The 144,179-nt window shown below is 38.4% G+C and overlaps 1 long non-coding RNA gene across 1 annotated transcript; it reads right to left on the bottom strand.

Annotated features, from left to right (window-relative positions):
• Window positions 1-56,087: 56,087 nt before the first annotated feature.
• Window positions 56,088-138,501, bottom strand: LOC141277406 (uncharacterized). Its single transcript, XR_012328770.1, has 3 exons — window positions 138,443-138,501; window positions 123,150-123,204; window positions 56,088-56,422 (listed from the first exon to the last, which is right to left on the bottom strand). It is a non-coding gene; the product is annotated as an uncharacterized lncRNA (long non-coding RNA).
• Between the last annotated feature and the right edge of the window lie 5,678 nt (window positions 138,502-144,179).

Below are 144,179 nucleotides of genomic sequence, written 5' to 3'. Positions count from 1 at the left end.
GTTCTTAGAAAAGTATAACATGAATGATATTGAATGTGTGATATATAATATGAATAGTATGAATGATATTATAACATTCATATCATATCAGATTAATAGGATGATGGGGATGGTATAGAAATAATCAAAAATTATGAGCATTAACAGAGGTGACCAGAGGTTTTCCTCATAAGGAAATAGGTGGCTCTGAGGGTCTCTGGAGTGAGAAAAAACATTTAGGTTATAGTACCGGCTACTGTCGTTGCCAAATAGAGCCTAGTGTGACTTTTGGAAAATTATTTAACATTTCTATGTATCAGTTTTCTTGACCCTAAAATGCTGGCTCTAAACGCACCTTCTTTATAGGGTTAAATACATATGCATATTGAATATACTTATATGTAATATTATTTTTATTATTATACGTTTTTATACTATGTTTATCGTTATATGTTCTAATCCATCAAGATCCTCCCGGGAAGAAAACTTCACAGATGGTTCGCTCACAGAGACACTTGAAAGAAAAAACTACTTACAGAGATAAAGGGGGGATAAGGACACATAAAGGGACAGTAAAGTGTGAAGATAACTGCAGATAACTGTAACTGCAGATAGAGCAGATAACTATTCAAACAGTATTTAGTGTGTAACTTTTATACTTATCACTAGACACATTTCCACTGACATTTAAAAATATGCTTGAACTTATATTTAAAGATGTCTGCAATTTAAATAATAGAGACAAAACTATAACCAGAGGTCAATTAATACAATTTCTTCCTTTTAGTGATAGAGGAAACGGGACACAAGGAAGCCAAGTACCCAGTGTCATATAACTATCTGGAGGGCTATCTTGAAGCCAGGTTTCATAATTCTTACGTCCATGGTGAAATACAGAAGGAATAATTTTCCTTTGATACATCTCCAACTCTCTTATACATTATTTCTCAGTGTTTTCTTGTTGGAAAGCCCTGGCTTATCCCTTTAGTTCCTGGAAGTTCTGGTACATCTGCATGGTCGATTAATTCCATCCCTGGATCTTCTGGATTCTTTTCCTCTGCCTCGTCAAGGCTGTACTCGCTCCCACTGGCATGGAGAAAGCAGAGTGCCTGAAGCACGGAAGCCATTGAATAGTGGTCCTGTCTCTTCAGGTGGCAGCTTTGCTGAAACTGGCTCTTCCTCAGGGTGTTTCTTGGATGTGAATGGCCAACAGAGTGTATGCGTACTTGCAGGGTAATTTACGCAGGAAAAAAAAGTCGATGTGACACTAAAGTTAAAACGCTTGTTAGGCAGAGATGGAAAATGAGACACCAAAAGGAGTCTTAGTGTATTAGATCACCCTTTGGGGGGCGGGGGTTCTGGAGAGTAGAGAGAAGAGTTTGGGATATGAGTTCAATCTTGAGATTCTGATAAATGACGTGTCAGGCGTTCCAAGGGAGAATGGATGACAGACAAAGCCCAAACTCTTACATCCTGCTGCATATTAACAACGTTAACGCACAGCTGATATTAACAACGTTCCTTGTTTTCACATCATCCTTGTCTTGTATTTGAGTAGCGGTCAAGTCTTTCATACCAAAGTTTAATGCAGATGCAGGCAGATTGCTGTCACTTGAAAAATAATTGAATAAATAGTCACAAGTAACCTTCAGCTGGTCATGAAGTTATAACCCACTCTGAGCACTATATATTTTGAAAGATAAACTTAATTCATGGGTAGACAGAATGACCTACTTAAAAATTCACAGTAGTATACTTTTAATGTAACCCAGTCTCTTTTAAGGTTAAATGTGTTTCAATTTATAAAACTATGATTAACCCACAATCTTTACGTTTATAAATTCAAAAATCCCTATATTGTCTCCGTCTGTCTCTCCCAGACCAATTCTCCCCATTCCAAAACTTAAAAAATAAATGAATAACCCAAGCCTGTAATGTTTTTTTAATGGTTTAGTTTCTTTGAGTATGATATTTAAATAAAATGTATTATGAAACATTTAATATGTATGTCTGTGTATGCATATATATATATGATATACTTATTGTTATAATAAATTTAATGTACTATCAGAATTGGAATATGTTTACGAAAAAATCTTTAAAATAAAACAAATCCATCCAGAAGTAAAATTAGAACGGGAATTGGCTTTAGATACTGAACCTTGGTTTATTTATCTAAGACACAATTGATAAGTGCATGCAATTTTTATCATATATTTTCTAAAATTTTAAACATAAAAGTATGTTTCACATGTAGAACAATTCTTGCACGACATTTTCATGGATTCTTGGATAAAACTGAAATAGAAGATAGTAATGACAGGATGAGGTTAGCATTTTATTTATAAGAACTTCTTCTATAGCTTTAATTTAAAAATGTAACTTCTTTGAACTCTATAAGTACCCCCATCCTCTACCAAATGGACCAAAGGAGAAGGTGGCCTCTGTCTAAGAATTTAGTAATGCAGGACTGGATTTCATGTAGTTTAAAAACCTTGCCAGGTCACTGCTTATATTCACCATAGTCAAACATCTTGGAGAGGTTAAGATGGTCCATGTGAGGACCTGGAAATTGCTTCGCTGTTATTGTTGTTCTTACTTTGCCTCTAAAAGGACCAAAGGACAAGGAGAGGAATGGAGAAGGGAGGAGGGGAAAGGAGGGCTGAACGATAGGGCAGGGGGCTGAAGCCTCAGTTGTACTAACAGCCAATCCTCTTTGCTCAGCGATGTGTTCCCCCAATTCACCTCTGCTTCTTCCAGTTCACCTGTCTCATCATCTCTACCCTTATCTCAGCCAATGATTTCTCTCCCTACTTCACTGAAGAAATAGAAGCCACCAGGTGGGACCAGCCTCAAATTGCCATTCACCTCTATGTAAAAACATGACTTATATCAGATGAAATGTCTCCTCTCCAGGTGTAACTTCTCTTTCTCTGTTATGGATCCAAACCCCTCAAACACCTGGCCTAAAGATCCTCTTCCTTTCTAGAGGGTCCTTCCCCTGCCATTTAAGCATGTCTCAAAACAGCATCAAAACTTGTTGAACTTTTAATCGTGTTTCCCTCACATCAATGGGTCTTGAAAGAATAGCCTCCACTGGTTACCAATTTCTCACCTCCAGTTCGTTTCTCAACCCTTCTATCTTGGGTTCATCCACTACAAGCGAGTTAAATTTTCTCTTTTCGATTCAACAATGACCTATTGTTTTACTCCAATGAACATCTTCCTTTCCCTTGGCACTTGAGCCCTTTTCGGAACTAGACAATTTTGAGTTTTTTCTCCCTTCCTCCTACCTGGTTAAAGTCTCCTGTTTTATTCTGTCTGCCTTTCTAGAATGATTACTACACCCATGCTGCCCACACTCTCATCTCAAGCTTTAAACGACTGTATATATTCTCTACTAACATGGCTGATTGAAAGCCCCCAAAGTCACCCAAATTCAAACTCTCTAAAATTCAACCTTTCTTACTTCCCCTCCCTCTTCAAATCGAACTCTTTTTTAATTCCTGATCTTGAGGAAATGGCATTCCTCCTACCCAGCAAGTCTCCTAAGACAGAAATCTGAGACACTTTCCTCCTCACTATCAGCATTTCATGTACCATCAGGCCCTAAGGTCTGTGGCTTCTACTTCTAAATGGCTCTCATATCTAGTTCCTTCTCTGCATCAATGTTTTATTTCAGGTCTTCACCATTTCTTCCCTGGAACAATGCGATCGTCTCCCGCCTCTAATTTAAATCTGATTGAGGTGTCACTCCATCCTACTGTTATAAACTGTAAAGGTGATCCTGTTATCTTCTCACTTGCAATCTTTTTGTTGTTCCCCAGGCAAGACAGAGCTGAAGCGAGTAGGTGGGACCTCCACATACGCCCATCATTTGGTATCTGCGTACTTCTAGGAGCTCATCTCCTCCTCCTCCCTTATAAAACATTCAATGTTTGAGCCATACTGAATCAACTGAAGTTTCTTGAATGAACCCTACTCTAAGGGGCCTCTCAGCATTTTGTGCCTCCACTGCCTCCTTCTGGAATCTCCTGCTACTTTCTCTGCTTCATTTCTACCAGTTTACTGGATTCAAATGCAGAAGCATCTTCTCCAGAATGCCCTCCTGGGACTTCCACGCTGAATTCAATTTCTCTTTTCTGTTTTTTTTTTTTATACTACCTTTTGCATCATTATCATTTATAACACTGCATTTCCATTAGTGAATGAATCATGTGCCTTTTCCACTAAAATGTGAAATCCTCCAAGTCCTTGCCTACGCCTTTCACATACGTATGTTAAACACTTAGCGGAGAGTCTGGCATGAAGCAAATGTTCTGTGTATATTTATTGACTAAACCAGACTACTATAATCCCAGATAAAATGGACAGATGTGTTACAATTACAGACTACACTGAGGTTCAAGTCGGCAGCCGGAGAAACCCAGTCAATTCACTAACAGGTCTTATTTATTATCATGCTGCCAAAGTTAATTTTCTATGTTTGCTTACATCCAAGTTATTGTGCTTGGGATAAAATGGTGACCTCCCGTTTGAATTTCACATATTTTGCTTTTCACAGCAGGGAACTGTACTAAGTCAGCATTTTTATGTCCTAAACTACCTTCAAGACATAAGGTCTTACTTAAAATAATAAATGATCATCCTTCAAGAGTCAATTAGAATCAGAATCATAACGATTTCTTTCTGGAAAGGACAGTCTTGAGAGACATGTATTTCAACTGCAGTTGAACCGACTCATGAATTTGATAATTTTCCTCCTGCTGTGAATGTTAGCTTCCATTCTGCTTTTAGCCCCACATCTATAGTCCTCTGCAACTGCAGAGTCTGCTGCAATCGCCAGAATTGTTATATAAAAACACATCTTTGTTTAGTGACTGTTGCAGTCATTCAGAAACGGTCTGGAAACTATAAAGTTTAGCCAAATGAAAATTTCAAGGATGGAAGTCATGTTATTGTTTTTCCTCAAACATATTGTTTTTAGCCTAGAGCAAAAGTAAACTTTAAGTGGTCCCTGCGGGGAGATCTGACATGAAGTGTTCCTTAAGCTGAAGACATATCCACGAAATGTAAAAGGGTAAGTGGGGCTCTCCGTGGTACAGAAACTTCTTCACAGACATGTATGCAATGCCTTTGATGGACCAGTTAGGAGGCCCTGTGGATGTAAATGCTAGGTCCTGGGAAATGGCTCCCCTTTGAGAAGATTACTGTATCATGATGAGATTTCATATATGTGTGTATATATATATAGTAGTATATATATTTTACTGGGTTAGCCAACCCAATGTGTATATTATACACACACACATATATATATATAACATATATACACATCTGCTAATTTTAATCTGATGTGTTTGATGCTATGATAAATTATAGACAGTGTCCTATGGAAGCACAGATGAGTGACAGTCAGCTCCAGCGTCAGAAAATATTTGCTGAGGGAGCTGGCTAACCATCACACTTTTAATGGAGAGGTTGAGAAAGGAGAGGTTGATGGTTTTATTACATTCCAGAGAATTTGAAGCAGAAGACACACATGGCATGGCATGAAGAATGGAAAAGAATGGGGCACATATCTGGGCAATTTACAAGTGACTTGCTATTACTCAAAAAGAACTGTAGGCAGGGAGAAGCAAGATGGCAGAAGGACGCCAAAGTGAGAAGAGGCCAGGTCACAAGGAGTCTGGGTTCTGTTCCTTCTGGTAACAGGATGCCCTTGGAGGGTTTTCGAGCAGCGGCAAGTCATGGCCAGAGTTTCGTCTGAGGAGAATACTCTAACAGCCACGTGGAAGATGGATTGGATGGAGGAAGCTGGAAGCCAGACTAGAGACGGCAGCAGTACTCAAAGTGACTGATGTTGGGACGTGTTCTAGGACTTGGAAAGTGGCATGAAAAGAAAGACACGCATTTGAGAAATATTTGAGCTGTAAGGCCCAGAAATTGTTTTAAATGAAATCTATAGTCTGTGACATTTATCTGACATTAAATACATTGAAATAATTTATTTCGCACCACACCCAATGCTGTTATCATTCACATTCCTACAGTTTCCCACCCCAAGTTGTTTGACTCCACCATTGCCCCAGCAGGCACGCTCACACACACACACACACACACACACACACACACACACACATGCACACTCATACACACACACACACCCTGGCTGAATATCCTTCACAATGCTCTGCTCAAAGGGTGCAGAGCCGCTCATAATCACATCACAGATGAAGTCGAGAAATTCAAGTTAAGGCCCAGGCACAGCTCTCATGAAGGTCACCTCAACTGGGGAAGTTTTAAAAAAAATGTCGGAGCAGAGATGGAAGAGGGAAAAAGTCACAGGGGAGCTGCGTTATTCTGGATTCTTCATCCCACTTTGAAAGCAAACGCACTGCCCTGGAGCGCTACACTGCAAAGGGAATCAAGGGCGATCACTCAGGTCACATGATCACTGTGGACAGTGAAACCAGATGACAGGGCTGCACTCCTCCTACCCACCCCCTTCCCAAGCGCACGGGGTTTTGTCTACACAGACTTCTCCAAATATAGCCCAGGTATGTCGTTTCAGGAGTTAAGCAACCACTACAGTTTGAGGTTTGCCTTTTGGTCCAACTTTGCAGAGTACAGTGTCTCAGTAAATACCAAATCTAAGTGTCTTCTGTTACATGGAGGCTGTCCAACACCAGAGGGAGTTAAGGCTCTCCATCAGCAGCGATGACCCACGTGTTTGGTTTTTAAAAGGCTCCCATGAAAAACTGAAATGGGGCAATCAATATGTTCATTTAAAAAAATTTTTAAGGTATATTTTGAATATACAAAGCTGTTCATTTGGTAAAATTCCTATGGTATTTCATTGTTCTTTCTTTCTTTTGTAATTCCTCTGTGAAAATGAAGAATGCAGTTGATGTAAAAACGATTTCTCCCTGTTTTGAAGGAAATTTCTAATGTGCGGAAGTCTCGTCTTTCTTACTGCAAGTGAGTTTGTTTTCAGATTTAGGCAGAGAGAAGAAATTCCTCTCTTCCCTCTTAAATTTAAGCAGACTGTTCTTAAGTGTGTTTTAAAAAAGGCTACAGAGGTAAAACTAGGCCACGGTGGTGATATTAGCTCCAGCAAAAATAGTCTGATTTACACTCGAATGCAGTTATTTCAGCTTTTCAAGTAATGTAATCTTAGGGAGACCTTGGTTCCAAAAATATGACAATGTCTTAAGTAGAAAATCAAACTTCACAGGATCATTTTGTTTCCATTAAATTCCACTCCGAATGTTGCAGAAGGCAATTTCTGGTTTTATTATTGTTAATTCCAAATATAATAAATATTCGTCTCAATCTGAGTTGATTTATTATCATTTAAAATAGGAGGCTATTTGAAGCTTTCACTATATAGAAGGTATCATAGGATCTGCTCCAAACTACTGTGTTTTTTAAAACTTTTTCTTTTGCTAAAAGTAGCATGGACTAAATTCTTAGAAAGCATACATTATAGGCATAACATTTTTTGAGGGAACAAGAATAATTCGACTTGCAGTTATTAAAGAATGTATCACCAAAATTATCGTTTTGTGGAAAACAATAATAAAAATACACGTGCGGTTATTAGAGAATATTGTCATTACCTACTATCCGTATTACCATTTTATATTTTGTTACTAATATTGAGCTGTTCTCTTCCTAGCTTGTAATTTCCCCATGATTAGGACTTTTTAAATTTGATATAACATCTCCCAGTCAGGTACTGACCTGTGCTATCAAAACTAAACTTAAAAATACCTTTGAGTCTAGTCTATGAAGCCTAATATCCTGTTATTCCTAAAGTAATCTGTCAGTTTCTTCAAGAATGCAGCGGTGATTATCTCTAACGTACTTAGAAAAGGATAGCAAAGTATCTGAACTCCGTTATCACCAGGAGGGAAGCAGAACCTAGTGTTAGCATCATGGATGGTGAAGACCAAGGGTCTGGATTCAAATTTTCACTCTCCTGCTTGTAACCTCTTTGACTTTGGCCAAGCTCCTTGACAAGTCACGTCTCATTATCTGTACCAAATTATCTGGACCTCTCTCATTTTTATCAACTGTTCACAACAGCGTGAGATTGTAGAAATGTGAGGATTATTGGAATTCATGATAGGAAATTCTTTGACATGCGTCTCCCATGTAATGTTACAAAAGTCTGCCATTTTTATTTTTGTATATTGGCTAATTCACATCACTGTTGGTATTTTTTGAGTGGGGGGAGAGGAAAAGGGGTTGTGGGACGCGGGGAGCTGAGACAGTGGTGTTTACTAGCCTTATTTTAAATACTAAGTAGTATAAAAAGGTCAGTATCAGCCTCATTTTAATTAGATTATCTTAACTCGGCTGATGTGTGGAACTGGGGATGAGAAATAACGTTCGATCAAAAACCGGCCAAGAAGGTACTGAGCCTTTCTCATTCTATATGCTGAATATGAAGGCAAATGAGTAAAGTCTCTTGAAAGTTAGAAAAAAAATCTTGATACAAAGAACATCTTAGATTTAAGTACTTCATGTGTCATCCCTGGTATCAGATCAGTATTCATCATGCATCCAATTTTAAATATCTGCACTATTCCTCTCAACGCCTTTCTGAATTTGTTAGAGTTTACATTCAGAAAACATCTTTGCATTCAGATTCAGCAACCTTTCAACACTTGCAAAAAAGGAGAAATGAACACAGAATGGAAGCTGAAATGAAATGTGTCACCATTCTTGCACGTGTAGACAACAGGACCCTTTGCAGAAAGTGCTTCATAAGAACTTTAGTGTTTCAGATGTAGTAACCTCAATTCAAATCAGAGTCTATTACAGCAGTGAGTAAAAATATCAATGCTCCTTACTCTGGGGGGAGAAAAAGACATCTTTGCCAATGCTCTAGTCTTAAGGGTTAGTAAGCCTGCCATTTGATTGTCTTCAATCTGCTGTACGAATTGCCTACAAGCCTCTTTATCTTCCGCAGACATGATTAATGTAAGCATACATCAACGCCAGGGGCTCTACCTTCTCCACCAAGCTTCCCTTAAGAGGATCACCTACCATGGGGAACAATAAAAGACAGCTGGGACTTTTAAAAAAAATGGGTAAGGGTGGGGAGAAAATCCATCTATTTCGCTACTAAACCTCAAATAAATAGATGAGCTCGCTAGCAGTGCCCTTGGGGCTCTAATGTGATACAAATTGATCGACAAATGTTCTCCCTGTAGAGAACTGTGAACAATTCAGCTCAAAAGAGCCAAAGACCGAGTTCAATCTCTTAAAATAGCACACCCTTGGTGCTTCAACCATTTTCCTTTGTTGCTCTTTAATTTGAGACATTTGTCAAGGAAAGAAAATATAAGTCTTCTGGGAATTCCCTTGTGGCGTTACAAAGGATGCAAATCTGGCCTGAGACGTGGCGAGCTTTCCAAGAAAGTCAAAACCCACACTGTTGCTTTTCTCATTTATCGCCCAGTTTTTCAGCTGGAGCTGGAAAATGGTCCCTGACTCCATCTGACAATGCTTTCCATGATGAATATGTGTCTAATATGAAGAAAACTTGGGCCATATGCTTTACGCACCCTTAGGATTGCTGCTGGAACCAAAAGACTCATTCTTAATCTCCAAAATTATTTAAAAAGTGTGGATGGGGTGGTATGGAGGAGAAAACAAAAAAGGATCTTGGGCATGTCATCAGGAAGAAGGAAGCTGACGAATCTTGTGGTTTGTTTTGCTTGCTTATCCAGAAGAATGAGATCCTTTGCTGGGATTTCTTATCCGGCTTTATGTTGTTCGGAGCAAACCAATTTCTATTCCATAACCTCAATATCCCCCTCTGTCATATGAAAAGATCAGAGTATATAACTTCTAAGGTCTTTTTGGGAGCTGTGATTTTTATTATTTAATTTTGTTTGGAGACATTTCAGCCCAGAAAATTAGCAAACAAATTGCCAAACGCGAAAAATCTATGAAAAATATAATTTTCTTAATGACTTACAAGAAAACAAAAATACCAGGCAATATAAGAAGCCAAAAGCTCATTATGGTTTTCGTAATACATTTTAATTACATTTCTTCATTCCGGCAATCTTTACCTAAAGAAATCTGTGCCTAGATAACAGAATCTCAAGTTGCAGATGGATCCTTTGGTCCTACTTCCCTATTTTGTAGAAGAGGAAGATGTTGGCTGAATTTCAGAGCTCCCAAATTATAGGAGATAGCGAGAGGTGAAGAATAATTGTGAAAAAAGAGGGGCTACAGTACTTCCAAGGCATGTGTGTTCACACATACACTCAGTGCAAAGAGTAATTACTAAAATGCTACTGAGTGAAAGCTGAGTTGAAAAACACTTATTATATCCTTTCCCTTCAAGGGACTTTGATATGAGGGCTATGATATATACATGTAAATCCAATACATGGTATTATGTCATTAGAGCAGATAGAATGGTGTAAAGGAGGGAAGGCCATTTCTCACGGGGAGAGTCCAGGAGGGCTCTGTAGAGGATGTCATTTGAGATGGGCCATAAAACATGGGCAGTGTTTATATTTTAAAGACATTTTGGGAGGAAGAAACAGAATCCATCCATTTATTCATTCATTCATTTATTTACTCATTCACCCAACATCTGCTGAGCAATGACAATGGAGGAGGCACTGAGTTTGATCCCAGACCACGAGATCAAAGAAAACAAGGTCTTTACCCTCAGGAGGTGGTACTTACTTGAGAAACAGCTAGGTGATCAGTTCACCTATGTCACAAAATATGTGTGAGGAATGGAGGACACGAGACAGGGAAGGTGGGTTGGGATCTAATCAAGGAAGTACTTGAATCCCAGCTTGACAGACAATGAGAAGGTCACAGAGGTTTCTGAGCAGATTTCAGATATAGCCTGACCAACAGGGTGCCTTAAGTAAGAGGCCAAGCGGCCATAAGCAGCACTGACAGGTGAAGCTAAAGTCGATAGAACTCAAGATGGAAAAAGGAAAGAAAAATGAAGAAACACAGGTTAACAGTGACTTAGTACCTCTATTTGGAAAGCCTGACTCAGATAATTCCCTTGAATTCCAGAACCAATATTTCTTCTGAAATGGTTCTCCTGAAGGGTTTAAATACTTTACAAATGCAAATGCTTGAAGTCTCAGGGAGACCAGAAGGACTAGATGGTGGGGGGACAGTGAAGCCCAGAGTGGTAGAGGGACTTGTCCAAGGTCACAAAGTGAGTCAGAGCAGAGTCAGGGAAAGGCTCTGTGAGTCATGGCGCCCAGCTTCTGCTCTGACCACGAGATGAAGCTCCTCTCTAGCAACAGAGGGAGGACTCACCCTTGATGTAGCCAAACTGGTTCTCTCTCTACATCTCTGGCCTCTGCTGATGGCAGGACCCTGTCTTGTTATGTTTTGTTCCACAGCCCAGAATAAGTTCCAAAGAATAATTCTGGGCTAGGTGGAGAAGTGGTAGCAAGGAGCTGGTTCGCCTTATAATAACTGTACCCGGCCACCCAGTGCAGGCAGCAGGGCCAGAGTCGGAAATGGACAGAGCAGATTCCCACAAGTTTGAAAATGGGGACCATTATTTACACAGTTGAGAAAAGAAGACCATGGATCTCATGGGTCAAGTGAGATGTTGGGAGTGTCTTCTCTTTGTTAATAAACCACTTCTGCTCGGGGATAGTATATCGGGATGAGGAACGAACATGTTAAGATCCACATGGCCTGAAGAGCTGGTTGACATTGTCATGGACGCTCACTGTTTGTTTGTTAAAATATATACGCTTGCTACCATCTCCCTATCTCTGAAACTCTAATTTACCCTCTCTGGTGAAAAGGATGCTTTTTACTGGGATTATTTTGAAACCTCCAAAGTCAATCAACTCTGATACTCGCCCTGGATAGAAACCACTGTTCGAAAATGCCAGATTTGTAGTATGGGCCCAAATACTAAATTTTCTTTCTTTTCTAAAGGTGACTTGTCCTTGCCATCATTCTTCCTTCAGGTCTTAGAATCTTCTTTTCCTGTTAGTCATGAATGATCACTGAAATTACTGTGAAAATCACATTTTAATATACTTTTTAGCTCACGATATTAAAAACATACTTTGGTCATTAATTGTATAGAAATACAAGTACTCCTTGTACAGATCTGTAGGTGTTACGTGTGGTTCCAAGGTAAACGTATATTTACAAGCGTCTGGGAGAAATGAGTAATAATACATTTTTCTTATGAAAATATCAATTTGGGAAAGCCAGTGTACTCAATAATTCTTTACAGTGGAGGGTGTATTAATACAGTTTCTGTACTTGTACAGGCAAAATATTGCATTTAAAAATTTAAATTTCATTCAAGTGGATTATATACATATTCAAAAATTCAAACAGTCAAAACCACGAAAAGCTCAACTATATTGTTGAGGGATGCATGCATAAGTGATACAAATATAAATAAATGCAAAATCTATCATCACAGAAGTCAGGAGAGCGTTACCTTTTGGGGTCGGGTTGGGAGGAGGTTTTGCTCAGAGAGGGCATGTTGCGGGGGGGTGTCCTAGGGGCTGGCCCTGTTCTATTTTTCCATCTAGGTAGGGTCACGCAGATGTTTGCTTTATTATAGTGTTAAACCGTCCAAATACGTTTTACGCAGTCTTCTGTATGTATGTGATAATCCACAATAAAACGTTTCTAGAAAGTTGCATAGTCCTAGATGACTTCATAATGAAAGACAGCTGTTTCTTACTCCACTGGTCCTCACGGATAATTCCTTCTCACTGGTGAAAGCCACTGTAGCTGTTTCTAATGGTACTGATCTTCATATTTCTAAGGCAGATGCCTATATATCTATCTTTAATATTAAAAAATCTTGGGCTTCCCTGGTGGCGCAGTGGTTGAGAGTCCGCCTGCCGATGCAGGGGACACGGGTTCGTGCCCTGGTCCGGGAAGATCCCACATGCCGCGAAGCAGCTGGGCCCGTGAACCATGGCCGCTGAGCCTGCGCGTCCGGAGCCTGTGCTCCGCAACAGGAGAGGCCACAACAGTGAGAGGCCCGCGTACCGCAAAAAAAAAAAAATCTTACACATTGTATTTTCACTTTGCTCTATAGCTGATGGGGAATTAATTTGGGTGCTCATTACTCAACACACACAGGCGTGGGCGGGCCCTTCTCCATCCCCCCTTCTGCTCCCCCGATTTTTTGGTTGAATTAATATTCAGTGCACCTCTTTTTGTGACTAGGCATATTTTGTTTATAGCTGAGCCACCCAGTACTTTAAGACTGCGTGTCATTCTGTTTTGTACATTTTTATGTTCTCATGATAGTTGCGTCTGTTTTGTTTTCCTTTGCTTTTTGTCTTACGGAACCATAACTTACTTGGCTTCAAAGATTTCCAAAAAAGAACCATAAAACTTCTCTCAGTATATGAGTCCCACATTAGATAGTCTATGAGTTCGGGATGTGTGTATGTGTATATGTTTGTGTATTTTTGGGCGTCTTTTTCCCACTGTCTCAGCCTGAGGGAAGTATTGTTTAGGTCTGATACGCTGACTATCTTCCTAAGAACTCCTCTTCCCCAACCGCATGGGAGTTGTCCTCACTTCTTCCCTACCATAAATCCTACAAGTTCCTCTTTTATGGATTACTCCCTTGGAGAATGATGCCAGGAGCTTCCTGAAAAAAAAGATGTATGGCAGGTAATTTTTTGCAAGTTGGCAGGTCTGAAAATATCTCGATTCTACTATTACACCTCCTGATGGTTTGGCTAGGATTATATAGTTTGGGATTTTTTTGTTTAACTTTGAAGACATGTTTCCTCTGTACTCTTGCTCCCCATAATCCCATTCATGGCTTATTTTTGCCTGTGCCTTATCTGTGTGTTTTTTTTTTTTTTCTAAAACTTTTAAGATGTTTTCTTTTTTTTCTTTCACTCTCTCTCTCTTTTTTTTTTTTTGGTGTCCTAAAATTTTATTATGAGGCACCTTGATATGGATCTATTTTCTTTCAGTTAATGCTGGACACAAGGTAGCAGTTTGAAAAGGAAATTGAGTCAGGAAAAATTCAAGACAGCAAGAGAAATGAAAAGACCACTGAAAAATTTCAGTCTGAAGTTGATGATGAAGCTATGGATTAAATAAATGGAAAGGAGCAGATAGTAGAGCACTACGAAGTCAAAATGGATAGCAGAGGAACAGGCTGAATGTTTTATGGGAGGTCATGGATTTTTTTTAATTAGAACTGGTGTTCAGACCTGGTGATTCCAGCTCCACAGGTCCCTGCTTTGACCATTCAACCATGATGCAAAGGAACATCTTGCCAGGGACAGGCTGACTAAATGGTGGGGCCCACTGGAAAATGAAAACGTGGACCTCTTGCCCAAAACTTATCATGAATTTCAAGATGGCCACAGCAGAACATTAAACCAAACATGGGACCCTTCTAAGCACGGGGCTCTGCACTTTATAGAATGGATAAAGCGATTATAATTGTTTCATATACTCAGTGCTTACAATGTTCCATGGACTATTTTAACTTCCCTACATGTATTCACTCATATAACCATCACAAAACCCTAATGAGTTTGCCCCTATTGTTATATCTCTTTCAAAGGGCAGGAAAATTGAGGTTAAGTGGAATTAAGTGCCAGCTATTGATCTGAACCTAGATGTTCTGGTTTTCCAGGCCCTTCCTTTGTAACCCCTCAGAATGAATAGGTGAATGAGTGTAGGCAATCACTTATCCAACCTGTCAGAAGGTCAAATAATTTTCAAATGATTATACAAGATTAATTCCCTTTTCCAGAATAAATGCCCACATTTCTGTGTCTGTGCCCATTCTGTTCTTTGTCTAGAATGCTCTTTTCTGATGCATCTGAAGATTGCAATTCTTGTTCATTGTATCAAATGGGAGTCTTTTAGTTATAGATGAAAAAAAAATCAACCCAATCTTGATGAAGAGGAAAGGAGGAAATTACTATTCAGTAATAATGAAAAGTCTATAGATAGCTCCTTGTTTCAAGTATGGCTGAATTCAGGACTCAGAAGGTTACTGGCACCCATAATCCCAGCACTTAATAGCACCTCTTCTGTGCTGGTCCATTTTCAAGCTACTTGTGACCTCAGCAGCCCTAAGCTCATGTCACTACAGAAGCAGATCCTGAGAGCCACACACCCTGCTTCTTTAATAGTGACAACAAATGCCTAGGTTTTATAATATTTACTGACCCTGAAATTGATTAGCATGGGGTTTTATAATTGATTTTGCCTATGTTCATGTCCTCCATCCTGAATACCGGAGTATTCTGTTTTTCACACCTCCATCCAATGTGGGTGTTTTTCTTCCTACCTGAATCATGTAGATCAAAGTCAAGGAGCTGGATCCCCACTTCACTCTTACAGTACTTTTATCACGAGAAGAGGCAGTTGACACTGAGATGTGCTAACATATTGAAACACTCCCCATACTCGTTGATAAAGAGCCCCTTCTCCAAGCTCCTGGAAACCTAGCCACTCTCTTAGGATCACCTTGCCCTCTCCAAGACCTATCAACCAGAGGTTAATGACTAGCACAGCAGAGGGTTTCCAGGACTTTGCTCCAACTGCAAGGTCAGTGTTCATTCAGCTTGGTTGGTAACTGTGACTTACTGGTTCTATTATATTTTTATATGACATTTGAGAGAAGAGGTTTCATCTTTAGGAAAACTGGAACTTTTAGTGAGAGTGTTTTAGGATTCAATTTGATAGCAGGGCTTCCCTGGTGGCGCAGTGGTTGAGAGTCCGCCCGCCGATGCAGGGGACACGGGTTCGTGCCCCGGTCTGGGAAGATCCCACATGCCGCGGAGCGGCTGGACCCGTGAGCCATGGCCACTGAGCCTGCATGTCCGGAGCCTGTGCTCCGCAACGGGAGAGGCCACAGCAGTGAGAGGCCCACGTACCGCAAAAAAAAAAAAAAAATGTGATAGCAGATGGCAGAAAACCCAACTCTCAGTGGGTTAAACAACATACAGGCTTCTTTCTTGTTCTATCTCTTTGTGTTCTTGTTCTTTTCTTTGTGTTCGTAAAAGCACAGGTGAACAGCCTGGGGCTGGCGCGCCAGCGTCTGAGCTATTGAAGACTTGAGCTTTTTCTATTGTATGGTTCTGCCAGTCTTCATAACTAACTATCAGCTTGTGATCCAAGATACTTCTCAAGCCCCAGACATCATTTTGCATTCCACACAACATGAAGATAAAAAAGGAAGCAGAAGGGCGCCCCCTTCTACCCCTTAATGATGCCTCCTGGATACCATTATTTCTCCTAGAAGTCACACATACTATTGCCCTTATATTCCATTGGTTAGGACTTAATCACTGCATCTAGTTCCAAGGGAGAATGTAATTGTAGTAATTATCTCAGAGAACTATACGCCTAGCCAAAGAGTAAGATGCTATTATTGTAGAAGGGAAGAAATCCCAGGTATGAATAGATAAACAGAAGTCCCAACCACAGCTAATCACTTCATAGTCTTTGACTTACCATGGGAAAAGGACCTTAGGAAGGAAAATAATTCTTCAAGAAAAGTTTGATGGGAGATTAGAATCATAGACCATCCCCTGCAAAAACGGGAAGGAAAGGTCCTTATTTTATACCCCAAGCTGCTGATGAGGGACCATCTAGAAACCATGACTTTTATTCTGAAGGGAGAAAGTGTCTCTTCTAAACTCTGTTTTCCATACCTCCATCCAATGTGGGTGTTTTTCTTTCTGCTTGATCTCAACCACATATGGCACATGAAATACAAGCAGGAGTTGTGTATGTTCAGACTTCTAACTCCCCTGGCTTATACTTGTCTCTCTCTTCTCCAGACTCTTAAAACGCTTGTAGTTTACATGAAGCAATACAATTAATTCATTGAACAAATATATCATGAACATCTGCTATATGTAGAACACTCTTCTCGGAGCTGGTGAAACGTTAGTAAACAAAACAGACACATTTCTTCAAGTATAAAAAGATTAAAATTGAATTAGTAAATGATAGTGTGTTATACTAAGTGTTAGGGGACAAAATAGAATAAGGAATGGGAGACTGGGAGTGCTGGAAGTGGGGACTTGCAATTTTAAAATAAGTGCCTCATTGAGAAGTTGATATTTAAACAAAGGAGGCAAGGAAATCAGCCACTCAGAAATGTGCGAGAAGAGTATTTTCAGGCCAGGGAGGAAGAAGTTCAAAGGTCCTGAGGTGGGAGCGTGCCCATCCCACGAGCAGTAGTGAGGTCTATATCTGTATGCCTCTACTTGGGTGAGGAAGTGGGAAGTGAGGTCAGAGACTAGACCACAGAGTACTTAGTAGGCTGCTTAAGATTTTGTCTCCTGAGTGAAATGTGAAGCCATGGGAAGGTTTCAGGCAGAGGGGGGGCACCATCTGTTTTAAGTTTTAGAAACATCCTACAGGTTGCAGTATTGAGATTAGACTTTCAAGGAGTCTAAGAAGAAGCAAGGAGAGCCATTAGGAATCTACTTCAATAAGCTAAGAAAATATTAGAGAGAGCGAGTAATAATGCAAACAGGATAGAGTGACAGATTGGACATGGAGTGTGAAACAAAGCGGGGACTCAGGAACGACAGCAAGATATTTGGAGACTGTATCTGTTATTTGCCTGAGACGGAAAATGGGTAGCTATTGGAGAAATCTCACTAGTTCAGTCTATTAGACATCCAAATGCAGATGTTGAGCAGCTGTCTGAGGTTCAGTGGAACATCCTGGGCTAGAAATGTAAATGTGGGCATTCATAGCATATGGGTGGCATTTAAAATCACAAATGTGCACGGACAGAAGAATGGATAAAGAAGTTGTGGTACATATATACAATGGAGTATTACTCAACCATAAAAAAGAATGAAGTAATGCCATTTGCAGCAAGATGGATGGATCTAGAGATTATCATACTAAGTAAAATAAGTCAGAAAAAGACAAATATCATACGATATCACTTATATGTGGAATCTAAAAAAATGATACAAACGAATTTATTTACAAAACAGAAACAGACTCACAAGCACAGAATCCTAACCACTGGACCGCCAGGGAATTCCCCAAACAGTTACTTTTTTTAAAAGTTCTATTCTTCCTGGTTTAAATGTGGTTTTTTTTTTTCATTTTATTGTGAAATGTACTATCCACAGAAAAATGAATAAAATGTGCAATAACGTAAATCACATCTAACTAAATAAATATCATAAAGAAAAAGAATGTCACCTGCAACTCATCCTGGCTTGTGTAACAATTATTTCCCTTTTTTCTTCATTGTTTTATCACCTATGTATGTTTCTGTAAGCAACAGAATTTAGTTTCATCTGTCTTTGAAATTTATATGAACACAGTCATATTGTCATCCCTTTGTGTGTATTTTACTGTGTGTGTGTGTGTGTGTGTGTGTGTGTGTGTGTGTGTGTGAAAATGTTAACATTTACAGAATCTGGGTGAAGGCTATTTGGGAAAATACTTAATATTGCAATATTTCTGAAATTCTGAAATTGAAAATAAAAAAGAATAATATAATTAATAAAGTATTTTAAATGTGTACTTTCTATCCTAATTGTGCAGTGTTACCTCTGTCATATATTAAGTGTGTGTGTGTGTGTGTGTCAAATACTTCTGCATTTATCTATATATTATTTATCTCTGTGCAAATTCCACATTGATGAATTACTATAGCTTTGTAGTATGGTCTGATATCAGGAAGAGAAAGTTCTCCCACATTGTCCTTTATTAGAATTCTTGTCTATTTATGATTTGTGCACTTTCATGTAAATTCTAAAATCTACTTGTCAAGGTCTATCAAAAGGGAAAAAATTGGAATTTTTGTTGGGATTGCACTAAATGTAGAGATCAGTTTGAGGAGTTGAAGTCTTTACAGTATTAAGATTTCAATCCATGAACGTTATTTATCACTATGTTCGTTTATTTAGGTTTTCTTAAAATTTCTCCGTAACATTTTATATTTTTTTCTCAGAGATATTGCTCCCTTTTTTAGATTTATTCCTTAGTATTCCAATTGTTTATGTAATTGTAAGCAATATTTTAATAATGTATACATTAATGTATATATTATAATATACATTCAGAAAAATAAATGTTCATCATGATGCATTTGCACAAACTCAATACACCCATGAGACCGAGACGCAAATGAAAAACAAGAACATTATCAGTTTCCTAGAATCACCCCTCTTTCTGCCAGTTACCACCCCACAAAAAGAATCACTGTTCTAACAGAATATTTTCGTTTTGCCTGTTTTTGAGCTTTCTATAAATAAATCATACAGAATGGACTCTTTGAGTCTTTTTTCACTTCTTTCATTATGCTTGTGAAATTCATCATATTGTTATGCACAGTTGTAAACTGCTTCCATTTAATGAATTTACACCAATTTATTTATTCATTCAACTGCATTTTAATAGTTCCCGGTTTTTGGTCGTTATCAATAATGACACTAAGGGCATGCTGATATATGTTTGTTTGTTTTTTAATACATGTGCACAGTTCTGTGGAGTGTACATCCAGGAGTGCAATTTGGGGGTATATAGAACATGCATACATTCAGCTTTACTAGCTGCACCAAATCATTTTCCAAAATAGTTGTACTGATTTACACCTCCACCAGTGCCTGTGAGACTATAGTTCCCTCCACATCCTTGCAATATACTTGGTATTTTCTCTCTTTTCCATTTTAGCCATTCCTTCAGGTGGATAGTTTCATCTCCTTGTGGTTGAGTTTTACGGTACCCTGAGGACTAGTGAGCACCTTTCCATATGTTTATTGGCCATGTGAATGATTTCTTTAGTGAGCTGTCTATTCAATTCTTCTGGCCCATTTTTTTATGGAGCTGTCTATCTCTTTTTCTTATTGATTTATATGAATTTTTACATATTCTGTATATAAATCCTTTGTCAACTCTATGTATTACAAATATCTTCTCTAACTCTGTGGATTTCCTGTTCCCTATTTTAATGGGGTTATCTGATGAATAGAAACTATTTTAATACAGTCCTACCAATTCCAAGGTAATATCTTTTAGTCAATATTTACGATTGATTCTTGGGTGCTGAAAAATAATTCTCCAGTTATTTACTGCTGTAGTCTACATGTGTTTATCAAGTCAGATTTGTATATTGTATTGTTCATATCTCACCCTGTTCTTTCTGATATTATTGTCTTCATGAGCTAGCTGTTACCAGGAGAGAGATGCAGTCACCTCCCATTATAGTCAGGAATTTGTCCTTTCTCTTTAGCTAGTTTTATTTTGGCTTAATGTATCTCAAAGCCATGTCATTTAGTCCATATACATTTAGAATTGTTACTTTTTTCTGGTGACTTGAAACTTTTATCACTATAACGTGATTCTCTTTAACAGAAAAAGTATTAGTAGTATAGAAGCTATTCATTCTACATCTGCTTTTAGCAAGGGCTTTGGTCTCAACAGCGTAGCCTATTGTTACTGGAATGGAAGTCTACATTTAGATCTTTAATCCTTCTGCAACTACTTTTTATATATGGTGTAAAATAGTTTCATTATTTTCCGATGGCAAACCAATTGCTTAGTGCTATTTATTGCTAATTCCTCCTTTTCCCAGCAATTGGTCAGGTCATCTTGTCATATTTCAAGATTCCATATACGAGTGGGCATGTTTCTGGACTCTACTTGCTCCACTGCTGAAACATATGTCAGTGTGTATTAAGGAGCGAAAATTTATGGGAAAGCTGCAACGAAGTTACCTGTAAACAAAGCACCATGATTACAGCGTTGATGGCTTTTACCTGGACTGGCAAACCTGGTCTCTAACTTTGGCAGCCACAAGGGGGCAGGGAAGGGTATTAATTGGGTCAGAAGTCAAGTCCCAAAGCTGTCCCAGGCCCACATCAATCTAGGATTCCAAAAGTCTTCAAAACAGTAATATTGGTATGAAGCAGGAAGATGATATAGAAACATATATGAAATTAAAGGCTCATTTGAATGTTGCTAAATATTATCAATGTACAGTCAGGATACACCTTTTCTATTTTATAAAGACTTTTATACTATCAACACTTAAATATTTTATCTCTGTCATTTTGAGCTATCAAAAAGTATACCCTGGGTTTCCCTGGTGGTGCAGTGGTTGAGAGTCTGCCTGCTAAGCAGGGGACACAGGTTCGAGCCCTGGTCTGGGAAGATCCCACATGCCGCGGAGCAACTGGGCCCGTGAGCCACAACTACTGAGCCTGCGCGTCTGGAGACTGTGCTCTGCAACAAGAGAGGCCGCGATAGTGAGAGGCCCGCGCACCGCGATGAAGAGCGGCCCCCGCTCGCCACAACTAGAGAAAGCCCTTGCACAGAAACGAAGACCCAACGCAGCCAAAATAAATAAATTAATTAATAAACTCCTATCCCCAACATCTTCTAAAAAAAAAAAAAGTATACCCTCTTTTCCACCAAGCAATTGTATGTATCATATATATGATACATTTGTCATATATATAATACGTTTCTGTTTGTAGATACTCACATATATTTCATGATATAAATTATTCATTGTGTAGATAAGTGGGTTTTTGTTTAAATATTTTCATGTAGAGGTTTTCATCTCATATATATATATATATATATATATATATATATATGAGATGTAGTTGAGGGTAAAGAGTATAGGTTTTTAATATCTCTAGTTTTAAATATTTTAGAAGTCTATAGAAACTTTCATCCTGGTATATCACAGATCTGAATTTGTATAACTCTTTAATCTTTCTGTAACCCCAACTCCAACAGAATCTCCAGTTCAGGAAGACTTGTATTTTAATCAAGTCCAATTAATATTATGAGCTCTAAATAAGCCACCACAGAGTGCCAATTATAACAATATACTATTTTCACTTCTTAGCTGAGGGGAAAGAGTTAGTGGCAGAACCTTGGAAATATTTTTTTTTCTGTACATTGAAAGCATATAAGTGAAATGGAATATGATTATTTCAGCCATAAAATTAGCCATGCAGTTCCTGAATGCTTGGGCCATGGGACAAAACACACAATTTCTTGAAAGGAGGCTAAAACATCGTACTGATTATATCAACCTCAAAACAAAGTTTTGATTAATCATTGTCATAGTCATACTAACTCCCAAAGCTGCTGTTTTCTCTACTGAGATTCCACAGAAAACACTTAAAAATCATAGATATTTTAGGTTGTATATGAAATTAAACTCGCTATTGCTTTTCTACCCAAACATTCATTGAAAACTGTGCTCTAGAGCTAAAATTTTAGGAGGAAAATAGCAAACTTGATGATCAAGTCCTTGACCAAGTTACCATCCCAATGAAATGTCATTTTTCTTTCCCCACATCATGTGCAAGAGGTTTTTTGCCTATCTGGATTTATTTTCTGCGTCATTTTTCCTGTGTTCCTTTTCAGTCGGAATGCAAACTAATATTGTTTTAAGACTTTTTTCTTCTTTCTTTATTTGTTTACGATGTTCAGCTAGTGGTGGAGGAGAGTGAAAAAAAATGTATGAAAGGTCTAATCACAAGGCTATCTTTTAAATGATACCTTCAAACATCCTGAAATTCTACATTTCCCAGCTCATTCCCTTATTCTTGACGAATATTTCCCTCTTTTTTATGATTCTCAATATGAACAGCACCTGCATGAACATTTCTGTTTGTACATACTCCCATATATTTCATTATATAAATTACATATTGTGTAGATAAGTGGGTATTTTGTTTTTGCTTAAGTGTTTTCATGTAGAGATTTTCATGGAATAAGACAGAAAGGAAATCGATTCTAAACTTGGCTCGTTGCCTGATTTATTTTATTACTACCTTATTTTACACCCAGACACAAGTTTGTTTTCATGGCTAAGATAAAGAAACTGGACAAGCGGTTCCCTTCTGTGGGAATTTGGCCTCATTTATGTGACACCAGATTCCCTCCACCCCTTCCTCACCACCACTAGACTCACCTCTAAAGTGAGCTAAAATATTTATTGGGTTATGAGGGTGAGGGTTCTTTTTTCTAAAATTTCATATAAAATAACGGTGCAGTATTGGTCTTGACCAACAGAGTCTAAGGCTCCTTTGTGACCACTAAATGTAGGAAAAACCACAAATTACTGTTGGAGAGGGGCTGGCCTTGGGTTCTGGCTTCAATGACCCCCTCCCCCTAAATTCAAATACCCTGCATCTGTGTAAATAAACATCTCTAGGTGTATGGTAAGGGAATATTTAGCACGAATACGTTTCATACAAAATTGGCAGCAAAGAAAAACTTTAGACTTGTAATTATATGAAAAAAATGTAAGGCATTAGTGTAATTAAGGTGTTTCTTCCTTTTCCCTTAACCAGGTAGAATACGATCCATAGTCTTTTTCACGGAGACTCTCATTGACTGAGTTTCCGAAGCGCTGTTTTTCTTCTTCCTCCCGTGAAGACTTATAATGACACTTTTATTCTGTCAAGTCTAACATGAAAAGTGTATTGGTTATAGATTTAGCATAGTGTTTCTGCCAATGGGATCTAGGGAGCTAATAGATAAGCTTCTTACTTAGGAGATATTGGCTAGAGGTCTCATAGTTAATCCATAAATAGAAAGGAAATGAATTCAGACAAGATAAAGGCTGAGTTATTTGGCTCTAGAGAGGGTGTCTGTAGCTTTCGCCCTCGTTTTCCCCTCTATTGGCTGTTCTTTTCCTCTTTCCAGGTTTTGGTGTGAAAACTAGTTTTTTGAAAGAAGCATCGAAAATTCTAGCTCGAAGTCTCATTTAGTGAGGTCGTAACTCATAAAAGTGTGCCTTCAGAATTTCTTACTTTTCTTTATCTTGTGCTAGAGTGACCGACCATCCCAGTCTGTCCTGGTTTTAGCACTGAAAGTCGTGCATCCCGGGGACCTCCTCAGTTCCAAACAACCATGCTTAGTTGGTCACTCCACTGCATACACTACGTCGGAACCATTGCCTTACGTCTTCCTGTCTGCGATTTTCTTCCTCCGCATCTAGATCTTCCTGATGATGAAAGCAAGGTCACATCCCGTTTCCTGCAAGTAGTCTTCAATCCTCATTCCCTAACTTTCTGTGGTTCTTAAATTGTGCTTCACACAATCAAGCTTTTCATTAAAGGCTGTCTTGCCTTGCCTGAGGATTATTTTGGACACATTCTCTACCTTTCACCAAGTAGACTCTAACTTACTATGGAATAGGGTCAAGGAGGTAAAAGGGAGCTCGTCTCTGAATCACTGCTGTGAATCAGGCACTGTACTAGGTATCTGGTCTCATTCACAGCACCATACCCTATGAGGCTGGGATCATTACATCTATTTTACAGAAATCGGTGAAGTTCAGACCGACAGGGTAGTCACTGACCATGCAAACTGAAATCCAGACCTAGCCGGCTCCTTCTGATACACCATACTTGGTGCACAGCAAACACGTCTAATGTTTCTGAAGTTTTCACAGCTCTGAACAAAGTGTGGAGGCCAAAGCACATTCTCAAGTAATACCTGTCATTGTGTCTACACTGCTCTTCCATTTAGATCTACAAACCCATGCTAATGATGGCAGGGAAGAGAATTCTTTTAAAGAACAGTAAATCATAGAAAAATGTGTCTTTTATCCAATTTAAGAAAAGTTGTATTTCATAGATTAGTGTTCTAATATCATAAATGTATTCGCTCTGTGTCTTGTTCTTTTAGACTTAAAAATAAGGTCATAAATGTGTCCTATATCCATAATCTATCTATCTATCTATCTATCTATCTATCTATCTATCTATCTATCTATCTATCACCTATCATCATCTATCTTTAGGTCTTGTCATCATTTGACTTTTCCCCTGGCTTTCTTATTTTTTCCTTTTTTAAAAATTCTTTAGATCTCCACTACCCAATACAGGAGCCGCTAGCCAAGTGTGGTCATTAAGCACCTGAAACTTGGCGAGTCCAAAGTGAGCCATTCTGTAAAATACACTCCAGATTTTGAAGACATGATAAAAAAATAAGAATGTAATATCATTCATTAGCGACTTTTTATATTGGTTAAATGTTTAAGTGATAACCTTTTGAATATATTGGGTTAAATAAAACATTATTAAACTTAATTTTGCCTGTTTCTTTTTACTTCTTTTAAAATGTGGCTACCAGAACACTTAAAAATGACATGTGGCTTGCACTGGATATCTATTGACTAGCACTGCTTTGGATAATTTCTAGAGACATCAGGCGATCAATACTTTTTATTCATTTTCCTTTGGGATAATCCCATATTTTAATATAGTCTTACAGAATTTCCCCCAATAAAATGATATATTTAAATATTACATATTAGGTATTTAAATTAATAAAATAGCAACATATGTCCCTACTCATGGTCAGACAATGATTTTTTTTTTTCTTGATAAAATAACTCATGGTAAAAGGCAAGTTATATAGGTCCCACGAACATAAGTGTGACAGCGAAATTCCAGTCTTGTTTTTGAGGCATGAGGTATGATATTCAAAGAAATACATTTAATAAGCCTCTTCTTATTTTGGATTGCTATGTTTGCCATGGAACGTAACTTTAATCAAATTGACAGTAACTAAAAATAGAGCACAACGAAGTAGTTACTAGGAAGACATAAAACATTTCGGGGGGCAGGGAGAATATTGCACAGTTCAACTACTTTTAAAAACCTTCTTAGATCTGGAATCTGTGACATTCAGACCTGACAAAGTTGTGCAGTCTGTAAAACATACTCTTATCAAAGGATGGCAGTAAGTTGCTTTGTTAAAGCTCTAACAGGAAGCAAAGTGCTGCACTGACTTGTAGCTGGTGTGAAAATTTAGAAATTACAAGCAAATGTATGTTATTTCTAAATGATATAGCTTTCTACAGTTCCATTGCCAAATCCTAGCCAATAGGTTGATAAAAAACCATAGGAGAGGAAGCGGGTGGGGATGGGTTCATTGTGTGTGTGTGTGTGTGTGTGTGTGTGTGTGGGATCTCCCACTCCAGGCCACCCAGCAGGCTCTCTGTTTCAGTAGCTGAGGCGTTCTGGAGTTACACAGTGCAGGTAGCAGCCTTTCTTAGAAGTCTCTCCATTTTTATTATTCTAATTTCTTATTCAGGAGCCTCTGGGAAAAGCAAGGTTTCCTGATTTAAAGAAAAGAGACAAAAACCTGAGTGTGACAGGTGTAGACTTCAGTCACTAAAGAAACAATGACTATCAGGGTCATCAAATAATTCTTGGACACCTCAAAATGTTTCTTGTCAGCAGAGAGCTGGAGCAGGCATTCAGAGAGGAACTCAGGTGTAAGGCACCTGCAGCAACCTTATCAGCAAGGTGGCGTTTGGCACTATCTCTAGGGATGTGGTCACATCACTCAGGCTCTTTGATCTCAGAACCTTCATCTTTGAACAGCGGAGAAGCATTCCTATTTACTTTTCTCTTGCTCTGCACCTGAAAATGACTCTCAGTACACTCATAAAATCATTGATGATGATAGCTTCCTGAGGATCAAACACTCAGAGTATTTTAACAAATAAACGTAATATTGATAATAGAGTCATTTTTTAAATCTCTTTCAGGAAATGGCTGATACAGCAATCGAGCTTTACGATGAGAATTAATCATGTAGAATTTCTGACTAAAGTGTGGCGGGGCATTTGGTATCTGCAACTCCCTGCTGGGTGAGTAGCGTCTCTTGCAGGAGTAATAATTAGCACAGGCATTTATTAAGCACTTACTGTGTGACAGGCATGCTGCCTGGCCCTTTACATGCACTATCCTCCTCATAGATCTATGATAAGGTGCTATTATTATCTCCTTTTTAGAGCTGAGAGAATTGGATTCAGTAAGAAATTGGCCTAAGGTCAACATTTAGTAACTGGGAAAGGGGTCTGGGCCAGGAAGACGTATTCAGTGTTTCTTCCACCTCGGGCATAAATGCACCTGTTCCCTGGGGCAGCTTAGGAAGTCACAGCTCTGCGTTCCAGCACTGGAGGCTCTGATACAGTGTCTGGGATAGGGTCTGGTGATCTGATAAACTCAGAAGGTCCTTGAGGGAATCTGATGTGAATGAAAACATCAGAACCACCGATCCGATACCATGGTGCTTAGAGGTCAAGTTCTGTGCCACTGTCCCTTGCGACTCTGCATCTGCGACTCTGCTCTTGGATCTCGTTTAGTCTTTTGAAAGCTTTAGTGATTAATTGGAAGCCTCCCCCTTTGGCAATGCATTCGGCAGTTGCCTGGTTTATACGCTTCTTCCTCTTGGCAGAAGTCAGGATTTGCGTTGTTTACCAGCCTCCCTGCGTGGAGAGATTAGTTATTTATTTCTTAGCCTTGGCTTCAGTGATTCTGCCGATAGGAATCATGCCAGAGAATGAGTGCAGACCTTCATTCTCAAATTAGAGGCTTGGGCTGCTCTATACAAATGATACTCTAGCTCAGCCCTCAAAGTGCACAGAAAGCCTTTTCAACAGCTTGTATACACCTAATTCCAGCCCCCCACTTCCTTTTCCATTCTGAAGAGAGGATAAAATTCTTAAACCACCTGGTAGGGTGGGGAAGATTAGACATGGGGGTTACAATACAGGATGAGGGAATAAAGTTGGTCCCTTCTGGCCTCTCTCCAGCTTCCTCTGCCCTCTGGTTTTTGAGATGTAGAAGTGTAGTGGGTTTAGATTAATGTATTCTTGGGGTTATTTCCTGTTTCAAAGAAAAAGAAGGGATGTCAGCGGTGTCTGATATCAAATAATTTAACCAGAAGGGGAGGTGAGCTAAAGCAGAGGAAGGTCTGGGCTTATTTTTCAACAGGCTACAATGAAGAAAAGGAAAGCTTCAGGTATCACTCATTTTGATCCAAGGCTTGTTGACCAAACACGCACGAGGTACTTTGAAACGTACTTGCTATAGCGTGGGCTGGAAATAGACGGGTATTGAACCGACTTAACACCAAAGGCACTGCACTGTGGACAAACGGGGGTGAAAGCTGGTGCCTGCCTTTAAGAGTTTTAATTAATTGTAGGAGGGAGGTAAAAATTTTGTGAAACTTGCTTCAACGGAGTATAACAGAGGCGGGTATAACAGAGGCAGAGGGTGCTGTAAAGTTATTGATACAACGGGCAGAAAACTTGTGTTCTGACCAGAGGGATTAGATGATAAAGGAGTTGGCTTTTGATGTCCCAACTGAATCTCACAAAAGCTTCAGATACACATTCCCCCTTGAAGAGTTTGGGGGTCATGCTGACAGAGGAGAGAAGAGTCCTGTGGGGAGATGGTGGGGGGCAGGGTGGAGCAGGGCAGGAAAGGCGTCTGTCACAAAGGAGACATGGCTGTGACTTTCTGGGATGTAGCAGGAACTATTGAAGAGAAGAACCCAAACAAAGGTGCAGAAGATGTATGCTGATCTAAGCTAGATGGCAGCTTTCTGATCCCAAGGGTTGACTGAATGGACTAGTTTCCTAGGGCTGCTGTAACAGAATACTGCAAACTGGGTGGTTCAAAGACAACAAAAATTTATTCCCTCAGTTCTGGGGGCTAGAAGTCTGAAATCGAGTTGTCAGCAGGAAGAATCTCCTCCATGCCTCTCTCTCCTAGCTTCTGGTATCAACTCTTAGTGTTCCCTGGCGTTTAGACTTCCCACTCAGATCTCCGCCTCTGTCTTCACATGGCATGCTTTTGTGTGTGTCTGTGTCTCACGTGGCCTTCCTCTAAGGACACCAGCCATTGGAATTAGGGCCCACTGCAAACCAGTATGACCTCATCTCAACAAATCACATCTGCAAAGACCTCATTTTCAAGTCAAGTCACATGCTAGAGTTCCAGGTGGACATGAATTTTGGGAGACAACGCTGTTGGCCCCAGTCCACTGGGTCACGTTTTTGAGAATGCTGTTTAAAGACCAAAACATTATTAACTGTTTTGGATAATTTCCAGAATTCCGTAAAACCTCAGTGGAGGGGAACAAGGATGAGGTCAAAATCTTAGAACTGAAAGCTCTTTGTAATCCAAGAGATGAAAGCTCTTATCAGGGGCTGGGGAATCAGAAAGTCTTTTGGCAATAATAAGCGCACTACGGGAAGATGGAGAACTGTGTGTTTCACAAGACCTGGTAAAGGGGAAAGACTGCTTTCAGGTAGGTAGCTGCCCTTGTCTTCTAAATGGAAATTCTTGTCCTTTCTATCCTCAAACAGGTTATATGTACCGATTCCCAAACTGCAATGGTTCTGAGGCACATTGATAGTCCTAGAATCAATTTTTTTGTATCTGTGAGAGAAGGGTCAAGCAGTCCTCAGTCCTGGTTATTTTTAGTAGCATTGAAGTTAGAAGTAGTATAAAAACGAGTATTGAGTGGGTGGGGAGGATTTTATAAGTGGAGATGAAGAGCTCCCGAGCTGAAGTATCAGCAGAATTCCAGAAGTGAGCAAGCGAATGTTTTTGTTCAGCATTTCAAATTGTCTAGTTTGGCAAAAGTGCACTCACATAGTAAGATCTAATGGGACATGATTCTAAAAAGTGATGGTGTGGTCAGATAGCATGACAGGTTAGGAAAGGAATGTGATCTCGTGTATATAAATCATAGATAGTATCCAAGATATTTAAACAGAGAGGTGGCAAGATCGGGTCATGTGACAGATTCTTCCGGGGGTGGGGAAAGGGATGAATGCAAAGCCATTTTTCAGTAAGGATCTGAATAATCTGTATAAGGAGTAATGTGTACCTGCACTAGGACGGTGGTCATATGAGTAGAAATAAGACATTCTAGAAAAACTTCAGAATTGGAAATCTGGAAATCATAGGTGTTGAGAATAAGGCATTGAGAGAAAGGAAAGTTCAAGATGACTTGGACTTCCAGTGGGATAGACTGAGTGATAAAATAAATAATAATATAGTTAACCAAGAAAAAGGAGCCTAGGGGAAAAGTACACTTTTGTTCATTTCTGTTGTTTGTTCGTAGGCGAGATCATGCATTTGATTGTCGATATACTGACGTTATGGTGCCAGTGAGCCATCCACAGAGAGATGCTTAGGTGGAAGCTGAAATATTCATATAAAATCTGGACCTTGTTAGAAATGCCAGGGCTCAAAATGTAATTTGGGAGAGGGCCACAGGGAAGTGTTAGCAATATGCATGGATATGTTTCTCAGGTAGCAGGTGTGAAGGGAGGAGGAGAGAGAACCAGGTACTGAAACTTCAGTAGAAACCTACATAGGAATGTAAATTGAAGGAGCCAATTAATGTAATAGAGACGATGACCTGTGGAGGATGACCCAAAAATATTGTGTCCTAGGAAATACAGGAGGATTTCCAGTTGCTTCATATGCCAGTGGGATCAAAAGAACAGGGCTGAGACAAGCTTTGTCAAGCTTATTATCATGTGGTACTTGTGCAAATCATTTTACATCTTGGAGCCATAGTTTCTTCGTTTATAAAATGGGAGCAATACCAATGTGAGAATTAAATGCAGTAGTGAATATGGATGTAGAACATCATGAAATGCATTAAATATTACTATTATAGAACGTTTGGGATGCTTGAGAACTGATTAGAGAGCACTGAGATTGTGGCACATTGGACATCCTTGTGTCTGCTCAGAGAATGCTTTCTCCAAAGTGGTCAAAACAGGTTGGAGCAGGTTATGGACAAAGGTAACATGTGAAAGAGCAGAAAAAGTGAGTGTAAGCTACACTTCTCAGATTTTTAGCAATGGAGGGAGGGAAGAGCATGAGATGGTGGTTTGAGAAGGAAGCAAGCTTGGAGGAGGTTTATTTTGTGTTTTCTCTTCAGGATTTGGTTGCATGAGAACACATGTATATACTGAGCAGAAGTCTGGAGACTAATTATAAAACAAAAGAGACAAGTATGTGGAAATTCTAATACTAGGTAATAGAATGAAGTGTGATGTGGAATTAATAGAACAAGAAGAAATAAGCCCAGGTTAAAAGTTGGTTTTGAAAAACAGTAAGGGTCTACATATGTGTGTGTGTGTGTGTGTGTGTGTGTGTGTGTGTGTGTGTGTGTGTGTGTATATATAAATATATATATATTTTTTTTTTAAATAACAACAAGAAAAACAAACAAGAAAAAGAACTAGAAAAGCCTGCTTGGTCTAAGAAAGAAATTCTGAGATGGAGAGGTGAAATACAGAAAGGTTTTATAATGGAGGGATTCTGTTTTGTCAGCAAATTGAAATAGGAGACTCGAGGAAGTGAGGGATGAAATAAATGGAGGCTTCTGGGGATAGCGTGTTTGAAATGCCTGTCACTGGTCCACAGCTGGGAGCACAGCCAAACTAACTAAGCTTCGGGGTGGGGGGGCGGTCAGAAGGACTGGGGGAAGGAGGATAAAGTTAAATAACTAGACGTTTCCACCGTGATTTTGAATAGGTTCAGTTGGAGTGGGAAAGTGGGAAAGGTGAACGGAGAGAAAAATCCAATCAGGCACGTGAAATGTTTAGAGCAGCAGCATCTGATTCTTTTTTTTATTTCTTAATTTATATGTTTTATAGAAAAGGTATCAGGCCTTTTGTTATTAAATTTGCCTTTTTCAATTGCACAGGGCTGGCTACTGGCCATACCAAGAAAAGAGTCATCTGGCCTCAGGAGAGTCCAGGAGACAGTCCCACTGTAAAGGAGAACTGACCAAATGGGGAATGGTAAGCAGGGAAAACAGGAAGGTTAGCCTTTTCTGTGATTTGGTTAGAAGAGACGGAAATGATCAGCCCGTTGCTATTAAGAGAAAGAAGGGGTAGGCCCACCAGCAGGGACTGAGATATGAGACAGAAGAATCATCCCGCCGTGAGAAGAGACGGCCAGTTGCCTCTGTAGTTCTGGTTCATGTGTGTCCTTAAATAAATCCTATCTTTTAAGGAGCCTAATTAAGAAGCCAACCTTGCAGAACAGGGTTAAAAATAAAGCCGCAAGGAGCAGGGACCACACAAGTCTGATGAGTTCTGCGAACGGCTGCGCTGTGAACCTAGTTCTCCATGCGGGTTCACCTCCTGTGGGAACTTGGACCATCTTTCATCACCTTTGCGGCAATCTACTGCAACTCCTAGGCCGTATGCAAACCTAACACACCTGACCTGAGTTTTGAATACACAGCAACAGTGAGGCAGTGTCTCCTTTAGATAATTGTTTCCGATCTTTGAAGAGTAAGTAGCGAAGCTGCTGAGTGCTTATCTCAAATCGTTGTCTCTCACATTAGATACAAAAAGTATTTGGAAAATAGCACCACAGAAAAGCCCTCCTTCCTTCAGCACGACACAGATGTGGGCTGTTGTTAGCTAAACTCTGATGCGGGTGTACACAGTCCACTGAACTGACAGCCCTGGCAAGGCTAACAGGGACCTGGAGCCTTTGGGCTTTGCCTGCAAAGTGATACATCCGTAGTATCCCAAAGAGAGGTGAAGAAACGTAGAGGCTCTCAGATTTCTTTCTTCTTTGTTCCTTTCTCCTTCCTGTTGGATGTTGGGAGGGGCCGACCAGCCCCCAGGGATTAAGACATTCAAAGTAGCCACTAATTTCCATAATAGGATTCAGTGATCAGACTCAAAAGCAAAGAACGACTAATAGGAAAGGATAAGAAGGATGGATGGTTGTGACAGAGTTGGGCTCTGTGAGCTGGGAAGTAGTTCTGAAGAGAGCATTCTGTGAGCCCTTAAGATGTACACAGATACTAGATATTATTTAAAAGTGAGGAAGTCTCCATGGGTTAATGTCTTCAGGGGATAATTTCTAAACCATGATGGGCTACAAGATTAAAGAACAAAAAGACATTTCAAAAGTGAGAAAAATGGAAGTGAGATAAAAATTCAGCGTTCAGCTGTTGGAAGAAATTTTCGGAAGAGCAAATGGAGCTCTGAGAACAGGCAGGAAGAACCTGAGGCCAGATTCGTTGCTAAGCTTGACTTTAAATGAATCAGTGTTGTGCAGGGTCATGTTTACAATTTTTTCTGAAAAAGGTATTAGCTTACTCCTTTCATGGAAGAAATACTAAATAAGGAGTTTGGGTTGAAAATCAATCTCTGTCTTCCTCTGTCTCTGTCTGTCTGTCTTCCTTCCTAATATATATGTTAATCCATCTCAGACTCACTGCATGTCCTCTTAACCATATTTCTATATGTATTTTTATGTTTTAGGTAGTGATGTAATAACACTAATGATTCCAGTGTGGAGGTTAAAAACAGGTTAGGGCGTCAAACCAACCAAGTTTCAATTCTCCATCTGTTGATCTCTGTTAAGTCACTTAAACTTTTGAGCCTGGGTTCTTTTTTTTTTTTTTTTTGCGGTACGCGGGCCTCTCACTGTTGTGGCTTCTCCCGTTGCGGAGCACAGGCTCCGGACGCGCAGGCTCAGTGGCCATGGCTCACGGGCCCAGCCGCTCCGCGGCATGTGGGATCCTCCCGGACCCGGGCATGAACCTGTGTCTCCTGCATCGGCAGGGGGACTCTCAACCACTGCGCCACCAGGGAAGCCCGGTTCTTTTTCTTTTAAGACAATTTTTTTAGAGCACTTTTGTTTACAACAAAATTAAGAAGGAGGCACAGAGATTTTCCATATACACTGCCCCACACATGCTTAACATCTCCGTTATCAATATCACTCATCAGGATAGGGTATATTTTTTTGCCAAGGATGAACCTGCATTGACATATCATAATCACTCAAAGCCCAGAGCTTACATTACAGTTCACGCTTGGCGTTGTACATTCTGTGAGTATGGACAAAATTAGAATGACCTATATACATCATTATAATCATAGCGAATAGTTTCACTGCCCTGAAAGTCCCCTGTGCTCTATCTATTCATCTCCCCTTCCCTAGCTCCTGGTAACCACCAATCTTTTTGTCACCACAATTTTGACTTCCCCAGAATGTCATACAAGTTGGAAACATACAGTATGTAGCCTTTTCCGATTGGCTTCGTTCCCTAAGTATAATATGCATTTAAGGTTCCTCCATGTCTTTGAATGGCTGGATACCTCATTTCTTATTAGTGCTGAATGATATTCCATTGTCTGTGTATACTGTACTTTATTCATCCAATCATCTATTGAAGGACTTCTTGGTTCCTTCCAAGTTTTGGCAAATATGAATAAAGCCACTATAAACATCTTTGCGCAGGTTTTTGTGTGGACATAACTTGGGAGGATTACCATAATATAACATATACACATATTCACACATACACACATATTCACACATACATACATATACACACAAATGTGTGTGTAGCGTAGTGTGTGTGTATGTGTGTGTGTGTTTGTAGGTAGGTAAGAAATAGTGCCGATGAGGTGAAGTAGAAAAGAAAAGCAAGGTTACTTTTTAATAGAAGTGCCTAAGCATTCTAATGTGATCTTATGTATATATTTTAAAGAAAAACTAAAAACGAAAACAAAAAATAGAGAAATGTACAGAAATATTATGACACACCAGCTTACACCTAAATCTCACTACTCAGATTTAGAAAGTTTTTTTTTTTCTTTTCTAAATTGGCTTTAGATTTAAAATATATGTGTGTGCGCGCGTGCACGCATCAATACCAGAAATAAAACATTTGAAAATAGTGGATATTAGTAGTAGTACCCTTTTTAAACTGACTTATCGGTCTTTATACTGAGTACTAATCTCTTACTGGTTCTAGATTATGGTTTAATGTGGTTACACCATCTCTTGTTTGTTTTGAAATAACCACATTTATTAAGCTTTTTTTTTAATGCTTTAAGCCTTTGATTAAAATTGTGTTTGGTATAGTTTATGCAATTCCAGTGGCTCTCAAAATTTAGCATGCGTAATAATCATTTAGGGAGTTACTTAAAAGTACAGATTTCCTGGCCTCTCTTAAAGATTCAGGGGTTCTAAGGTAGGACATGAGCAAAGTAAGTTCTTTAAAGAAAAGATTCTCATGCAAGGGGACTGACAAATACACTTTGGGAGATACTCCAGTGCCCCGTATAGGAATTATCCTTGGTCAGAAAACCAGAAGACCGTCCTCCACAGAATCATTTTTCTTTTTTTATTCTTTTGGAAATTCTTGTCTGAAGCAGCTGTGAATCTGGGGACACGCATAGAGATGCATGTTCAGAGTCACTCTGCTAGTGATATGGGACCTCTGTCTCTTTTCAGTCCTTCCCAGTGTTCCTGAAGCAGCTGTGAATCTGGGGACATGCACAGAGATGCATGTAGAGAGTCACTCTGCTAGTGGTACGGGAACTCTGTCTCTTTTCAGTCCTTCCCAGAGTTCCTGGAATAACCAGGCTAACACCCTCGGTGGAAGTACAATCCACGCTGAAACCAAAAGTGTAGACCATGAAAAAAATTCCTGCTAAGGTGTATTTCCATTTTTCATTCCTGAGTTCTAGTGATTGTTTTAAAACGATTCCTCCAAACAACTATTGTGAAATGAAAGTAAGTAGAGCCTGGCGTGTTTAAAATATAGGTTTTTAATGAAAATAAGGTAAGGGATAAAGAAAAGTTGTAGAACACTGTGAAAATCTGAGGCATCAGGAAAGATTTCTTTTTTTCTAACTTTAAGGAATTTAAGAGAGATTGGACCTAGGCATTTTTCTTGTTCTCAGCCAGATTTATTTCCCTTTCGTATTTATGAGCGATATCAAGTGTTTTAATGTTGTGGATTTGTCCTGAATCCATTAATAAAGTGGCTTCCTGTCTCAGCTTAGGTAAGCTATTCACCTAATTTAGGAAATAACTGATCCATGTTTTGAGACAAAGCTCTTTTGTTTAAAGGACCTTAAGATTAGAATGACAACCAAGGGACATTTGACCCAGATCCCAGAAAGTCCTGAGAATGGATTTTCTCTGGTTAGCACATGGCTGCAGTTGAAAACATTAAAGCAGAAGAGAAATGTCCAGGAGGAAAGCTCTCACGGACCATAGCAGAAGTAGCAGAACTGATATATTCTTTCCAACAGGTTTTGTTGATACTCCTCAAAGGAATAGATGAATTCTAGTTAGGTGTTTTGGTGAGTTTCATTAGGAAGTTGACTCAGGTCTGTATTGCTTGTAGAAGCCAGACAGAGGGCAGGAGTCCTACTCACAAATCTTTAGCAAGTGTTGAAAGCTGAGTCATGTCAGACGTGTAAACCCTGTTGCAACAAACAGCACGCGTTTGCTTCTTTTGGACAGATGCAGACAGAAAAATTTAGACGTAAACTGAATATCAAAACGGAGGCTGAATGAAATGAATGAAAAGCATGGTGTGGGACACTTAACATCTCCCTTTCTGCCCTTTAGGGGTCCCACTCTACCTGAAAGATTCCCTATTCTTCCCCTCGCCACACCCCACCAGCCTCACTCTCATCCATCAGAAGGAATCAACAGGAAACATCAGGACCACATCCGAACTCAAAGGGTAAATTATATGATGTATACTCCTTGGAGAAAGGTGTACCCTAAACTCTAAGACGAGCGCTACCTTTGTACTGAGAATGGTTAAAATGGTCTAAAAATGAGCAATGTTTAAAGAGCTATCACCTATCTTTGCTGAATTTCAAGCTGCTGTTAAAGATAATATGAATGTGTTTTGGAAAGTCAGTGTGATTCAAGTGAGTAACAAAAGTAGCTTTCCAAATGAACAATATCATAGCATCTCAAGGGCCTCAAAAATACATGCATAGGTTTGTCAAGAGCCTTTATAAAACATATAATTTCTGTTTAATAACTCATTGGTTGGCAGAAAATTCTTCAGTGATTTTTTTTTTTTCCACGAACACAGAGAGCCAGGGTGTTAAATGAAGAGTAAAATTTAGGGGCGGAGACTTCGATCTGGCCAGCCTGGACCATACACCATCATGAACGGCACGTGTCTCATCTCGCTCCTGACCTCTGTCAGTAAACATCTGACTGGTGGAGCTGGTGAGGACCTGAATGGTAAATATTTTACAAGGGGAAATGGGAACTCCTCTTTGCTCTGTCCTTCCCTTACATTAAACATAATAATTTATATTAACTGGGAACCAGGTAATTCTCTATTTAACCCGTCAATAATTAGTCATCAGTTTGAATCCTAAATCCTGCTTATATCACAAATAGGACACACTTTTCTTTCTTTCTCTCTCTTTTTTTTTTTTTTGGCCAGATTGGGATAAATTTACAAATTGGCTAATGGAGGATTCAGCCCTCAACTGAGAAAAATTGGAAGCCTTAGGTTATATATGGTGCACATGGATAATTCATTCTCTGATAACAAGGGCATCGACAGAGTAATCTTTTTTCCTCTGCTCCTTCCCATCAAACGCCATCTTTCTTTAAGTGACGGAACAAGCGAGACCCCAGGCTGGGCTGTGGATTCCCTGCTACCCAGCTTTTAGAGTACTTGGTGGCTTGCCTCTGAGGGGCAACAGCTGGTTTTCATTATGCGTCAGATTATGATACACACCGAAAAGAAAATGGCCAAAATGAATATAAAAAGGAGCTCTGGTAATACTGCGGTTTGTTCCTGGGGGTGTCAAGGTGAAGAATCCATCCTGTCCTTCAGACCACTGTAAACTTAACCCGTTTCATCATACACAGGAGTGAAATTCAGCAGTGTTTTCTTAAGAATCTCTGTCGCTTTTATTTACTGTGGGAGAGGCCCCTTGGTCTTTCTTTCTTCTTCCTTTGCTGTAACACTAATGCACTTTATATGTCCTTTAATCTCAGTTCCAGTTCTGTCAATATTTGAGCTTATCTTAAAACGAAGAGCTCCAAAGGAGGGTCAAAGAAAGTAAATTCTCACTCCGGAAGGCAAATAACAATTATTTCATTAAACATCCAAATCACAAAGCACCCCTTGGACCACATTTTGACATAAACAAGAGGGTGCAGTTTCCCCCAAATCCCTCCTTTTTTGACGAACATTTAAAAAGTCCCAAGTTTTCTAATAGGGGGCTAATTTTCTGAAAATGTATCGTTCTACTAACAAATTCAGTGACAAATAACTGTAAGATCTCTGTGTGTGTCTCTATCTTTGGAATGTCTATTCCTGATGATGAGAGATGGGTAGTAGGGACCCAGGTATTGATCCCAGGTTGGCCCTCTGTGCTTCCCTAATAAAACACCCCTGGAAAGAGAAGCTCATCAATTCACATCTTTCACAGAAGCCAAGCAATTCGTATCGCCCTTTGGTCCTTCTCACTGTGATGCAGACAGAAACACAGACTCAAGTTTAGTCCACGATTATGCATTCCGCCAGAGCCGTCATTGTTGTTCAGCCTGTTTAAACAGCTATTTTTTTTCCCCATGAGCTTCTACTTTCATAAACTCTGAAGACTGTGTTCTCGTAATAAACGTGAACTCAACCTCAACCAAAGCGTTGCATTAAGACACACTTTTGGTTCACCTACTGTAGCTTTTCAAACAATAGGCGGGTGACCAGGTATGGCAGGTAGGTGTTTGCTGTTAAGTGGGGCTTTCACACCCTCTGTAGGGCAGGAAAATACACACACACACACACACACACACACACAAACATGTACACAAACATATACTATTAAAAATGGAGGTGCCAGAAGGTTTTCCACACTCTCCCTTCCTTCTGGGTTCCAGCAGGAGAGTGAAGAGATGCAAACATTCTTTTAGCATAATAACTTAGGGGATTGTTCATACAGACAGTGTGAAAATTCAGTTGGTTTGCAGATTCCACACTTTGAGGGCAGATTCCACACACTGTCTCTTTTCTTTTTTCCTTCTTTTGACTTTTACGCCATTGGTGACTCTGGCTCCATCCTGCTGGGAAGCAATTAGTGCTGAAGGCATGACAACCAGCACAGAAGTGGCAAAAGGGCCATAAGAGTGGGGAGCAAAAAGGAAAAGGAAAAAGAAGGAGGGGGCCATGGGGAGCTAAATAACGGAACCTGGAAGTAGGGGCAGCTTCCTCTGGGTGATGCTAATGGGATAGCTCTATGGGGACACCAAAGGTGTCAAACTACTAAGAGCTTGAATTTGCAAAGAAACTAAAAATGTCAAATCTAGTGGAAAAGGAGAGAGTACCGTCCAGTAGAACTTTCTGCAATGGGCAATATCCTATAATCCACACTGTCCCAAGTAGCGGCCATTAGCCACCAGTGGCTGGTGAGCACATTCAATGTGGCTGAGCAATTTTGGGGTGAAACCGAGTGTTTTATTTAATTAATTTCATGTAACTTGAGTAGCCATATGTGGCCAGTGACCACCATACTGGGCAGTGCAAGGGTAGAACAATCACTCAAGGGATCCATCTCTTCTTGTGAACCTTCTAGCAAGTTGATACCAAGACATGAATCCCAAAGAAAGGATTGTTTTATATATTATTATGGAGACTTTGTAAGCACCTGGCTAATATAAAGAGCATTTGTGAGATGGGTTTCCCTTCTAGTCTATAGTAGGCCTGGATATATTAATAAATGTAGGTATGCAAACAAAATGGTATCAGAGCTATCCCAGCAGAAGGCATGGTGAGCAAAGGGTACGGAATCAGATGTAACTGACCTTCTATCCTAATCTCACCACTTTTTGTTCTGTGACCTTCGGCAAGACACAATCTATATCATCCTTTCATTTTTCATTTGCCAAGACGGAATTAATATGCCCCTATTCCTCTGAGTGTTATGATGATTAAATGAAGTGAGTTTACCGAACATTATAATACCTATTTTTCCCCTTTTGGCTACTTCTGGTGTTTAACCATAGACAATTTATCCCAGGGTCATTAGAGATTTAATATAATAATAATAATGATAATTACAATAACTAGAACAACAATGACAGTAAATTCAGTTAGCAATTCATTTTATTATATTTTGTTTGCACCAGCTAATTAGCTTTGCTGTAACAAAACCCTCAAAATATAACGGTTTAAAGAGGAAATTTATTTCTTTCCCATATTCCTGCCCTGAGTTGAGCAATTCAGGTTGCTGGGGTAGCTCAGCTGCATGACACCCTTCAAGCTCTCCATTTGCTTCCTGTCTTGTTCCCCACGATCCCCTAGAGCAGGCAAACTGCAACTCAAAGCTCAAACACAACCTACTGTCTGTTTCTGTATATAAAGTTTCACTGAACACAAACACATCCATTTGTGTCTGTGTTATCTATGGCTGTTTTGAGGCTGCAAGGGCAGAGCTGAGTATTTCAGCGACCTCATGACTACCGAGTCTGAAATATTTATTATCTGACCCCTTAGAGAAAAAGTTGGCAAGCCCTTGCCCTAGAGTTCTGTGGTCATCGGCGTGCCCAAAGCTGGAGCACAGACTCGCCCACGTGCCAGGGAGGGCACAAGGCAGCTGTCTTTTTAGGAGAGGCAGAAGTTACACACGTAACTTATTTTTCCCTATTTCATTCGTTTTTTTTTATTCATTCAACAAATATTGGAACACCAATTTGTGCCAGCCGCAACTTCAGCTACTTGAAAATCTCATTGGTGAAAATTAGGACACATGGCAACCTCCAACCACTAGAAGGTTCAGGAAAAAAAAAAAAGTGACTCCAGGTGAGGCTATGCGGCCAGCTTAAGTTCATTATTATTATTTTTTCTATGTTTTGGACACACTGCATAGCACGTGGGATCTTAGTTCCCCAACCAGGGATGGAACGCGTGCCCCCTAAAGTGGAAGAGCGGTGTCTTAACCACTGGACAGTCAGGGAAGTCCCTTAAGTTCATTATTATTAACTGTCCACTTTGCAACTATAAAGTGTTACCTGGCAATGAGATCATGTGATTAAGGAAGAAAATAGGGAATAGCTAGCCCTGGAGAAGAACGAGGATAGAAAACAAGACATCAAAAAGAATATTTTCATGGGATTAAGGTTCCATAATAGAAGACTGGGCTTCTTAAGTAATAAGTGCTTATCAAGCGTCTGCTATATTCCCAGCTTTGGGAATATAGTGACGAAAAAGCCATGTGGCCTCTATGGATTTTGAAATACAGCAACCTAGTTAATATCTGAGAATATAGTGTGATGTCCGTGTTTTTTCTAAGACCCTGACTTCATACAGGGAAGAGCGCTTACTGTTCCTTCCCCAACTGAGCAGTAAGTTCCCTCCTGAGGAAGAACCTGATTTTCTATGAAGACAAACTAACATCTGCTTCATCAGCTGCTTTTCTCTTAGGTCTGAACCACACATTTATTCTTTCAAAGGCAAGAAATAAAATCCCAAACACAGAAATGGTCTATACGTGATTTCCCATAAAGAACTTATCAACTAATTAGTATTTGGGAAACAGTATATCTTATATACTGTTCCAGAGAAGCAGCCCACTGAATTTATAATGTTGTAAGGATGTGGCCATTGACTGACTAGTTTGTGGCTAATATTGTTATAATTACAGTAGAAACAGAATATACCAAAACAACTGACATGGACCAAGTGTTTTCATTTACAAGTCAATTTTATAAAAAGTATCTGATTTGATCCTCACAGGAACCACATGATATAGATATGATTTAATAGATTAAGGAGATAGGAAATGAAGACGGAAATCTGAAATCTGATCTCTTAATTCTGCCCTTGACATGCATCTAATTTGTTTGAAAAATGAAAACTAACAAGGATGAAGCCTAAGAAGGGGATTGGGTATAAATTTAGATCTGGCTACAATGGAATTTGTTACAACTTGGATAGAAGTCTACAATATAGGACTTCCCTGGTGGCGCAGAGGTTAAGAATCCTCCTGCCACTGCAGGGGACACGGGTTCGAGCCCTGGTCTAGGAAGATCCCACATGCCGCAGAGCAACGAAGCCCGTGCGCCACAACTACTGAGCCTGCGCTCTAGAGCCTGCGAGCCACCACTACTGAGCCCGCATGCTGCAACTACTGAAGCCTATGTGCCTAGAGCCCATGCTCCACAACAAGAGAAGCCACTGCAATGAGAAGCCCATGCACCACAACGAAGACCCAACACAGCCAAAAATAAATAAATTTATAAAAAAGAAAGAAGTCTATAATATATAATAAAATAGAACAGAAGAGAATGAGGAAAGCCAGGACTCTGAATGAAGCGTGTGCTCATTTAACTTCTGGGTGTCCAGTGAATCATGATATCTGGAAATGGGACCCAAGACACTGGCCATTTAATGAACCACCAAGGTGATTTTGATCAATAGTCAAATTGCAGGGCTATAATCTAAGAGGCTTCTGGAGTCCTGGGTTAAAGTAAAAAGGATATGACACGGATCCTGGCACTTGGAATGGAAAAGAGAAAGGTTTGTGAACATTATTTCATTTATTTATGAACAAATATTTACTAAACGTGTATGATATGCCAGGCCCTGTGCTAGGTGCTGGGAGACAATGGGGAACAAAAGAATTGAAGTTTTTCTACTCCTGAAGTTTACACTCAAGATAAACATGTCGAAAGAAGCAAAGAGAGCCATGATGACAGACTGGACCAGAACAGTAAAACAGCGGAATTGTTTCTGAATGGCTCTAAAATGTCTAATACTGAATACTAGGGAAAGCGTGCTTTCCTTTAAAAGGAGGAATCAAGAAATGTAATTATGATGCTAAGAAATATGTTCCTTTCAATTTTGTCCAGAGTGGGTTTCAGCTGATATAAGGAGATGTTAGATTTAGGATAATCTCTGAAAAAGTAAGAAAGGAAGACAAGGGCATGGGTTGGGTACAGGCCTGGGAAGGCAGATGCTCTGAAGAACAACAGTTGAAACCATGCAAGTGAATGAATGGATCTGGAAAGTGACGCTGTAAAGAGAAGAAGACTGATGATACAATTGTTGGCTTTCATACTCAGAGATAAGAAGAGAAAGAAAGAAAGAAAGAAAGAGAAAGAAAGAAAGGAAGGAAGGAAGGAAGGAAGAGAGAGGGAGGGAGGGAGGGAGGGAGGAAAGAGAGAGAGAGAAAGAGAGAAAGAGAGAAAGAAAGGAAGAAAGAAAGAAGAAAGAAAGGAAGGAAGGAAGGAAGGAAGGAAGGAAGGAAGGAAGGAAGGAAGGAAGGAAGGAGAAGCGGTAATATTATGCAAAGACAGAAACAAGGATAATAGCAGAATGAGAGCAGAAAGGGCAGAATTAGGAAACTGCATAGCTGGAAACCATGAAGGAAGAATTTCAAGGATGGAGTTGAGGTCATAGAGAGCCAACAAGCATAAGGACTGGGGAGGGTCATTTGAGTAAGTCAAACTTAACATGTGTGATTGCAGATCTAGGAATGTGATGGGAAATGGAAGGGAGATTTCAGAGTACGTCATGGTGAATAGGCAGATAAAATTTAGGGGCAGCAGATCCAGGCTGGCCAGTGAAGAATAAAAATTAAAAGTTGCTCAAAGACCTATTAGGTTAAAGTTAAGAGGCCGTAGAAGACCTGAGCATTACTGAAAAATAGAAACGAAAAAAAGTCCATTTAGAGGAAGTAATAGAAAATTATAGAAAAAGAGTGGACAATTCTATAAATGGGGAAGAAATGGGTCCAGTGGAGCCTTAACAAGTAGGAATATCATGGCATTTCAAGTCGTTTTATTCTAAAAATAGATCACCTAGATCTATTCAAACACAATTGTTAACAGTTTTACTTTCATTTACTTGTTTTAGCTTCTGAACTGGGAAGGAGGTCAGCTTTCAGACCACTAGGCATTGCAATGACATCACCAAGGTAAAATCTTCCAGGCTATGTAAATGTGCTTATCTGTGGTTTCCCCAGGTGGCCATCTAACCCCCTCAGTATTTTTTCCACCAGGTGGCAATGCCCCCTTACTGTTGAAGAACTGAAAACAGCATGACGTTCTCAGTGAATAATCTGGATTTCTGAAAGGACGTTCTGACAACTGTCTTTGTTTAGAAAGGTGACATTTTCATCAGAGTTGCCTCCTGGAAGATCCATTACAGATTCCCAGACTGCTGGTTATATACAACCTGAACAGAGAGGGAGGGGGACAGAGTGCTTCATGTCAAAAGAAGGTCACCTAATGTCTTGAGCTAACAGTGAGTTCATCTAGAAGGAAGGAAAAAAACTTTTCATCATCTGGAATCTGGGGAGCATTTGGGCAAAATAATAGAATTTCTGAGATAGTCTTCAGAAAGAAAGAATGGCTGAAATAAGAAAGAACACGAAATGAGGGGGGAAGGGAAAGATCAAGGGATTCATAAACATTTCTAAAGTAGTAAAATCAATATATGTTTAATAAATGGATGAAAGGAGAGTGAAAAGAGACCCATATACAACCTGTTAGTATCCAGTCCTCCAGAAGTTGCTGAAAGCATGAAAGGAAACATTATTTAAAACTCAAGTTTAGAGTATAGAGCAGGACGAGGGTCCGCAAACTACGGTCCATGGCCCAAATCTGGCCTCCTACTCATTTTCTCAAAGTTTTGTTGGACCAGCCGCTCTTATTCATTTGCATACTGTCTCTGGCAGCTTCTATGCCTTATAACAGCAGAAGCATGCATTTGCAACAGAGACCATCTAACCGGCAAACCCTAAAATACTATTTGGCCCTCTACAGTAAAGTCTGCCGATCCCTGGAGTAGTGTTTAAAAGCATGAGTTTTGGAACCAGAGAAATCTCAGCCCCAGTTTTAATCCTTAAGAGCTGCCCTGACCCTGAACAAATTTTAAGGATTAAAGCAAGTTCTGAAAACACTTTGCACACCGCTTGTACCTAGAAATCACGTTACCCATCACTGTCTTTCCCTCATAAACTAAATGAGAAGCTGAGATAATTTCCTCAACCCCACCAGCCTTTAAACACCAAAACCAAAATCCTTTGTCATTTACAGAGCCATGAAACAAACTACCTCTCTTTCATTCTCATGAGAGTGTTTTCTCCAAGTAGCCCCTCTCTGTTTAAAGGCCTGGGGCCTGAATCTTCCAAACGCAACAGTAATGAAAAGTTGAGAGGCTGCGGGGCATGTGTCTGGAGGGGACCCTGCGTGCTTCTGACACTGGCTCTCCCAGGTCTAGCTCTTGCTTACAGAGCCTGTAAAGACGGTCTGGATGTTTCTCATTCTAGTGTCTAATGAATCCAGTGCTTAGCTGCCAGTCAAGGCCTTTGGCAAACGCCTGTAGGAGAAACGTCTGAATGTAAACTGTGAATCACTGGAAATGGGAACTCTGTCAAAATAAGGGAATTAAGTTTTCATTAAAGGTGTGGTAGCTTAATTTTCTGTGCCAGCCCATAATGATCAGGGCTGGCACTAAATGCTCAACTAGTGCAAACCCACCCAAACTTGGCAGAATAAATGACCCCAACCAACCCAGCCACTTGGCTTTCTCCCTGGGTTAAATGCGCTTAAATTAGTAAAAATTGCGCTTGGACGGTGGGCCTTTCTTGTCTTCTAGATTGGAGCTGTGTTGTATCAATACCATAAGGACAAAAAGCGGAGAAGACTCTGCTCGTGGGCTGGTGTGCTTGAACTCTTCGGGTGAGAAAAGTTGCCACCAGAGTTGCAGGGTCTTTGGGACCACATTGGCCATGGCACAGAGTCAGTGGGAGTGGGCAGAATGTGACAGTGGCCCACCCTCAGACACATAGACCTTAAAAGTGAAGTGAGGTTCTCGTGGGCACGTGGCAATGCATCAAAACACAACGTAGGGCTTCCCTGGTGGCGCAGTGGTTAAGAATACGCCTGCCAATGCAGGAAACACGGGTTCGAGCCCTGGTCCGGGAAGATCCCACATGCCACGGAGCAACTAAGCCCGTGAGCCACAACTCCTGAGCCTGCGCTCTAGAGCCCGCGAGCCACAACTACTGAAGCCCGCGTGCCTAGAGCCCGTGCTCTGCAACAAGAGAAGCCACCGCAATGAGAAGCCTGCGCACCGCAACGAAGAGTAGCCCCTGCTCACCGCAGCTAGAGAGAGCCCGTGCACAGCAACAAAGACCCAATGCTGCCAAAAATAAATTTAAAATTTATTAGAAAAACCCCACAATGTATTTGCTACTTTCTGTGAGGAGCAGAGATGTTCCTAGTAATAGCAAGGGAAGCTGTATCTGGTTCAACTGATACTTTCTTAAATCATTCAATATGTCTGAAGCCTATTCTACACATATGATGTACACAGATGAATTTATTCACCCGAGATTCACCGAGAGCTTTTCTAAGTGCCCTGGGTAGAAGATGAGTTCTATGAGTTCTGCCCTCACAGAACTTAGGTTCAGGTACAAGAGATAGGCTTCAATACAAAGAGTTATAATATCGTTCAAATAACGGTAACTGCAGGATGAAGGCTGGGTACTAGGTAAGCAGAGAAAGGAGTTAAAGCAATTAAGTAATGCTTCACCAAATAGTGATGTTGGATCTGGACCATGAAAGGTATAGCAATGGTGAAATGTAGTATTACTCCCATGTCCTCTGTCCTCCTTTATATTTTACAAGAAGAGAACTGAAGAGTTACTAAAAAATAATAACAGCTACAGATACATATTCTTCTCTCCTTTTCTTAGCCCTGTTGGATATCCTTAAAATCCAGATGAAACAAGTGGACTTTTGGAAAAGAACTTTTCAGGAAAATGGCGTACCTATGTTTTCACGACATGCAAATTATTTCTTTGAAATTTCTGTCTGTCAGGCATAAATGGACAAGAGGAAACATGATGTAAATCCTCTGATACCAATCATCTTCACAGTTACACTGGGGTATTAGCAGACCTGGTAGCCCTTTTATTAAAAGAAAAAGGGATTGGGAAATGACCACTGACCACACTTAGTTAGGAAAAAAAGGCATAATTGGGATTAATTTTTTCAACGTATGTTTTATTGTTTGCTTATTTATTTTTTGTCATAAAATCTTCATGGTTAAATTAATTGAGGTATCTATAGCAACTGATGGTCATTTTGTCTTTCACAACAGAGCTGGCCTAAATAATATTTCCTAACCATTATTAAGTCAGAATGAGTTGTAAAAGGTTATGTTTTAGGTAATCTAATAAACATTTATTGAGCACCTGTAACGTGTAATGTAACAGGCAATGGATACAAGAGAAACAGTTATGATCACGACAGACACAAACCATTACCTTCTTCATCTGATGCAAGAAACAGACGTTTTATGGTCAGAGTGATGATTTTTAAAAAGTAAAAGCCAAAAAGATTTTCAACTAGGATGTGAAAGAGGAAGAAAATTACAATTGAATGGAAAGTGGGAATGTGGCTGAGAATGGAAAGAGCAGAAAGGATATCTAATTAATAGAGAATTGGCTTAAATTTTATTGGCAGGGAGAATTTTTCATGCTTTTACTATAGCCTTCGGGCTTTGGCTTAACTAAAGGATTCACACCAAAGTACTTGCATTTTAAGAAGAAAAAATATATAACAAAATGAGTTAATATGGGAAATATTAACTGTTATTAATATTAAATATGAATATGGTGAGAGGAGGCTAAAAAAAACAACCCTTAATCATAAAAAATGGGAAAAGAAAAAGGATGATTGTTTTAAAAATATAAAAAGTTAAAAAATCCTTTCTATAAAGTTTTCCCTACCATAGAAATTTCAGCCTCAGATAATGGGAGCCTACTTTCCCCCAACTCCGTTCACGCCTCCCCCCAACATCTTCTGTCGCCTGAGTTCTGCACTGGACTCTCATTCTTTGGATACAGCAGAAAATGTTGACTACTTCCACTTTTGGAGGTGTTAATGCATTTTCTTGGATAATATTTATAGAGAAAACTCAAGGAGAAAAATTTGTTAATCAAAATACGAAAGCTATTTCTGGAGTTAATTCTTAGTAGCCTTTCTAGTTGTAACCTGTGGCTATTTAAGGGGGAAAACTGTGCCCTTTTCCAGCTTCTACATTCACAGTGTGAGATGCCAGGCCCTGCATGCATGGGAGTAGATATGAGAAGTCTCGCATAGGCTCTGATTCCTACAAAGGTCAGAGGTTTGCTGTAAAGTAGAATTTAGGAAGCATTTTTTAAAAGTGTAATAATGTTAAAATCCTGCGAAAGGTGTAATATTTAGACTCCATAGAGGTCTTCCTTCAAGGTTTACCCACTTAAGATTTATGTCATTATGTGGCAAATAGGAAACGGAGTTGTCGCTTTTTTGGTTGGTTGTTTCTCCTTCAGTGTTATTGCCAGGCAAACTTTATGGCATTGGAGATAGTAATAATATCAACAAATAACAATACTTATTTTGTGTTTCTTTACTAATTATCCATTGAGAAAATCAAAACCTTTACCAAATTTTCTCAGAGAAACTTCCAAACCTTCAGTGAGAGGGATATCGGGTATTCTTATCTTCTACGGGTCATAAAAAGAATTGCATTTGCTGAATATGGGCAAGATGTGGTTCTAAGACCTTTACAGCCGCTCAGGCTCCAGGAACACCACGCGGGGTCATTGTGCCTGATTATCTCTATAGACAGAAGCAGAAGCTAAGATGAGAAGCAGTTAAATAATGCGGTCCAAGTGCCCAGCTGGTTAGTACTGGAGCCCAAATCCCAGCCCAGGCAGTTTAATTCTTGTGCATTGAAGCATAAGAACACGCTGTAGAAATAGGTCAACACACACTTAACAGTGACATCATGACCTGAGGTCCTGTGCTTCTTCTTTCTTTTCCTTTTTCCTTAGTATAAGAGGAAAATAACACTCAGTGCAAAACCCCAGAAAACTTAAGAAAATCATAGGAGTACACGTCGGCACTACCTAAAAGACCAGTGATTGTACAACCTCTTAACATCTTAGACTGCTGGCTGTCATTTAGTTTTTTAATATATAAATGTATTAACGATATTACCATCTTATTGTAGCCTTCCTTTTTATTTATCAACATATTCTCACCACAGTCTTATGACTATAAATGTTCTTCTAAATCAGAGAGAGGCAATCTCTTGTCCACAGGCCAAATGTGGCCTGTCATCTTTTCTGTAAAGAAGGTTTTATTGCAACGCAGCCATGCCTCTCTGTTTACATGTTGTCTGTGGCTGCTTTCACGAACTACATTGGCAGAGTTCATAATTGTAACAGAGACTCTGTGACCCACAGACACCAAAATATTTACTATCTTGCCAACTCCTGATCTACTTCTTGATTTCCAATAGCTATTCTAATATGGTTATAACAAAATTCCACAGTAGTATTTAAGTAAATAGGGGTGTGGCATACTTTTAATGCTTTCATGGAATAACAAAACTTCCTGCTGTTTGGGAGAAGAAAAAAAATTGGGCCAATATCTCCTATAACTTAATAAAAATGCATTAAAACACTTATCATGGGTTTCCTAAGAAAAACAATGTATAGGGTGAGAATATGATCTATCAACTCATTTATAAGCCAGACAGGATAACAATAGTTATACCTGGACTGTCCATAGCAAACTGAGTTCTATGGTCACGTCCTACCGTTTAACAATCCAATCATCATTTTCTCATGTCAACTAAGTCTCCACCTACATTGTTTTCTGGCAATTGCCTTCCAATCTTCTCTTTTCTCACCACTAGCTTCTCCTTCTTTCTTTCTCTGAATAGTTCTCTAGAAGAAAGTAACCTTCATCCCAGGTAACTGGGCACCCATCCTGCCCCTGCCCTTCCTTCAAATGCTCTCCCTGTGCTGCAAGTAGAGAAATCGCATGTGTTTTTACAACTAATCCCTAAGATCTTCATGCCTTCTCTCTTGATTCTTGACAATGTTCTCTGCACAGTTTGTTCACTAGAGAGTACATGAGTTTTATGTGGTGCTAGAGCTATTAAAGTGAACTTTCTGAGAAAGAAGGGGGGAAAAAAGTTAAAGAAACAAGGAGTTTCTTTCCCCAAAATGCTCCATGGTGGCTCCAAAAGGGCCCCTGCTCGGAAATGCTGAATCTTGTGTATGAACCCTTCAATGGCAAAGAAAAACAGGCCACCCTTATTAGAAATTTTCTACAGCTCGAGATGTAACATCATAGCTAAATTCAGTCGGAGACAGGTCGAGCAACAAAAACCAGGAGCCCAAGCAGTCTAGTCGGCTCTGAAATTTGACGCAGGCACCAGATCATGAATAGGTTGAACTAGTCGCCAAATGAAAATGTAGAGTTTGGCACCGTCTGAATTTTTCTGCGGGGGAGGGGGTATTCTGTATGTGGAGTCCCAGTACCCGCTGAAGGGATATGAAAAGGAGCTTTTTATATTCTATAACTACTCAGTGTACGTTAAGGGAAAAAAAATCAGTTAACCCAATAAATGCCAAAAAAAAAAAAAATCCAGCCTCTTTTTACTACCTAGAGCATCCAAGCTCTTCTATTCACCTTACTATATAATGCAAGCTTTTCCATTGTTCAGAATGACAGAGCACCAACCATGAATAGCCAAGTAGCTACCCATGTAAACTCGTGACTAAACTGCTTACATCTGACCCAGTCCCTTTCTGGAGGAACTGTGATATGGCAAGAGGCTCAAATCCCACAGCAGGTAAACAGCACGTTGTCAGTAAGGATATGGAAATCAAATTTCAATTGTCCTGAGGTTTCTCAGATTCCCCTTCCTCTCCTGGTGAGGGGGGCAATGTGTGCCACTGACACGATGAACTTCAATTTCCTTCTATTTCCTCAGCATTGGCCCTCAGAGCACTATAATTCTAGACTTTGTGATGAGAAACAAAGATTAAAACAAATGAAAATAAATGATGGAGCAAGGGGGTCCCTTTCTACCACCACCTTGCAACCTGCTTCTCCTCAATCTCCAGTCTTGTACCACTTTGTTTTAATAAAATTTTCCAAATTGTCCTCTGTTAAAACATACTGTTCTAACACCAAAAAGCTAACTATATTGAAAAGCTGCCCTAAGGCTATTCGATGCACACAAAAGAATTCAATAAAAACACATTTGATTAAAAAGGCACCTATTACTAGAAATAGCATAAGCAACTTTTGATAACTCTCTTTTTAGCTACAGCATGGTGCTTCTGGATAGATTGAAAGACTAATATTCAAACAAATCTGCTTCTGTTCCATATGTGTGTTGAGTGAGTCCTGCACTGAAGTTCTGGTGTTTTCAGCAGAAGAATGTAAAGTTTAGTCTGTGCACAACGAGAAGGGAGGACTGTCAGACCCTGCATCTCTAAAGGTTATGTGGTGAGGTGTCGAGAGCCCAAGTTCAAGGCTCTACCACTTGACGGCTGCGTGACCTTGATCAAAGGTCCTAATCTTTCCAAGACACAGGTTCTTCATCTCAACATTAAGGTAATAATACTAATCTAATGAGATTTAAAAACATAGTAGATAATATAAGAAAATTTTCCATTCAAAATACATTCGATGAGTATCATCTATACGTAAGTCACTGAGGGGGGAATAATAAATGGGAAATCGTTTCTACTCAAAAAGAAATGACCCTTCCAGAGCAAGCACACAGCTATAGACGTTTCTGAATTTAGTAGAGGCTAGGCAGGGGCAAGGAAACAGAATGGAAGAGGAAAAGTGAGTTTCTTGGGGGTCATGTGGGAAAAGTACAAATAAAAATAATAAATAGTACAAATAAAACGGTGCTTTGCCTTTTAATCCAGCTTTTCTCTTAGGATAGGAACTTTCCTTACCTGATGGCATAGAGCTTTGACTAACATTCACTCTAAAATAAAACCAGGTTATATTGGTACATTCACATAAATTATAAAAATCTAGTTGTTTAATATGTTGTGATGGACTAATTGTATTCCTAAAGCCAGGGATTAAACCAATTTATATCAGTGTTTACTATGTCACTTGGAAAAGCAGTATTTATAGTATTCTGTATGGACTAAAAGTGAATTACAGTATCATGGGGTTTTAGTGTTGGAAAAGGCCATGGATTGATCTTGTCCTGCTCTCTATTTTGGCAACAAAGAAATTGTAAACACGGAGATAAAGTGTTGTGCAAAGTAACAAACTCAAGTAACAGGACAAACCCTATCCGCAGACTTTAGTCTACTCACTCATTCAGCTCATGGCGAAATCCCAAATTCCTTCAAATTCCTACTTATATTATCAAATCTTTCAATAAGATATTTACTCTATAGAAATGCAGCAATATTTTGAATCTTTCTTAAAGTTTTCTTTTGATCTTTAAGTTTAGTTAGAATAAAAACCTCTCAAATCCTCCTTTTCTTTGGCAACTTTAAGTTTTCTGGGTTAAAAAAGTAATTAATTTTTGAAAAAGTTCGAAAGTCACTCTCAATCACCCATTCTTAAGGAAATATATGTAGACAAAATTATGGATAGCATAGGCTACTAAAAGAGATGGCACGCAAAAAGAGGGAAGTAAGAGGAAAATGTCATTAGCTTTTCCTTTATACATCCTTGGTATGTCACTCTTGGTAGGATGCATACTTTTTGCTTATCTAAATTAAAATAAAGGCAAATAATATTTTCAAAGATACAAATTTGAATGGTAAGAAAATTGTGCAGACTTAAAATTGGAGAGTGGTAGTAAATATTTGTCAGAATAAATGTCTCCTGGTTGATGGAATAAGAACGCCAGCAAAATCATATCAAATCTTGAACACACGCATACGATTCTCCCAAGATTTGTGTGGTGTCTTCAACTCATGAGTGAGCTGGTGAGAGGGGTGGGAAACAAGAACAGAGAAGGGGCCAGGTGAACACCAAATGCCTTCCGGTAGAAAGAACATGAAACGGTGGAGCATCTCCGAGATGTAGTGTGTGTGTGTGTGTGTGTGTGTGTGTGTGTGTGTGTGTGCGCGTGCGTGCGTGTGCGTGTGCGTGTGCGCGCGCGCGCGAGGGATGCTCCTATACATAATTCTGGATGGGTACTCTTTAAGATAAAGTAGGAGAAACAATTTGGTTTGAGATCCGCCAAACATGTCAGTGGACATTTTAATGGACTTGAGATTTAAAGCTTTCCTATAACGGAAACTAACATTTGGCCAAAGATTCCTTTACCTCCCATAATCACTTAGAAGGAACCAGGGGCTTGTACTTCACAAAGGGTGTATTAACCAGTATTAGATTAATAAAAACAGAAAATTATGTATCTCCTAGCTTCAAGTGAAATGGGAGAGGGGAGAATAGGGCATTTCAAATACAGTACAACCTACTAAATATAAGTTTTATCTTATCATCTTAGGGAGACTGTTTTTCTCTTCATGCTTCACACTTTGAAAGAAGACCTACAGGAACTTTTCCCCTAAGCCAAAGAGATACATTGATATTGATTGTATTGCATTAACTATTTAAACAAGTGGCCTACGTCTTACTTTCTCCCTAAGATATGGATACGTTGGCATTATTTAAACCATCATAGTATGCTATGACTGCGGAAATACTGGTTGTCTTCATTAAAATGAGTATTTCTTGTTCCCAAACACTCTGTAAGGATCTGACAGTGAGAGAACTATAGGAGTGAGGAATTACTCACTTCCCATGATTCAGTTAATAACGAGACCTGATTCCTATCTAAGATGTTGCCTATTGTTGATGATTTTTTATGGTTTAAATATGTTTCACTTTCTTTTGCAATACGTGCATATGGACAAGGCGAAGTGATCTATGCTAACAGATTGACCCATGTATACAACTCAACGCATTCTGTAGAATAAAGGGAAATTTTTGTAAAAGATATCGAGGTAGGTATTTCACCCATATACATTTTTAAATACCACAAGTCTATAGACCACATGTGTACAGATAGAAAAACAAACATGAAAACTCTAGAGGTATATTTTGATTACAGATGCCAGTTACTTGTGGTTGGATTTTGCTCTGATTCCGTTCAGGTATGTGATCTAGGAAGCAGTAAAAGGTAGATGTTTAAAAAGTAAAATACAATAAAGAAGAAAATGTAAAAGAACAGCCGGACATGTGCATACGTTCGGTCTATTAGTGGCGACATACTGTGATGAAAGGGTCTAAGTATTTAGGCTATTTCATTAGCAGAGAAAATACACATGTCCTTTTATTTGCTTTCATTTGTGACACCACTGAGATTTTAGCTCAGATATCATTGACATGTAATGGGCACTAAAGTGTTGTTACCAGGGCAACAGCTAGGAAGGTGGTGTTACAATGGCATTGGGAGGGTCTCATTTCCTACAATGAACAGGCACTGACCTTACAAGAACAAATAAAAATTGAAAAGAAAGGCAATCCAGGAATGGAAAATGTGTATAGTTATGTCTTTCTCTGATCTATTAAGTTCCCAGGATTCTATAATAGATCAAAAAACCTAAGTACAAAGTAAAACTATTCATTGCCTCCTCTTATTTGGTTAATTTGACTGGAAAACTGGGTATAAAATAATTTGTTGGAACAAGCTATATGATATGTTTAATAATAGTGTTAGCTAATGCTGACACAGCTAAAGTATGGGTTCAGTATGGCACATATCGTTAGGGAGTGAGTACGAATACGTACGCATGTGCATCCTCATACACATACGTGCAAACACTAACGCATTCATATACAGTAAGTTCCCTACATACTAACGAGTTCCGTTCTGAGAGTGCGTTCGTAAGTCCAATTTGTTCATAAGTCCAACAAAGTTACCCTGGGTTCCCAACTAACACAATTCTTCTGATAGTACCTTGAAAAGTACAGTCGTACAGGACAACAGCTGGCATACAGGGGCTGGCATGGAGTGAACAGGCAGGAAGAGTTACTGACTGGAGGAGGGAGAGGAGGTGGGAGAGGGTAGAGCTGAAGGATCGCCAGCAACAGGAGACGGAGGGCAAGTGCAATTTCACTCGCGCCTGACGTTGACGGCACAGGTTCTGGTTCCTTGCTGGATTCGATTCTGTCTACCCTCTTGAAAAAATGATCCAGTGATGTCTGTGTAGTAGCTCTTTTTTTTCTCGTCGGAGAAAAAAAAGATCCAGTGATGTCTACCCTCTTGAAAAAAGGGTTCTGGTTCCTTGCTGGATTCGATTCTGTCTACCCTCTTGAAAAAATGATCCAGTGATGTCTGTGTAGTAGCTCTTTTTTTTCTCGTCGGAGATGACCCGGTAGCACTGGGTTGCATTCTGAATGGCTGCTGCAACCTTCGTGTACCGTTCTACGTTCAGGTCCTGTGCCTCAAAAACTAGCAGTGCCTCCTCAGATAAAGAAAACCCCCCTGCCATTTCCTGCGTCGTGAATCTCTTCGCTTCCTCCGTTACTTCTTCTTCCTCTTGTCTCTCTTCATCCCTTCTGTGGGGCTCCAATTCTTGGCGCTTATTAGCGGTACCAGCTACATCACTGCTGCTTTTACGACTGCTTCCAGACATCCTGGGCTTGAAATAAAGAAACTGTACTACTGTGTACTCTATACAGTCCTGTACAAGAAAGTACACAAAGGCGCAACCACTCATAGAGGCTGCACGCACGTGACAATGTACGCCAGACACGTGAACTAACTTACGTGATTGGACATGCGAACGCTCGTTTGCATCTTTGAAAGTTCGCAACCTGAAGGTTTGTATGTAGGGGACTTACTCTAGTCATTTTTGTTTCCTATAACTTAGAAAAAGGAATTAAAAACAAAAAACAGAACTGAATGTTCATTCTGTGCTTTGCTACAGCCATTTTGCTCGTAGTAAACTTACGGCCAAGTTCTCCCAAGAAAAGTCTAATCAAAATGGAGCAAAACAAAGTAAATCTAACTAAATTGACAATTTTAATTGATAAATAATGTAATACAGTTAAGATGAAAGAGTTATTTAAAAGGGAATTATGAATATACTACATTTTTATTATGTCCATAAGTATATTTATAAGATGATAAAAGGTGTCATTTGATGAAATCTAAATTCATTCCTTATTTTAAAAAATTATAGAAATATATATTTCCTTACCATGATAAAGAACATTTTCCTCAAAACTAAGAGATCAAAAGCAATGGAGGCACTCACACTAAAATCAGCAGGGTAAATCTGGAGACAAATATCACCACTATTATTAAAATTTATGGTGTATATACACACACACACAGATTTTAAAATGGCCTATAACATATGAAAAGATGTTTCATCTCTTTCATAATTTGTGAAACACATATTTGAAAAAACACTGACATCATCTTTCCCTTAGATTTGTGAAAAGTGAAAAAATTCTGTTTAGTGAGGATGAGGGAAAATAGGCCCTCTCCTACATGGACTGTGGATGTGTAACCTCCCACAAACCTTCCAGAGGGAAATTCAGCAATACCTGTCAAAACTACCCATGCACTTCCTTTTTAACCCAGGAATCTCACTTAGAGAAATTTGTCTTGAAGATCCATCTTCGACAGTATGAAAATACACAAAAATAAAATTATTCATGCATCATTATTTGTAATTGCAAAATGCTGGAAACAAAGGAAATGACTCTATTTAAGAAAGCAGGTAAATGAATGATGGCACAGTCACACAATGGAATACTATGCAACTGTAAAAAATGATAAGGAAGATCGCTATCATGTACTAAGATGGAGTGATTTCTGGAATATACTGTTACATGAAAAACATGAATAAATTTTTCTACGTATGTTCATAAAAGAAAGAAGGGGATATAAAAATACTTACGCATCTTCACATTTGAGAAAAAGAAATCCATGAAGAATAAGCCAGAAACTAACGGTATGGATCACCTAAAGAGGATCGGTGAAAACGGGGTGGAACTTCTGGGGCCTGGGAAGACAGCATTAGAGATAGAAAAAATGAGGCTTCTGAGTTTGCTTGTTTTGTGTGTACGTATACAACAAACCAACAAACTCAAACAGATTTTTAAGGAAAAACCCCGAATGGAATACAAATAGTGATAAATGAACCCAACTGCATTACTAATGAATAACACAACCAAACTGAATGGGCTGGGGGAGAAAAATTGAACTTAAGTAAATTGGTCAAAAGCATTTTACTGTACTGTGAGGCTAAATACTTGTACTATAAGGCTAAAGCCAAAATAAGTCACACAAATATTGTACTCTAGTTAGAAAATAAATTAGCAATACCAAAGCCATTTTATGTGTATCCCGGAATTGAGAGAATGAGTAAATATACTGTGGAAAATGAGAGCCAGGTTTCACGTTGCTGCAGAAAGGAGTTATAAATAAGGAAAGTGGGAAGACTAGAATGAGCCTTGTGGGTAAGACTGGAATCAGAGGAGTATAAACTCATTGTTTAATACATACAGATAGATGGACAAACGTGCATGCACATACACGGATTTCCTAGCTCCATCCATTGAGAGGGCCTTGAAACAATTGTAGCTCTAGCAGTGATCACATTAAGGGTCCCAGATCTTGGGTTTTAAATATCATTTTCAAATAAAATGAACCAAGATTCCTTGGAGAAGGTGCTGGGGCAGGGAAAATACAAGATGAGTCCGGGGTAACAAGATTGTTGTGCCAGAAAGAAAAGGAGTGTTAAAAAATTGCTGGAAACATGTCAAAGGAAGAAGCCCCCAGTGATCAAATCTGGGACAATTTGAACAACAAAATAAAGAGTAATAGTGACAGATTATAACCCGTGAAATAACTGAGTCCCAGTTAATGTAAGTAATTGAATGCATAAACAAATGAGGGAAAAGGAGAAGCTCTTGAAGCACACAGAATTTCAATTAGTAAGCATAGAAGGAGTGGTGGACATATAAAATCAGCAGTTGGCAAGAACAAGCATTAACAGTTGTTGCAAGCAAACGTCACCCGTGGATGCTAAAATTAGTAGGCAAAAAGTATGGTGAGAAATAGGATATTTGCATAGTCTCAAATTATTTATCCACAGTATACTTACTAGTTATAAAAGGAAATACAGTAGTTACAGTGGAGAAAGATGATGGGCAATCTTAACCACATGATCAAAGTGAACATCACCAGTAATAAGACACACAGACCCCATGTATGGCCTCATGTGCTACAGTAAGGAGGACACAACATCACTTTCTGCGATATTCTGGCCCCAATATGTATAACTTCATTCTAATCATGAGAAAATATCACACAAACCTAAAGAGGAACATTCTACAATAGATCTAGCAACTATACTTCAAAAGTGTCAAGGTCATGAAAAGCAAAGACTGAGAAACTGTCCCCAATGAAAAAGACTGAGGAAACAAAACAATTAAATGCACTGTGCGATCTCAAACTGCATCCTGACCCTAAAAAAGGACAATGGTGGGAAGATGACACATTTGAATAAGGCTTGTAGATCACTTGGTAGAACTGTACTTAATTTCCTGGTTTTGATCATTGTATTGTGGTTATTTAAGATAGTATTTGGGGAAGCTAAGTGAAGGACATATGGGATATTGGGGGAATTAGTTTTACAACTTTTTGTAAATTTAATTATTTCAAAAATTTTAAAAGTTAAAATAGAAAACACATAAGATAACTGACATATTTTCAATGTGGAAATTTTAATCAATACAATGACCCCTAAAACAAAAATATGGTGATATTCTAATCATCTGACATTTTTGTGACTATCTACTGGGGGAAAATAGAATTGATTTAATAATAGAGCTCAAAATAGATACGGTATAATTTAATAATTCAAAACTCAATAGGTTTCTAATATATTAGCAATAGTCAGAAAACGTAAAAATATATATTTGCATGAGCAAAATCCATACTATCTTAAGAGTAGGCTTAAGAAAATTATTAAAACTATGTAAAAAAATAAATAAAGCATCATTGAAGGACCAGAAAAAAGATACTGAATTAGGAGACAGTACTATTTTCTTGGATGGAAAAACTCAAAATACAAAAGATGAAATCTTTTCAAATTAATTTGTAAATTAAGTAAAATTCCTATTCAAATGATAACGATATTTTTAAGTTGCCAAAGTTAATGTAAAATTATCTGAACATTTAGACCATTTGGGAGAGAAACATAATAATGTGGAAATTGTCCAAAAACTACAATAATTAAAAAAAAAACTAACTTCTCTAAATAAATATTCATATTCAATGGAAGTTCACAATTATTCAGTAAACAATACTTGGTCAGTTGGTAATAAACTCTTTGTTAAGAAAATTAGACACTCATATTATACCACAGAATAAATTACTATTATAATAAATAATTTACTTAAAATAAATCATAAAAGGAGATAAGAGTATTCAACCACTTTTTTTTTTACGATTAATTTAAACTTACATACAATTTAAATTTAAACATGTGTATGTTTTACATGGTTGAAATTCAAGTAATTTTCTCTGCATTCCTTTTTTCATATATATTATATTGCAATCATTTTATAATGTCTTTATAATTTTCATAATTCATCATTGTAAGATTTCACCATAAAAGTGGTACATTTAACCACATTGATTCAATATAGTTTAGTAAACATTCCCTTTAAGTTTGAATGCTGGCTTGTTTCCCATCTTTGCTCCTATAATTAGTTTGGGTAGGAACATCTTAATGTGGCATTTTATTACCTCTGTTAAATACTTTCTTGAGAATCAGTTTAAAATAGCAGAATTATTGAGTGTGAATATATTTATAAGTTTTTGCTATTTCCTGTGATAACAGATAATGCCTTTCAAACTGCGTGTGTATGCATACACACAATTTGTAACAAACTTATGTAAATATAAGTATACATATATATGTGTACATATACAAAGTTTTATAAATATAAAACAGTATGTATTATATATGCGTTTGGATTTTGTTTTGCATTTAATAAATGTGACCTTACAGTCTTATGAAGGTTAATTTTATTTGCATTTTTATATTATACCTCTGGATATTTATTGGTTACAAAGAAGAAAATTAGAGCAGTTTTGCTTTTTAGCAAGTGGAAGTGGGGTAAGACATCTGTGATCTCTAGCTCTTACCAAAAGCCCAGAATATGCTTTGTTTGAAAATCAGTCTATAAGATTACAGTTCTTTGCTCTTCACACTTTTTACTCTGGGTCAAATTGGTTCATTTTTTTAAATGAAATAACCTCCTTCTATTTTGTCCTAAAACAAGGAACAGGAACAAAAACAAATACCCTCAACTCTGGCTTCCATCTGTTATGGAGCAAGGAGCATACTCTGTCCTGCAACCAAATGCAATCCAGCGGTTGGAAACATTTTCCCACATGCTTCTGAAGTCCATAGGAGCATTACTTGATCCAGAAATTATCTCACTAACTTGGAGGCCAGTGGATTTCACACTGGGTAGGACTTTAGCACAGAGAATCCACATGCTGTTTTTGATATTCATTAATCATCTAGCTAATTTGTTTTAACACAGGAGCGCTGACAGCAAACGAATGTTATTACAGCAACGGTGACTGCATAATCCAGACTATTATGGCATTAACATTTACGAAGCTGGCAGGTCCATGTTCAGATATGGTGAATGTTGTCTTTCAGTCTAATTGCAAATATATCTATATTTAATTCACATCTGCTATAATCATTGGCTGGACTAGATGGGGCCAGTGGGATAAATGGATTACAACTTTGTGTTTTTTCTTATTTTTATATTTTTCTTTGTTTTTTTTCCTTATTTTTATTATTATACCTTGCAATCCTTTGGTTTATAAATATGGTTGAATAAATGTATGGATTTTATTTTAATATTCTGTAGTTTAAAAATTTATTGTGCAACATACCATGTGTTCAGAGTATGAATTTAGGTGTCTTGCAGCAAATGGTAGTGAAATTAACCCAATTTGGGAAAAACTTTGTCTCTACTTTATAAAAATGAGAGAAGTAAAAAAACTTATGGATTTTTTTCCCCCAAGTTTGCAAACATTCTTTATTTGAAAACTATATAACCTCATGTAAAGAACAGGTTACTAACTGGAGAGCTCAATTAAAGTTTTAACTTTTCAAAATATATTTCTGTTTGTTATTTTATATTATTTTCACTCCATCTCTGAAAGAGATCATTTTTATTTTGTTAACAATGATGCTTAAATAGATTAAACAACTTTAAGTCTTTTAGCTTGTTAGTATCTGAACTGGACTCTTAATTAATGTCTGCTAATTACCAGATTTAGGGACCACCCATTAAACAACACGACATCATTGCTTTAGGTATTCCATGACTTCTTGGTTTTAATAAAATTATAAGCTGAATCTGGTATCCAGAACTCCAAGATAAAAGACCTCTTCTTTCTTCTTTCAAACATGTAACACGGACATCCCCTTCTTTCATCCTCTTGTCAGTGACATTTCAAAAATTACTCCCAAGAAAGAAGATATTCCACTTTTTTTTGAGTTGGAATTTTCTAAGAATCATTACAGAAAGTATTTAACAATGTATTTCTTCATTCACTTTATTCCCAGAAAAAAAATATAGTAAATGCCTTGAATAGATTGAGAGACATTACATACAAGGAAGAATTGAGATGTGTGAAAGGACTCTTGTTCACTGCACCAAACTACAACTTTCACCCACTAGGATAATAGAGGAAATAAATGGTTCTTTCCCTGAAATGTTTACATTGTTAACTAGAGTCTTTTAAACAGTAGCAGAGCTGTGGTTCTCTTGATTTGCTCACTCATTCTGTTATTAGAGAAATTCTTAACTTCTTCCATGGGGAACTATTTTTCTGTCTTCACTCTTTTCCTAGGGCCCGTTCCCAGTTCATCAGGATCCTGTCAGGATGTTGAAAGTGTGTCTAGGCTTCTTCCTTCCCATATGTGGTATAGTTGCTCAGGTATCTCTGGCACCAAAATGAGCTCGTAGGTTTCATGCATGACAAAAGGCAATTTGATATTTAGTCATTTTGTTTGTGGAGTGCTGGCCACTCAAATGCTGGGAGTATTTAAAATAAAACATGTGTCTATAAAGCTGAAAAAATAATATGCACCATGGACACAGAGGAGGACTTTTTCACAGTCAACAAAGTCCAGCTTTTATTTATCACGCAGAATGAAATATGCTGATAAAATAGTGAATTAAAAATATAATTGCTCTTTTAGATTTGAGCTGTAACTTTAAATGATTATAAGTAAATAGCATACAGACAAATACATCTTATAATTTATTTCTAAAGAAACTTTTCATTAAATTAAGCCATTTATTTGAGAAGATATTACCACATGGGAACTCTGAGCTGTGTCTTTTAGGGCAAGGGGAAGGAATACCATAGTATTCAAAGGAATACTGGCAGTCTTTAACCAATAGGCTGTTTAAGATATAACACTATTTCAGAACCCAAATACAAACATTAGGTCCCTGTATCTAGCTTTTATACAAATATCTCCTTACTTCAATTCAGTGTTTTTCTCTGAAATACGAGTCCTCATGGTTTATTTATTTTGTACTGTTAGTGTTTATCAAATTGCAATGACTATAAATGCAAACTATTACATAAAGGACTTTAAAGAGACTTAATAATTTTCATGGAGATGATTCAAAAATAAAACCATAGCTCATAAAAACAATATTTGAACTTGCATCAGTTTAAGGTACTACCATCAGAATGAAAATGTCCTTGTGTTATAAACTTAAAAGGGTTATTTGGATATGATCGTTTCTTCTTTCTTTGATTAGTCATACCTAAGTTTTACTTTTCCTGTTATATGAGGTAGAGTATGCACCAGGTAATCTGATAATAATTATTAGATAGAGAAAATAATTATTTTAAAGTATATTTTGGAAGCTGCAATTAGCATCTTAACTTGGAATTTGAGTAGTATTATTATTTAATTTACTATGTAAACATGTAATTCAGTACATTTATATAATTTGTTTAAGCAAATTACTCTTAAGAAAATAAACAGAATAGGTGCTTTTGTCTGGAACCAGACAAGGACATCCTCAGGGCAATTTCCCCTGTACTTACTTCCTTTCTTTCATCTCGGGCCCTACGAAGGAGGCTATCCTAAGACTTGGAGCACTCATCCTTCAAAACTAAGTATCAATCAAGGGCAAAAGGACAGGTCCCTATTTTGATATGTGAAGACAAGTTGATTTGAAAATCATTCTGCAGTGGTGATGCTTGGAGTGAGTAGCAAAACAAAAGTCAAGACAAGAACGGAGTTTTGAATGCAAGACCTTGTTTTGGTTTGTTTATCCATTTAGGGAAATTGAATTCTTTCTATGTATTTGAAAGAGTGTTTTTCTGATGAATTTTTTTTCATCTTCTAGAACTATTTTAATTTTAACTATAATCAGAATATCAGAACTGACATTTTAGCACTATTTTTAATCAAAAAGTATATATTAGAGTAAAGATTGCTTTTGGAAATTGTAGTTAATGTTTAACACGATAATGCTCAAATTTCACCTCTGTTGAACCACAACGAACTTCCGATTTGCTCCCTAAGCCTTAAAATAATACCATGTGGGAGAAAATCACTCACCAATTTAAAACACTAAATATGGAGAGGTTTCCTGAAAAACCGTCAGCCGGACTCTTGTTTTCAGTTGAGGCATAAGAAAGCAAAAGCAAAAAATAAGTGAAATGACCTATCTCAGTTCCAAATAATAGGTGGCTGGAACTCTCATGGGAAATCAGAGCCCCTAAGTTTATAAACTAATGAGTCAGTCATCAAAGTACTTGCAATAATTTTGGTTTGACTTCTCAGGATGAACCCGAGTTCAGAATATACACCTAATCAGGGTCTTGAAAACCTAGCAAACTCATGGCTTGCTCTTCTGATTGTATTTCCTAAGCTAATTGGTTATTTAGGTATAAGGGTCTTTGTTGATAAGCTAAATTTATGTATTTATGTCTCCAAGAAAAAGGTAAAGCCAATACTTTTCTATCACATTTTAACTAATTTTAGTTTTACTTATATCAATATAATAGCGTATATAATTTCAAAATAATTTTCCCCAACATTAGATGATTTTGCTACTATAGTAAATAGTAAAGAAGTGTAGATTTCTACATCTCCTAGATCTAAGTAAAATTAAAATAAATAACTAAGTAAAGCAGTGTGATAAAATATTTGATTCCAAATCTACCTTCTTCTTATTAGTCATACTTTATAATAGAAGCATATCTGTTAAAACTGATTCATTTTAGTTTTTATTTATAGTGTCAACTTTTACATCTCATAGAGCAGCGTAAAAGGCATACTGAGGACGTTTTATCATGTGGTGTATGTTCATTTGTATATGTATAAATATTACAGTATATTTCTTGGAACTACAATAATAAATGGAAGGCCCAAAGGAGAATTGTAAATGCTGGTAAAGAAATTTTGCAGATTATTTATATTTGGCCATTTGACAAAGCAAGAGCCACCTTAGCCCACAGCCCGTATAAACATGCCAGTAAGTCCAACTCGAGCACTGGCGAACTGGTGAAGCTTAGGGACATAATTTCATTTGGAAATATGATAATTTGTCTCTTCTTGTATATGTAAAATGTTGGCTGGTTGTCTTGAGTTTATGATATACATAAGTCAGAGTCCATGCGTGCTCCGCTTAGAGATGATTTGCCCGTTTCTAGCGTCTCTTTTTCCATGACTTATGTACATAAGTCATGTACATAAGTAAACGTACATACACAAATGAGTAAAATAAAACTGACCTGAAATGATTCGCAAGGTCAATATTTGACAGCATTTAGAGAACTAACACATTTAAAATCAAGGTAAAGTTTTAAACAGTGGTCATTACAGCATGATAACTACAACCAAACAAAAAAAGGAGAAATAAGAGAGTATTCTCGTTTCCAGCTGGTCTGAAGAAAGAGGGAAATAAAAAGAGAGAGAGACAGATTCAAAGAAATCTCCCATGAGGACATGGTCTCATGGCATTTCTAACCTGATTTCTAGGCCAGAGAAATTCTGATGGATATTCAAACTTTGAATGGCTATGCAAATCAAACTTATGAACCTTCGGAGAGCCATTCTTCATTAGGCTTGACTTCAGTGGGGAATCAGCAGTAAGAACAGATGGGATGCTAAGGCAAAAGGTCTCCATGCTAATCATTCAAGAAAGACCAAAACCAAGGACAGGATATCTGGTAGATTCATGATCGTATCAGCCCTCCAAATTAGAAGGCTTCTCTATGGGTTATTGCAGATGCCAGCTGAATTTTAAAGACGTAGTCAGAATTATTCCATACTTCTGCACACGAAGAAAATATAGTTCCCAGGTGAAGAGCAAAGCATGCCCTTCAATGATACGAGCCAAGGGTCAGTCTGGAAAATCCTTATTATGAATGTAATTTTTATACCACGGGGCCAGAAGTTAAGGAAATTAAAGTTCAGACTCACTTCGGAGAAGAACCAAAATGAGAACCAGAGGAAAGATACCCCAAAACACCACCTGTAAGGCTGTGGGAGAGAAAATGTTAAAACTTGTGTGCAAGCATAGACTCCCAGTTCTGTTGCCAAGTTTATGAGTCGTGAAGCAAAAGCCGAAGGAGCTTCCCTCCAGTAGTTTATGGGAAGCGTGAGAACAGACAAATCTCTTTTCATTTCCACCAAGAACTTTTTATAACAAGCATTTTAAGACATGCTAATTCATCAATAGAAAGTTCTATCATAAAAGTACAAATAAAATGTAATAAAAGAAATTAGAAAAGAGTAATTCCCCTTGTAGTATAAGTGAGTTAAAGCCTAGTCTTTCATCTTCAAAGTTGAATTGCTTGGACCCCAGAGGACCTAAAATCTTCACTTATTGATTGCAAAACTAGCTCAGCAAGTGCTCTCTTTCGACTGCATTCTCTTCTTCTGCATTTTACAAATGAGTCATTTGACAGAAGATACCTTATTCTGTATTCTACATGAAGGAAAGAAGAATAATTTCTTAGACTTCTCCTCCTAACTCACATAGCAATCAAAGTGAAAGAGAAAAAACAAACACAAGCAAAACCTATCAGTTTAGAACAGTATCGGTGTTGTTTCATTTTCCACATTTTGTTCTTTCCTAGCTTTCTTCCTTCCTCCCTTTTATTTCTTCTTTTCTCTCTCTCTCTTTCCCTCTTTTTTCATACTTTTTTTCCTTTTCCTCCCCCCCCCAACACTCTTTGTTTCTATTTCTTTTTTTTGAAAGAAAAGTTATTTTTTAAAATCACCACTAAAATAGTATCTCAGACCTGAGCACTGGAGCCCTGCCTCTCTCTTTAGGCTCCTTGCCACAGAGAAAATGGTTTATTTATTTATTAGGACAGAAAAAAAAAAAAAAGAAATGGGAAGTGACATTTTTTTTCAAACATTGTCAACATGATGACTTGACCTTTGAGATAGGCCGAAGGAATAAAAAGCAAGAATTCTTTCTAAGGTTTTCCTTCTCAAATGCCTGACACCAAGTGTAGCTAATTGTCAGCAGCATTATGAAATTCTAAACCCATTCCATGAACCTTTACTTAGAAGCAGACTTTGGCCGAAAATGACTCAAGCAAACTTTCCTGCTCCCTCCTCCCCTTTCCCTCCCCTGGTTTTGGTTGCCTTCCCTCCATCCACTGTACGACGTCCAAAATTTCACATGGAAACACCCCATGGCTTATTTTTCATTGCAGGTTAAAATCAACTTTAATTTTGTTATTTTTCCCCCCAAGATGTCGCCCATCTCATTAAAATGATTTAGGCTTTTTCTTTTGAAGAGTTACCTGAGGTAAAATCTAATTGATACACTGGCCACCGAAAAATGATGCCAAAGGCAGGAGTGGTACCAGCCAGGCTGATGCATGGCAAGCCACCATAGAAGGGGCTTGATTTCACGCCATGATTTAAGATACCACGTGCTCGGCTCTGGTGATAAAGCATCTGTGGTTGTTAAGCATTTGAAAATAGAACTGTATTTCCTCAACAGAGAGGAACTAACCGACATTAAATATCACATTTATGTGCGTAACAGCCATATATCGAATGACAAAATGTAACAAAGGATCCTGCTAGAGAGATGTTTAATGCCTAGTTTAGCTGAGGTCGAAGTTTTGTGCCGCCTTTTATTCATTATTGGAAGCTCCAGTACTGCCAACATGAGTTACAAAACCGTCCATTTAATGGTTTAAATGAAATTACGTTTTACAAACTGGGTTTTCAATGTGGTAATATGATGCATTCACCAGTACTTAAGGAGAAGACACAGGAAAGGATTTAAAGAGCAGCTTCACATATTTCTTTAGCAAAACAAAGCGACACTTTACAATCAGTGGTATATTATTACTGAATCGGACCAGTGATAAAAAAAATTGTTTTTAATCAGACTAAATTTCTGTACTGCAAAAAAACTATTCAACCCTGGTGAGGGTGAAAAGAGCTTATAGAGACCAAATTAGATGGAAGGTATTTCTTTTTACTTTTCTACCCTTAACAAAACTCCATATCAAACGGTAACACAGGTAATCCTGGCAAATCTCTCTTTGCAGTGGCAACATCTAGGTATCTAGGCTCACTTTCTCAATGTTTCTGCAAACAGTAATTAACATATGTGGTAGCAGGAACATCGGGGATTTGAATCAGGACTTATTCCAAGGGTCATGGCATCAGGGTAATTTATATTCCTGTCTTTTCGGCATACAGTCCAACTGGGTTTGATTCTTTTTCTTTGGACTCAAACACCTGATGTCATTTTGACATTAAAGGACTTTCCATTGAGTAAGAATGGAAAAGGATGCAACTGATAGCCCACTGGTTCTATAAATTTAAGAGAAACATGCAATCATCTTTCCAGAAGCAACTTCCTGTAGTTACAGACTCATCGTCATCCCAGTTAAAAGATATTTCTTATGCCAATACAGCCCATTAAGTTAATTATTTGGTTTGCAAAATTTAGAAGGCATACTGTCTTTCAGTGCTGCATGCTTCTCAATGTTAGAAATGTCTTCCTTTAGTCTTTTAGTCTTTTAGTCTTTCTGGGAGCATAAGAAAAGAAACGTATCTTTGGAGCCCAACAGATATATATTTAAATTCCAGTGCCTTCCCTTACTAATCATATCACATTGGGGAGTTGACTTAATACCTCCCGTCTGAACCTTGTTTAGTTTTCTCATCCATAAATCAAGATAATTTGGTGAGAAGTATAAAAATGCATGTAAATCACCAAGCAGAGTCCTTGGCATGTACTGGTCACAACAGCAGAAGTAATGTTAATAACAAAAATGTCAATATCTACAATAGTCACTTTTAGCCTATTGGAGGTTCTGTCTTGGGAATCTAGGTAAACTGTTTTTATCACTGTAATGTTTGCTGTCAGAATAAATTACAAACGTTCTGTCTGGTTTTTTATTACTCACATACTGAACTAACTCGTTAAGTTTGCTAAAACTGATGTCTTAAGTATACAGCTTCCTAAATTCCATTAGGTTGGTTGCAAACTGGATTAGGACTTCCAAACCCTCTGTTCTTCTACCCATTTAGTACCCCTAGAACTCGCAGAAGAGTGTTGAACGGCTAGTAAGGGAAAAGGCGTCGCATGAAATTTGCCAAACAGACGTTGGTCGTACCCATGATATTTTGCCATGAGCTAAGACTGGCAACTTCCTTAGTCTTCATTGCACACTGGACTATAATAAGTGTTTTCAGTTTCTTGGAAGTGTATATTCTGAGAAGCCTCCACCCATAGACAAAAAACTGGGGTAAGGGTTTGCTGGCCACTGCGGTGAACAATTTTTGCTTCAGCAGCTTAACATGTTCTTCTTTAAACAAGGTCTCTAATTTAATATCATGTTGACACGCTGCCATTGCTAATTTTCCAAAACAATTTTATCCCAAATGCCTGTCCATTGATGAGGAGATAAGCCAAATGTGGTATTACAATGCAATACTCTCTGTTAATAAAAAAGGAATGGAGAACTGAGACACACAGCACAGGCCAGCCTCAAAATCATTATGCTAAGTGAAAGAAGCCAGACACAAAAGACTATAGAGTGTATGACTCCATTGCTATGAAATATCCAGAAAATGCAATCTATAGAAACAGAGAGTAGATTAGTGGTTGCCAGGGACCGGTCTTGGGAAGGGGGAGTGACCGCAAAAGGGCACCAGGGATCTTACGCAAATGACACAAATGTTCTAAAATTGGATTGTAGTGATGCTTCCACCACTTGGTAAATTAACTAAAAATCATCGAATTGTACACTTACAATGAGTGAATTTTATGGTACGTAAGTTATGCCTTAATAAAGCTCTTAAAACAACAACACACGTTTCACACTTGTACTTTTCCTCTGAGTTAACACTGATGGGAGAAAACAGCACCTTGTTTAGTACTATTGACCTCAGCATCTTTGCTGTAGCACACCCAGCGAAACTTTAAAAGCGCATCATAAGGAAAGCACCAGGGCTGGAGCCTTGTCTGTGACACGCAGTTTGTTGGATGGCTGCTGGTGGAGTCTCCACGCATAACCACATGACTCTCAGCTTTGCTATTTCTGGAACACGTGGTGAAAACGTGTAAAAGACAGGTTCACAAAGCTTCAAGCATCAATGTTGGGACTTGTGTGTAAATTATCTTTATTGCTTCTTAGATTTAACTATCTGTCTAAAATGTTGACCCAACAAAAAACCATAAGGGGAGAGTCATGGAGAAGTATTTATTTATTTGTGTTTGCAGTGCCCTCTCTGTCAGATGTTTTACAGATTAAGAAGGGAGGGGAAAGTTCTGCACGAGGGAAAACAAACCGAAGGCCAAGTTTTCTTTCTGTCATTACTCTACTCTCCCCACCCCCTCCCTCTTCCTTTTTTTCCAGCCCCATATTGCGACTTTGACAAATGACAATGCAAGAAGAGAATTTACGTTGGGTCTTGGAGATTAGCACATTATCACAAGCAAAACAGAGCCCTCAGCCTCCGCCACCAGGGAGCAATTGAAAAAGTCTTTGAATGTGATGCATGGGTCAAGACCCATTTCTGAAGAAGTGAGGATACTGTTGTGCTGGGACAGGTCTGGATAAAAGCGCTCGGAGAGCCAGGTGAAGACACTCAGGGCTGGATGAGGCGCATTTAGCCAGAAAGCTCATTTTGGAAAGGAAAGAGGAACCGGGTAGCTCCCCGAAGACCTCCGTGTTGAATGATTTAAGGCTACCTGTAGGAAATGCCTTTTGCTTTATTGCTTTTTAGTCTCCCTTCATTTCAGGGAAACAATGAAAAAAAAAAGCACAACACAGACCTTCCCTTCCTTCGGTTCCCCAGGAAGTTTTAGTAGGAACTCTGTCCCATCACCATTCCTGTAAGACTCTCCCACAAAAACAAGATGGTTTGCAGGTGGGATCCCAGATTAAACCTCGGTGGGCAACAGAGGGTTTCAGTTTTTGAAAAATGTTCAATTATACGCACACTACTTTTAAAAGTCTGCAGGCTCAGCTTACAACATTGGCCTCAAACATCTGAGAACATTGGTCAAAAAACCATTTCAGGAAAAAAAACCAAGCATGAGTTTTTGGACTGAAATACGCTCTGGGCCTACACACTATTAATCCATTCCTTAAATTCTCAATAAACTGGACAAAATAACTTTAAAAAATTATTCAAAAGAAAAGCTGTTTCTGAAGGTCCTAAGTAGCCAAACATGACTGACCATCTAGCTGGTAACTTGCTATTCACAGTGTGTCATGAACGAAACCTAAGTGAGGATGACAAACACGTAATGGCAAGTGATGAGTATTCATGATATGACTTCCTGAAGACTATTGATTGGTGCTGGGAAATTCACATCAATAGACGAAGGTTTCTCGGCCTAAGAACTGCTCACGTTTTGGGTCCAATCGTTCTTTGCCGCGGGGATGTCCGGTACACTTAAAAATGTTTGGTGGAATCCTTGGTTTCTATCTACTAGATGCTAGGAGCATCCCCGCCCGACCTCCATCCCCCAAACAGTTGTGTCAACCAGAAACATTCTCAGACAATGTCACATACCCAGAGGCACTGGGGGCGGGGAGCAAAGTCAGGTCTGAGAACCACGGGTTTAGACAGAATCGTTATACACTTCAGTTCAGACACTGCTTTTGGGTGTGTCAGCCTCCCCAGTAAAAGCAAGATAAAGATACTGGCAGCACGTATGACACCTTTCTGTGGAAACCCTTGGTTTAGAAGTGAAGCCTAAATATTGCTTTTGGCCAAAATTCATGTGGCTACTGGGTGTTGGGTGCTACAATTATTCTTAAAGGGACAGACATCCGCTCATCACCGTTAGCTCTCTGGACCCACACGTGTGGGTAGCTGTCCACACACTAGTAAGAGTAACTACAGATATTGAATGATTCACATGTGCCAAGTACTTAGTGGAGGGCTCTGCCTGTATTATGGTTTTTAACCCCACAAAAGTCATTTGATGTTGGTAACTATGACCATACCTATTTTATGGATAAACCCTAAATAAACTTACCAAGGTTATTCAGTAATGGATGATTCTGGGGTTACCCGGTTTAAAGAAAGCATTTATTAAGAAGGTTGAGGTTAAGGATCCATGAATGAACACGATTCATAAGGTGATCTCCAGGAACGATAGGCCACCTGTTGTTCCTTTCCTAACCTGGGGATCAAATATGCTCTCCGTGACTGCAGGGGAAATTCAAGTTACTCTCCTGTGTGGTCTAAGTCTACAGACATCAAAATGATTCTATTACCTAAGAGATCCTGTATGTCTCCATATTTCTGCCACTGCCACATCTTCCCTACTCCTTTTCATTTTCTAGGTACTTAGACTAAAGCAAGGGTACTTTACCAGTGCAATTTTACCCTAAAAGGGACACCTGGCGATGTCTGGAGACATTTTTGGTAGTCACCTCTAGAGGAATGCTACTGGCATCTACCGGGCAGAGGCTAAGGGCGCTACTGAACATCTCACAACACACAGGAGAGCCTCACACAGCAAATAGTTATGCAGCACAAAATGTCAACAGTGCTAAGGTTGAGTGAGAAATCTTGGACTAAATGCAATCAGCTTGAAATAGTAAACAGGAGTCCCTGCTGTAACTTCTTTGGGAAACAAAAGTTCTTATAAATTAGTTGGGATATATCATTAATATTGACTTTCTGGGGATGGCCAATTAATCATCCCACATACCACTCCTTCTGGATTATAAACAGATTGAAAAATAGATTCAGAGATCAGGTAGAACTCTAAACATCAGTTCTATTACCGTTAAGGTTGGACTGCAGAAATCAGCCTAGACTGGAAGCCAATGTAAGTTGACTGCATCTTTCCCTGTGAATTAAATGCGCCTGTGCACCAGTGGAGCAGTTAGAGGAGAGTGAAATTATCCCCAGAGGGACCTGGGGTGGTTAATTTTATGCATCAATCGGACTGCACCATGGGGTGCCCAGATTAAACGTTATTTCTGGCATGTCTGTGAGGGTGTTTCCAGAGATCAGCATTTGGTGGTGGACTTGGTAAAGTGGGCGGCCCTCCCCAGTGTGAGTGAGAATCACTCAATCCACTGAGGGCCTGAGTAGAACAAAAAGCAGAGCACGGGGGTATTCATGCCCTACCTGCTTGTCCTCTTGGGTGGGACACTGGCTTTCCTTGGACTGGGACTTACAGCCTTGGTTTTCCTCAGTTTCCAGTTTGTAGACAACGGATCAGAGGGTTTCTCAACCTCCAGAATCATGTGAGCCAAATACTCATGATAAATCTCTTTTTATATCTGTTGGTTCTGTTTCTCTGGAGAACCCTGAGTAATATAGGACCCTAGGATGCTTAATCACGGGGTAAACGAGAATGAATTCGGCCTGCAGGCTGAGAGGAAGTGACTGTACAGGCATTGATTATTATCATCAGCTCACCAGTCAATGCCGTCCCCACTCATCCCAAGAATGAGCAAAGGGGTATAAAAGTCCTGCTATTTGAGAGGGTGGCAGTTTTCGCTGTATGGGTCATAAGCATAGGGGGAGGGGCTCTCCTTCAGCCCAAAAGTCTTATTTGAAGGAACAGCCCCAAAGTCACTGCGTCACATGGGGAAGGCAAGGGGAAGTCGACTAATGCAAAAGTATTGATAACTGCAAGAGATTTAGTTAGATATTTCTTGTAGAACGATGACACTAGTGACAGAACTATTCAAGGTTGGTATGGGTGGACTTCCCTGGTGGCACAGTGGTTAAGAATCCACCTGCCAATGCAGGGGACATGGGTTCGATCGCTGGTCCGGGAAGATCACACATGCCGCGGAGCAACTGAGCCTGTGCACCACAACTACTGAGCCTGCACTCTAGAGCCCAAGAGCCACAACTACTGAGGCCATGTGCCACAACTAGTGAAGCCGGCACACCTAGAGCCCGTGCTCCTCAACAAGAGAAGCCGTGGCAATGAGAAGCCCGTGCACTGCAACGAAGAGTAGTCCCCACTCGCCGCAACTAGAGAAAGCCCATGCGCAGCAACAAAGACCCAACGTAGCCATAAATAAATAAATAAATAAATAAATTTTTTTAAAAGAGCTTTAAAAAAATAAAAAAAGATTGGTATGGTTGAAGCTGAAGACAGACAGATCTGTTAGAAGATGATTTTATGCTACAGGTGAGAAAAGATGGAGTCTGAACTAGTGCAGTAGAAGTGAAATGGAGAAGAGAAGGTAACTGTGAGGGTGATTATAAACAGAGGATAATCTAGAAAGAAGAGTCTAGGGAAATTATCAGGTTTTTAGTTTCTATCCCTGGGGACCTAGAAGATGATGCCGCTTATTCAACAAACATTTAAATAGCCCTTACTATGTGGCAGAGACTAGGGCAAACAGTTTATAAACATCAATTCAGTTCATCATAATAGTGGTTCCTATGAAATAGGAATTATCATTATCCCCCTCTACACAGAAGGAAACTGAGGCACATGGGGATACCATCCCTTGCCCACTATAACACTGCTGGTCAATGGTGAATTCAGAATTCAAATACAGGCAGCGAGTCTCTAAAATGTATGACCTTATTTCTAACCCATGAGTATATTTCAACAAAAGCACAGCTTTGTGGAAAATAGAATACATTTTCTTGGACATCAGACTTTATCTTTAGTTTTCTGTGGAACAGTTAGCATTTTTCTCAACAAATTCAAAATCTTGGTACATTTTAAGAAAATCCGAAGCAAGAGGTTCTGTAAATCTTGGAGTTAATTTTTTTAAAATATTGCAGGAAAAGCTATTCTGTGAAATACTCATTTTGAATTCTAAAAAAAAGTAATAGACCACAGGGAAATATTTCTAACCCACTCATAATAGGTACAGTCCAGTATAACATAAAAATGTGATCTGTTTTTATAGTAAAGGCCTAACCTTTATCCACCTAATAGATTGGGCAGGTGAACAAAGTACATAAATGCAGTTTTAAGATTTCTAGATCCCTTTCAGAGTCCTTGCTGGGAAGAAGTTGCTAAAATTGTCAATCTCTGACGTTTTCTCACCATCATCCACCACTCACCCACCACCACCCCATCTCACGTCTTCATCTATATATCTGCGTCTATGTCTATGTCTACATCTACATCTGCATCATCTACATCTGCAATCATCCCTTGGTATCTGCAGAGGATTGGTTCCAGGATCCCCGTGGACTCCCGACCTGCGGATGCTCAAGTCCCTTAAATAATGTGGCGGAGTGCAGTCGGCCCTCTGCATGCTTGGGTTTCACATCTGTGGACACCAAGGGCTGACTGTATATGCATATCCTGGCCCCATTAACTATCGGACTTTGAGGCTTTTTCCAGCTGCAGAATCATCTGTTCCCTAATCAGAGTATCTTTCTCCTGTATTAAGTTTTTATATTAGAGAAATGTTCTTCTTTCCTTAGATTTAACTAATCTAAAAAAAGCAATCTAAGATAGGATATTATGAACTATTCTGTTACCTCCTCAGCTTTTGGTGACAATGCCTTAACTCAAAAGGACAGTGCAAAAGAGCAGAAATTTGGGAAATCTTTGCAGGACAGTGGGGGACATATTTGGGGTAGGAAGTACCTTCAAGTCTATATTTTGCTCCAAAGGTAACTCTTACAAGAGATATATCACCAGAACCCTAATTCCCTAACTTCCCAGGACTAATAATTTAATTTCAGAAACATAGAAAACAAAAGATAAAGGGACCCTAGACAGCAGTTTTAAAATTTTACTTTGTTTATAGCTTATCGCTCAGTAAAAGTATTGGTTGAGTCTGTGAATATGCAGGTTGGGTAAAGTTTTAACGACCTGATAAAAATGCATGTCATTTTCATAAACACAGAAGTGGTTGCCAAAGCAGAGCATGCTATTAGCAGCTGTTTATGTCTCACAACACAAATTAAAACCTTGTTATACAAGAGGAGACATAGGTCCCTTTCAAACTTGATATTTTAAATTTTATGATTATATATTCTTTTGAATGTAACTATCTACATATTTGCATTTATCTTTTTTTAACATCTTTACTAGAGTATAATTGCTTTACAATGGTGTGTCAGTTTCTGCTTTATAACAAAGTGAATCAGTTATACATATACAGATGTCCCCATATCTCTTCCCTCTTGCATCTCCCTCCCTCCCACCCTCCCTATCCCACCCCTCTAGGTGGTCACAAAGCACCGAGCTGATCTCCCTGTGCTATGCGGCTACCTCCCACTAGCTATCTATTTTACGTTTGGTAGCGTATGTATGTCCATGCCACTCTCTCACTTTGTCCAAGCTTACCCTTCCCCCTCCCTGTATCCTCAAGTCCATTCTCTACGTCTGCATCTTTATTCCCGTCTTGCCCCTAGGTTCTTCTGCCCATTCTCTTTTTTTTATTTTTATTTTTTAGATTCCATATATATGTATTAGCATATGATATTTGCTTTTTTCTTTCTGACTTACTTCACTCCGTATGACTGTCTCTAGGTCCATCCACCTCACTACAAATAACTCAGTTTCATTCCTTTTTATGGCTGAGTAATATACCATTGAATATATGTGCCACATCTTCTTTATACATTCATCTGGTGATGGACACTTAGGTTGCTTCCATGTCCTGGCTATTGTAAATAGAGCTGCAATGAGCATTTTGGTACATGACTCTTCTGAATTATGGTTTTCTCAGGGTATACGTCCAGTAGTGGGATTGCTGGGTCGTATGGTAGTTCTATTTTTAGTTTTTTAAGGAACCTCCATACTGTTCTCCATAGTGGCTGTATCAATTTACATTCCCACCAACAGTGCAAGAGGCTTCCCTTTTCTCCAAACCCTCTCCAGCATTTATTGTTTCTAGATTTTTTGATGATGGCCATTCTGACTGGAGTGAGATGATATCTCATTGTAGTTTTGATTTGCATTTCTCTGATGATTAGTGATGTTGAACATCCTTTCATGTGTTTGTTGGCAATCTGTATATCTTCTTTGGAGAAATGTCTATTTAGGTCTTTTGCCCATTTTTGGATTGGGTTGTTTGTTTTTTTGATATTGAGCTGCCTGAGTTGCTTGTTTGTTTTGGAGATTAATCCTTTGTCAGTTGCTTCATTTGCATATATTTTCTCCCATTCTGAGGGTTATCTTTTCATCTTGTTTGTGGTTTCCTTTGTTGTGCAAAAAGCTTTAAAGTTTTATTAGGTACCAATTGTTTATTTTTGCTTTTATATCCATTTCTCTAGGAGGTGGGTCAAAAAGGACCTTGCTGTGATTTATGTCACAGAGTGGTCTGCCTATGTTTTCTTCTGAAGAGTTTGATGGTGTCTGGCCTTACAGTTAGGTCTTTAATCCATTTTGAGTTTATTTTTGTGTATGGTGTTAGGGAGTGTTCTAATTTCATTCTTTTACATGCAGCTGTCCAGTTTTCCCAGCACCACTTACTGAAGAGGCTGTCTTTTCTCCACTGTATATTCTTGCCTCCTTTATCAAAGATAAGGTGACCATATGTGCGTGAGTTTATCTCTGGGCTTTCTATCCTGTTCCATTGATCTATATTTCTGTTTTTGTGCCAGTACCATACTGTCTTGATTACTGTAGCTTTGTAGTATAGTCTGAAGTCAGGGAGCCTGATTCCTCCAGCTCCGTTTCTCCTTCTCAAGATTGCTTTGGCTATTTGAGGTCTTTTGTGTCTCCATACAGATTGTGAAATTTTTTGTTCTAGTTCTGTGAAAAATACCAGTGGTAGTTTGATAGGGACTGCATTGAATCTGTAGATTGCTTTGGGTAGTAGGGTCATTTTCACAATGTTGATTCTTCCAATCCAAGAACATGGTATATCTCTCCATCTATTTGTATCATCTTTAATTTCTTTCATCAGTGTCTGATAACTTTCTGCATACAAGTCTTTTGTCTCCTTAGGTAGGTTTATTCCTAGATATTTTATTCTTTCTGTTGCCATGGTAAATGGGAGTATTTTCTTAATTTCTCTTTCAGATTCTTCATCATTAGTGTATAGGAATGCAAGAGTTTTCTGTGCAGTAATTTTGTATCATGGTATTTTACCAAATTCATTGATTAGCTCTAGTAGCTTTCTGGTAGCATTTTTAGGATTCTCTATGTATAGTATCATGTCATCTGCAAGCAGTGACAGCTTCGCTTCTTTGCCAATTTGGATTCCTTTTATTTCTTTTTCTTCTCTGATTGCTGTGGCTGAAACTTCCAAAACTATGTTGAATAACAGTGGTGAGAGTGGGCAACCTTGTCTTGTTCCTGATCTTAGTGGAAATGCTTTCAGTTTTTCACCATTGAGGACGATGTTGGCTGTGGGCTTGTCATATATGGCCTTTATTATGTTGAGGTAAGTTCCCTCTATGCCTACTTTCTGGAGGGTTTTTATCATAAATGGGTGTTGAATTTTGTCAAAAGCTTTCTCTGCATCTATTGAGATGATCATATGGTTTTTCTCCTTCAATTTCTTAATATGGTGTATCACATTGATTGATTTGCATATATTGAAAATCCTTGCATTCCTGGGATAAACCCCACTTGATCATAATGTATGATCCTTTTAATGTGCTGTTGGATTCTGTTTGCTAGTATTTTGTTGAGGATTTTTGCATCTATGTTCATCAGTGATACTGGCCTGTAGTTTTCTTTCTTTGTGACATCTTTGTCTGGTTTTGGCATCAGAGTGATGGTGGCCTCCTAGAATGAGTTTGGGAGTATTCCTCCCTCTGCCATATTTTGGAAGAGTTTGAGAAGGATCGGTGTTAGCTCTTCTCTAAATGTTTGATAGAATTCGCCCATGAAGCCATCTGGTCCTGGGCTTTTGTTTGTTGGAAGATTTTTAATCACAGTTTCAATTTCAGTGCTTGTGATTGGTCTGTTCATATTTTCTATTTCTTCCTGGTTCAGTCTCAGAAGGTTGTGCATTTCTAAGAATTTGTCCATTTCTTCCAGGTTGTCCATTTTATTGGCATATAGTTGCTTGTATTGTAATCTCTCATGATCCTTTGTATTTCTGCAGTGTCCGTTGTTACTTCTCCTTTTTCATTTCTAATTCTATTGATTTGAGTCTTCTCCCTTTTATTCTTGATTAGTCTGGCTAATGGTTTATCAAGAGACAAAGAAGGACACTACATAATGATCAAGGGATCAATCCAAGAAGAAGATATAACAATTGTAAATATTCATGCACCCAACACAGGAGCACCTCAATACATAAGGCAAATACTAACAGCCATAAAAGGGGAAATCGACAGTAACACAGTCATAGTAGGGGACTTTAACACCCCAGTTTCACGAATGGACAGATCATCCAAAATGAAAATAAATAAGGAAACACAAGCTTTAAATGACACATTAAACAAGATGGACTTAATTGATATTTATAGGACATTCTATCCCAAAACAACAGAATACACATTCTTCTCAAGTGCTCATGGAACATTCTCCAGGATAGATCATATCTTGAGTCACAAATCAAGCCTTGATAAATTTAAGAAAATTGAAATTGTATCAGGTATGTTTTCCAACCACAACGCTATGAGACTAGATATCAATTACAGGAAAAAATCTGTAAGAAATACAAACACATGCAGGCTAAACAACACACTACTTAATAACCAAGAGATCACTGAAGAAATCAAAGGAGAAATAAAAAAATACCTAGAAACAAATGACAATGAAAAAACAACAACCCACAACCTATGGGATGCAGCAAAAGCAGTTCTAAGAGGGAAGTTTATAGCTATACAAGCCTACCTTAAGAAACAAGAAACATCTCAAATAAACAATCTAACCTTACACCTAAAGCAATTAGAGAAAGAAGAACCAAAAAAACCCCAAAGCTAGTAGAAGGAAAGAAATCATGAAGATCAGATCAGAAATAAATGAAAAAGAAATGAAGGAAATGATAGCAAAGATCAATAAAAAGCTGTTTCTTTGAGAATATAAGCAAAATTGCATTTATCTTTTAAACTTTCTGTCCTTGCTTTTGTTTTTCTCTATGTGTGACTTTGAAGAGGCACAATACAAAGATCTGTGAGTATAATGGTATATATTCAGGTAGATAGTTGACCGTCTATGTTATCTTTGCTTTTACTAAAGCAAAATAGTAAAATAATGAATTTTTATTTTGAAAACTTTCTCCTTTTTGGAAAATTTGAAAATTAGGAATATTTTACACTGATCGTTTTCCTGTGTGGAAGTTGCACTCTTTAAAGAGATCACTGAGTCATCTAACATGTCATAAGCTTCAGATGAGAAGTAAATCAATGTTTTGAGAAAGTGCATGTGTGACTGTGAACTGTTACATTAAGGGGAAAATAATGTGGTTTGTCATCAATCTCTCCGTGTGGCAAACAAGGGCTGACTTGTGGAAATTTTGGAGGCTTTTATTTACAGAGAAAACACAGACCCCGTGCTGCTTAGGGTCCTATCAGCCCGCACTTTCAAAGGGATCACATCTGAAAAAGAGGCTGCTTAAATCATAACCTTTACGGATAGTCTGATCCATAAGCAGACCAAAAGTACTTTGTTCCTGTGAAGAAGAACAAAACCTAAAGAATTTAATTATTTGTGAACTATTCATGAATATTTTGATCCTGGCTCAAGGCTAGAGTTGGAAAAGAGAGACAATCACTGACTGCTGCCAAGCAGGGTTTCATGGAAGAAAAATATGGAATATTTTTGCCTCAGGACAACACCCCATATTTCCAGGTTTTGTTTGAAGAAAAGAGAGGTGTTGCTAGAGACAAGTGATCCTGGGGTAGAAATGGAAATAAAAGCAGACCCTCTGAGAAAGAAATGGGATATGAACTGTTGCTGGGAAGAAGTTATTGCAGTGATGTGTTTTAGTTATAATGCTCAGATTATAACTTACATTTTGTGAGAAACATATGGCCACGTGCTAAACGTCCATATGCCGTGGTTAATGACACTGAATTCCATTGATGCTCCTTGTACCACTGATCTTACTTAGTGGTTGGAAAGTTCATAAATGTACAAGTATGTGTGCACACAAACACACACCACCCTGACGCATCTGGTAGAGGCAAGTAGCTCACATGTACTCAGCGCTTGACTTTTGACTTGATGGCTTTTGCCAAAGTTATGGGAAGAAGCATCACTAAGCTGTCTTGGGGCATGATCTGTTCCCTTGTTTCTGTGTCATTCAGGCCTTAGATGAAAAAAGCACTCAGCATAGTGGCAAGAGCAGAAAATTGAACACCATATAGATATTAGCTTTACTATTAGCTCTTCTGCCTTTCAGTGTTGTCCACCTGGGTAAGTAGTTTAATGTCTCTGAGCATCAATGTAAAGAAGATGATACAATCTAACTCTGAGGTTGTTGGAAGGATAAGAAAAATTGATATGAAAAATCTAGCATCATCTTAGGCACATATCACATGCTTGAAAAACAGTGCAGGATTTTTTTTCCCTCTCTCAATATACATTAGTTGCCTTTGAGCAGAATAAACACATTCAGAATTCTAACACACAGAAGCTAGCCATGGTTCTGCACCCACATCCATGCTCCAAATCTTGTCTTTCTACCAAGAGCCAGTGTGTAACAAAACCACAGACTAGGCTCCTGGGTAAGAAAGGTGCCAACGATTGAACATATATTCTTTTTCCTCTTTCTTCTCAAGTTTAGGATGAACAAACAAAACATAATTTAAATTTGAGAACCACTTAATGAGGATACCTATTATATAAGATAGAGATGTGCTGCACTGATTTACTTAGTCAGAAGTACAAGATCAACCCACTGCTATAATTATTAGGGCATCTACATACTAAATACTTCCAAATAGGGACCATAGTTCTCAAGTTGTTGATTTCCATTAGAAGTTAAAATTATTTATTTTGTGCTGTTAAGTAGATAAGTCTTTTAGAGAGTTCTGTGCCATATATATTTACAGCTTTAATTTTATATATATATATAAAACTATATATATAAAATTTATGATTTATATTGATAATATATAATTTACATATAATATACATGTACTTATATATTATATAATATATAATTATTTATAATTCATATATAAATGTGACATAAATACATAAACAAATAAATACTAAACACATAAATTTTGTGTCTCTCAGGGTTAGACACTACTGTATGTTACTTGCTGAAGTTACAGCACTGAATATATGAGAAAACGTCATTTCCTAAGGGGCTTATATTTCTAATGAAGGGAGAGAGGCAGCAAACTAATAAGCAAATAAATAAATATGACCATTCCAGATAATGACGAGTGTTGAGAAAAATAAAGTAGGGTGCTGGGGTTTAGAGTGACTGAGGTGATGGGTGAGGGAGAGGCAAGGGACTGAGAGGGACGAACACTTGACATCAGTTATTTGGGGATGGTCTTTCTGAGGAGATGTGGTTAAGGCAGAGGATCCGCCAGGTGAGAATTTCAGGAAAGGGAGCTCCAGGCTGAAGAAAGAATGCAGGTCCCGAGTCTGAAATGAGTTTAGGTGTTTAAGAAACAAAAAGAAGGCCAGTGTGGGTAGAACATAGATAATAGAATAAGGCATAATTAAAAGGGATAACAGAATAAGATGGAATTGAAAAGGGGGTCAAGGTCCAGATCCTGGAGGTCCTTTTGAACCAAGGTAAGGAATTTGGGTTTTAGGCCAAGTGCGACAGAAAGCCACTGGAGAGAGCTAAGTAGGGGCATGAAATGTTGGGGTCCAAGAGTGGAAGAAGCCAGGTACGTTTTCAGGTTGTTAGAGAGGTCCAGTGAGATAAAATGGAGGTTGGGGTCAAGGAGGAAGCAATGGAGATGGAGGTGGGTTCCTGGATTTGGACATAGGGAGCAAGAGGCAGGGAAGATGGACAAAGAAGATGTGGTGTGGGTACGCAGTGGAATACTACTCAGCCATGAAAAGGAACGCAATAGTGCCATTTGCAGAGATGTGGATGGACCCAGAGATTGTCATACAGAGTGAACTAAGTCAGAAAGAGAAAAACAAATATCTTATAATACTGCTTATGTGTGGAATCTAGAAAAATGGTACTGGTGAACTTATTGGCAAAGCAGAAATAGAGTCACAGACGTAGAGAACAAACGTATGGATACCAAGTGAGGAAGAAGGGGGTGGGATGAATTGGGAGATTGGGATTGAGATATATACACTACTATGTATAAAGCAGATAACTAACGAGGACCCACTGTATAGCATAGGGAACTCTACTCAGTGCTCTGTGGTGACCTAAATGGGAAAGAAATCCAAAATAGAGGGCATGTGTGTACACGTATAACTGGTTCACTTTCCTGCACAGCAGAAAGTAAGACAACATTGTAAAGCAGCTATACTGCAATAAAAGTGAATAAAAAAGGATTACTCACATGTATGAAGCTCATGCCATCCTGTTCATGAGTGTGTCCCTGACGCCCGGCACAGCGCTGGCTCACAGCAGTCAGCATGCAATAAATGTTTACTACAATTCCCAAAAGACAAGCCCTTTTCTAAGTGCTTTATATGGATTACCTCATTTGATTCTCACTTCCTCATGGGCTAGATTCTATCATTTTCCGCATTGTATATAGAAGAAAAACTAAAGTTAAGTAGTTTGGTTAAGTACTTTCCGCAAGGATAACCGGGAAGTAGTGATGCTTGTAAAGCAAGGGTAGTTTGTCTGACTTTCAAAGCTCACGCTCCTGGGCTTCCCTGGTGGCGCAGCGGTTGAGAATCTGCCTGCTAATGCAGGGGACACGGGTTCGAGCCCTGGTCTGGGAGGATCCCACATGCCGCGGAGCAACTAGGCCCGTGAGCCACAGCTACTGAGCCTGCGCGTCTGGAGCCTGTGCTCCGCAACAAGAGACGCCGCGATAGTGAGAGGCCCGTGCACCGCGATGAAGAGTGGCCCCCGCTTGCCGCAACTAGAGAAAGCCCTCGCACGGAAATGAAGACCCAACACAGCAAAAATAAATTAATTAATTAATAAAAACTCCTACCCCCAACATCTTAAAAAAAAAAAAAAAAAGCTCATGCTCTTATTTGCTACTTCTGGAAATAAAGAGTAAATGCAAGTCACTAGCATCTTCCCCAGAAATTATCTACATGGGGTCCCTGTTTAGTGGTATTCCCACTGCTTAAATATGTTTTGTCCTTGGTTCCTGGTTTAATAATCATAAGAGCTAGTATTTACTGGATCATTCCCATGTGTCAGGCACTCTACGAGATATTTTACACTTACTAGATGAATTTAATTCTGACACAAAAGCTATGCGATAGATACAAGTACTATGTCTGCTTTATTGAGAAAATTAAAGGCAGAGTGTTTATCCTAATGTATTTCATTCCAAAGCCAATGGTTTTTACTCAGAAGTTATGGGAATAACAAACAAACATATAAAAGTGATCAACACCAGGGAAATGCAAATTAAAACAGCATTAGGTATTACTGTACATCCATCAGAACTGCTAAATTTAAAAGACTGACAAAATCAAGTGTGGCAAGAATATGCAGAACCTGAAAATTTCATGGGGTGCTGCTGGAATTTAAAATGGTGTAATTATTTTAGAAACTCTCTTATCAGTTTCTAAAAAATCAAATATACACCTACTGTGGCACAGTAAGTCCACTTCTAGGATTTTATCCAACAGAGATGCAGACATTTGTGGCAGCTCTTTTGATTCATGTAACACTTACTGAGTACTTACTAGGTACCAGGTAGGATGTTGTATTAGTTAGGGTTCTTCAGAGAAACAGAAACAATAAGACGTAGAGAAAGAGATTTATCATGAGGAATTAGTTCTTGTGATTACGAAGGCTGAGAACTCTAGACCCAGGAGAGCCCAGGGCATGGTTCCTACTTGAGTCCCAAGGCCTGAGAAACAGGTGAGCTGATGGTATAAGTTCCACTCCAAGTCCAAGTCAAGTCCAAAGGCAGATGAAGATCAGTCCCCCAGTTTAAAGTCAGTCAGGCAGAGAGAGAGAATTCTTTCTTACGCCGCCTTTTATTCTGTTTAGACCTTAAGGGATTGGATGAGGTCCACCCACAGGGGCAAGAGCAATCTGCTCCTTCAGTCTAACAGTTCGAATGTTAACCTCATCTAGAAACACCGTTACAAACACACACCCAGAAATAATGTTTCACCAAATATCTGGGCATGTAAAATTAACCATCACACGTATTAAGCAACTTAACAACGATATTTCACTGTATACGCTATGAAGAGCTCCCACTAGGAGGACTATGTATCACAGTACATATACACAGACACAATACAATCGTGTCTGTCTGGTCATACGATTACTAGCGGACCTTCTCACTTTCAAACCGTTCAGTTTGAATAGTAAATTACTTAGTCACCTAAATTCAAATCCATGTCTTTTTCCCGATAAGCTTGCTATCCAGTATGGTATAAAATCTGCTACTAAATTTTTACACTACCCTGACCCTCCCCCTGCTGAGTGATGGAATAAGGCTGAAGATTAAAACGCAATTAAGCAACTGTTTTGCACATTACTTAGGAATCAAGTATCTATATGTGATTGAGAAAGGTCATGTGCACATGTCTTCATAACAAAACGGCCTTTTCAAATGTCACACCTGCTTCCCAGCTCTCAAGCATCAGGATATTTTCTCTCATTAACAAGGTGGCAGTCTCACTGCATACAAAGTCCCATAACTTTTTTCCTTATGTCTTAATATTGTGTTTGATTTAAAAGAAACAGTTTTAGTATATATTATCTAATATGATTCTTGAAAGAATCTCCTAATGGAAACAGAGTAGACACCATTTAACCAGGCCTCTAAGCCATAAGAGTCCCTGTTGTCTCATATCTAACTAGGACCATTAAGTCATATCTAATGAGGGCCTCCTAAATCATTCCTGCCTGTATACACTTCCTTCCTTCCCCACATCCACTTTGTTAGCTGATTCTTACCGTCATCTTGGCTCTCCTCGATGACTTTCCTACATCCCTCACTGTTTTTCATGCTGCTAGAATTTTCTTCCTTCAGGTCAGCCTTTGTTAATTAATCTACAAAATAAAAATCTGATCATGTCTTTCCCATGCTTAACAGATTCAATGGCTCCAGTCCCCTTAGCATGGCATCAAAGGACCTTCACTATATAACTCATTGCCACATTTATTACCATTCTTTCCCACACTCTGTGATAGCCATTCAGAACTAACTGAAGTGGTCCCCGAATATCCTGTCGAGGTTTGGGGCTTTAGAAATGCTTTTCCCTGTCTCTGAAAGTCCTTCCGCAAATCCTATCTGAGTAACTATTATTTGCATTTCCTGTTTCTGCTTAGGTATCATATTCTCCTTTAAGCTTTTCCTGACCCTCAAAGACTCCAGCATTCCATAACACTTTGCAGACATTATACCAGAGCACTTACTAAAGCATATTATCATTGCCTTGATAATGTTCTGACTCACCTTTATTCTTCCACAGTTTTCTATCTTAGAAAACAGACAATCTGATGGCAAGAGGTTATGGTCACTTTATTCGTTATCACATTCCCAGGGACATTTTGCATTGCCTGATATACAGTCGGGACTCTGAACATTTCCTAAATAATTGAATCAATGAATTACTCTCTATTTTATAGAAGTAATAAAGAGTAAATCAGCTACCCAACTAAAAAAAAAAATCATTACATAAGTACATAAATACCTAAAATGATATACACATAATGAAAGAGATTATAAGAATAGATGGGGTTTGAGGGGTGGATTGAAGGTGTGGCTCTTTAGAAAAATTGGCCATAAAGGTCTTTTCTAAAAAGGTTTGAGCTCAAGTCTAAGTCATAAGATTCAAAGCCAAACACTAATAAAGTAAGAATTCGTTTTTCATATTTGCTCTGGCAGGAAGAATAAATTCCCTGAGGCAATGGGACAGTAGGCAAATAAGTCTGAATGAGGAAAATGTTTGGAAGAATTTCAGGTAACGGAGAGATTCCACCTATAGAATCACCCTCATAGGAGGATGTGAGTACATGGGGCATAGCATGAAACGGAAAGATCAAAAAAGTTCAAAGATGCTAACAGGAAAAGAAGATGAACGCTAAGATACAGAACTACTGAAGATTAAATTCTACCAACATTGAACTTTTATTTATAACAGAAAAGAATCAAGCAACATTTTCTTTGTGAAGAAAACGGGGCTCACTTAATAATTGTTTGGGTGTGTCTCCTCTAAGAAGAGACCAAAACTGCCAATGACATATATTCACACATTTTCTCTCTATAAATCAAAGTGAAAACTAATTAAACTCTGAAAAAAATTTTCTAATTTCTACACATTTCTTCTCTCCAAAGTGAGCGTATCCTTTTCATAAAGATTCTGAGAGCGTATTCCAACAAATTTGGTCTTTTCACTGAAGCAAATGATTACATTTATTGTTTTTTTAAACATTAAGAAGGTGATGAGCTCATTTATTGTTGATAAACTTTAATGGCATCTAAATAAGAGGGTCAGTTTTTTTTTTTTCTTTTCTCATTTGTCTGTTGTTTTTTCGCTCCCGCTGGACCAGTAGCAGCCTCCAAATGACATGACGCTAAAGCGGACCTTTTTTTTTTTTTTTTTCCAATTTGAAAGAAAAAAAGCAACCTTCACCTCAGCACCAAATGAGGCAGTTCATGCTGGTTTTGGAAAAGGAATTAGCTCCAGAGAAAAAAATAACAAACCCAGTCCCGAGGTCTTTCCTATATATCGAAAAGGCCAGTTTGGAAAGGAAATGCTGAAAGAGAAACAGAAGGTGCCCGGGTTTCTTTATCATACCTGGAGAAGGATATGCTAAAATCGCCACGGCTCTGCCCTGGCGCCAAAAGCCTTCATTAATTTTTCTCTTTTAAAGTGGCACCCACTGCTCTATAAAATGATCTATTGGGACTTCAAAGCCGTGGCAATTGCATGTGGCACAGGATGTACGCAATTAATTATGTGATGCCTAAATGACAGGGTGTAGGAAAAATAGGGGAGAAGAAAAAGTTTTTTAAAAAAGCAAAAAAAAAAAAAAAAAAAATCCAAAGTAAACTGAAAGACCTAGTTGTCTGCCTGCCAAGAACCAGTAGCCGATAAGGCCTCCAGTTGCTGTGGAAACTCGGGCCTCCAGGAGCCAGAACCCAATTTCAGAAACCACAAAATCAACATAAACGTGTGCAAAAATAAAAAGGTTTGTTTGGCAAGTAATAAGGAGAAGGCTACCAATGTACAAAACACATGAACCAAGGTGACCTCAGCCGATTGAAGCCGTAATGACGGTGATGTCCACGGCAGGTGTGGCACCTCTGAAATGAGCGGTAACAAGACACAGTCCACGCTGCTTTCTGTTATCAGGTAATTGCTACCTTTGTGAAATATTAACCTCCCGCCACCTCTTCCCATGCCTCACCTCAAAAAACATAACACCACCCTTCATGAAAGCAATGTTAAAGACCTTGATTTTATCCCAAGAGGCCAGAAAAAAGACAGCTAGACTTTTCACTTGTTCCTTAGATCATGAATTACATTCTCTGTCATCCAGGAAAAGGAAAAATAGATTATATATACAGACTTCTATATCCCTTATGCAATATTTGCAAGGAACAATTACATTTGAAAGTAAGAGGCAGGCTTCGCATGTCAACTCTGAATAATTACAGACTTTAATGTTACTCTGAAGTTTTTATTTAATTTATCGAAATTTGGAATATAGGAGTATCATCTAAAATAAAAGCCCTTTAATGGGTGGACAACTTTTAATGCATCTTTATAGCCCCAGAAATTTACAGATGTAGTATTCTTTTCTGTCTTTCTCTCATTTCCTTTACTATGTGCTCTCCTAGACACTTAATCAATAGGTTGATTAATCGTTTGCTTAGGTAACACCAACTCTGTATTCTACCTAGCACTAAACCCAGAGGACTTTCCATATAAATTTCAGAGAATCCACAAACTTGGGATCGTATAGAAAATGCACCAGCATACTTGGTTCTGAGAAAGTGGCCTCAAATTCCTTTCCAGAAAGGAAAATCTTTAAAAAGATGAATTCCAGACAGATAAACGTATACAGAAGAAATCAAACCCAAACCCTAGAAATGTCAAGTATGTGTCAATTCACTATAGGAGCATCCACATCTTTGTTTCCATCTTGAGCCTAAGCTTTTACTCCTTAAATTGAGAATTAAATTGAAAATATATAATTCCATTTACAATAACCCACATTGTCTTTGTTTGTACAGAAAACTCTACCTCTGTGGCAGAGACTCTGCTAACATGTATCACGTCACTTCCTTCATTTCACGTGCACCCAGCTAAGCCACATCTCCTTGTGACTGAGTTCTGGCCAGGGCAATGTAGGCAGGACCGATGAACACTACTTTCAAGGCTGGCCCTACTAAACCTCTCTTATCATCCTCCACAATCTCTCTAGATGCCCATTTGCCAATTAGATACAGAAGACCCCGCGGAAGCCCTCGAATCCCAGAAGACAACATATCTCCTAACGGAGGGAGCGTGGCTCCCTGGCTTACCACCTGGAGAAGAGCTATCCAGGAGGGCCACCTGACCAGGAACATCGTGCTGGACTTGGCAGGAATGACAAATACGCTTTCAATATGTTGAGCCACTCAGGTCTGCAGCAGTGGTTAGCACACTGCATATGCCCTAGCTAATGCAGCACCCTTCAAGGAGCAACCTAGGCATCAGCAACGTCTGTGAAGCAGGCTTTGAGATCTTAAGGGATCTTCCACGCACATCTTTTCCTGCTGCATCCAGCTCTAACAGAGCCCTAATCGCATATGATTGTCATATAGCTGTTCCTGTAGTAAGCATACCAGGACTATGCTTGCTTTATCAACGTTTTCCAGGTACAGCACACTAAAAATGCATGTTGACATTTGGAGTCTAGGAAATGTTACCTACCTAGTAAGGATGAGGATAAAAACGCCAGAAATGTCCACAAAAGATACGTTCTTGTCCGCCTCTGTCAAAAGCAATTTTGGTAGCTCTTTAAAAAGATCAGTGGGAAGCCTGGACAACTGAGGGAAAACGCGAAATCCTGAGCCTATATTTTGAAGAACAAAGGAATGAGAAATACCTTCCTTCTGGGTAAGAGGCAGAGGGAAGGCTCAGGGTCTTAAGCTCTTCAGCACTGTGCTGCATTTTGACCTTCAAGTATCTGTTATTGAGCAAGAGAATTATAGGTGATTTTTATTTAATTTCTTTTGTATGATTTTCTATAATTCCAAATTTTATCTACTAAATATACACTGACATTTTATTGTTAGAATAGATGAATACTTGTTATTTGTTAAAATAATGCATTCAGGGTAAGTTTAAGACAGCCTACAATATTAAAATATATTTAAATAGTACATTCAAAAAAAGGAGAGATCTTGAAAAATCAACAAAATAAAGTCCTATGATAATAATAATCTTACAATGTGTGGGGTGTTCTTTTAAGTATTGTGCCTACATTAACTTTAACATAACTTTAATATTTAGTAACATTCTCATAACTTCCAACAAAGTAGGTAATCGTATTACTTCGTTTTTACAAACAAACTGAAGCACACAGGCATTGAATAACTTGCCTAAGGGCACTCAGCTAGTACGTGGAGGGGCTGAGATCTCAACCCAGGCAGTGCACTTTTTTTTTTTAACTTTTATTTTATATTGGAGTCGAGTTGATTTACAATGTTGTGTTAGTTTCAGGTGTACAGCTGAGTGATTCAGTTATATGTATGCATGTATCTATTCTTTTTCAAATTCTTCTCCCATTTAGGTTATTACAGAGTACTGGACAGAGTTCCCTGTGCTGTACAGGTCCTTGCTGGTTGTCCATTTTAAATGCAGCAGTGCACAGGCAGTGTACTCTAAGGCACCACACCTTCGGATGTTTGCAAGAAACAAAAACAGAGTTTGCCCTTGGGTTACTCTCTTTCAAGGCAAACAGGGAATAATAGGTTATACAGATTTATCTTTCCGTTATACACACACACACACACACGCACATTTGTCTGGATATACTGATGTTCTCCTAGGCCAAAATTTTAAGGGGAATTGATTGTTAAAGTTATTGAGTGTGAAAGTGGGCAAGACTTTCAACTGTATTATTATAGAATATACAGAAATAAAATCCAATCTAGAAAACAAAAAAAAAGCAATGAATCCGTACTTGAGTTCACGAGGCATGGCTTTTCAAAGGTTTCATCTTTTTGTGGGCAACGGTGGATAAAAATATCTTCACTAAGAAGATGGGTCATTGTTGGAGATAACCTAGCTATTTTCCCGTTCTCCTCTTAATGATCAAAAACTACTGCAAAGTTCAGAGTGGAGCAGAGTTAAACAAAATCTCTTTGGCAAGATTACGTCTTCCAAAGGGACTTGATTAATCTAATAATGTTGCACATTAAATCAATTTGCGCCAAGAAAATGAAAGCCACACAGGGTGATATATAGCCTATGGGAGCTCCCCAAACGAACCCCAAGCCCCAGCCAATGTTTTAGTCTCTTACTACTTCTTTTATTTTACACAGAAAATTAAATTTTAGCAGTTGAGTTCTACTTTCATTTAGAACGTCCATTAAAAGTCTGGCTGTAATATTTATGAATACCAAAACAAGACCACCAGGGCACGTATTTGCTAAAAAGCATGTCTCAGTTACAGATCTACCAAACAGTTCCTCAGACATTAACAACGATGACGATGATTTTAAAAATAAATATATATTGATATATATATATATACAAATTATGATCTAAAACAAACTGTATTTAACAAAGAAGTCCAAGTTGGAGGAATAGATAAAAGGAAAAGAGAATAAAACTTTTTAAATGTTACAACAAAATTCCTTTTTGTGATTCAGAAGAACTTTCCTTCTGTCACTTCGATCCTGGGGTTAGAAGATGGAGGATCAGGCTCGACGAAAGGCTTGTCAGATTTCATTATTAAACCTTCAGGGGGCTTAGCTGGTGGCGCAGTGGTTGGGAGTCCGCCTGCCGATGCAGGGGACGTGGGTTCGTGCCCCAGTCCAGGAGGATCCCACATGCCGCAGAGCGGCTGGGCCCGTGAGCCATGGCCTCTGAGCCTGCGCGTCCGGAGCCTGTGCTCCGCAACAGGAGAGGCCACGACAGTGAGAGGCCCGCGTACCACAAACAAACAAAAAGTTAAACACTATTTTAGGTTCAGCTTCAGCTGTGAGGTGATCCTTATCTTTTTCCCTGGACAAACTTTATAAAAATATAATATTTTCTGAGTAATAACTTTCCAGACTATAACATCTAAATCATTAAATTGTTACACTGTTCTCCCCAACCCAATGCAATGGAAAAGGAGAAATAAAAGAGGAAGATGAAGTAGGAGAAACAAAGAGCCTTTCTTCACACTTTCCCAAGTCTTAAAACTTCGTCCATCCTCTCCTGACACTCTCTCAGTAGCAAACCTATTCTCGTCCCTTCTCTCCACCATCTCTGCTAACTCCCAGGGAGCGGGGCTTCATTTATTCACTGCAGACTGGACTCTCCCAGAAGTTTCATTTCTTTTACATGTTTCTGGGCACAGAAAGGAGGTTATGCAAAGACTGGTCTTGGGATTATACAAATTTTGATGGTTCCTGCCAACAAACTGCCTTTTCCCTAAACATATCCCCCTCTTTTTTTGTATATAAAGAAAGAAAGCTTCTCATTTAAACTACAGGCCTAGGGAGAAAAATGAGGAGAGAGGGCAGGGATATGGAACAAGTTGATGAAAAAAATGCATCAGAGTTCTTAAAGGTTTTGCTCTTCTTCTGAACTTAATCTAGTAGCATTTTCAGTGTCACTGGATTGGCTTAATTGGAGGATTTAGGTGCAACATCACGCTGTCATTCACAGACTGTCTGTGTGTGTGCGCGCGCGCACGTGTGACCGTAAGCATGATGACTTTTATACTGTAGAGAACTGCTGATATAAAAATCATTCTGCAATGAAAAGAGGGCATGGTTTTTTTCTAGTCACCTTTCAAAGGAACTCCTCTGTCATCTGGACCCAGAGCTAAGGTGGCCAACCTAGAGTTTTGCAGGGCAGATCTGCTGGGGTCCGTTTCTCCCTCTGCCTCCAGAATGGCAAAATGCCCAATACTCTCCTGGTAACCGTGTGCGCTCTGCAGCTCGCAGTTTTCTCTATCATTGACCTCTGCAGGCCTTTGAAGTGACTTCTTCTGGCTTTGCTCACTTCCCTGCCATTCTCCAGAATGCCTCTGCATGGTATTTGGACTGTAAGGAAGGTCCGACTGGAAAATCAAAATCTTGGGACCAAAGCCTCAAATCTGAACACTGCAGAGAGCCAGAGTTTGAAAAGTCTTTTTTCTCCAATACATTCTTTGCCACCAATGTACATCATTTCTTAAAACAGAAGTACAACTTCTGAGGATTACAATGTAATTTGGCCTTCAAGTGTTGCCTTTTCCTTTGGTGGGGTAAGAGCTAAGATGTACACAGTCAGATCCAGTTAACTGAATTCTGAACTTTTAGGCTATTGGTGGGTCCTCAATAACATAAGTTAACTGAACTGAAGAACACGGCCCATCCGAGTGGATGCGGTAGGTTTTACCATTGTAACTTTTAGAACAGACTAATTTTTAAATTCAGGGATGTGAAAATTTTAAACCAAGACAATCCATATGAGTTTTTAAAAGGGATAGAGGATGCAGATTTACCTTGGAGGAGAAGAGGTTGGGGGCATCAGGCAAGAGGTCAGAACCTCAGATGATGATTTCAGGGGTTTCAGGGATTTCAGGTCTGAGCCTCAGGCCAGAAGAGGAGTGTATGAAACATCGGACACCAGGTTAAAAGTCTAGTTAAGAAGGAGGGCCGCTTATTATGGAGAAAAGGTGGAAAGTTGAAGCATGATGCTTGCTTGGACTGCTAAGGCTCTAGTCCTATCAGACTAACAGATTGATGCCGTTCCTCCAACCGCTTCCAACCAGGTTCTCTTTTACTGGTTCTGGATAAAACTGAGCTACACTGATGACTGTTACTGCTGCAATAGGGAAGAGGGAAGGGAGACAGAGTCAGGAAGATGCAATGTGTAAGATCTCAAAAGTACAGATCTGTGTGAAGTGTGGAGACCTGAATAGCTGAGGAAAGGAGCAGAGTTGGCAGGGTAGAAAAGAGTGTTTAGAAGAACAATAGTCATTAGATTTTGTTGTGATTAATACATATGCTTTTAAATATCCTATCCTTAAAATCACGGAAACAAGGAAACTAGTTGGACAGCCTCCTTCACCTTTAATAAAAAGGGCATGGTAATTTCTTCAGATACTCCCAATTACATGTACATTTCATGCAGATGATTTATTTGAAGGTCTTAATATGACTGAGTAGTTAGGAAATTATGTTCTTTTTTTTTTTTTTTTTTTTTTTTTTTTTTTTTTTGCAGTACGCGGGCCTCTCACTGTTGTGGCCTCTCCCGTTGTGGAGCACAGGCTCCGGACGCGCAGGCTCAGAGGCCATGGCTCACGGGCCCAAGCCGCTCCGCGGCATGTGGGATCTTCCCGGACCGGGGCACGAACCCGTGTCCCCTGCATCGGCAGGCGGACTCTCAACCACTGCGCCACCAGGGAAGCCCTATGTTCTATCTTTTGTGCTTGATCTATGTGTTATCTTTGGTGATGCAGAGGAAGTGATGGATATCAATTTAGTCAGTTTCATAAATGGTCCAGTTTGGTACACATATTATTCAAGGCCATCCATTAAAAACAGTAAATCTTATAGGTATACGTGAAATATTTAGGCAAATAGCTTATTTATTCTTAATATCATTATTATATCATGTGGCTAATACTCAACAACACATGAACTATTTTTTAAAGTGAATTGACTGTATAATCATTTTCGCAGGCATTCTTATTTTACGTGAACCCAGAAGGTCGCATTATGGAGAATATGAAATGTCTGCGATGACTATACCTTATGGAGGAATGTGTCTGTTACTATCCTGGATCCAGAATCCTTTAGTCTCTAGATCCCTCTACTGACAAAGAAACGGGATCATATTTTTGTAAAACTATAAAAAACATGGTGTGAATTTCTCAAACCAAGAACACTCCCATCAGCAGTGTTCTCTTTCCACAGATTTCCATTTATTAATGTATTTAGTATGTTATCCAATAAATATGACCTATATATGACTAAGCTTTTAACCACTACAACTATAAATGCCAACTTATAAAAGATTTAAGAAATTCCATGATTTCATACAGAGGGAAAAGATTGAAAAATTACTCTATAATGACCTTTAATGTCAATCAAAAATTTGTATGTGAAAAGCAACTGATTCTCCATCCTGAATAAGGTTGAGATGACTGTGAGTAGCAAATAGATCTTGACTAACTGAAGAGAAGGATGTTAGTCTGGGGGATATAGCAACACCTTACCCTGGGCAAGGTTTTACAATCCCGTTCCTTACGGCATTTTGTGAAACCGTCCACGCTAGTTTGAGATAGGTAAACTGCAGGCTTACTAGCCTACAGTAACATGAACCTGAAGCCCTGTGAGATCTTTCACGGCCACATAAGTCTGGGAAATGTTGCAGTTAATTCCCTGCCGTCACTTCACACACAGAACTAGATGTATTTCCTGGCTGCCTCCCTTTTTCTGTCAATGGCACCACCGTTCTTCCCGCCAGCCAGGCTTGAAATTTTGGAATTCGTTTTCATTCGTTTGGTTTCCTACTCCTTAGCCCAGTCACTCACCAAATCTATTCAATTTGTTGATGTCTCTTTCCTATCCAAATCTACCTTGCTTGTCCCGTTGCAAGGTTTTAATTCAAATTCCTCTTACTTCACGCTTGTTCAATTGTGGTGCTCTTATCATTGGACCCTTTCCCCATCTAAATGGCCCGTGGGTCACCACTAGATTAATCGTCTTTAAACATCACTTTGATCAAGTTATTCATCTTCAGTGTCTCTGCCTTGTGTTTATCTGTGTTGCACAGCTGCTGGTCGGTTCAGCGACAAATGGTCAGGTGATCACATCCACCCAAGAAAAACCGCCTGTGGTAACTGCTTAGGAAATTTACAAAGTTCCTTAGCGTATCAGTGACTTGAAGGAATCTCTCAATGGAAAACCTGGTTTATTTTATTTAGCATTCCACATTTCTCAAATTTAGTTGAACGTGGAAACATTTTTTTTCTATGTAAAAATTACTAACATTTCTGAGATTGGATATTTTAAATAACATACTATGGGAAACATTTGTGTCGTAATATGCCAACTCCTTAGGTTGACATATTTCTTCCCAATCACACTCTCTTCTGTCTAGTCTTGTAGTCTTCAAGATTCAATTCAACGCCACCTCTCTTATGAAGACTTTTCAACGCTCCAGCTCAAAAATCTAGATCAGTCTCCCAGGATATGACACATGGTAATTGTAACAGTCATAGAACAATTCCCAATCCATTCAATTCAATTTAGCAAAAGTCTATTAAGCAACATCCAGTTGCCAGACACTGATGACAGGAAGTAAATTATGTGATGCCTTACATGAAGGTGCTCACGAAGTATTTGGAAAATTGGAGATATTGCTGTAACAGTGACATGCAAAGTACTAGGAAAACTTGTTTGATTTGAGTTGGGAATTGTGGATGGTGGCTCATATAAAGCTAGAGAAAGAGAAAGATGGCCTCTGAGCTGTCTCAATATAACCAAAACCTTAGATAATTATCATCATTAGACAGTGAATTATGGTTAACTTATATTCCCATATTGAACTCAAAGGCTATCTTATCCTCTGGCTGTGCTTTGTAAGACAGAAGACCCTTGGTCACTATCACCTATTAAGAGTTCCTCATCGAGTTGAAAACTTATTAAATAACTCTTCAGTTACTTATTCTTCAGACTACAGAAACCCAGTTCTTTTTATCTTTTCTCAAAGCTCTGATTTTCTAAGCCTTTAATCATCATTCTGTTTTTCTGAACTGCCTCCAAAGTCTCATGCCTTTCTGGACTTGTCGCTTGCACAACTGGTTACTGTGCTGCATAAACAGCGGCGGAACGTCACGGATGACCGTACAACGTGGTAAGGATTGACTTAGTTAAGAACCCAGCTCACAAATACTTATTCAGAACATCCCAACCCTGTAGTGCAAGACTTGGCTGTGGGTCAGAAGTGTTTTAATGGCCTGTTCATACAGCATTACGTGAGGGTGATGATTTTTTAAAAATTCTTCTGGGCATAATATTAAACTACAGAAACACCCAAATAAGTACATCCACACAGCACCAGATATTTAAGAGTCATTTATGATTTCCACTGTTTATTTGATTAAGTAAATATGACATATTAAAAATATTTAAGGTATATATTTGTGTATATATATGTTTGTATGTGTATAATACATATATACTAGACTAAATATATATTAAATATCTAGTTATATAAAATTAAATAAGGCATGTAATAGTTTTTTTTTTTCTTCACCTGGTTTAACTTTTGGGCTTTTCTTCGTGTTCTACAATGGCATATTTCCCACTACTAAATAGAGGAGGGAGGGTAGAATACGTCCTTAATCAGAGTGAACATCCCTAAATCAATCAAATTTTAACTTATAAATCTGTGGCACGATAGGCAGAGGGGGAAGACATCTCACTGATAAAGGAATAAGAACCAGACTGATGAGACTTCTTAAAAGTAGCAACAGAAGTGAGATATCACTGGAATATTCAGACAAGAGTGCTTGAGAAATTGTCAAACTAGTAGGGTGTACTAAGGTAGTCTAGCTTTAAAAACCAAGAATGAAATAAAAATGTCTTCAGATAAAAATCCAAAATTTCCACTAATATAACACATTTAAAAATATACTTTAAGAAGAGAAACAGTGTGTCTAGGAGGAAATTCAATATGTAAAAACAAATAGTAAGGAAAAAATGGCGAATATATATTGAGACAAACATTATCTAGTTTACAGCAATAATATTAATACTATTATTAATAATAAGTGATTCTTATATGAATCACTTATTATCACAATAGAATCTAAAAAAATAAAACAAATAAATGTATATAACAAAACAGAAACAGGCTCGCAGATACAGAAAACAAATGAGTAGTTACCAGTGGGGAGAGGGAAGGAGGGAGGGGTAAGTTAGGGGTATGGGATTAAGAGACACAAACTATCAATACTATGTATATAAAATAATAAGAAACAAAGATATATTGTACAGCACAGGGAAACAGAGCCATTGTTTTGTGATAACTTTAAATGCAGTATAAGCTACAAAAATATTCAATCACTATGTTATAAACCTGAAATATAATACTGTAAACCAACTGTACTTCAATAAAACAAATAAATAGAGAAAAATAAAATAATAATTGATTTTTAAAGAACAGTAATTAAATACAGGAAATTGATAGCATCTAAATTGAAGGAAGGGGGTTGAAAATAGGTTTAAGATATTGTTAAGCTTTGTACTTGAATAACCAAATATGTGTGATAAAATTTCAGGAGTGATCTCTGAAAGAGTAGTAATATCAAGTTTAATTCTAAATCTAGCTTAAAAATTTTTAAATGTTGAACTCTGGACTTAATTAAACATACATGATATAATGTCCAGAGTAACCTCTATGAAGGGAGAAATAGATTAATTAAAAACACAGTGGAATTTTTTAAAATCTGAAAAAATGAGAAGAAAAATAAACCTCAACAACTCAGAAAACCTTAATCAATCCTAAAGAATACAAGAAAGGAGTTTGAAAAAAGAAAAGGATAGATAGAAATTATAAAGCCAGACACTATAGATGAGCCCAATAACAGTGACAGTGTAAATAGACTAAACTTGCCATTTAAAAGACAAACATGATCAAATTGTACTTAAAAAAAATCCCAGTTTACAAATATGTATTCAGAATATACCAGCTCTAATCCCTCTGCTGCTCATAAGACACCTCGACAGATAAAGACACAGATTATTTTTTGTAAATAAAAGGACTGTAAAAAAAAGATATACTCAGGATATATTAACCAAAAGGTGGCTGACATCTCAATGTAAATATCATACAAAAGATAAATTAAGGCAAAATCATTATCAAAAATAGTTACTATATAATAGATAATAAGTAGTTCAATTCATCAATAAGATAAAAAATTTTAAACTTACATTCACCTACTAATTTAGCCCGAGAATATATATAAATGAATATAAATAAAAAATAGAACTGCAAGAAGGAATTAACAAATTCGTAATCACAGTGGGAGGTTTCAACACACCTATCTCAATGATAAATTGCAAACAGGAACAAAATTAAATCTATGGAATATTTACCAACACAACTAACAAACTTGATTTAATGAACATTCATGCAATTATGCATCTAACCACTGGAAAATACAACTTTTTCTTGAGTGTACATTAAAACTTTAGGAAACCTGAATGTATGATAGTAGGCCATAATTAAAGGCTCAATTAATTTCAGAAAATATAATAAGTAACATACTGGCCATGTTTTTTGTAAACAACACAATTATGTTAAAAGTCAAGAAAAACAACATTATATATCTGGTATTTAAAAATGCAGTTCTAAGAAAACATAATGAAAATTTGAAATATAATTATTGAATAAAACGGAAAACTCTGCATGCCAACAATTACGAGATGTGTAAAGAAATGGAGCTTCATGGAAGATTTACTGCTTTAGAAAAAAGAAAGGCTGGAAATCATGAGCTAAGCTTCCATCATTACAAGTTAGAAAAAGAATAATACACTAATCCTTAAAGTATAATAGGGAGGAGATAATAAAGAGCCTTAAATTAGCATAATAAAAAATTAAAAATCAGCAAAGCCAAAAATTGGCGTTTTGGGAAAACTGGTAATTAAACTTCTCTCAAGATCAAAAAGAATGACTAGGAATAGGAATGGTGCACAAATACAGATACAACAGAGATTTTTTTACAGGCCACGCAAATAACATTTTATCAATCAATTTCAGAATGAGAATAGATAATTTTGTAGATTTTCATTCTCAAAAAGAATAACCTGAAAAACCCTAGAATTATACTTTAGAAAAAAATAACGCATACATTTAAAATACTCCCACAAAGAAAATACCAGGGCAACAGGGTTTTATAAGACAGTTTTTCCAAAATTTTAAGTACAAGGTTATTCCAATCTCACTCAAATCTTCCAGAGAATGACAGAGCCTATGTCTCAACTCATTCTTTGAAGCCAGTATAATTTTGGTAAGAAAGCCATGTAAAAAGAGCAGAAAGGGGGAAAAACAAGGAAAAGCGCACTTATTCATGAACTTTGCAAAAATTCCAAAGACTATACCATCAAACTAAACTGAATTCTATGCTGTATAAAAGGGATTCCACCATGAGCAAACCAGACTGGATTCAGTAATGCAAGGGCTGTTCAACAAACTGAAACCTACAGACCCACCGCACTGCACACCACTTATACAAAGGACTGAGACATAGACTAAGGCAGCTGCCCAGAACCTTGCATCCATTCAGTGAACTGAAAAATGAAACAGCAACTGTCTCATATGAAAAAGACGTAAGCTTTTAAATGAGACAAAGCATATAAAGTGCAGTGATTGACAGATGGAAAATGATCTACAGGTAGGAAAAAATAGTATTCTTTTAACTGCTTTATGTTTCGCCCAACCCTTCACTCCTCCCCACTGTTCACTAAACCTCTTGGGTTCATGGAATCAGGAGTGTGGAAAAATAGAACATTAATTACAGGGGTTTTTTAAAGCGATCTTCTAGACTTTAGATAATTTAGATGCTCTTTAACTATCTTAATTATGGGGCTTTGAGACGGGTAGGGAAGACGGGTAAAGCTGACTTTGGGAAGTTATTGCCAAGTTAGAAGGTGAATCAAAGATGCTGAATTGTGATACCTGGAATGATCCAAAACAGTCAAAGGAACCAGTCACTCAAGTAAACTGAGCTGATTTACACCTGAATTGTTGCAGGTCACAGTGGTGGAATCAGAATGAGTGTTGAGCCCTGATTTAAAATGTGTATAACTGTTTTTACTGTGATGTCTATAAACCACAGAAACACTCTTTAGTGTCATTTCACATTTCTGAGTATTTTCTCTAGGCCCCTCTGCTAATTTCTGGAATCTCTCCATTCAGAGTTGGAGTCATAATCAGATTTGGCCAGTCGATACCAAGGCAACTGTCTGTATGTTTTCTTTCCACTGTATCGCGGGACGCCAGCACACAGCTTAAGAAATAGTCAGGAAAATGAAGCCTGTTTCTTGAAGGGCTGATTAAGTAAGACAAAGTCAATTAACATCTGATTCCTCACAGGTTTCTGCAAGCAAATTGTTCCAATTACCCAAAACCAGTGAGCAAATTGTGAGCTAATTAAAAGGGGCAGTCATGACTCCACTGACATGATCCTGCCACTGTGCTGTCAGAAATTCTGGATAAGACCAATTAAAGAGCAACTTGAAACATGCAAATTTTGCTGCAGGAAAGTTCTCCTCTATAGTACCGGTGTTTATATTAAGATACAACTCCTCTGTATTTTATTTAATTTTAAGCACATTTCAAGTGTAACGTGTTTATCTTCACTTTACATTTTTTTAAACAATTCATTGCTTTCATTTAAATATAAAATAAATGCAACATCTTTACAAAGAGTGTTCAGTATATATGTTGTCACAGCCAGGACATTTTACAACTCTATGGAATAAAAGATAGACTCCACTGTTACTGTTTATAGTCTGTAATAGGCAACATAAAAACAAAGTCCACGTCAGCTATGTAGACAGCATACCTTTATGAGCCTGTTAAAATTTGTTTTCATAGGCTACTTAGTCATTTCAAAATAGAGCCTAAACAAACTACCATATATTTACTCTGGTTGTCACCAAGAATTAAGATTTGATCTCATTATGTAGGTGGTCATTAATGCAGAGTTGCAGCAATTTCTTTATCATCAAGAAGCTATCAAGCACCAACATGGAATGGGCCAGCAGATAGGATGAGACAAGATTCTTTCTTAACGTGGTTAAAGCAGCATTTTTAATGCCACAATATCAGCCTCCAGAGCAGACAGAAATCAGGCTTTTCTAGCGGACACGGTTTGGACAAAGAACTTGTAATGTTGTACTGATAAGAACCTATAAGAAATTCCAGCTCCATCTTGAAAGGGGAGGAAGTTACGACTTTGTTTTTAGATATTGGCACTTTCAAGATAATTTAAATGAAGCTCATGGTCCCTGGTTTTTAGAAGAATACAAAGTAAGTAAAGCACGCTTCTGAGAGTATGATAGCCAGAATGGTGAATGATCAGAAGGGCAAATCACATGAAGAACATTTTCAAAGTAATAGGATTGTTTAGGGCTGAGGAAACAAGCCAGTTAGCTTCAGACACTTGAAGAATGATGCGGATGCGTGGTGGCTTAGACTTTGTTCTGTGGGTCTCCCACCTAAAGGGATCTTGCCCCATCATAATGTATGCATTACCTGATTACATTCTCATTTATGACATCTTTTATTTAATTTTTATGCTGTGATTTTAAGTATGCATTTCTAAAGAATTAAATGCAATTTTATTATACATCGAGTAGAAAGTAATTAATATTTGTTTCGTGTGTACTGTGCGTGCGTAAGACATTCTACTGGATGGTTGTTATCCATGTAACTTACTCAATGCTTACAGGTATCCTATGTAGTAACAATAGTTATTTACATTGTTTACGTTAGAAAAATGAGGTGCAAAATATTTAACTAGTTTTCCCAATGGCACACTGCTAGTAAATGATGGAAACCAAGATTCAAACTATTTTCTGTTGGCATAGTTTTGTTTTTCATTATACTAGAGTAGACCAGTCAATGTTTATAGTATATATTTTTAAAAATTTGTTTGTTAAATAAATATTTATTAAGTACCTATTATATATCAGATACTATTCTAGATACGGGGAATGTATCCATGACACAAAGTCAGAGAGAGAGAGAGCAGACAAACAAACTAGTAAGCAAATTATATCAGGGGCTAGACAGTGATACAGACTATGGAAAAAATAGAGGATGATAAAAGACTAGAGGACTCGGTGGAGTGAGTTATACTTTTAAACAGGGTGGTCAGGGTAGACTTTCTTGAAATGATAACATGTGTACATCTATGAAGGAGGCGAGTTGACCATGTGGGTGTCGAGAAGGAGAGTGTTCCAGGCAGAGGGAACAGTGGTGCAGAGACCACAGGTGAGAGAGGGTCAAACATTTAAGAGAAACAACCAGGAGGCCGAAACGGCTAGAGCAGAATAAAGCATTTGAAGTTTATAATGGTTATATTTCAGTCTATGTGACTGAAATATAACCTATATGGAAATTCTTTATAAGAATTATAAATCTTCTTATAAGAGGCGCTATTTTATCCACTTAAGAATTGACATGTTGGGACTTCCCTGGCGGTCCAGTGGTTAAGACCTCGCCTTCCAATGCAGGGGGTGCGGGTTCGATCCCTGGTCGGGGAGCTAGGATCCCACAAGCCTCGCGGCCAAAAAAAACAAAACATAAAACAGAAGCAATACTGTAACAAATTCAAAAATGGTCCACATTAAAAAAAAAATCTTTAAAAAAAAGAATTGACATGTTGATTGACCATCTATTATGAGTGAACATTCTAGGGCATGAGATGCATTAGTGAAAACAACTTGTATTTTCATGTAATTTAATCCCAGTGACCATAACCAAGCCAAGTGTATCCCGAATTTAATCTGCATTAATATTAGGAATTCTATTTATATAACAATTGCACGAATGTGTCAAAAGAGAAATTTCTCCATATATGTCTAAGATAATTAGAAATTTTAAAACCCACTTAACTTACGTTATAATAAGTGTGACAAAAATCAATGGATGATAAAATACTTAAACGTAAATGGAAGAATTCCCATTATAGTCAGAAAAGAGGGATATCCATCATTACATCAGTTATTCTAGAAGTTCTAGTCAATGCAGTAAAATTGACAACTAAATAAAGGAGACTACCTGTCACTATTTGTAAATAAAATATTCTATATCTAGAAAACACATGAGAATGAAGTGAATAATTATTAGAAATCAAAAGGGAATTGCATAGGCAGTGTTTCCACCTCTCCCCCCAATTTACACAGATACCAAATAATTTTCAAATAATATCAAATAATATTAATAATAATAATATCAAATAATATTAATATCAAATAATAATATCAAATAATAATAATAATATCAAAGTTATAATTTCTGTCTTATTTAAATTTAGTATACCTACTCAATACAAAAAACAAAAGCACACACACACGTGTATGCACACACTTGTACACACATCCAAATTTTTGTGTATTTGTATCACCTAAATGAAAGACTCTCCTAACAATCTGGAATACTATATACACATATGTGTGTATGCATACATAAGTATATGCATATACATATACCCACACACAAATATACACACATACATATATATACACACTATATACATATGTGCATATATACAAATATATGTACCAAACACATACATGCACACACATGTACGACATACCATATATACATGTGTGTATGTGTACCTATATGTATGAACAGGTTACAAGTATATATATGTATATATAGCACACATACATGACACATACATTATATATATATATTTTTTCTTTTAAGATAATTCTCTGAAGTCTCTTTGTCTTGGGTCAAAAGGTTCACATAGTATTTAGACCTTTAAAAACAAATTATCCCATTTTCCTTCAGAAAGTTTATGCCACATGTTCATTAGTTTTCAAGGCTGGAGAATAGAGGGAAATACGTCCTTTTCTAGGAAAACTTTCCCTTCCTCAATTAACTCGTAAAATACTCAAGCTGAATGTGGGGATGGAGTAAAACGCAATGTAATCAATGGATTTGATCTGTTTTAAAACGTTCCTCTGAAAGGCGATTTGTAAGCCCAAACTACACTGAGCTATAGTTATAATAATTATCCAACTAGTAAACAGACACAATTTCTAGAACACAAAGAAAACACAAACCTAAAACAGCTTTGGTTCTCAAATTGCCTGAGTGCTTATCATAATTTTTCTCGTAAGAATCTTTTCTATTTTTTAAAATTTTAAATAATGATTAGATGCACAACTAGGAAGGAGGCTGGAAGAATGTGACTTTAATCAAAGCTTAGTAAGAAGGTGTCCCAGTTTTTATTAACCTTTGCATTCAGTCTAGATATGCACTTTGTTTAAAACACACATTGATAGAGGAATGCACAGGATGAACTTACTGACCCAGGTAGCCAAAGAATATAGGATTTGATGATTTGGTCACCGATACTGAACAGAGCTATCAATAAAAGTCCACTCTAGCTAAGAGCCAACCCCCTTTCCTGAAAGTCATTCAATGACTAGGACACTGATTCAATGTGTGGCTGACCAAGAGCAAAGCAGAGGCACATGTCTGCGACTTTCATTACAGTTGGGCTGAGTCTGCTGCCATTGGTTTTGGCCAGGGTATCACTTTCCCTTTTCATATTTCTAAACCACTTTGGCTCTGAGTCTGTTCCACCTTAATGCTCCAGCTATCTCAATAGAATATATAAGTTCTATTGAGACTATCTGAATATGAGGCCTCCCCAGGATCCTATCTTTGGGGCCTCCATCAAACCTGCCTTGTCATAGAGCAGACGGACGAAACCAGCATGTTACTAAGAAGTAAAGAAATCTGTCCAACCTCTGATGGGCTTATGATTCATCCTCTGATGGCTCACAGGCCTTTCTGGACAACAGTGATTGGCCATCTGGTTTCACTGGGGATGATAAATTCAGCAATAAACATGACTCTTGGTCCTCTGTCCCTCTAAATCCAAGTCACAAATATTGTGAGTCAGATGTCCCCACCTACAAGCACAACGGCTCCTGAGCTCAAACGCTCCTTTGACACAGCCCATGCCACCCAACTTCAATTATGCCTGGGCTACATTTCTTTTGGAGGCACTACAGGATTTTTTTTTTCTTTAACACACCACACACACACGCACACACGCACGCTATTTTTTTTAAGGAGGCAGAGGCATCCAGCCAAATAAACTACGTTAAGCAGCGGGTTCCATTTTAGGTGTTGACAGTGTATAATAAATCCAGGCCTACCTAACATTTACAGGAACGTTATAAAATGAGTGAAATGGCATGAGTTGGTTACCAGGCCAACCAGACAAACACAATAAACAGGCAGCAGTGACAGGAGTAAGTTACACCATCTCTCCGGTCTGAAATATATCACTTTACATTAGTCTTTGACCACTTTGAAAGCTCTTTGTTTTATATTTTTCAAAATGCTCTTTTACAACACAGATTACTAGTAAATCTTTTCAGATGAGGAAGTTTCTTTTTTCCCCCAAAACTTGCATAGCTCTAGAAAGCAAACATTTATTTTTATTTTAACTCTAATTAAAAAACAAATTCAAGTCTTTAAGAACAATGTTAAGGCTCAAATCCTGAAGGTCCCTTCTGGCAGATTAAAAGAAAAAAAAATTTCCCTAGACTAGAAAGAAAATAAACAATAACAGTAGTTAGTATACTTGGCTGGTTTAAAATGTTCTGCTAAAATGGCCGCATTCTGCGGTGCTGTTTAACCCTTTAAAAGGTAGTCTGCATTCTGAAGTACTTTCTCTCCTAATGGAGAAAAAAAAATTTTATCGTAAGGAAAGAGTTTTAGAACCTCACAGCTTATCATCGTAGCTGGTAGGATATTAGAAATCATCAGACAACTCCTTTATTTGACAGAAGAAAAAAAAAAGAAAGAAATGGATTAGGGTTTTTGTATAATTACTTAAAATAATGACATCTCATTTCTGCTATTTATACTATACAAAAGTATTTGCTTATATTACTTTAGCCAATTTCACATAAATGAAAAAAGCTCTAGCTCACTTTTTACTTTCAGTATAGGTTTTGAGCAGCAAATTAAAGTAGAATAATTTAGAATTTTCCATATGAAATGAAAGAAAACTACTATATATGAAAAACATGTATAAAAAAACACTCGGTTTAACCAAGTTTACTTGACCTATACAAAACATTGCCAGATTATCAACTATCCTTCTAAAAGGCACACTTGTGAGTAGGGTGACCAACTCACCACAGTCTGTCTGAGACCTTTCACGTTTGGGCCCTAAAAGCTCATGTCTCAGAAAACCCCGCAGTTATGGGCAAACAGGTACGCTTGGTTACCTGCTTGTGATGGTAACTTATTTTCCTTCCATTGTTTTACAGTATATTTAACAAAAACTTGTTTGTAAATTACTATGAGGAAAATTTTACCCTTACCTAAAAATATTAAAAGCGAAATAATTTCCTGATAATGGTTCATTTGTTTCTAATTGATAGAACCCATATTTGAAATCTATTTCTACAGCTGGAACAGGGGCTTTAGTAGGAGAGACTCTGCATATAGTTAACTCACATCATATTAAGTTTTTAATTTGTAGCTCTATCACTGGAAAAATTTTATTGCTGATAGTGAAGGAGAAACAAGCCTACTTTCCTGTTAACTGCTTTATCATTCCTTTACTAGCACTACCAGGACTTGGTTTTAAAGAAAACAATGTAGCTGTTTAGGAAAACTGGAGATGGGAAGACAGTAAGGTTAGAAGGAGCCCTCCCAGAACTTGGTTACAAACTATCATAAATTCTCAACACTTCTTAGAAGTGGTACCATGTAGTGCTTTGGCATCTCTAAGATTGACTGTCTTTTTTTTTTCTTTTTTTTAATAAACAGCACAGAATTTATTATATTGACTGAAGAAAAGGCATAGTTCTTACTTTCTGTGGGCAGACTAGTAAGTCAACTCTAAAAATATCACTTTAATAACTCCCCTTTTCTACTTCTATATTTTTGGCAGTTTACGTCTATACACAGCTTGACATCTAATAAGTTAAAGCTTGAGAAAATTAAAATTTTCTGTTGAAAATCTTTCTGTTAAGAAATAAATGCATGTAGATTAATAATTGTACTAACAGGCCCAATTCTTCATCACTTGCTGTTCCCATCATATTCTTTGCCACATGGCTTTGAAGTTCCCTTCTTTTTTTTTTTTTTTAACATCTTTATTGGAGTATAATTGCTTTACAATGGTGTGTTAGTTTCTGCTTTATAACAAAGTGAATCAGCTATACATATACATATATCCCCATATCTCCTCCCTCTTGCGTCTCCCTCCCACCCTCCCTATTCCACCCCTCTAGGTGGTCACAAACCACCTAGCTGATCTCCCTGTGCTATGCGGCTGCTTCCCACTAGCTATCTATTTTACGTTTGGTAGTGTACATATGTCCATGCCTCTCTCTCGCTTTGTCACAGCTTACCCTTCCCCCTTCCCATATCCTCAAGTCCATTCTCTAGTAGGTCTGTGTCTTTATTCCCGTCTTACCCCTAGGTTCTTCATGACTTTTTTTCTTTTTCCTTAGGTTCCATATATATGTTAGCATACGGTATTTTTTCTCTTTCTGACTTACTTCACTCTGTATGACAGACTCTAGGTCCATCCACCTCACTACAAATATCTCAATTTCGTTTCTTTTTATGGCTGAGTAATATTCTTTAACTAGGTGGGGTCTATGTCCTCATCCTTTGAAACTGGGATGTGCTTCAGCCAACACAGCAGGAATGACACACCCCAGCTCCAAGCCACGGCATAAGGATCATGTGCGTTTCCTCTTCCTCTGTCTTGATTCTCTACCTTTGTCACAGAAACTTCCCAGCACCAGCCTGCTAGAGACTGAGGAACACAGGCCCCGTGGCCATCTCAGTCCCAGCACACAGCCATCAAACTGCCAGAGGAGAGCTGAATGATCCCATCTGAGACCAAAGAACCACACAGCTGAGCCCAGCCTGAATCAGCAACTAACTCGTAGATTTATGATTTTTAAAATGAGTATTGTTTTAACCCATTTATCTTTGATGTGGTTTGTTATGCAGTATTATTGTGACGATAGATAATTGGTAGAAAATATAAAGAAAAGGGCCTCCATAACACCCTACTCCCATCGAAATACGCAGACTCTGTAAAAAAACTGCAAAAGGGTTTCGGCGTCAATATCTCCTCTAACAGCCATGTTAGGGTTTGAACGGCAACCTTTCTGAATCCCATACTCCAAGCCATTCTATGAAATAAATAAATAAAATTTAAAACTAAAAATTATTTTAAAAATCACATGCACCTGCAAAAATATAAAGACTGAACATCCTCTAGGAAATTTCCATTTCAATAGCATAAACATATATTGTGTTAGTAAAATGCAATAGTGAACCTCTAGATTTCAAAACTACAGGGAGACAGTTTGAAGAGGCATTTGGCATATTTTTGGACATTTTAGAATATGGCAATATGACTGCCACAGCTAGAGCTAATTAATCAATTAGTTAATCCACATCTTATTCCTAGAGCTCCATCTATGTCCAGCATGAACTTTCTGGAGATAATGACATATTTAAGCATGTGTACTGGAGACCTGCTACAAAAGGCATTGCTTCCATTCTTTAGGGGCTTTAATTTCTAACATTGCTAACTGTCAATTCTCTGTTCTGACTGTATTCTATATTAAGTATCCAATAAACAAAGATTTAGAACTTAAACTTTCCGATCTTTGTTATTACCTGAAGTTTGGCACATATTAAATGTTTATTAAGCTCGGTTGGGGCTTTGTGACCACCTAGAGGGGTGGGATAGGGAGGGAGGGAGAGAGGCTCAAGAGGGAGGAGCTGTGGGGATATATGTATACATATAGCTGATTCACTTTGTTGTACAGGAGAAACTAACACAACATTGCAAAGCACTTATACTCTAATAAAGATGTATAAAAAAACCCTAAATAAAATGACCTGCTTTAAAAAAAAGTAAGTTTAAAAAAATGTTTATTAAATGAATATAATAATTAATGGAAAAATCGAAAGAGATGATTAAATGCTCTATGGGAAGAGATAACTTACTGTATTTTAATAATTAGGACAATGATAATAATAAAACAGAAAAAATGTTAAAAATATAGTTCAGAAGGGAGATAAAAAATTTTCTATTTTAAAAAAGAATGGAGAAAAAAAAAAGAATGGAGAGAAACCTGACAATCTACAAAAGATGGATTCTCCTTGGGTACAAGAAGCAAGACTGTTTCTGTTACTGTAACTCCTTTGACATCATTCTTACCACATCTTATGGCCATTTCCACTGCACAGCTTCAAATTTTTAAAAATTATGTAAAACAGATATTCTATTGACCAACCATGGTCACTCCCATTCTTGAAACCTACCCTTAGAAAATAAACAGAAACGAAAGGGAATTGAATGTAGTAAGAAAGGAAAAAGTGGCAAGAAAAGACAATATTGAATGTCACAGACTACCATGAAATACAAGAAGCCTTATTTTTTGATGCCCAAGTTTGAAAATACTGCACTTAAATGGTAAAGAAATAAATGGTGAGCTGTCTAAAATGTTTAGCTGCAGAAGTTGCTAAATAATCCATCTTTGAGTAGCTGTCCACAGCTGAATAAACCTGCCTTAGTGCATGAACCCATTCTTAAGTTTTGCCCGGGTTCCTGGCTACGTGTTATTTCCCTCAGCCACCTTTCCCATCTCTTGCTCACCACGCTGTTTGGAAGTCTCTAAAGGAAGGGTGGAGTGAGTCCCATAACTCCTGCTCTCTTGCCATTTTTAGCTGCCTACAACCTTTCCTGGCTGCCACAGTTTATAGACTTGGGCTTGGTGGCCTTTCCAAATAACGAGCGTCTGGCTCATGAACCCTGAGGGGGACTCTTATTAAATGGAGATGTGTCCACTCCACCGTATGAAAGCAAAGAAGGGGCTTGAAATGTCAATGTGTGAAAAGTCAAGGTTAATGGAGTGCAAGATTTTTGCAAGAGAACGGCCACCCTGCAATGACTAATTAAACTGAGGTCCCGATGGCAAGCATCTGTAAAGATGCCAATTATAGATTCACATGTTTTTGCGTGACACTGTTTTCCTAGAAAGATAGGTAGGAATGATGGCTTGCTTTTAGCGTTAGACACCATTTCCTTCCGCCCGAGACCTGGCCCATGCCTGCCCTTGGCTACATATATGCGCACAATGGATGCTAACCTCATAATATACCCTGGGCAGAGAACAGACACCAAGCAAATCCAAATATCTGTGGCCAACCCAGAAAAAAAGAGTGGATCTCTGGTGAGTAATCAAATTTCCCACCTCTGTATTACCACACCCGGGCACAGTCAGCACAGGCTTGGCTGCCAACAATTTAATTAAAAGATACTTGCTGGATGTGCAGTGAATCCTGGTGAGTTCCTTCACCAGAGCTGCCTCCTAAGAGGAGGTGCCCGGACTGGTTCAAGGACACAAAAGATAAGAAGGAAAAGAAAACTCCTGAAAAGACACCACCAGGCTGAACAAGGGTGAAAGATTTAAGCTTATGAGGCACAGCGACAAGTTAGAATGAGCTGGACTCAAATTCTCCCACTTTGGAATTTAGAGAAGACAACGCCACCTTTTTTTCTCTCCTACTGAGGCTTGTATTTATATAGTGTCCTCAGTCTACTTTTCTGCTTAATAGTCCTGCACAGGCTGATTCTACAGATGATATTAAAGTAGTCTGTGTTCAAAACACATTAACAAACTCCACAGCGAACTGAATTAAGAAGGTTTCTTCACTCCAACACTTCTCAGTTCCTTTACTGCACTCTAGTGCACCGTGAATGGCTGGAAAGCGATGAGATACCGTAGATTTGCCGCACCCCCCCCCCCCCGCCGCCAATAGACATGGATACACATCAAGGGCTTTCAGAATTTAAATTTTTAGATTTTTAAAATTTTTGTCAATGTGCATTGAGTGTGGTACTAAATAATCAAGGCTTCTAAGAGGAGAAAGAACGAGAAGATGTGGCATTTGGGAGCATTAGTCTGGCAAGGGAATTAGGATATGGTGGAACAAAGTGATAGAGCCAGGCAATCAGTTCAATGTGCATTTTGTTTCTCACCATAATCCTTACAGAAGATTGAGAGGGAGGCATGGATATGACTCATTCAAGAGCAAACTTAGGAGGTTTGTGGAACTTTCCCTATGCTAGGAACCAAGAAAGAGGTCAAAGGTAATTCTGAGGTTTCAAGACTGGAGAAGAAATATATTAATAAAATTGGGGCAGGGGCACTGGAGAGAAACTCAGTTTTGTATTTGTGGAATTTACAGGAATGGGTGTCATTTGGAAGTATGTTGATAAAACAGAGAGTGAGCCTAGCAACAATAATCATAATTCTCAGAGATAAGATTTGCTCCAAAGGAAGAAATGTAAGGCTCTTGATGTCAATGATAGACTTATAGAGCTATACTGTATGATAAGAAAGCAGGTAATAAAAATAACAGCTGAGGGCTTCCCTGGTGGCGCAGTGGTTGAGAGTCCACCTGCCGATGCAGGGGACGCGGGTTCGTGCCCCGGTCATGGAAGATCCCACATGCCGTGGAGCAACTGGGCCCATGAGCCATGGCCGCTGAGTCTGTGCTCCGCAATGGGAGAGGCCACAACAGTGAGAGGCCCGCGTACCGCAAAAAAAATAAATAAATAAAATAAATAACAGCTGAAAAAATCTTGAAGGGATTAAGGGAAAAATATCTTAATGGGTATTGTGCCACCTAACTGAATCAGATACAGAGGTTAAGGGGAGCGTGTGTGTGTGTGAGAATAATTGCTGAAGAGCGAAAGGAAGTTTGGAAATGAACTGACTTTCATGGAAGTTAATTATAACAGTTTTGGTTAATATTAATGAGCACTTATTAAATCCAAGAAATATTTTATATAGATAAAACCAATTCATCATCAAAAGAATCTTATTATGTAGATCCCACCCTTCCCTTTACCAAACAATCTTAGTGAGGTATAATACACACAACATTTACCCGTTTCAAGTGTACAATTCAACAATCTTTAGCAAATTTACTGTGCTGGGCAACCATCACCACAACCTGTTTTAGAACATTTCCTCATCCCAGTCAAACCCTTCATATACATTTACAGTGAGCCACTGTTCCCATCCTCAGCTCTAAGCGACCAATAATCTACTTCCTTTCTTAGACATTATCTGCAGGTACCGTTTTATCTTCATTTTACATCTGAGAAAAATTTTACCTTATCTCTTTTCTAGTTCTAAATAAACTTGCCCCAATTGGTCTGCCATTTAACAAACAGGATGCCTTTGAAAATCATTAGTAAGCAACACCACCAAAGAAATAGCTGATGCTAGAACCATAATATCTCCAGTATGGGAGATGGGAGAAGTTTCTTGTAATAAGTTAGTGTTTTCCATGTTCAAAAAAAAAAAGCAAGCAAAGAACTAAAGTTATGTTTCAGCATAAGAAACAAGGTCTTACAAGAAACCTGGTACCAAGGAGAAAAAAATGATGTTTTACTCTGAGTGGAGTTTTCGAACACCACCAGCCTGGCTAGGTGAGTCTGCAGAAAACGGGATTTGGCATCCTCCGGGAGAAACCCTGATAGGTAATTGCATTGTGAAGACAGCCAGTGTGGTGGGCCAGGTATTTGAATTTGGCCCACAGTTGGAGAAGGGGGCAGGAATGGACCACATGGAAATTGGCACTCAGAGAAATTGCATCTGGAAGGCAAACTTTCCAGGCTGCTGACGGCTCAAAATGTCAAATTGTTTGAAAAAACAAACACTGTGACATAACAGATACATGCAATGAACTTTTCAAGATGTTCCCAACAGAACAGCATGCAGTAGTTGGCACAATGTACTTATTCCCCAACCCCCAAATACTGCCCCAATAACCAGAAAAAGAGGAAAAAGAAAAGGAAACTTTGAGACTTAAGTAAAGTTGTTGAAAAACCAACTCCACTGGCTGGATTTGCTCCCTGCTCTCCCATTCACACAGTAATAACTGGATATTCTCTGTGAAACTCAACCTTTTTTTGAGTGCCCCAGTCTTCTGCATCTGGTAAGTGTGCATTCCTAAATTCTGAAAAAAAAAGTCTAAATATTTTATATGCATTGAGATTAAACCTCACGAATGTTACAAAGATGGGGCTCAGACAAAAGTACAGAAATCTGTCCAAAAATACGTTATGAATGGAACATTCCTTCAATGAGCCGTTAATCATTGATAATTGAGCCTGTGAAGTAGCAACTGGACATTTGAGATAAAAAGAAAGTTGGTAAGAAGAATGAGATGGTAAATCTTCCAGGAATTTTAAAAATACAGTCTGATTACACAAAGTATAAAAGTGAACGCTTATTCTCTCAGAAGATATTTGCGGTTCACTGGAAGACTGCTTGGAGTTTCAATTGTGGTTTCTTTATTCTCACTCATGCTTAAAAAATGTGATGAGTGTAAGAAGCTTTACATCCATTTTCAAGGCCTAGTGTATATGAAGTCTCCCCAGCTCCTATCTGGCAAGTGTCCCTCCGGCTTCTGAAAATGTCCTTCATCATTCACCTCAGTGCCTGGTGTTCCATTATCTTTCCCAATCACCTGTGTTATCACTCGGGTATCAAGTCTATCGAGCATCCAAGTGTTTTTCCTTTTCACACCTTCTCACTTTTCTTCTGTGTTTACATAAATGATTGATAAAACTGAAGTCCTAGAAATACGAGCATGGATCCTTTAAAAATGTCATTTGTGTTAGGCATTTAAATTTTCCAATTTTCTCATTGATGTGAAGAAGGCAGACACCTAGACATAGTGAGAAACAAATGGCATCTCTCTGTGCTCCGTGTCTACCTTTCTCATGCTTTTTTTTTTTTTGGCATTTTAAAAATTATTAAGACTTTATCTTTTAGAGCTGTTTGAGGTAAACTGCAAGATCAAAGGGAAGGTGCAGAGATCCCCATATGCTTCCTACCCCCTCATATGCATGGCCTCCTCCACTATCACCTCCCACCAGAGTGGGACACAGGTCACAACGGATGAACCTACACTGACACATTATCATCACCCAAAGTCCATAGTTTACCTAGTCACTCTTAGTCTTGAATATTCTGTGTCTTTGGACAAAAGTTGAATGACTGGTACCCATCACTATGGCATCAGAGTGCTTTCACTGCCCTAAAAATCCACTGTACTCTGCCTGTTTACCACTCCTCTTCCCCCAGACCTTAATAACCACTGGTCTCTTTACTGTCTCCATAGCTTCGCCTTTTCCAGAGTGTCATATAACCGGGATCACACGGTCATTAGACTTTTTGGACGTTCGCTTAGTAAGAGGCATTTACGTCTCCTCCATGTCTGTTTATGGCTCATTTTTTTTCAGCAATGAGCAATATTCCATTATCTGGAAGGACTGCAGTTTATTTATCCATTCACCTGCTGAGGGACATCTTGATTGCTCCCAAGTTTTGGGGATTATGACTAAAGCTGCTATACACATCCTGGTGCAGGTTTTTTATGTAGACATAAGTTTTCAATTCGTTTTAGGTAAATACCAAGGAGCGCAATTGCTTGATCATACAGTAAGATTATGTTTAGTTTTATAAGAAACCACCAAAATGTCTTCCAACATAGCTGCACCATTTTTCATTCCCACCAGCAATGAATAAGTGTTCCCGTTGCTCTGTATCCTCCCCAGCATTTGGTGTGGTCAGCGTTCCTATCTTTTGTACAATAACATATGATGGCATGTACATCTGTTTGGTTAATAGAACTATCAAGAAAAATCAACTTGGGAAAACAGATAAAGCAAACAATCACACCTAGCAGTTAGTTCCTCCTTTTCATAAAGCAACTGTTTTTTTTTTTCAGTTTTAGGCTTTTTTCCTTTTCTTCATTTGTTTGTGTTAAATCACATAGATAAACATGATTATTTTAGAAAAAGTAATAGAAAGTACAGATAAACAATAGTAAAAATCACCCATAATTTCACATCTCAAGATAAAACAAAAACACTACGAACATTTTCGTTTACATCCCTTCAGAAACAAGCCTGCACACGTGCCTAAACACACAAGGCATCCATCAGCTCTTGCTGCATAACAAACTATCCCAAAACTTATGGACTAAAATAATAGCTATGTATTTAGCTTATATTTCCCTGAGTCAACAATTTGGGCTGGACTCATCAGGAAGATTCTTCTACTGCCAGTAGGTTAGGTGGCTCCATTTCTGGGGATTGTCTAGAGGTGACCGGGGCCTAAGTGTCACATTATCCAACCTTGTTCTAACGGCGGCAGTAGCAGGGTTCCTAGGAGAAGCAAGCAGGCAAGTCCCCATGCACAAGCTCTTTCTGAGCCCCTAATTGCGTCACATACGCCAATGGTGTATTGGCAAAGCAAGTCACTCGGCCAATCTGGAGTCCAGGGGTGGAGAAATAGACTCCACTATCTGATAGGAGGGTTTGGATAGGGGGCACACACAGCCACGTTTGCAGTCTTTCCTAATCCTGCCAGCCAGGGGGTGGAAGACTAGAAACATTTTGGTTCGTGTTTTATCAAAATCACACAAACCCACATTAAATTAAAATGTTGAACGTGGATAAAATAGATGACTAATGAGAACCTACTGTATAACACAGGGAACTCTACTCAATGCTCTGTGGTGACCTAAATGGGGAGGAAATCCAAAAACAAGGGAGATATAGGTATATGTATACCTGATTCACTTTGTTGTACAGTAGAAACTAATACAATAATGTAAAGCAACTATACTCCAATTAAAAAAAACTGTGAAAGCGTATCCTCATATCCACACGTATCGTTCTACCTCTTGTTTTAAAAAGCTGCAGCGTTGGCCTGTTTAGCTGAACCGTAATTTGTCTGACCTATCTCCTGCAATTCAACTTTCGAATATTTCCAGTTTTTCACTAAGCAGCTGTCATAAGCATCTTTGTGCATTCATCTTCATGCCTATCCATGATTATTTTATTATATTGCCCTGCAGCCAGCTTATTTACCTTTCCGAGGAAATGCACCCTTTGTTCATTAGAAGACGTGGAGAAAAGAGAGTGCAAAGGAGGAAAATAAAGCCCAGGCTAAACCCTTGATTGTTTATCACAACTTGTCACCACTACTAAAAAAACGAAAATGAAAACAAAAAAATGAATATAAAGATAACTATAAAATCATCATAGAACCCCACTTGTTTACAGAGAATAATGTGTACGTATATTCTCAACTTATCCACTTTCAGTGTATTTAATACACTGTTTCAAACAGTCAGAGCAGGACCATTTATTTTTCACTTCTGATGGCATCAGCCCGGGTGGCTGGGCCATTTCCTTTATGTTCTTTGTACTGTTGGCACAGAGGTGTTGGATGGTCAGCATATCCTGAATCAGCTGCCACAAATTCTTACTTGGTCTGGATAGGGTTCGCCTACCTTCGCTGCCTTTCCTGGTTAGGCTCCAGAACACAGAAGACATCAGTCCACTAAGTGCGCTTTCACCGGCAGTGATAATCTTGGTGTCCTGGCTCAGCTTCCTCACCTGCCTCTGGGCTTCCCTGAATTCACTAAGTACTTCTTCATCGCTTTCTTCCATTTCAAGAACAAGGGGAAAACTATAGCACTTGATGTGCACCTGTGTGTTGTGGGTACCCAACAAGCCAAACAAGAGAAGAAATAAAATAAACACCTTATTATAGGCAAGCTGGACCAGGTCCCAGAAAATGTCTAAAAGCTTTTGTCTGCAGAAAACCAAACTCTCAGGGCTGATAACGGTGACTGGATGTCAAAGGTATAAGAAGAAATAAAGTTCTTTAAAAACAAACTGCAAACACCATAAAATCATATTGTTTTCAACTTCCCTATTTAGTGGCTTTGTTATGTGTGTACATCACAGCAGACATCTAAGCCAACGGAAGACAAGAGTCTTCTAAGCTTGTCTTGTGTTTATACATGACTTCCGGAATTAAGGTTGCACACATGAGTTTTTTATTCACCCAGCATAATAGATCTGGTAAGTCTGAGAAATAGAAGAGTAAAGGGTTTGAAAGTATGCTTCATTTAGCTGTTTTTCTTCCTTTTATGATAGTTGCATTTTCAGAAAAAAAAAATCAATTCTTTTCATCATGTGTTTTTGACTTTCCATGGCTATTTTCAAGCTCTTAATTCCTAGTTCATTTATTTGTTTGTTTCTGTGTTATTTTTTTACTAGAGACATATGGCAAGACAGTACTATGTCGCAGAATTAAACTTGCTTTCTTTGTAATAAAGGGTTCCTATATGGAAATATTACAGCTAAACTAGGATGGAAGGCCTAAAATCCATTTGTGACCTAGGGTTATGAGATTACAAAGACCATCATGATTTATTTTAATCTGAATAGATTACAGGATGGAAATCATAAAATCATTACACAGTTTAGTTATCATTTCTTACTCAAAATGATTATAAAGATTAAAAAACAAATTTACTATCTGAATTTTCATTTACCAGTTACTCAAAACCTTGTCCAGAATAAAATGAAAAGTAGCAAAGTCTCTGGTTGGGCCCCTAATTATTAGTACTTCGCATCTACAGGATCTCATTTTCTCCAAGGAAACAAGAAATGCTTCCATTCATAGAGAAAGACCAGTTTCATTTTAAGCATGACTATTGATGTCCATGGCAAGTCTGCTGACTGAAAAGAAAGTGTTTATTGATTCAACCTTTCCATAACCCTCTACTAAAGTAAACACGTCTGAGACAACTAAGCAAAACATCAGATTTCACTCAACTACCATGTGGCCCTCTTTGCTTAAAGAACTTGGTGTGGGTCACGAGTCCAGCCAAGGTCCCAGCAGTACAAAGGAGCTACATTTTGTTTGGTACGTTAATCCTTCCTACCATCAGTTTTCCTGCCCATCACCAAGAACACCTTTTCCGGAGTCCTCCCTCATGGCTTCCTCTATCTTCAGTTAATTGCTGGTGGCTAAAAGTTTAGTATCATCCTCACTATAATAAATACTCTTGTAGTAAGTGTCATTTTCATCTCATTATAAATTGGTATAAACATCGTCTCTTAGGAGCTGGGGGGGAGTAAATCTGCACAGTTTCATCATCTTTGGGAAACTTCACCTTGTTGATAATGGTGTAATCGTGCATCATTCATGACTTGCCGGTCTGATTCAAACAAGAGTTTTATATTTCTGGTGCCCCAAATCCCCAACTCAACACCATCTCAATCTTTGCTGAACTTCAGATTTTACACAACACGTAGAAATTAGTGAAATAGCTTCACGTTCTGTGACATGCCTTTCATAGTATATTCATCATCACTAAGGCAAAAATCGTTAAAGATATGCACATTTGAGAAATAATACTGTATTTGCATTTACACTTCATTTATTCAGTCATCAAATATTATTGTTCATCTACTATGTCTGAAGCACCATACCAGGTGCTAAAAAACACAATGATAAATAAAACATATTCTCTGAAACTCATGGTGCTAGCTCCCCAGGAGAAAAATGTAAAGATGGTATTGTGTTGGTTACATACGAAAACAGTAATCAGAAAAAAATGGATACGTTTTCTGATGCATATGTGTTTTGTTAAAGAAAGACATTGTTTTGAGTTTTTCCTTCTGACAGTGATTTTTAGTTTCCACTGCTGCCTAAAGCAACTCTTGGATACAACTGTAAGATTACGCCATCCTTATGGAGTATGTTTTTTTTTTTCCTCTTCTATCGCAGTAAAGCCATGTATTCAATTAAAGCTATATAAAACTACAAAGATACACATCTTAAAGAAAATCTTAGGATATACCCTTTTGTATGTCACTTAAGATTATACCCTTTGAGGAGCCAGAGTCCATTTATCACATTCTGCTTCTCAGGATAGTATTATAATAAATACTCTGAATGAGATTTAAGAAACTTGGGTCAAAAATAACATCTTAGAGCATGACTTAAATATCTGGGTATAAAAGTATAAGTTGGCAACAGGATGGTGAAATGCTGCAATTTTAATTTCATCCTCATTTTTCAGTCACATGTAACTGAAAGTATCAGTCAGTGGTCAGTGGTAGAGCAGCTGTCCCACTAGCCTACATGCTTCTCATGTAGAATCCGATAAAGATGCCCAGACCCTGAAACCACTGGGGAAAACGCGGTATGTAGTTTGGAGACATGCATCAAATCTCCACTTTAAGGGGAAGGCAGATAATGTTTTATTCTTTTTGTTTTATTCTAAATAAGGTAGGTTCTTCTTTGAGTCTGCCCTAAGTGAAGTCTAAAAGAGTTAGGGTGTGCAAGGAAAATGGCCTGTAAGTAGCAAGAAGATTTACATAGTTTCAATATTTTGTAAACCTCTTCAGGAACTTTTTCAAGAGACTATGAAAAATATGGTTAACAAAATCAGGCTGGTGGGTTCTGATAAATGTTTTAGCCAGTTTTATTGCTTCCCTAGTACCACATTCAGAGGGTTTTCTCCCAAAGGTCCGGCTCACTAGAAAGCAAATCATGGTGTCTTGTCCCCTCACCACCATCACACTGTGAGTGAATCATTATTGAACTTTCAACCCCAAATGGTCCAGACCAACAACCAAACTATCAACAATGGTATTTAAGGATATACATTCTGAAATGTATCTGCCTAGGTTAGAACTCCAATACTACCTCTAGTTAAGAGGTCAAGTTACTCAGTTTCCATGTCTGGATGTCCTAATCTGTAAAGTTCCATGATAACAGAACCGATGGGTTGTTGTTGGGATTAAATGAGGGAATATACTTAAAGTTTAGAAGAGAGAATGAAATATGCTACCAAACACTAATTACTGCTCTTGGAGTTGAGTTCTGTTGGCATACGAACTGAGATGATACAGAGGGATTAGGGTGACACTCTCTGCCACGTGTGAGGGGGAGAGAAAAGAAGAGACACAGAGACAGGCGACCACAGAGACAGAAAGTAGACCCCCAGAGAGCTGAAGAGAAGAGATTATATCAGCTAAGAAGGAAACAGATGCCACACTCAAATATAGATAATTTGAAGAGGATTTAATTAACAGGGCTTGATAACACTCCTAGGCTTAGAGGGTGGGGAGAGAGAGTCATTACTTGAACTGGAAATGAGGGATTCCAGTAACTTCTCACATGGGTCTGCCCTTTCCAGGAAGATGTGGCCTTTGGTTGAGAGAGATGTAGTCAAGTGAGACACACCTACGGAAGGGTGCCAAACACCCCAATCTCATCCTCCTCGTCTCTAATCTCCTACAAAGACTCCCCATTGGCTGATTCCCATCAGACCCCAGAGGGCATTAAAACCATGTGATGACACCCATACAGATCATCTCCAGGGACAGAAAGCTGGATGGGGAAGGGTGGAGGGTAGGAGCTACACAAAGAGGTCCTGCACAGAGACCATCTGTGCCCACCGGAGGGACATCTACTATGCCTGAGGCCTCTTCCAGTGCCGACGCTTCCATCCTTCCAACACATTTCCCTTTTAGCCTAAGCTATAACAAGGGATCTTCTATTATTTGTAACAAAAGCAACTTTGGCTTGAGCAGTAGAGTCTGGCAACTTCAAGAAAAGAGTAGCAAGTCTCTGGGTATAAAAGCGGAGGAGCAGGTTGGCACTGTCCCATATTCACTGGTGATTCTTTCTCATGAAGCAACGTCAGGGCCACACATGCATTTTTATCTGTCACTGAACACAATTGCTGGGCTTTGCTCTTTGCTTCTCTATATAATACACCGGAGAGGAAGACTGCATACATTTTGGGTCTTTCTTTATGAATAAAGAAGGCACCTTGCCGTATGTTCCACTTTAATCCCTGCATCATACCATTCTGTGAAGACTGTCTCCATTTTTGAAATCTAGGGTTAACATTTTTAGCGCTGATAACATATTTTTGAGCTAGGGAGACTATTTGGACTTCTCAGACCCAAGTCCAGAGGAGTCGGAGAAATTTTAGCAAGAGGTGCAACATGGTAAAAGGTAAACTCTGAAATGGTATAAGCAGGTTTAAAAGTGATTGATAAGGTTCAATAAGGCTGTGAAAATAAATGGGCAGGGGGCAACACTAGGATCTGTGATTACAGAATAAGGGGGACTGAAGGCAGAGAATCACTTAGAAATAATGAAAACACAGATAAGAGCAAGTGTCAGTCTATTAATGAAACAGAATCCCTAGTCAGACATTTACTGAGACTGAAGGGAAATAAGATGCAGAATAAAGATGCAGAAAGAGCTGATTAGGCAGGCTCATGGCAGGCTTGGATGTTATACACAAGTTACTTTTCTTTGCAAAGCCTATGGCCAGCCTGGAATTGGCACACATGAGGAAGAAGTTTAGAACAGTGGTCCACAACATTTCTGGCACCAGGGATCGGTTTCGTGGAAGACAATTTTTCCATGGATGGGGGATGGTTCAGGTGGTAATAGGAGGGATGGTTCAGGCAGTAATGGGAGCGATGGGGAGTGGCAGATGAAGCTTCGCTGGCTCACCCGCCGCTCACCTCCCGCTGTGTGGCCCAGTTCCTAACAGGCCTCAGGCCAGTACTGGTCCGCAGCCTGCGGGTTGGGGACCCCTGGCTTAAAATAGCCTCCCAGTGGATTTCCGTGCACAGGACTCTTCCATGGCCGTCCAGTGCAAGAACATGGACAAGAAGTAAATTTAGGTCAGTCTGCTCTGAATTTAGGGACTTCTTTTGAGGTTCTAAATTAGGCCTCAGTTTAATGGAGAACTGCTATGAGTTCTCTGCTTGGGAAGATGGAAATTCAACAACTGCATAACCGTATGTCTGTGCACTCATACTGGTGTTTAGCTCTTCAAGGAAAATCCTATTTCCTCCATTTCCAGATTCTTTGCGGGTCCTCATTGTGCCTACCAAATACTACTGCCGATGTAAGGGTTTCAAGGCAAAAAGATTGTCATTACCTCGAGACCCAAATTTTCCATTTAATCTTCATCACACACTCAGAGAGGTTTGTGTTGTCTCCTTCAGTCAGTTGTTCCCAACTGAGAGCAGTACGGTCCCATGAGGGACATCTGGCCATGTCCAGAGAGAACTGTAATTGTCATAGTCTGGTGTCAGGGGTGAGAGGGTGGAGTGTGTGTGTGTGGTGGGGGGGGAGTGAGGGGGACGGGCTATTGCCATCCAGTGGTGAGAGGCCACGGTTGCTGCTAAACACTGTATAGTCATCTCCCACCACACAGAATGATCTGGCCCCCAAGTTCAATAATGCCGAGGCTGAGAAACCCTGCCTTAGACGTTCTCTCAGTTTGATAATTATACGTACGACGTCCCTGCTTAAATAGCTCAATATAAATGTACTACTGGCTTAAGGACAGTGATAGACTTTCTTCAACTTTCTATGTTTCTTAAGCCTTCAGTGGTTTTCTTTTTGTTTGTTGAACTTGCCTTAAATGGTTATAAAGATTTTATCAATATCAGGGATGCCAGTTTTTTCCTTCTATGATGAGGTAGTCAGGTGATGCTGAAAAACCCGTGTCCATATAAATTAAGAATGTTTTCAGAAAGAAAAAGAAATGTGCCCTGTAATTGAATGGATGATACTGAAACACGTAGAGGAGAATGTCTTTTATTTCTAAGCATCAATATCTTCAAATAAAGAATCAGATAAGTTCCCCTCTCTATAGAGATCTGGGTGAAAGCAGGTGTATTATACTGTGTTTCAAGTGATGCAGAATGGGGACGGGGAGAAGTCATTATTTTTGCCTTATTACAGATTAAAGTCGTCCACAGCTTTCACAGTACACGGATCACAATTCAAAACACCAGTTAGGGATATCCATTACCCAATACCAACAACCAAGCCATGAGAACTATGGCCTTAAACGCTCCGCTTTCATTTCAGGTCTCTAGACAAACTGGAAATGACCAGACTACCGGCATCTAAGAAGTTCATGCGATTAAAGATGCTGTCGCAATCTCCAGTTAGCTGACTTCTCTCCGCGTTCCCTGCTACCTAAGTACCGCTCTCAGGTCTTACTTTCCAGCTTTGAAGTTACCTGGGCTCCTCTCTGGACTTCTCCAGATTTCCGTCACCTCTGTTCAGTTTCCGAGCCCGGAAAGAACGGAAGCACAACAAAGCCAGCACAGTAAAAGTCTAACTAGTACATTAGGGAAGGCTGAGTTTAAGACTTCTCCCTGATCTGTTGCCAAGAAGCTCGCCTAAGCTTCATAAAGACACACACAGAGTTACATTAATATATTCACAGAACACACACACACACACACATATCCTGGTTTTTTCACGTTGAAGTTTTCTTGGGGGAGAACCATACTTGACTAATTATACTCCACGCCACATCTCCCGCAACAAAAATTTCCAAAGAAAACAGTTGAAATCTTACCATGGCTGGTGTCTGGATGAAGCCGCCTTGAGGATCATGGAATAAGCAGCTCCCTCTGTGGGGGGGGGAAAGAAAGTGATTATGTCGTAGGCAAGGCCTTTAGATTGAGAGAGAATTAACTCAGCTTATAATAAATCACTGTTGACATCCTTGCTAAAGACTTCGTGCTCTCCCAAGCCAGGGGGAATTTTTAGCTGGCCTCAAGAAGGAAACTCCACAAATGTTGGCTATTATTTGCATGTGCAGGCTTCACAGGGGAGATCCTGAAGGGTTTTCCCTACACGGTCTGAGCGAACTCCACAGAGAATAGCTACCCTACTAAGACAAACAAAGATTGATTAATAACTTTTTATCATATTTTACAATTGAGACTTTGGAAAATATGTAACAGCAGGAGGCCCTGTCTTCACCTCACTTGTTTTTAACTTACAGCTTGGTCTTTCACTGAAGGAAAAGAAAATCTAAGTAAAAAGACTGAGGACAGCAATCCTTCCTTCAGTGGTTTGAAGAAGAAAAGATTTTTCTTTTTCTTTGTACTTTGCAAGTAAATATTACTGGTCAACCAACTCTTATGAAGTTGCATAGACTTTACAGCATATGACGTGCTGTTTTATGTATTGTCTCATTCGCTCCCTGCAAAGCCCCTGAAGAAATGAAGGCGCTTTCCATAATTCGTTCAGGTAAAGGGACTTTTTAGTCTCAGAGGCGAAGTGACTCAGGGACATGTGGGTGAGAGAAGGGAGAAGAACTTCACGGGGACTGCAGCCCGGGGTCCATTCTCTATTACAAAGAAATACTTCATAAAGAGGATGTGTTTTTTAGTTAATAGGATCAAATTTTACATTAATGATATTTATTGGAAACATAAAGAAGTCTCAAAGGGCAATTAAGTCTCCAGTAGAGTATTTTTTTCTCCCATGTCTGTTATATCAACCTTTGTACAACTATACAAAGTGATTCAGTGAAAACTGGATTTATAAGGATTAATCTCTGTACTCCCCTAAGAGTTTTAGCATATTTCTGGATGAAACTAGCACATTTTAGTGGGGTTTTTTTTGGGGGGGTGGGGATCGATTCAGAATTCTGTGTAAGTTAAATGTACATGAACAAGATTTGAATGATGGTTCCAAATTAGTAAAATTTACTTTAATTAACAGGCTACTCCAGAGAAGGGCTTGCCCCTCCTGATACAATCTCCATTTGGGTCCACTCTGTTTAGTGCTCTGAGAGGCTGACCCATAAGTGTTCCAACAATGACACCCTTGCCCTTCGACTTGCATTTGGGTTCAAGCAATGGGAGGCCCTGGCAAGAGACTGGAAAGAAGGAAGTGAGGTTGAACTATTTATTCCCCTGGCTCCCTCCTTGCTGGCAACGCTCAGCTGGTCACTACTCTCATCTGAAGGGTCTCTCCAGAGAGCTGCTCTCTCTTGGTTCCAGGAATGACTCCTTTCTCTCACTCCATCTCCCCAGTGGAACTCCCCAATGGAACTGCCCTTCCCCTGACAGTTTCCCTAAAGTCTGCCCACATCGGTGTAATCAGTTCTACTGCAGAACTTTCCTCAGATCACCCAGATTGGATGAGATTCAAACAGGGCCCTGGCAGGAAAGGGCAGGTACATTCAGACTGGGTTTCCATCTTTTTGGTAGATCTCAAAACTATGAGTCCGGGACTCTACATGTATCTGAGATGTTGATGGAATCAGTCTACTGAGATGAACTTTAGTTGTTCAAGGTACATCCGCTGTGTTGGTATTATTGCCCAAATGATAAAGAAACAAATAAACAATGTGATCCTGTTCAATAGAGATTTCTGGGGGGTGGGGTGGGGGGGAGAAGATTGATTCAGAATTAAGTATAAATTAAATGTATATAAATAAGGTTTGAGTGATGTTTTCCACTTAGTAAAATTTACTTTAATTCACTGAGTACTCCAGAGAATAACAAAGAAATACCAGAATGATTAGTGGCCAGCCTGTATTAATTGCGTCAATTTGCCTATTTTCACTTAATGCAATATTAACTTGAACTAATTATCATGGCATAAATTAAGTTATATGATCTCACATTAATTTTTACTGAAGTCCATTTTGGATAAATTAAGTTACACGATCAGACATGTGTATGTGTGTGTTTGTGTACATATATATGCACACATGTATATACATATGACATATATAGAAATTTCACTGTTCACTTAACGGTTTCTACAGTACAACTTACAAATGCAAATACTATGTATCATTCAAATTCTGATTTTATGCTACTAATAAGCAAACCAGTAAATTAATAAACAGGTCTTTAAAAGATGCTCTTGAAAAAAAAAACGATGCTCTGGAGTTAAAAAAATATATATATATTTATATATGATGTTAACTAATATATATATTTCCAGTTAAACACAGGACTTACGTGGCTCGTTGACTATTATTTCTCTTACAACACACTGTGGCATTCTGGTGAACTACTTTGGCATCAGAACATTCCTAAGTACAGTCAGTTGGGCTCCTATTAATATAGCACGGTATTTTTAGCTTAGGCTTTAGCTGTTTTAAACCACACTGCTTAAAGTGTCCCCTTGCAGAAAAAAAAAATTACTGTATTCAAGCATAATCCCATCTGTATAAACCTACCCAAATCCTTCAGCCTAGGAGATGAGCACTCAACTGATGTAGGGATAAACAGACATATATTTAATTTTGGCGAGACTCCACAATAAACGAATTTTGTAAGAATTACTTTCTGACCTCCTCCAGAGGGTCTGAGAAGCACAGGCACAGGCACAAACGTGCGATGAGCATTTAAAGAAAAGCAAAATTGCCAGTGATTAAGATGCACACTACGTACGTCAAGCTCTGAACAGTCACACGATAGAATCTACTGTGGCTACACAGTCTCAACAATGGCTCCCAAATGTGATTTGCTTGGCTGACATTTCTGTGTGTGTGTGTGCGCGTGTGCACGTGTGTGTACGCGTGTGTGTTTCTTGTCTCTTTCTCTGCAAAGCATTCTACTCAGACAGCCAGGGTGACAGGTCAAACAAGTTCTCCCACAAACAAACTCAACACTGTTCATCAATCACTCTTCGCACTTCGAGAATTTACTTCCTCCTGAAAACCACTTGTGAAATGAACCATTTTTCCTCTTCTTCAGATTAGGGAACTGGAACGGGGGGATCAACACACTCATGGTTATAGACTGACACTTTGAGACGAGTGAAATTAAAGGCAGCAGTTCTTGCTGATAGGTATTCCATTCTGGAAAGCATAGATAACGTGAGTAATCAAGAGCCATTATTCACCCATTGGTACTTCCTCGGTTTTCGCTTTCTAGCTTTGTGCAATAACACTGACAGCTGAATCCTATACACTTCACAAAGCCAGAGGCTAATCCCATTGGGCCATCTCAATGACCCTAAGCAAATCCAAGAAATGGGGAGCAAAAATGACTCTGCACAACGGATTTCACGCACATTACTCAAGGTGGAGCCACCAGGTCCTACCTTCAAATGTCATTTATTTTCACGTTACACTAGCTTTTCTCAAAGTGTATGTTAATGTTCCTTGACAAAGAATCCTGTTGGGGAAAATGGGCACACAAAATGAAACACTAGACACAACTTGAGCAGGTTTGGTTACCACCTAATTTCTCTTCCCACGTTTCATCCGTTGCTCCACTCTGAATTTTTGAGAGCATAAGTAAATGTTTCAGAATTCATTTAAATCTCCCCTTCAGCCTCTGACTTCTTTAGTAAACGTGGCTTTAGGCAATTATATCATGTTGCTTATGCAATCTCAACAAGTTTGGAAGAAAATAAGGTAGATTGGTGGGAAAGGTCATTAGAATTAGACATAATTATGCCAACAATGAATAACAGCGGACAACCCGATGATCCTATAATAAGAGTACAGGTGACCCTTGAACGATATGGATTTGAACTGCAGGGGTCCATTTATAGGCTGATTTTTTCAATAACTATGTGCTACATGATCCACTGTTGGTTGAGTCTGTGAACGCAGAACCATGGACACAGAGGGCCTACTGTAAAGTTATATGTGGATTTTTGAGTGCCGGGAAGGTCTGGACCCCTAATCCCAACATTGTTCAAGGGTCAACTGTACTAAAAAAAACCCAGCATAATTCACAGTACGTGGTGGGCTGGGGTAGTAACAAACAGTTCTATGAAGTTCAGTTCAGAAGGATTTGCTAGGTTCACAACACAAAATCATTTCTGTTCTTAAAGGTAGACATTTGGTCAACCTCAAAAGTATAAATAATCAAATATATAAAACTGAAATTTGGGTGAGAATTGAAAAATTACCTAATCTAGCTTTCTCATTTTACAGAAAAGAAAACTGAAATTCTGGGAGACCACTGAGTTGTTAGCATGAGTCGACTAATTTTGTTTCTTTGTTTGTTTGAAGAGAATAGAACCCAAACTGTTCATTTGTCACCTAACGCTGATGTCAAGCCACACCTAATATGCTAAATGTTAGCAGGTGATTCTGATAAATGGATAAACGAGTTTGGTTACTTTTTTTTTTTTTTTACCAGAGGTAAAGGTTAAAATCTGGAGCCAAGTATATTCATTATTTACTATAAATCAAAACTTCATTTTTGAGTGATATTTTCAATTAATCAACAATATAGGAAATTGTGGAGAACACTTTGAAGGGCTTCCGGGATCTTGTTTCAACAAATAACTTGTTGCCTCATGAACTGGGAAAGCTGCTGGCACATAAGCCTTGGGTGCTCAGCAGACATGTGGAGCCATATTGGAGCCTGAAGCCAAAGCAAAAATGGGTACCACTGTATACACACATCAGAAAAAAACACGACTATAAATAGAAACTCGCGCTGCCCAGTCTATTTGCATGCCATTGTCAACTGTCATAAACCTGCCCAATGATGATTTAATACCTTTGAGGGCCTGAGAACCATCATCTGATGGGAAGGGATACTTTACATCACAAGACCATCAAACAAACAACAGCTTATAGTTACTTAAATTTTGATATTTTGTTCATTGTGGATTATTGTATGAATTTTTATTTTTTAAATTGCATTAAAGTATCTGTTATCTCGATCACTGAGGTTTTGGTGTGGCCTTAATTTTTGCACTGATGCTTTCATGGTTGCCTTACCCACTTCATGGTCGTCCCAGCTCTAACACTCTGACCCTTTAGAGATTGCCTCTGTTGTGAGGGAATGCCTCACCAAGGTCACTCCCAGTAACTGATCCCTGGGGAAGGAGCCTGGCCATCCAGGCCCAAATGGGCCAACTCCAAAGGGTCATTCTAGCTCCAGAGCTCCAGCCAGAGCTGATCTGGGGACTGAGTTATAACTGGACTTCTTCCTCTGCTTTTCCACAGGTGTTGACCTCAAGGGTACGTGCGTTGTAAAAACCTGCTGTACGTTAAGCTCCGTCTGTGAGGATGCTTCCCAGGGAACACTATCTGTAACAAATATCCAGTTATATGAGCTAATATTTATTGAGCACATACCAGGTTCAATGCGTGTTTATATGTATTTTTTATCACCCTAGCAATAAACCAGTAAGGTTTATAAGCAACACAGATTTTTTTTTCATGGTATTAAAATCAATTATACACAATGTCATATCTTTTCAATGGATAAAGAGACAAGAAGAAACCCACATGAAACCAACATGCTGTGTTGTAACACAACATGAGGCAATGGTTTTCCTTTCTTCACTGGCCTGAATGTTATAAACGTACTTAACCCCAGGGTGAAGGCTCAGATATGTAGTCCAGAGCACATGCTTTAAAAAGCCAGAGAAGGATTTAATACAGTTTAAACTTTCAATTCAAATATTTCACGTTAAAAATAAAATTCACCAAGAGAGACACACTTCAGCTACTTAGAATTTTATTCTGTCGTGATACTGTGGATAAATGAGGGTTTTAATTTCATTTAGTAAATGTTAGTGATAGTGGTTCAAAATTTAAGTGTTTCATAATCTCAACATTTCTACTTATTCTGAATATAAGTAGAATATAATAGAATAGTAGAATATAATAGAAATCCATTAAAGACTATAATATTATTACCTCTGTATATTAAACACAAATTATTACCTCTGTATACTAAAGTGATAATACATTTGTAAAATATAATAAAATATTCTCACTTGAATCGGGAGATTTACTCTGTGTGGTCCAGGGTGGGGTCCCACAAATTCATGTGAGCTCTTCAGAGATGCAAATCACCTATTAGGAGCTGCTTTATTGAGTAGAGCTCTCTTTTTAAAATGCTTTTTGGTCTGGATCATTTGCTAAATCATATTTCTGAACTCACTTGGCACATCTTTTCTTTCTGCAGTTATGGTCCCCATATTTCTGAGCATATTGTATTTTATATTCAGCTCTCTTAGTGTTCTGGTTCATATGAAATGGTGCTATTTATTTATTACAAGATCTCACATTTGTTTTATCCATCACAAGTTAATGTTTGTATGAATTAGGCCCTAGAGATGTAATATCCTCTTTAAAAAGCTGCCCCAAAGACAGAGAGCTGAGAATCAAAAGCAGAGTAAGAACAAACGTACATAGCCTGAGTTTCCAAGTTCATATTTCTTATATGTGACTATGTGAAAAGCTTGGATCCACAATCTGCTTTTTTCTCTCTTTTGGTCAAAAATAGCTATTAAGAGTGCCAGGAGAATGTGCAAACCACAGAGATGACTGGATAGAGATGTCTGTCCAATGACCCTGGGCCAGAGCCAGGAGAAAAAATGACAGTGATCCTGTGAAGCTATTACTCTATTTTTACCTGCTCTTAATTTCACATTTCTCAATCTTTTTCAGAACAACAATATTTGAAGACTGCATCATTTTACTGGTTGATGTGTGAACTGTAAGTGCCCCCTAAATTTACTACTCTTCAACAAAATAATCTAAGAATGTGAAATTGCTGGAGTTGCTAGCAAGTAAATCTGATTTATTCAAAACATTAGAAAGTCCCAGGTAATATTCAATTTTGCAAACTAAGGTAGTTAGCAACTTGCAAACACCTGATTTTCTTGGGAGCCTAGCACCACGTCAAAATAAATCCACTTAAAGAAGCATTTGTCGAGCATTATTTTATGTGCCTGGCACAGTACTAAGCAGGAAGCATTCAAAGATTGCTCACTGTACCTGTTCTTGAAGCACTCAACGTTAACTGAGAGGCTTTCTACAAAATGCAGGCATTAAATTATTACCAGGGCAATCAATTTTATAAGAATGGTGGGCTAAATGCTCGTTTCACTGAAGCGTCTAGGACTATATAGACGAGCCACATTTCAGGATATGTCCATTTAGTTCATTATTGGAGGCCATCTGGAGTGTGTTCAATAGAAATAAATTTTGAGGAGATGTTCAAAGGAAGAAACTCATCTTTACTCTTAGAACCCTAAGATACTTCAGCTAGACCTTAAGGTAAAACCTTAAGGTCAACTGATGTCAACTGGCACAAAACAGTATTCAGTGGCAGGGCCACTTAAATCAAGACTCTAAATATGTAAATAACCACCCAATATTATAAGAGTTTATCATCAAAATCAGAAGACAATTCTGGATATTTTTAGATAGTTTGGTAACCGCATGGCAGTGGACAGCACTGTGGAAGAAACTGTATTGGAAACCGACCATCATTACCATAATACTTCACAACATCATAAAAAATGGTTTATTTAACACCTTCATCCAACAACTTGCATCTGCTTTGTTTCCAGACCATTTTGACCATCGTCCACACTTCCAAGTGACTCATTTCAGTGATTTTTCAGGAGTTGTAACAAGTAGCTGACTTAAATTAACATCAGAAGCCACTCTAAGAAGTCTCTAAGAAGCTAATGGATCTGTGACCTAGTCATCACTGATTATCCACACCTAAATACAGCTTACGATGTGTGCGCCCCTGCCCAAACAGCCTTTATATGCCAGAGGATGTTGAAATGATGTCCTGTTGGCACAGGCTCTGTTTACCACACTGCCTTGACTTCATGAGTTGGGGCACATTCTGTTTGGGTTTTGTAAGCCAAGGTCATCATTGCATAAATCAGCAGCCCACAAACTGCTGTTTCTTAGGTGACCTGATAGTGTCTGCTCACAGCAAAGGCTGAGTGAGAGTTACCCTGGGTTTCTGTGGGACGTGGCAAAGCAAACTTACTCAGAGTTCCTTGGCTGAATCCAGGAAAAAAAGTCGAGTCTAAGATGAGTCACGATTGAGCAAAAACCTTGTCTGAAACTCTCCTTAGAGGTTATGTGCTCTTCTAAAATTACACATGTGGATTGATGCATTAATGTGGCTGTATTGTGGCTGCCTGGAGATGACTTGGGAGCCACTGAGCTGGGTGACGGTGTTCCTTGTCAATGATTATTTCATCTTAGGCATCATGCTTTACCAGCACCTTTCACAGGCAGGAATATGGTTGCCCTTCCTCACCTATGAAAGAAGAGACATTTTGTGTATCGCCTCCTTCATCCCTATTAGGGGACATTTAAACTCAAGGGCATTTTGTTCACTTGATAATATCCTAAAGTTTACTGTATTTGTAAATCATTTGGACTGAATATTATCACTTTGCAGAGACTAAAGAGACAGACAATGAAGAAACAAAGAAAATCTCAAGATGGGTTTTGCTTCCAATCATTTTTGTTTTTCTTTCAGCAACTTTAACAACTACTATATATGATGTTTGGGGTGAGACTGTAGGAAGACAATGAAGATAAATAAGATGCTTGTTCTGTTTTCAAGGAGATGCTATAGGAGAGATGTCATATATAAAACAAAACTGATAGGAAGTTACTGACAAAATGAATAGGTGGTCAAATGTAGAGAGTTTGCCTACGGCAGGTGGGACCAGGGAGGGCTTTTCAGAATAGTTTTTTTTTTTTTGGTTTGTTCCTCAAAAGAGCATAGCTATTGAATATTCGGGGACAAGAGGATGGGCTTTTTATGTTGCATAAGCCATGGCACAGAGGTGGGGGATGGGTAAAGGGGGAACTAAATGATCACTTGGCTCCAGGAAGGTTGATATGTTATAAAATGGATCTGAGCAGTTATTTAGAGGTGACAGAACATGAATAAAGATATTTCCATAGTTAACCTAAGGATTTGGGCTAATGTGATGGCATTAGAAATGAAAAGCAATACGTAATTGTGAAGAAGAATGCAAGAGGAGGTACAACAGAAGATCTGGTGACAGAGTAACTGGAACCATGAGGGTGAGGCATTACCAAGAGCAGTTCTGAGATTCCGAACCTGGGTGTATGGTAGGAGAATGGCACTAAGGGCAGAAAAAAAATATCAGGAAAAGAAAGTGATGTAGCCTGAAGAGAGAGGGAAATGAATTCACTTTTATATTTTTATATTATATTTAAATGTGATAACTTTTAGGTGGTAATGGATCATCCAGGTAAAGATGCCCATCGTGTATTTGTATTTGTGGGACATGACAACAGGATAGGTGTCAGAATCTGAGAGTTTTACAAAGTACAGTTTGAAACTGTGGAGCTAGAAAATACTGCTCTGATCTCCAATTAGGCTGTATCTGTGTAGTACCACAATTCAGTATTTTTCCTCCTTTATCTTTGACTCAAAAGAGGTGAAAGAGATTTCCACTTCTGAGATGAAGTAAGTGTATACTTTTTTTCCTATTTTTCCTGCTCAGTACTACTAGAAAAACCCTGGATATTATATGTAAGACAAAAAGACTTTGAAAGGTAGAAAGAAAAAAAAAAAACCCAATTGGCTATAGACCTTGGGACCCAAAGAACAACCAAAAGGTGAATTCTCTGGTTTTTGTGTGCCTTATATATACCCCATGCTTACAACTGGAGAAGCCACCAATCTAGAAACACTGGTGAGTACAGGCATACAAAGCCCCAATAAAAGGTCACTCTTTCTGGACAAAGGACCAGGAAAGGAAAAGCCTAGCAAGAAAGAACACTTTTAGATAATAATCACTCTACTCCAGCCCAAAACCACAAAAAATATTGTGGCCTTAGCCCCAACCCCACAGGCAAAGACTGAATAGGAAGTCTAGACTTCTACACTCCCCTGGTAGTAATGAAGTGGAATGACCCCCACTTCCCTTGCTAAAGCAGAGTCCAAAAAGCCACCTAAAACTGAAGATATAAGTAAGATCCAGATTCTTGTAACATCATACCCCAAATATTCAAGTTTAAATCGAGAACATCACTCAGCACAGCAAAAACCAGGAAGATTTCAAACTGAACAGAAAAGAAAAATCAATAGTTGACAACACTGGAATGGTAGAGATGCTAAAATTATCTGACAAGCATTGTAAAGCAGTTATCACACACACACAAAATGCTTCATGGACAGTTACAAAGAGGCCTGAGAAAACTGGAAAAAAGTTGATAGTCTCAGCAGAGAGATAGAAGATATAACAAAGAGCCAAGCAAAAATTTTAGAATTAAAAAACCAATAACGTAAATGTAACAACTCAATGGATAGACTCAACAGCAGAATGGAGGTGGCAGAAGAAAGAATGAGTGAACTTGAAGATAGAACCATAGAAATTACCCAATCTGAAAGACAGAGATAAAATAGACTAAATGTTAAAATGAACAGAGTTTCAGGAACCTATGGGACTATAACAGAAGATTTAACATCCATGTCATTGATATTCCAGAAGGAGAAGAGGTGATGCTGAGACACTTCACCAAGGAAGACACACAGATGGCAGATGAGCACACTGTAACATTTAATGGCATATGTCTCTGTTTTGTTAAATTTGTTCATTGGTTTTGTTTTTTAGATTCCACATATAAGTGAAAACAAACAGTATTTGTCTTTCTCTGTCTGACTTAGTGAAATAAGTGTAACAGCCTCCACATCCATCCGTGTTGTCACAAATGGCCAGATTTGATTCTCTTTTATGGCTGAGTAGTGGTCCACATACTACATCTTCTTATCTATTTAACTGCTGACAGACACCTAGCTTGCTCCCGTATCTTGGCTGTTGAAAATAATGCTGCTATGAGTATCAGGGTACATATAAGTAATGGAGGTAAAAGTTATAAATAAATGGAAAAATAATTTAAAATGTGAAGCCTTGTGATAGGTAGCAATATGAGTTTTATTATGTATAATTATCCCCATTATTACATTTTCATGATAATTTTATATAAGGAATTTAAGAACTTTTATGAAAAAAATTAAAAACATTTAACATTATATGTCATTAGGGCATTAGGGGTTTGCAAATTAAAACAATGATGAAATGCCATTCTACACTCATTAAAATGGCTACAGAAGCAAAAACAAAAACAAAAACAAAACACCTGAAAATTCAAATGCTCGTGAGGATGTGGAACAAGTGGAATTCTCAGTCATTGCTAGTAGGAATATAAAATGGTACAGCTACTCTGGGAAACAGTTGGCAATTTCTTATAGAACTAAAAATGTAACTACCACACAACTCAACAATTGCATTCCTGATCATTTATCTTAGAGAAATGAAATCTTATTTTACATAAGTATATGTATATATATAAAACCTTTATAGCAGCTTTTTTCAGAACAGCCAAACACTGGAAACAACGCAGATGTCCTTCAACAGATGAATGTTTAAACAAGTTTGTACATCTGTAACATGGACTGCTACTCAAGCAATAAAAAGGAATAAATTATGTATACATACAACAATCAATGAATCTCCAAAGAATTGTGCTGGATGAAAAAAATACCCCAAAGTTATGTACCATGTTTCTATAGCATTTACATAACTTTGTTGAAATAAGAAAATTACAGAAATGAAGAACAGATTAGTGGTTGTCACAAGCTAAGGAGGGCATGGGAGCAGGAGGGAAACGGGCAATGGCTATAAAAGGGTAATGTGAGGGATCCTTGAGTTTACGGGAAAGTTCTTCCTGTGTCTTCACTGTATCAATAGTCATATTCTCATTGTGATGCTGTACTATTGTTTTGCAAACTGTTACCCTTGTGGGAAGCTGGGGAAAGTACCTCTATTATTTCTTACAATTGTATATGAATCTATAATTATCACCCAATAAAAATTTAATTAAGAGCAGACAAACAAAAAACAATCAGAAAATATGAAGGTTAAGATCTTCTTAGAAACATTAACTTGTCCAACATTGATTATATATAATCCTTGGACTGCTGATCAGTGTTCTAAATGTACCTTTATTATAAGGCCCCCCCAAAAGTTAGGAAATCAATCCTGCTATGAAACCCTATGTTTGACTTTCTTGAGTGATGGAGATTTAAATCTGTACTCCTGAAATGTCATTAGCATGTGATCCCTGTAATTTAATAAAACAAAACTGTTCCAAAAATGAAGGTGAAAAGAATAATATTGAACAAGCACTAATGAAGGAGAATTATTGTCATAGACATAAATACAACTGGGAGGATGAAGCAATATGACTTTTTGTATGTAAATACTTTTTTCAAGGAAACTAGAAAATTCATATTTATATGAAAATGAGTAATAAATGTTTACATAATCTTTAAATCTTAACATACTGATAGAGTATGAGACAAAAGTTTGCAGTTATGCTTTCCTTTCTTATTTTTCTTTTTTCAATTTTATGTTCTAGTTTAAAACCTCCCAGGTAAAAATCGAACACACAAAATTTGTCCTATAGAGTATCACTCAAATATTAAATAAAAACTGTTTAATGATTTAAAATAAATACTAAATGATTTTTAGTGTATTCTTTTTTTGTTTGTTTGTTTGTTTGTTTTGCGATACACGGGCCTCTCACTGTTGTGGCCTCTCCCGCTGCGGAGCACAGGCTCCGGACGCACAGGCTCAGCGGCCATGGCTCACGGGCCCAGCCGCTCCGCGGCATGTGGGATCTTCCCGGATCGGGGCACGAACCCGTGTCCCCTGCATCGGCAGGCGGACTCTCAACCACTGCACCACCAGGGAAGCCCTAGTTTATTCTTTTAAACATACAAGAATTTAATTGTTTTTCTTGGATTTTTGTACCATAGCTGATTGGAAGGGTTTTCTTTAGATATTCATAAAATATGTAACACTTCTGGCTTCTTCACTTTAATAAAAGTGATTTTTCTACCCCCAGATAATTATATGAATGGTCTTTTATGGTGGGATAGGATTGAAATAGCCTCTAACCTGCTCTCTGTGCCCCAGGCTCACTGAAAATCAGGTAAATCCTCAAAACCCAAAGACCCTGCAGGATCTGGCTACCACGGGTGTCAAATGGCCCAAACTCAACATTCTTCCCATCACTTGTTCTGCTACTGATACAGTGGTCTCCTTTGTGTTCTTCAAGGACATTCAGCACTTTTCCACCTCAGGACCTTTGCATATACTTTCCTTCTATCTGGAATGTATTTCTCTTAATTATCCGCATGATTTGTTCCTTCATTTCATTTAGGCCCCTGCTCAAATGCTCTCTTTTCTGAGTGTTCTATCTGAAATAGCACCCTGTTCCCATTTCTCCCTACCCCTTTAACCTGCTGTTTTATCAAGAACACTGACATATCATTATATAATTGTTTGTTTTGTTCCCACCACCAGAATGTAAGCCCTAGGAGAACAAAAACTTTTTCTTACTGCTGCTTCTCCAGTGTCAACAACAGCGTACAGCACACAGTAGGTGCTCAATAAATATTTGTTAAATAAATGAATCACGTAAGTACACCTACATTCTATGATCTGGCTGATCTCTCAAAAATACTTCTTTATGGATTTCAGATACCTTAAAAAAAAGGGTTCCTAATTTCCTCTACTGAGCATAGAATACTTTTTGAATGCCCTGATATGAGATCTGAGGTCCCTGACATGTAGTCCAAGCCACTTTCTTTTCAGTTTCTTCTTTGATTTCCACCTTAAATAAATCCTCCAATTTAACCTGCTAATTATTTCCTGACTTTGTCATGTCTGTCACTAGTTTGCAGGGTGACCAACCATCCTAGTTTGCCTAGGACTGCAGAGTTTCCTAGAACACAGGACTTCTAGTCCTAAAATGGGAAGGTTCCAAGCAAGCTGGGATGAATTGGTCACTTTAGTACATAGACATCTTACTCTTTCCCTTGGCTGGAAAGCCTCTATTCTCCTCTTAATTTATCAAGGCCCCCTGACTCCAGTAAGACCAACTCAAGCTTTACATCTTCAGCAAAGCCTTTGCAGTCTCTGCCACACTCCACAATGTCTTATCCTTACATTTGGTAGCAATTCTTGTTTACTATTTTAGCAAATATTATTAAAGTTTTAAATGTATCTGTCATTCACATATATATGTATATACATATATATATATATATACACACACACACACATATACATAGGTATGTGTGTATTTTCTCTCTCTCCAATCAAATTTGTCCCTAGAAAGCAGGAACTATACCTCATTTTTGTATATGTCTAACCATCTAGCACAGTGCTTGACATGCAGTAAATAGTCAACAAATGTTATTGTTGCTGGATATATTCTGTCTCTTGAAAGCTGACTGTCTCATATGGATACATCATCATCTGGCAGGCTGCTTGGAGAAAGTGTGAGGTGAAGTTTAAAAACCCAGGATGCATGGCTTTGGCGGAACAGGGGATTATTTTAGTTTAAAATAAAAGAAATAGAGAAAGTACAGATTTGGACTGAGATGTCCCCTTTGAAAAAAATGTCTGATGTTTCTTCTCTTGTTCCATGCCGAATATGGCAAATCCATGAAATGTCCTATGGATAAAGTTTAAATTGGCGTCTACACAATGCCAGAATATGTGGTAAAAAGGGGGGAAATATAATGAAACATCTTGATGACTTACAACACACCATGTTCTAATATCTGGCAGTATCCTAAAGACCAACTGAAGTTTTCACTTTTCATCTCACGATTTTGGTGCTGTGTAGACAACAGTCCAAGAACTGCAGCAGTCGGAAAATTGCCACAGTGAGGCTGAATTTTACTGGCTTAGCAATGAGGGGAAACTCACATACTGCTTGCCAGAAAAATAACTGGCTTTAGTTGGTGCTATTAGTCTCACGCTTTTTAGGAGCACTTAATTTAAAACAAAACTGTGGGCTTAACTCCCACCCTAATGTCTTGAGACTGCTGTAATAAGCAAATATTCAAAGTGTTCTTTATCCAAGCCAGTGGGTAAGCTTCTGGTTCAAGCTACATCTAGAACAAAAAGATTTTCATTTGGTGAGTGGTGATCCCTGCTTTAGCACAAGCAAACACATCAAGATGCATTCAGGCTTACAGCACAGAAATTTGTGAGCGGTAAGGTTTAACCTGACAAAATAATCACTATGGAAAAGCAACTTACAAATCACACTAGCCACCAAAATAGAAGCTTGGTTTTCTAACCGGCTCGTCATGGAAGCCCTGAAACAATATGAGGGATTGTTAATAGCGGTTTAGAATTACTATCTCACGTCGGCCCCTTAAACCTGAATTCTGACCCAGTGCTACAGAGCATGCGACACTTCAGCATTTGAAGGACGTCGGGATTAATCCCTTCCATATTCAGAGTATCTTAAAGACCGTATTATATTTGTGAGTATAAACCTTTGCCTTTTCAGTAATGACGTTCTGGCTTTAATCTTTGTTTCAACTCCATCAGAAACATGGTTTACTTGGATAAGAGTATATTGGAAAAACATAGGACAGAAAATGCCTTCTAAAATGAGTGAAATAATGCAAAGTTTTTTTATTTTCCTCCACCAATGCTATCGTCATTTTCTTCAGCTAGGTGATCCTGTCCTCTGTGATATTATTTAGAGGCAAGTCAAGTTTTGCCTTGCTTCTTTTTTATTGTAATCAGAACATCTAACATGGCATCTACCCATTTAACGCAGTTTAAGTGTACAATCTAGTACTGTTAACTATAGGTCCTTAGAATCTATGCCTCTCTCACAACTGAAACTTTATACCCCTTGAACAGCATCTCCCCATTTCCCCTCCCCCCGGCACCTGGCAACTCCCCTTCTATTCTTTGCTTCTATGAGTATGGCTAGTATAGAGACCTCATATATGTGGAATCTTACAGTATTTGTCCTTCTGTCACCGGCTTATTTCACTTAGAATAATGTCCTCCAGGTTCATCTTAACAAGACCATAGATATCCATCTCTGCTGAGAATATCATGGGACAGAATTTTACTAAATCAACAATCCTTTTAAACACACTCTGTGTGGTTACGAGAGAGGAAAGTGGGGGAGAAGGGATAAACTGGGAGCTTGGGATCAACATACACACGCTACTGTATATAAAATAGATAACTGGTGAGCACCTCCTGTACAGCACAGGGAGCTCTTCTCGATCCTCTGTAATGACCTACATGGGAAAAGAATTTTTAAAAGAGTGGATATATGTGTATGTATAACTGATTCACTTTGCTGTACAGCAGAAACTAACACAACATTATAAATCAACTATACGCCAATAAAAATTAATTAAAAAATAAACAAATACACTCTGTGTCAAGGAAACAGAAGCAAAGCCAAACCAAGAGGTGAATTTTCTGATGAATCTCGTCAAGCAAAGGAACCAAGTTGGAATAAAGGGCTCGTACGGGGCCTTTTACAGTGTTAGATAGGCTTCTTTGTGAAGCCTGTGGCTCTTGTTTTATCATATACTGTAATTTGGTTTAAAAAATGCATAGCTGAGGTTAATATAATTAAATGAAAGCTATTGACTGAAATGATTGGAATGTCTGAGTGGCCACTAGTCAAATCTTACTTATTTTCACTTCCCACTTGTCGGATAGACGGTGCGTGATTACAGGATGGAAATGAGTCAGCTCTCTATTCCGACTGTACAGTCCCTTCACTTTTACAAGGTCAGCCTCATAAATAACATTCCTAGAAGTGAAACAAAGTTGCATGTAATTACTGATAGGGGTAAATGTGTGTCTCATCCTTACGGTATCATTTAGACCAAAAATAATTTGAGAAGCAAAGATATAATACATTCCAAATCAGAAAAACAAACAAGGAAACAAAGCTATTGTTTTCTGTAGACAGAGCAGAAAACTAGTATCAGAATCTACAGATGTTCTTTTCTCTGAACTGTAGGTTATCTCTCAGCAAACAATTTCTACCTTCTATTTTAATGAAGCAGTAAAGAAATACTTGGTGCACATTCAACATAAACATTCTAGTATCACCGATGGCAGCTGTTAGACAATTGGAGACTGAAAATCACCGTGAGTGGTGGGGTGGGTTTGCGGGGTGAACCCTAGATGCTCTGTCTGTTCTGCCTGGCTCACTGTCTATCTCTACCAGTTACAAACCTTGAAGATAACTTTGGGTAAGATTCTTCACCTTTCCATGCATTCATTGTCTATTGTGTAAAATGGCAATAACAATAACTATTTTATAGGGATTTTGCAAAGAGTACATGAGTGAATGTATGTAAAATACTTAGTATAGCACTGGCACGTTGTGAGTTAGTAAGGGTATGATGTGAAGGGCTCGGATACACTTCGTAATGTGTAACATTCATTTCAGAAGGAAACGTATCAATGAAAAATGCTTTATATTATGTTTGTTTTTTAAAAGACTTCAGTTCTAAGACCATGGGGTAAATAAACTGCAAGTCAAATGAGGGAGCAGTGTAAAAAGAGGGGAGGAGTGAGGAGGGGGAACTCGAGTAGTTTAGAGAAGTCACACGCCATAACAAGTATTCTGAAGGAAGAGCAGTGTCTGTGACAGACAGCATCCCTTGCTTTTTACTGAATCAGAGCCTGCTGTACTCAGCCAGTCCAAGCTATACCACACCAGACCTCTCATTTCTGTTATTGTTTCATCCCTGTTTTAAAAAAAGAAATCAGCTGCACAATGTAGAGACAATGTCCAAGTCTCAAAGATTGTATTTGTCCTGGGGTCTCCCCCCATAGATGATCCCAATAGGGGACCCCATTGGTGGAACATCATGAATCAGGCGGCCATGGCCAAGGAGGTAGGTGGCTGCTGATGGCTGTGGCCCATTGGAAATGGCTTTGGATGACTGCCAGGTTGTGTGTAAAATTGTGAAATGTTTGAAACAATACAGTCTTTACAATGTTATAAAATACTAGGGTGGTTAGAGCGGGGCTGCAGACTGGCGCATGGCCAATAAAACCTCAGGATTCCAGTCAGCTGTAACCTGGAGCTTAATGTTGTCTGAGGTGTTCAAGGTCATCTCTCCCCAACGTCTTGCAGGTCAACTCAGTTTTATAAGCTGCCTCATTGAGCTTCTGCTCTCCAATCACCCTCGTTCAAAAAAACTTTAGTCAATTTGTTTCCAAAATCCCCCCTCAAAAAAGTCATTTTGAGGGTTAACCTTAAAAGTTTTACTTAGGAAAATGTTTCTAACAGTTGAACTTGCTTCTTGTTTTTCCCTGTTTAACTAGAACATGCTTGCTATTTACATGCTGCTAAACTTGAAAAACAGAAAAAGAGATCACCTCTAATTCCATCACCCTAAGGCAACTGAACTGAACTAGTGTTTTTCACTCTAGTATTTCTTCCAGTGTGTATTTTACACATTTATGATCATATTGAATTTATAATTTGTAATCATCTTCTCTCAAACTTTATATCAAAATTCTGTTTTGTCTGAATACCATTTATTTCTTAAGTATAGTATTAGTGGCAGAATCATATTTTATTTTGTATTTAATCATTCTCATATTACTGAATATTTATCTTGTTTTCTTTCTCAGAGAGGGTGCTATGTTAAATAGTGTTTCTATTTACATAAAGCTTTTCTGTATTTAGTATTATTGCCTTAGGATAAATTTCCAGAAGTGACATTAAAGGGTCAAGAGAGAGAGTCATTTTTAGAGTCTTGACAAATGGTGACAAATAGCTTTTCCAAGAGGGTTTTTTCCAGATTTGCAGCCCATCAGCAAAGTATGAGAGGGTTCACTTCATCCCCTCATCATCAGCTATAAGTAATAGCAAGCATTCTTCTAAAGAAAGCAAATATGCTAATATTAAAAATGAAAAGTTGTCCTGTTCCCAAAATGTATCAGTCGAGAGATGGAAGTACTCAGCAGGGTTACATAGAAAGGGTCAGGGAGCTACTTCATGGGTGCTTTGTTTTCAGTTTGTCCTCCAAGCAAAAGTAGTTCTTCTAAACAAAAGGGAATAATTCATAGTAAATGAAACAATGAGGACAGAGAGAACATAAGATAGAATACTCCGGATAGCGAGAAAAAGCATCTACTACAACTTTATGCAGGGTTCCCAGGTAAGGAGTCAAGCAGCCGCCCTTGGGAAACCGTTGATAAATGTAGAGCACTTGAAAAGCAGAATCTGAGGAAGTGTACGAGCAAAATTGTAAGCACGTTCTACAATTGTAACAGAGGCTTTGAATCAAGAAGAGGATGTCCCAGTAGTAATAGTAAAGGAGAAGAGAAGGATACGAAATGAGGAAAAGGAACTCAGAAAACGAATTCAGACCTGAAGAGAGACACTTAATCACTCTTCCATGCGACTTAAATATCACGGCCACCTTCATAGAGAGAACTGGTAGGAGAATTCCTGGCAACATTAGAGTTTATTGTTGATGTCTACCTAAATAACTGTCATAAAACTTACATGGTTGCTATTCCATTCCAGAATGTTCTTTGGCCAAGTCCTAAGTTAATAAATCCCTGCTAAGTAACTGTATATATCCGGGTTAGTGGGAAGGCACCTTGCTAAAACAGTTTAGGTTTTGCTACTTAAAAAAATAAAACTGATAAACACTTCCTTTCAAGGAATGTTGGCATATTTTTGTCTAGATGTACTACAAATTATGTTTACTTCCCTGGACATGGTATTCCCTTTTTTGCCATTATTAGAGACTCTAGCTCTAGAAGGGAATTTCTTGTGCTTACTCTTATCCTTTGCTTTTCTTCTGAAGGGAACAGTGTAGAGTCTTCCGTAAGAACTACCATATCAATTTCTGAGCTGAAGTGCTTTTGAAAAATGATCACGGAAATGCTCGTGCCTTTTAGTGTTTGTATTTAACCGACTTTCGTAAGATGTAGGGTTCTTCCCTGATTGTATTTGCCCTTACCTTTCTTCATCATCTAGGCTCTGGGTGACTTACACATATATTTTTTTCTCTCCGGTTCCCATGATGTTCTATCAGCCATGAGGGATTTTTTTTTCCCTCTCTTGCTGATAAAAAGGAAGCACAACAGCTCCCACCCATGATTCCTTCATTTTAAGCAAAATATAATCTAAAAGGAAAATCAAGACTATATCAGATGCTCTGGTTTCAGCAAAACTAGACATTTTCCAGATGTTGGGCACTTGAAATCTTCCATCTGCAACATAGTGTGTCTCGATTTCAGTTCTGACCTCTGTTACTTAGCTGAGCACTTAACCTCTCTGTTCTTCAGTCAGCTCATCTCTAAGACAGAGATAAAAATAACACCCACCCCTATAACCATTAGAGAGAACTAAATGAGTTAATCGGTGAAGTGCTTAGGGCAATGCCTACCCCGAGGAGTAGCACACATTAAACGTGAGCTACTACTGATATAAATAAAGCCTCGGATCACCCTCTCACAGGATCACAGCGCTTTCTTTGCTTTGAATCTCCTTCAAATGTTCCCCATTGTGCAAGCATCCTCAGCTTATGCATTTCCAAAATCTTTGTATAACTTCTTACCAGCAATATTTTTCCCTTTCCCCTCCAGTGGATTGTTTCAGTTTGGACTATGTATACCATTCTATTCTAAATAAACATAAATCCCAGCTCATGAAGTCTCTTGACATTTGTGAGGGTATATATAATTTCATTAGCTAAAATATCAAGTTTATTTTATTAACTAAATGCACCCATATAAGTAAGAGGAATCTAATATAAAATCAGTAACCAATGAAATCAATACTAAATTAAGTATTCCTTAATGAGTCTTCAAATTCTTGTTTTAGGTGAGGGTAAATTTATGTTTTAAAGTGACCTTATTATGACACGATGCTAGGCAGTACAAGCTAATGCAAGTGACTGTTTTCATGTCTTCTCTCTTATTTATTAGTATCCTTCTATATCATAGATTATATATGCTATTGCTGAAAGGA

This window comes from Tursiops truncatus, chromosome 20, assembly GCF_011762595.2.
Source record: "Tursiops truncatus isolate mTurTru1 chromosome 20, mTurTru1.mat.Y, whole genome shotgun sequence".
NCBI classification, from domain to species: domain Eukaryota; kingdom Metazoa; phylum Chordata; class Mammalia; order Artiodactyla; family Delphinidae; genus Tursiops; species Tursiops truncatus.
This window is presented reverse-complemented; position numbering and strand designations above follow the sequence as displayed.